Source organism: Nomascus leucogenys, chromosome 2 (genome assembly GCF_006542625.1).
Source record: "Nomascus leucogenys isolate Asia chromosome 2, Asia_NLE_v1, whole genome shotgun sequence".
Classification (NCBI taxonomy): domain Eukaryota; kingdom Metazoa; phylum Chordata; class Mammalia; order Primates; family Hylobatidae; genus Nomascus; species Nomascus leucogenys.
Window position 1 is genome coordinate 145,844,340 of NC_044382.1, and position 144,179 is coordinate 145,988,518.

At 42.0% G+C, this 144,179-nt stretch overlaps 2 long non-coding RNA genes across 3 annotated transcripts; one reads left to right on the forward strand and one right to left on the reverse strand.

The window, feature by feature from the left end:
• Positions 1 to 15,566: 15,566 nt before the first annotated feature.
• Positions 15,567 to 60,415, reverse strand: LOC115837584. Its single transcript, XR_004032575.1, has 6 exons — positions 60,266 to 60,415; positions 58,773 to 58,848; positions 47,288 to 47,350; positions 41,780 to 41,842; positions 33,981 to 34,071; positions 15,567 to 15,869 (listed from the first exon to the last, which is right to left on the reverse strand). It is a non-coding gene; the product is annotated as an uncharacterized LOC115837584 (long non-coding RNA).
• LOC105739408 lies at positions 59,871 to 97,911 on the forward strand. 2 transcript variants are annotated; one of them, XR_004032576.1, is made up of 4 exons: positions 59,871 to 60,346; positions 94,052 to 94,291; positions 95,002 to 95,253; positions 97,741 to 97,911. It is a non-coding gene; the product is annotated as an uncharacterized LOC105739408 (long non-coding RNA). The 2 variants fall into 2 exon arrangements; XR_001115318.2 differs by lacking the exons at positions 59,871 to 60,346; positions 97,741 to 97,911 and adding exons at positions 92,036 to 92,188; positions 93,312 to 93,357 and having other exon boundaries at positions 95,002 to 95,655.
• Positions 97,912 to 144,179: the final 46,268 nt, after the last annotated feature.

Here is a 144,179-nt window from a genome sequence, read left to right on the forward strand (position 1 = left end):
TAGTGACAACTAATTGAGGTAGTGGGTAGGGGTTTTGCTTTTGACATCTAGTGGTTCAAGACCAGGGATGCTGCTGAACAACCTGTGATGATACACAGGGCATCCCCCGCCACAAAGAATGATCCAGTTCCCAGTGTCAGTAAAACACCAATGCTGGAGATCTCACAGTGGATGTAATTTTTGATGGCTGCATACTGTTCTATGGTTTGAAAGTTTTTCATTTAGTTAAATACCAGTCCTCTATTGTTGGGTGTATAAGTTATCACAAATTTTTGTAGCTAATACAAATATCATTGAACACATTTAAGTGTTTCAAATTAACACAAAACATTAATATTCCTCTCTTTTTCTGTAATCACTGAGCCAAATTAAAGCCATGGGTATTATAAATGCCAAAGTGATGATGGCTGTTCAGTAGGATAAGCCCCTCAATGCAGAGCCAATAGTAATTCTTTATACTCACAAGGTTTATCATATGTTCTCAACAAAAGATGATTGTCTAATGGTTAGTTATGTGAATGAATGCTTTTTGGCAGTGAAGGTTATTCATTTTTTCTCAACAACTTTCCCTTTTCCCCAACTTTCCCTTTAGTCTCTTTTTATGAGCTCTGTTGGCCCCTGAGATCAGGAATTAGAAAGCAGATGCTGAGTCATATCGTTGCTTCCTGGTACTCTGCCAACATTATGGGGATATCAGTGACATTGGTATTAGTGTATCATTCGTTATAATAGATCAGCAACTGGGTTGGGCATGGTGGCTCACGTCTGTAATCCCAGTACTTTGGGAGGCTGAGCCGAATGGGTCACTTGAGATCAGGAGTTCGAGACCAGCCTGGCCAACATGATGACACCCTCATCTCTACTAAGAATACAAAAATTAGCCAGGCATGGTGGCACACACCCGTACTCCCAGCTACTCAGAAGGCTGAGGCAGGAGAACAATTTGAACCCAGGATAGGTGACAGAGTGAGACTCTGGAAAAAAAAAAGAAGGAAAGAAAAACGAAAGAAGAAAGAAAAGAAAAGAAAGAAAGAAGAATGAAGGAAGGAAGGAAAGAAGAAAGAGAAGAAAGAAAGAAAGGAAGAAAGAAAGAAAGAGGAAAAAAAGATCAGCAACTATAGGACAGAAAGACAACTGAATAAATAGGATTTGAGTGGTTTATTTTACAGATGAGAATGCTAAGGCCCAGGAAGAAAATGCCTCCACAAGAGCCACATAGCTGATAAGAGAGGTTCATTCCTCTGTGGCCAGGACTCTGTGCCTTCCAAGTGAGCAACCCTGCAGAGGCCTCCTGGGGCTTTTCTCTGTGGAAGCTGGAGGAGCTCTGGACGTCTGCAAAGAAGCCTTTATATCCCATCTGGTGTAGCCTGAACTGCAGACCTGGTCCCCAAAGCCCAGGATGCTCCTAGAGCCAGCCCTGCCTCCCCTGAGCCAGGGATAGGCCAAAGTTTCCCAAAGAGTGGTCTTGAGTTATCTGCATCAAAATGCCTAAGACTCTTATTACCTTCAGATTCCTAGGTCCTACTCTAAATGCACCACCTATTTCATATCAGTTCCCTAGCAGATTCTCAGGTATGCTAAAATCTGAGAAGCATTGGGTTAGAAAAGGGGTTGATAAATTTTTTTTCTCCAATGGGCCAGATGGTAAATACTTTAGGCTTTGTGGACAGTATAGTCTCTGTTGCAAAGACTCAACTGGGCATTGCAACATGAAAGCAGCTACGGGCAGTTCATAGATGGTCATGTCTAGATTTGGCCTGTGAGACACAGTTTACCAGCCTCTGGGATAAACCTTTCAGTAAACCAAAATAGCTTGAAGCCTGAATTCATATGTTAGCCTCATTTATTCTCATTTGACAAAAGGAGATGCTCTTTGAGACACTGGATACACATTGGGAGGCCTGGAAATGATTGCAAACTTGGCTCAGATCTAACTGTATGGACTTCGCAACTCCGTTCCTTCACTAAGACTCAGTTTCCCCATCTTATAACAGTTGACCTCTCAGCCCTCGGTCAGCCTCAGCTGGCATGCATGTCCCTTGACTTTCTCCTGCAATTGATGGCATCTTAGAGCCTCAGGAGCATTTGTCTACTGCCTGTCCCTGTGTGTGAGACGGAAAAGGAGGTCTTTGGCCAGCCTAGGCCTCACTTCCCAGCAGCTTCCCTGAGCACCTCTGGGCTTCTCGGCAAAGGCTAGAGCTCAAAAGGCCAAGAGTGAGTCACAGAGTGGGGGTGCCAGGATTTGCTTTTCTCACTCCCTCTCTCCAGGCTTTGCCTTCCAAGGCACTGGGCTGGAGGCCCTGGCAGTGTGGGAGGGAGGGGCAGCCCTCTTCCCAGCCCCACCAGTGTGCCACCTTGATGGCTCTCAACAGGCAGAGTCTGCTGGGCTCCACCCACAATCCTAAGTCCTCTTCTCCATCCTCATCTGCCTGTCCGTGTTCATCATGCCCAGTAACCATGGGCAAATGCCCATATGGACCACAGGGATCAGATCTCAGCTTTCTCTCCCAAACTCTTCTCTCTGTACCTATCTTCTCTGTTTAGCAAATTCCTGCTTATTCTTCGTGTGCCGCCACTTCCAAGAAGCCTTCCTGGGTTGCTGAAGAGGCTTACTCCACTCCTCTGCGATGCTTTGGTTGCCCTTACACGATCCACCTTTTGACTATTTCTTAGCCCTTGGACTATTGATGTTGTTGTTGCTGCTGTTATTGTGAGTCTCTCACATAGGCAATGGGTGTGTCCATGGCAGGGACTGAATCTTACTAATTTTTATATCCCTTGACCTTGGTGCAACTTGCACACACTAGCAGCTTAATCATTGCATGTCAAACTTATTTCATAAAGGTAGATTTCATTTGGTGCTCAAAAGAAAATTAAATAAGGCTTTCTCTACCAGGTAGCAAACTTATGGGTCTTATTACCCCCAAGAAGTGGACCAATACAACTATGAATGCATTACAGAAAAAGTAAGATAATGAATGCTGAGGAAATCCAAATGGATTGTGATCATTTTTAGCCACTTTTGCTTTCACTTTACTTCTCTTTCTTCATTACATGCTTCGTTCTCCTATTGGTGGGCATCGTCCAAATTTGTTATCTTGAGTCCTCCTTTGTTTGGATTTCTTTGTCTTTATAATTGAAAGCCTCAAATGTGAGAAAGTCTCAGAATCTCTTAGCTTGGTAAAAGTTCATATTTCAAGGTCTACCCTGAGAGAGTGGGAAGTAGTAGGGCTTGGGTGGGTCCTGGAGGTGCATTTATAACAAGCTCCCAAGGTTACCTGCAGGCAGGCGGTCTGTGCGTCACTCTACCCGTCCTTTCCTGGTTGATTAACTTTTTTCTTTTTTTTTTAAAGTGCCAGTTCTATGCCCAATACTGCTGTAGGAACTGAAAATAGAGTGGAGACCCAAAGAGTGGTCCTCCTTTCATGGGGAATGCATGCTGCCCTTCCCTCCACTGGATCTTCCATGACATCATTTGAAGACTCCGTGGTTAGGCTATCCTGGAAATTTCTACTCAATGTGTTCAAAAGGCCATTTCTTACTCTCTCTCCAAATATCAGCTGCCCTCCATGCCACCCTATCCTTGACTTTCCTGCGTCTATCATGGTTCCAGCATTCTTCTTCCTCCTTCCTCCAGTTGCCCACTCTCTGTGTTGTCTGTGCATTATCTACTCTAACTGTGCAGGTGTCATGCCTTTTTGATTCTTCATCCACACCACTTGCCTCTTCTCATGTTTCTGGTTAATCACGAACAAGATCCTTAGAAGTTCATGCTAAAAGCCTGCAAAAGACACTTCATTTGCTTCCCTGTCTGCCATCTTTTCTTATTTTAATTTATTCAAATTGATCTTCGAGTGCTGTGTTTCTGAAATTATGACAAGCACTAGAATTATCTGGAAGTTCTGTGAAAAATGAGATTCCCTGTTCATTGCTCTGCAGGGTCACCTGAGATTTGGCAATCTCATGTGCTGAGGCTGGTGGTTCGTGGATGTTACTTTGAGAGGCAGGTCCTAGAACACAATGTTTTTACTTTGTAAGTCTCCTTCCTTTTTCTCCATTGGCTGTCACCCATCAGCTTCAACCCTGAAGTTTAGACTGGAATTTACAGCTTAAACCTGGCAGTGGTCTTCTCATTGCATTTTTTTCTCCTCCTTCTTAGATTCTTTTCTTTGCTTCACAGGTCTCCTTCCAGTCCATTTCCCCCACCTTTGCTTTTGCTACCTTTCACATCAGAAATGTTGTCGTCTTTCCCTTGATTCTTTTAATCTTTACTTAACTGATATGGTTTGGCTGTGTCCCCACCCAAATCCCATCTTGAATTGTAGTTCTCATAATCCCCTGGTGTCATGGGAGGGACCCAGTGGGAGGTAATTTCATCATGTAGGCAGTTAGTCTTATGCAGTTCTCGTGACAGTGAGTGAGTTCTCATGACATCTGATGGTTTTATCAGGGGCTTTTTCCTCTTTCACTCTGCACTTCTTCCTGCCACCACTTCAAGGAGAATTTACTTGCTTCCTTTTCTACCATGATTGTAAGTTTCCTGAGGCCTCCCCAGCCACGCTGAACTGTGAGTCAATTAAACCTCTTTCCTTTATAAATTACGCAGTTGCTGGTATGTCTTTATGAGCAGTGTGAGAACGAACTAATACATCAACCTTCAAGTTAAACTAAAGCTCTATTTTCTCTACTTCCCCAGACGACAAGTCTCTAACCAGTTTCCAAATTCCCAACACACCCACTTCCTGGTGCATTCCTCTGATATATCTTACTAGCTGCCAATTTAATGGTGTGTTTACTGCCCAACTAACTAGACTGTGAGCATCTTGTGGCCAAGACTCCATATTATTTATATCACACTCCCTGACACACAGTTAATATTAAACAAATAACACCACTAATAATAGTTGTTTTCATATTTTATTGATGGAAATCAGGGCTTTTGGTTGAGACCACTAAGTTTTTTGGAGAAATCATCATAGGTACTTACATCTTCCCATACACATGCTTGTCCCTCTACCAGAAACACTCCCTTTATGCACAGTTGTCCTTTGCCTGGTTAACAATGGCTTATCCTCTGGGTCTAAGTTTAAAACTCCCTTCTTCAGAGATGTCTCTGACCATCCAGATTAGTCTATTTCTCTCTGATACCATTTGCATAGCACACTATACTCTCTCTTATAGTATGAATCACACCTGAAATTAGTAATTTTACTGTCTTTTCCAATTATTTGTATTGTAAGAGGATTATATATCCTTGCCTGTTATCATATGACCTACAGTTCCTCTCTATGGGAAGAGTGTATTTCCCTACTCGATTTATGTTGGTTCTGGCCATGTGACCTGATTTAGCCAATGAAAAAACACAGGGAAATGCACCATTTTTAGCCATCTCTAGTTAAACACCTTACTGGAGGAGTAAATTCTATACCAGTGGTTCTCAACTAGGGCTTGATTTTTCTTCCCATGGGACAATTGGCAATATCTGGAGATCTTTTTGGTTGTCACATCTGGGGGTAATGCTGCTGGCATTAGTGAGTAGAGGCCAGGGATGCTGCTAAACATCCCACAATGTGCAGAATAGCTCCCCACAAAAAAAGAAGTATCCAGCCCTCAATGTGAATGGTACCGAGGCTGAGAAACTGGGCTATACACTAATGTCATCTGAGAAAAACTCTACTACAAGTGGGAAAATGAGCTTTGAAATAAACATCCATTCACTAGTTTAGTGTCCTGCATTTTACAATGTTTCCGAACTTTATTTTCTTAGTCATTTGAGAAGTGTGTAAGATAACTCTACCCTCAAGAAGATGTTGTAGATATGAAAGAAAATATTGTAAGTATCGTGACTGGCATATTGGTTTTCAAGAATGCTAGGTCTGTCTCCTGTCCTCACTGATGCTATGTCAAGATTTATTACACACAATCAAGTTTTTTTTTTTTTTTCTTTTTTTGACAGAGTCTCACTCTGTTGCCAGGCCTGAGTGCAGTGGCACGATCCTGGCTCACTGCAACCTCTGCCTCTCCCCTGGTTCAAGTGATTCTCCTGCCTCAGCCTCCCAAGTAGCTGGAACACCAGCTGTGTGCCAACATGCCCAGCTAATTTTTGTATTTTTAGTAGAGACGGGGTTTCACCATGTTGGCCAGGATGGTCTCGATCTCCTGACCTCGTGATTCACCTGCCTTGGCCTCCCAAAGTGCTGGGATTAGAGGCATGAGCCACCATGCCTGGCCCAATCAAGTTTTTAATTCTTTAATAACATTAGGATTTGTGCTAGAATCTTTAAAGTATTACTCAAACCAGAGCAGCAGGAATTGGGGATAGGGTTCCTATTATTTGTGCTGCCTGACTAATTCTGGAGACTTGGACCCAGACTTTGGTATGTTGAATCCGAAGGTCCAGGAGCTTTGTTTGTGTTCCCCAAGAGGGCAGGCAGCGGAGCCCATGTGTTCTTTAACTAACTGTGTCTTTGTGTTTGCAATGGCAATGGGAAATAGGGAAAAATTATAATAATTCTTATAATGATTATGTGCTGGGATCTTTAGCTGGAATGATCCCTTGGAATGAAAAGCTGATACTATCATGCCTTTGCTTACATCCCTTCAGTGGCTTGTTTTCTTTGGAGCCTGTAAAATCAAAGTCCAAATCCTTCCCGTGACTTAGAGTGGCCGCAGTCTTTCTCTTGTTCTCCATACTCTAGTGTCCCCATATTGTCCACGGAGCTCGGAATATGTCATGCCTTCTCTAGTCTCAGGGTCTTTGCACAGGAAGTTCCCACGTGATAAAATGCTTTTCCCCCTTCTTTTCACCTTTATAACCTCTACTTATCTTCCTGTTTTATGTTATAGTCTCTGTCAGAGAAGGCTTTCTCAAATCCTCTAAACAAGTCAGGTCATTTCACCCTGTATTTCTACCATGCCTATTCTCAGAGGTGATGGCAATCAGTAAAACGGTGCCCCTCACTGTATGCTTACCAGTTAAAACATTGAAGACAATACTTTTGTAACTGTTGATGATTTATTACTGCTCTGAGCCCCCAGTGCCAAGCCCTGGCCACACTGGCCCTCTTTGGATCATTCCCTTTTGCCCACTCCCCATTACTCCAAGATCAAGCAACTAAAAGTTTATTCTGTGACACCATAGTGGACTTCCAGACCCGTGATCTGAGGTTGCAGCCAACACAGATTCTGATTGGCCCATATAATCCCTGCTCATATTTCTGCCTTATGATTATTTGTCTCATAATCATGCTATTGAGCAGTGATCATTTCTCTTTTTGATAACATTCTAAAATCCAGAAAGCAGGGGCGAGTTTCAGAGTATAGTGGACCTGCAACCTGAAATACTCAATATGCACTTCTGTTAACTGCTTATGTTATTTAATCCTCACAACTCCATGAGGTAAGAGTTGTCCAGTCTATTTCACAACTGAGGCTTCAAAAGATAAAAGAGATCCATGCTGAAGGGAGAGGAAAAGAAGAAGACCCCAAGGACTACAGGCCTGGGGCTGTGTTATCCCAATGCCATCATCTCAGGATACGATGGGAGCTGCTAGGTGTGGAGATGGCTCCTCTTTGGAGAAGCCTCCATGAAATGGTTTCAGGGGAGGTCACTGTGGTTATGTCCCAGAAGATTTGCCCTGCAAGTGAAACAGAAGTTTCTCATGGAGATGTGGAGGGGGCTGCCTTGCTGTGTCAGAAAGTGGAGACTCTATGGAACCAACCCCATTAAACTGAGATAGGGTTGAAGCTGCTGATGGGTCTTTACCTATTGTAGCTTCCATTTGTATGGTAGGCAGCTGCTAAGATGGCCCCAGATATCACTGCCTTGTGATAGTCCTGTCTTTGTGTAATCCACTCCCCATGAGTGTGGGCTGGATCTACTGGCTCTCTTCTGCTAAACAGATGATCGAAAAAGTGATGAAATGTCACTTCTAAAATTAGATTACACAGAGAATGTGGTTTCTTTTTTGCTCCCTCCCTCTTACTCAGGGAAACTAGCTACCTCTTTATGTACTGCCCTATGGAGAGGCACACATGTCAAGAAACTGAGGGAATGCCTTCCAGTCACCAGCCAGCCAGGAACTAAGGTGCTCAGTACAGCAGCCTCCACAAAGGCCTGAATAATGCCAACAGCTATGTGATTGTGCTTGGAAGATCTCCATTTAGTTGAGCCTTCAGATGAGACCGCAGCCCTGGCCAGCAAACAGATTGCAGCATATGGAAAGACCTTAAGGCAGAAGCACCCAACTGAACCACCTGAGGGCTCTGACTTACAAAAACTGTGAGCAGTAAGTGCCTACTTTTTAAACCACTATACTTTGGGGATGGTTTGTTACACAGCTATAGATAACTGATAGAGTTTGTTAAGTTAGTATTTTAGTCTGCTTTTTTAGCTGCAAGATAAAACTAACCCCTGCACATAAACAGTTAGATTTCAACTCTATAGGTTCAGTTTTGACTTTATAGTTAGCTACTAATGAATCTACACATAAATATTCAGACTCCCCTAACATAGAAGAGAGGCCTACTATGTGCAGGATTATGAAATGTGAATTTCTAGATATAAAGACTTTGTCTCATTCATCTCTATACCCCAAGGCCTAGACCAAACTTTATCCCATCATGGCTATTTAATGTCGATGGGTTGATTTAAAGGACCTAATTACTGGATAGCTATTATGACCCACATTTTACTGATATAATAAGAGAAGTACCTAGAGTTTAAGTGATTCAGAGAAGGTCATGTGAGTGGAGTCAGGGCTTTCGCCCAAATTCTCAGGCTGCCATCTATGTATCCCAGAGCTTTCTTAGTGGGTAAAATAGCTCATTACTGACTAGAATGGCAATGTTTTCCTTCCATTGCAACATACTAGCTCAAAATAAGCAAGTGGCTTTTTTTAGAAAAACAATGTTTTATTAAAGGATTGTATTCCAAAAAGGCTTTGTTACTCCTTTTTTCCCTTTAAGTATAGTGAAATGGCCTCTACCTTATTTTGAATGGATTTCTGGGAAAAAGTTCTTCATTGATAACATGTTTGAAGTAAGTAACAATTAAGTTATCTTAGTTCTCACTAATAATGTTCATGGAGCAATTGGTGTTTCTTTCTGAGTTAATAAGAAACATTTGCAGCCAAACCATAGGACTCTGAAGATAAAGCAATTGGCAAGAAATGGTATGTTTAAATACCAGAAAATAGCCCATATCCAAACAGGTGTGAGATAAAACAGTATAAATAAACTGCTCTGTATGCAGTTTAGCCCAAGCAGAATTGTGTAGGAAACTTTCCTCCTATTCTGGAAGAAATATAACCAAACCAGGCCGCTTGTATCCTCCTTAGACTGCACAGCTGGAAAAACAGTTCTTGTTCAAACAGCCGAAAGTAAAAGTTGTTTTAATTTTTTTTAATGGCCAGATAAACAAAACCTTGCTAGAGGAATGACTGTACTTGTGCAAATATGGCCTTGAGCTAGAATCTTGTGAAAGACTCACCTCTTTTCAACCTTTAAGAAATATGCCTGCTTCTTTGAATTTGCGATGGTCACTTCGTGTTGTGTTAGGATATTTTTAAAAATGTTTCTGCTGGTACAGTTGTCTTAACCACCTGGGCACTTGACTTAATGGCATTAAGAATATAGATGCCTAAAAGAAGTACTTGGTTTCTATTAAGGTCTCCTAAGTGCACAGGAAACATGGTTTAGAGCTCAAAGAGGTTATAAAAACTGTCCATCTTTTCATGCCATTTCTTTCTGGCTAGAAACAAAGGTAAGACAAGAGGTTGGTCCATGCCAGAAAGTCTGAAAGTATGTGGGTTAAATGTTTCCAACTGTGCTGTTTGGTGTTTGGGATCATTTGTTCTTTGCCAAGCTGTGTCTAGGGGGTAAAAAAGCAAAAACAATGGAGACGTCGCCTAAGGTTCCTGGAGATATCTGGTATTTGACATGCCTCAGTGGTGAGGAGCATTTATGGTGTAGTGAAAAGTAAGTGGTCCTCTGCATTCCACAGTCCAAAGCCTGGCTAAATCTCTGACCAGTAGGACAATTACCACTTCTGAGCCTCAGTTTTCCATCTCTAAAATGGCCTTCTATACACAGTTATGCAGACTACATGCAAATACATAACTTGTTAGAGGCAATAACATGTGAAGATTACATGCAGTAATACACATGCAATAACATAAATAATCTTATGACGATTATGTGCAGTAGCATGCAGCAGCTGTCACACACTGTGTGCTCCATAGATGGTGGCTTTTATTTGAACGGTTGTTGCTGCTGTCCTCAAGGAGTTTCTCCTTTGAATACATCCCTCCCTCAACACACACATCCCTAGATCTTTCTGTCTTTGCCCTGGAATGATTATCTACACATATGTGTGCAAAGTGAAATTATACCAAATCCTATAGAAATAAAAATGGCTGAATAGAGGTCAATTGGTGTGGCAGTTAGGAGTATAGGTTCTGGGCGGGGCACAGTGGCTCATGCCTGTAATCCCAGAACTTTGGGAGGCCAGGGCAAGAGGATAGTTTGAGCTCAGGAATTAAAGACCAGCCGGGACAACATGGCAAAATCCTGTCTCAAAAAAAAAAAAAAAAAAAAAGGAAAAGAAAAGCTAGCTGGGCAGGGTGGTGCATGCCTATAGTCCCAGCCACTTGGGAGGCTGAGGTGGGAGAATCACTTGAGCCCAGGAGGTCAAGGCTTAAGTGAGCTCTGGTAAGTGCATTAGGTTGGTGCAAAAGTAATTGCAGTTTCGGGCTCTAGTTTTAAATGGCAAAGACCGCAATTACTTTTGTACCAACCTAATACCACTGAACTCCAGCCTGGGTGACAAAGTAAGACCCTGTGTCAAAAAAAAAAAAAAGGTGTAGATTCTAAGCTCAGGCCTGCTTGAAATTCTGGCTCATTTTCTTTCTATCCGGGTAGCCCTGTTCAGTCTCAATTTCCCTATCTGTAAAATGACAATAATAGCAGTACATTCTTTATTCTGTTTAAAATGAAGAGCTAAAGTGCTAGTGTGTACTCACGTGCTTTCTTTGCGAGTTCAAGCACTCAGACTTCAAATGGTATCTTCCAGAGCTTCTTCAGCTAGATTCTGTCCTCTTCCTCATTTGTCACTCTGCTGGCTGCTCCAGGTCGTTTCAGTCTATAAATAACCATTTCAGAGCCAGACATCACTGACTAATGTCTCAATCTCTAGGAACAAACGTTTTGACTTGTGCCACACTCAGTGGTTCAGAATGATTGTAACCGAATTGGGGCTATATCTAGAATGAGATGGAAATCCAGCATTCTACTTGGGAGAAGGATTTTCTCGAAGAAACTACGGCCGATCAGGATAAAAGTTCTCTTTTCTGTTATTCATAAAAGGCAGGGAAAGAGAGTCAGATTTATGGCTTATGGTGTCGCAAGAATGTTCAGTATCATTTTAAGGATCTCTGTCTCTCTCGTTCTCTCTCTGTCTTGCTCTCGCTCTTGTTCTCGCTCTTGTTTTTTCTCTTCCCTTTCCCTCCCCGTGGCAAGTATTATAAATAGGCCTCCTTCTTATCTGATCCTCCCCTAAATGTTTTTCATTTGAAAACCACAGTTAATTTTAGATAAATGTCGGAGATAATCTCAAATTTGTGTGTAATATAGGCCCTAGTTCTAAGAAAAACATGACATGCCTGGAAGACCTTGTTTTGGCCTTTGTTCCTCTGCTAGTACCATGGCCAATATCTCTGACTTCCCGCCCTTTATCTGAGACTAGGTTGTATCTTAAGTCTCCTAACCCCCTTTTCCAGAAGCGGAGAAACTGCCACCTTCTGAAGGGCTCCTTTCTAATCCAGTAGTTTCCCAGGAAGGATTTTAAAGCTGGAAAGGGGCTCGGGGGATTGAGGGCTGAGTTCACCAACACTGCCTGCCTGAGCAATCTGCAGGATGAAGTGGCCTCTGTCCACTGATTCTCACAGGCCAGGCCCCCTCCTGATCCACGTGTAGATAACTGCGGTCGTAAATGTTGTGCAAAGGCTGCTGTACAAGCCTTTTAAATAAGAGGCTGTTTTTCAGAACCTGGGCCACATTTGTCCTGGCCTGAGTTAAGAGGTAAAGAACATTCCAATTGTGAGCTTGGATGGAAAAAAATATATTTGAAGTTTTTTTCTGCTAACAAGGTATGCAGAGGACTCAAATTCCAGTAAACGAAGGTTAAAGACGGGCTGATTTGCAGAATACGGTCATCACCCCCACCCCTTAATTTTTCCATAAAGTGCCATAAAAAGCCACTGCACTAACAAACATTTTGGGAAGGGAACAAGCTCCAGGCCAAGAAGCCACAAGCTTAAATGGGGGGAAATCTGAGCCCTGAGGCACAGTTTCCCGAGCAGAGTCATCACTCAAGAAGGGATCAGGCATTAACAGAACTATCCCAACCCAGCACCAAAGTTAAGGCTTCTCTGGGTGCCCTGGGACAGTGCTGGTCAGGAGAAAAGCGCCAGTGTCCCTCACTGGAGTTACACCCTTCACCTTGACTTACAATGTGAAATGAGAGCACGTCTCCAAGACTCAGCTTACACCTGAAAAACATCTGAAGAAAAAAGTCTTGTTTTATTTAAAGGATGAAAGGAAAACGCAACGCAATGCAGCTGTATGTATTTTTTAAAATTTATTGTTGTGGAACACAGAAAAATTAATGCTAAAACGGATACAGAAGAGTAAAGTCCCCCCAGAGAGCTAGGCCAACTGTGAAGAAGAGGAATATGGAGGAGGGGCTTATCCTACAAAATGACCTTCTGGCTTGAAAACAGAGACCAGTGAACAGAACAGAGGCCTAGAAGACAGGCCTCTTTATAAATGAGGACTTGAAATATGTTTAACATGGCTTAAAAATCATTGGGAATGGTTAGATTATTTAGTAGATGGTATTGAGAAACTGGCTCACCATATGGAGAACAATAACATCTATATTTCTTTTTTTTCTTTTTTTTTTTTTTTTTTTGAGATGGAGTCTCGCTCTGTTGCCCAGGCTGCAGTGCAGTGGCGAAATCTCTGTTCGGTGCAAGCTCCGCCTCCCAGGTTCACCCCATTCTCCTGCCTCAGCCTCCCAAGTAGCTGGGACTACAGGCGCCAGCCACCATGCCCGGCTAATTTTTTGTATTTTAGTAGAGACGGGGTTTCACCGTGTTAGCCAGGATGGTCTCGATCTCCTGACCTCATGATCTGCCCACCTCGGCCTCCTAAAGTGCTGAGATTACCGGTGTGAGCCACCGCGCCCGGCCCAATAACATCTATATTTCTGTAGTACACAAAGGTGGACTCCAGATGTACATGATATCCAGTATGAGACGAAGCTTATGGTTAACAAAAGAAAATTTAGAAGAGTGTTTTTACAACTTAGAGGTGGGGAGAAACTTTCTAAAGAAGACCTAAAATTACCAAATATAAAGAAAAAAAAAATGAAGTGTTTGATGACATAAAAGTTGAGGATTTCTTTTTAATGAAAGTTGTAAAGATGAGGTTAAAAATTAAAAAATTGAAACACAATGTGTGCAACATTTACAATTGACTAACAAGCAGTATAGGATATATGAGGGTAACTTGTAAGTCAACAAGAAAGGATCATAAAATCCATCAGAAGTAGGGGCAAAGGGCTGGGTATGGCAGTTCATACCTGCAATCCTAGTACTTCGGGAGGCCAAGGTGGGAGGATTACTTAAGGCCAGGAGGTCAAGATCAGCCTGAGCTACATAGTGAGATCCAGTCTCTACAAAAATAAAAATAAAAAGATTAGCCAGGTGTAGTGGTGTGCACCTGTAGTCCAACCTACTTGGTTCGAGGATCGCTTGAGCCCAGGAGTTCAAGGCTACAGTGAACTAGCATCACACCTAGCGCTCCACCCAGGGCAACAGAGCAAAACCCTGTCAAAAAAAAAAAAAAAAAAAAAAAGAAAGAATGAAAGAAGAAGAAAAAGGGCTGGGCATGGTGGCTCACACCTGTATTCCCAGCACTTTGGGAGGCTGAGGTGGGCCGATCACCTGAGGTCAGGAGTTTGAGATCAGCCTGGCCAACATGGTAAAAGCCCGTCTCTACTAAAAATACAAAAATTAGCTGGGTGCGATGGTGTGTGCCTGTAGTCCCAGCTGCTCAGGAGGCTGAGGCAGGAGAACTGCTTGAACCCGGGAGGCAGAGGTTTCAGTGAGCCAAGATCGCGCCACTGCACTCCAGCCTGGGCAACAGAACGAGACTCTGTCTCAAAAATAAAAATAAAAAAAGAAACAAACAAGCAAAAATAAACAGAGGCAAAGAATATGACAGGTAAATTACAGGAGTTTTTAAAAATCCAAATGGTTCACATAATAATACAAAGCTCAAAATCAGGGTAAAGCAAACCAAATCCAATGAGCTATAAGTTTATACTCCTCAGATTGGTAAAAATGGGAAAGTTGGATAATGCCAAGTCTAAGATGTGAGAACACATGACTCTTCATGTCCAGCTCTTTGGATTATAGAAGCGAGGCCAATCTAAAGAATAAGCTCACAAAAATTGAGCTTCTATGTACATTAGATCAGTAGTTCCCTTTCAGAATATCCCAAAGAATCCCCACTTGTGTCCAGAAGAGGGAATCTAAGAGGATTTCATGCAGCCAAGACCTGTGATTGCTGGGCCACAGGGGCAACCGGGGGGTCCTTAGCTGCAGAAATGGGAAAGTAAATTGAAGAGGTGCCCTTTATGGAGTACCATGCAGCAGTTGGAAACAATTATCTGGAATCACTAATTAGCAGTATGTGAAGTCTTTTAAAAACGCAGTACTGGGTGAAAAGATAAGAAAAGGCAAAGCAATCAGGGTTGCTTGGAGAATTAAATGGCAATAAAACCCTTGATGTAGCAATTGGCTCAAAGAAGACTTTAGGTCCTATCCACAGGTAGGTGGGGAATTAGAGGGGTCAGTCCACCCTGACAAAAGACTCAAGACCATAGAGATGGAAGTGAAATTTGAAAAGATTCGAAAGAGACTTTGTGGACTATCTGCTAATAAATTTTCTTTCCTGCATCCTTTCTTTCTCACTTGGCAGTGGAGTCTAGACTTTTACAAGAAAGAAAACTGAGAACATGAAACACTGCACCTCTGGCTGACAGTCTACCTGTCTTGGTGTTCCTTAGGACATTTGAGAATTGCCCTAGCCACGTGCTGCATTTGCTAAAATTAATTCTAGGGAATTTGTTTATGTGGGTTCAGAATTCTTCACTGTCTCCGTTGACTCCCCCATATGTAGTCTGTGATAAGTGGCCATGGATAGAATTGTGCTGAAAGTTCTTTCACCGTGGTTAACAAAATCTACTGAGTAACACTTCATATAGGGTATGGAGAAGCCAAAAGTGATTGGATAGAATGATATTTTTTTCCCTTTCTTCTTCTTACCATATATATACTTTTAAGAGTATCCGTTATTGCTAATGTCTGCTACCAAAATGTCGGTGACCAAAATGTAGAAAGGAAGAAGGAAAACGGACAGCTTGTCTAACATTCTTGCTCTGAAAATCCCAAGAGATGAGATTCCATCTCTAAGCAGAAGGCCAGGGAGTCCTCTCTTAGTGCAGAAGGCAGCAGGATATTTTTACCGCATTTGCGATCGGGGTCACAGAGAGGGGCAAGGAGCTGAATTCCAAGAATGGAATAGAATCTAGCTCTCTCCAAAGGAAATCCAGGGTTTGGAAAACTCCCAAGGAGCAATAATTCAACTGAACTAACCTGATGAGCTGTTTTCAAATGAGTATGGAGAAATATAGTGAAACATTGAACAGCTTCCTAGAATTGAAGCAACTGGGCAAAGGTACCTTTTATTAGACCTTTGCAGTACGCCGAGAGAACCGGTTAGAGTGTGGGGCTCAGCTCCATCTGGAAGAGAGAAAGACTTGATTTTATTCCCCAGTAGAAGGTTCTCTAGAGCAGTGCATATGTTTTTCACTTCCTTATAATTATTTATTCAAAACTGAAATATCAGCAAATCAAAGTCTACTCCATGCATTGAGTACCTACTCTCTGCCCATCATCTGCTGGGGCCTTTCTCTATCTTATCTCATAGAATCCTCCCCAAATGCTTCAAGGAAAAGATAATCTTTCCCCATTTGTCAGAAGAGGAAGTCTCTGAGAGGATAGACACATTTTGAAGGTCAGATAGCTTTTAAAAGCAGATCTGGATTCAAACCCAGACAGCTGAGTCCAAATCTGGAACTTTCTTCAGCCCTTATTCCCATGACCACACCCCTGCTTCTAAGGGATGTCAGGCAGCCTAGAGGGTCCCATGAGATTTAGAAATAAAGGGATAAATTGTCCTTTCCTCACCCACTTTCTAGCAAAAATGCTAGGGGAGCAGCTGTGTGTTAAAAATGAGTTGGGGCGGAAATAAAGATAATAAAGATAGTGAACTTTCATTGAGTTTTGGGTCAAACATTGTGATAAATGTTGGGTCTGAGCCACATTCCTATGAGCTGGCTCTATTACTGTTTCTGTTTTTTTTTATTTGGGGGAATTAAATTTCAAAGGTTAACTAATTATTTAAACTCAAACAACTAGTACTTCTTAGAATAGATCCTAAATTGATCTGACTCTCAAACCAGTGTTTTAAAAATACTACAATAAACTTCTTCCTTGGGATACGGCAATGTGAGTTAGGCATGGCAGCTATCGTGGTGGTGTTATGGTGGTGGGAACAGCAGTGACGGTATTGTTTTCATTGTTCTTGGTGGTGGTGATATTAATGATGATAAGTAATTGGTGAAGGTGGTTGTCCTTATAGTGGTGTGATGGTGTTGGTGGTGGTGATGGTGGAGGTGGGGGTGGGGTGATGGTGGTGGAGGTGGTGATGGTGGGGAGGGGGTGGTGATGGTGATAGCAGTGGTGATGATGATGGTGGTGGTAGTGGTGGTGGTGATTGTGGTGGTGATGGTGGGGAGGCAGTGGTGATGATGACATCAGTGGTGATGATGATGGTGTTGGTGGTGGTGGTGGTGGTGGTGATGGTGGGAGAGGGATGATGATGATCATGATGGTGATGGTGCTGGTGGTAATGGTGGTGGTGGTGGAGGCCATGGTAGGAGAGAGGGTGGCAACTGTTGTGGTTGTGGTGCGGTGGTGGTGGTGGTGGTGGTGAGGGTGGCGGTGGGGTGGTGGTGGAAATAGAAGCGTTGTTGCTGGTGGTGATAATGGTATTGGTGTTGGTAGGGGTGGTGGTAGTGGTGGAGGTGGTGGTGGTGAGGATGGGGGTGGGGTGATGGTTACCATGACAGAAGTGATAAGAGTGATGAGGTGGTGATTATATTGATTATGGAGGTGGTAGCTATGGGGTTCTCGACAGTGGTTAATTCACCCTCCTAGATGATATCTTCTTTTGAGAAATTCTGAAACAAGAACACTTCTGTTTTCTCTGTGCCTTTAAAGGTCGATTCACTTGTTTTTTCCATAGGCTTCAGGAAAGAGGCACTGGCCTTTACTTCTCCACCTCGATTCACTTCCATGCTGTTGACAAATGTTATAGTTGCCCAGGATCAGAGGGAGAGACAGACCCCGTGACCATTTCCCCAAAGGCGGCCTTTGGCCACTCCGTGCACTGGAGCACATGACCCTCTGCCTCGCCCCTGCCACATTAACCAGGTGACTGTCTGCCAAGGCCCAGCCCAGTCCAAAGGGAATTGGGATTCAGTGTCCCAAACAAGGCACTGATTAGCTGGTAATCAGGCAGTGATTAGCAGGTCGGGTCACCTGCAGTTCAGTGCCCATTGTTCCCAGCAAAGTCCTGGGATATTTGCCACACGGCTGGCCAGTCTGAATGTCTGAGGATTCCGATGCCTGCAGCTCTGCTGTGGAGATGTGTGATTAGGAACAAATCCTCTGTTCTCTAAGCCCATCCCCCCCAGGAGGCAGTGCGGTGAATCCCCTTCTCTATTCACACACAAAGGACTGGGGAGAAAAATGGCCTGCTTAGGAGCTCAACAGTGACAGAGAGGTGAGGCCCCAAGGATGCACTGAAGAACTGAAAGCAAATTAGCACGTTCCTCTTCTTGCACCATGATGACTGAGCATGGAGGAACCCGGCAAGCCCACGTCCAGATTGGGATTCTACTGTGATCTTGAGATGTGACCTTGGACAGGATTTTTAACCTCTGAGCTTCTTTACCTTGATTTTGAGAGGTTAATAATAACACTTGCCTCTTCAGCCTTTGAAGTTCAGATTTAGAAAATGAACATAAAGCAGTTACTACAGTCTCTGTAGCATGTGAACAATGCATACTATCACCGTTATCATCGGTCATAGTAATATCAATATTTAAAATATCATAATTATTTGAAATACTTTATTTAAAATATGCCTCTGTAACATCACTTCTAAATGAGAGATAGCCCCTTTGTAGGAGGCCATGATAAGGATGAGAAGAGATAATTCTTATAAAGCTTTCATCACAGGGCCTAGCAAGTAATTAGCACTCAATAAATCATAGTAATAATGGTGATCACCATCATTATTGTTTGTACAAAGTTGAATGGAAAAGGCTATTTTGTAGCATTTTTCACTGTATTGTAGCATGTGACCATGAAAATTTAGACAAAGCATAATTTTTTGAGCTAAAAGGAGATTAATGAAATTATTCATGGCACATTCACACCATCGGACACTGTTCAGCTTTATAGTCTATGTGCCCTTCTACCACCTGGAGAGCTTGCTAAAATTCTCATTTGGTAAATCTGGGGTCAGCCCAAGATTACGCATTTCCAATGCATTCTCAAGTGATTCCAGGGCTACCTGTCCATGGACCCCACTTTGAGTAAACAGGATGTACACTTTCACAACAAAAAATGTGTATACGCATTTATACAGAAATATAGAAAAAAATTCCTATGCTATACTCAAGATGGGGCACAGTGTTTTTCACCCTCTTCACTAAACTGTACTCTTTCCCAAAAATTTAATAACAAACACGTAAAAACATTTAAAAATGCAATAAATTTTATTGATGCAAGTTCTTCCCTTCTCTAAAAGTTTGTCACACAGCCAGGTTTTCCAGCACATTCTCTGCCAGGTCTGCATGCCTGATGCCATGATTTTCTCCTAGAGCCACACTAGGCCTTTTCAGCATCCTAACCACAAGGAAATCACATTAATGCATGCTCATTCTGGAGGCTTCAGCTCTCCAAGGAGCAGGTGGGCCCCAGCTCAGATATAGTTGCTGGCCAGAGTTCAGGGCCCAGAGGCGTGCAGGCCAGCCAGGTGCAAGATGGACAGTTATTAACTCAGAGAAGCCCAGAGAGTTTCTAAAGTCTGATTCCGGCTGCATTTGGAAAGGGCGTTCCAGTTAACATGGCGGGGTGCTTTCTGCAGTTTAAAGGAGCTCAAGGAAGTTTCTTTTACAAAAGAGATGGCTCCACTAGCCCTTCCTCTAAGGGGTGGCCTGAGAGAGGACACTTGTGATCTAAGGGTAGGTGGGTATAAGGTCTTTTCTTCCTTTTGAGTCCCCTCAATGGAGACTGGGATATTTACTTGGGTACTTGAGCCCAGTATTTATCTTATTCTCATCAGACTGTTTCTGTCACTGAGAGGTTGAAAGAGGTCTGAATGAGCATCCAGAGACAGAATTAGATAGAACCTCAGTTGAATTTTGACCTTGCCATTTAATAGCTAAACTGCCTTAGGCCTAAGCAGTGACTCTGTTTCCTCCCATGGAAAATGGAAGTGGCAATGCTCTGGTCTCTCCAGGATTCAAACTTATGGAGCTAAAGATCCTAGTTTCCAGTTAGGTAAAAGCAGGCTTGCAAATGCCAATACTAATAATTATTATTTTTATTCAGTGTTCACCATCCTTTGCACCTTAACATACACCTCGTACCTGCCTAGATGAGCCCCCACCCGCTGCCCACCTGAGAACCCTAGTATGGGGTCCCCATCACCCCATCCCTCTGTGTATCAGGCAGTGGGTAGAGGAAAACAGATACATACAAAAACTGGGTAGTGGGAGGAGCGTTTACTAAAGGGATATTTAACTGAGGTGAGGGCGGGACTTGAGGAATAAATAACAAACAGTGGCATGGATAGGGGTTGAGGAGGTACATTTCCCCCCAGCTTCTGGCTTTCAGTAGAGAGAACAGCCAACTTGTCAAGAAGGGGGATACCAAGGAATAAATAGCCTGACCCCCGTCTTCCCACACTCCTGTGTCCTCCTCATGCTTTTGCCAAGATCTTGGCTTGGCTTCTCCTCTGATTGATTTCAACCAACTTTCTGATATTGGCAGGCAGCTATCTTATGTGCCCATGTTACATGCTCATGATAAAGCTGCATTTCCTGAGGGGACACCAGTGGATACACCTCTGCCTCGCACGCAGCCTAGAGGCTAAATGTATGAAAAGCAACACCATGCAAATCATTTTGAAACTGCTCTGGAACCCTCACGGGACCCTCCATTCTAGACATCCAGTCCCACTAGTGATCTGGCCATGAAACCCACTAAGAGACTTCCAGAAGAAGATGACCTCTGAAAAGAGAAAACTTTTTTCCAAGCTTCTGTGGAACAAGAAGATGCCATCCCTTTGGTGGAGCCCAAAGGGAAGCCAGGTAGTTGGCAAGAGAAACTGTTGTTATCATCTATGAAAGGTGCTTCCTGGGGTTCCAGAGGAGGGTGCAGGAGGGGAACAGTGAGTCTGGAGGGACAGATGGAACATTCCTGCAATGCTCTCAATCGAGATCTGACCCTCAATTCATGATACCTTCCAGACAACCCACCCTGACAGATCCCTCTCCTCTTAGAGCTCTCACACACCTTTCTTTTAGCATTTAACATTCGTAACCTCAAATGAATGATTTCTATGCTTGAGTCATTTCCTGAGTAGACTGTCAGATCCTTGAAGGCAGGAAGGCAGTGTGATATAGTGGAGAATATCCTGTGTCTTCAAATAGTTATGAAGATTAGAAAGGCAATCTAAGCAACATACTTAACATATTACTAGGTGCACATAAAAAGTGATGAATAGACAGATTTATGACTATTCTTTTTTTTTTATTCTTCCTATCCTTCACCATGTGGAAGATACACTGCAATTACACACACCTCCAAAAAGAAAACTCAGCATTTCTTATGTATCTTCTATGGGTCATTTACTATGTAGAAGGTCAAGTATGTTATTAGAATGCTTCCCCAATTTAGTTATGCACAGAATCCATTTAAAGTACAGAAAAACATCTGACATATTATTTTTAGTATGACATTTTAAAAAAATATTTGGAAAGTAAAATTCTGTTTTACCTCCCAATGCTTATTGCTGCTAATAAACTATAAAACAAAATAAATTTAATGCAAACAAAGCTATATAAATTTTACTTAATTACAACAGATGATACAGTTTTGATGAAACTGATTCAAAACTTACTACGCAAAAGCAGTATTGAATGCTGCTGTACAGGACATTTCCATTCACCAAGCCTAGACGTGGTATGATGACTCAACTGTCCCACAATTGCTCCCCATTTATACTGGGCATCATGATGTTACTTGGCATTGATTTGACAGCACTGCATCATTTTAAATTTATTTCCCATTTATTCCTTTTTCACTAGTAGAGACAATCAAATTACTATTAGATCTTGCAAACTTTCTTTGCAACGATCAGCATTAAAATGCAGTGGCTGTTCTTTAAATATAAAGGATCATCCGGATAGTGCAGAAAATGCTTTGCCAGTTTTACTTTAGATTATCATCACAATGACAGCACATGGTTCAGCAGCAAAGGTGATTTTCCCACCCTGCCCCTGGATTACGGCATGTGGTACAGGCATTTTGAATCTCAGCTTATGTCAGGTGGGTATTATTACCTGTTTTCTATTGGAGGACATTTAGGCTTGGTAGTGCGGGGAGGTGTTCAGTCACTTACCTAGGTTCACTCACCTAGTAAGTGATGCAGTGAGACTCATACCCAAAAGTTTCAGTTTCTACATCCAGTCTTTTGACTGATTGGTCTCATCTTTGATTATTATTGAAGATTAATGCTACATTGACGCAGATTGATGATGAGAGATGAGGGGGATGTTGAAGAGATAGAAAGCAAATAGAGAATGAAACATGCTTGGCCAGAGATGGCAACATAAACCCTGTCCATGGTGCCCTGTTGTCTTGGGTGCTGCTGTGGTTAGGTCAGGAGCGGTCGGAAGTCTGGAGCCATATGGAAGCTACACAGCCACACGATGAGGCAGACCTCTAAGTGGGGCCACTCTTGGCACGTCCATGTTGAGCTCAGCAGCAATGTGATGAGTTGAAATACTGAAAAGGAAAGTTCTAGGTTGCTCATCATCATTTAATCTATGCACCTACTCCTTGGCATTTCCTATTTCCTGCTTTGGGCTGAAGCTGGACATTCTTTCCAAGAATCCTTTATGTCAGTCCTTTTGGGATTCAAAGAGTTTTGGTAATGGTGACCTCAGTTCACATCCACATTCCACCGGGAGAGCACAAAGCTGGGGCCCTCTCTGCCTCCAGGAAGTAAAAGAGACTGTGGAAGAAGTGTTGTCAACTAATGTTCTTACTACAGAAAGCCAGGGGAGGTGCTGCTCATCCCTGCAGCTCCAAGTGATGAGAATTTTGGAAATAAATAAATTCAGTAACTTATAGATACATGTGATAAACTCTCACTCACCAGGATCTGATAGACTAGTAGTTAATACAATTTTTGCATAGCTTGCATTTCCTGATAATACAGATGTATCTGCTATTAAAATTCCACTTTCCTTGTAGCAAAGTTAACTTTTTGTTATTCTAGAACGGCAAATTGAGTCATGTGAAGTTTTGGGAATCACACACACATCAGGTAATGCCATAACAAAAGTTGTTTTTGCCTGCAGTATATTTTGAGGACAATGAAACCATTCAATCATTGCCCAGAATGATAATTATCTTTTTGGACACATGACCTCATATTCCCAATCTATTAAGCACACAAAATCTGAAAATGAGTGGTATTAGTGATTCTATTGAAATGGATACAAGGGAACCGAAACAAAATAAGCCAGCTTTAGTGTGTAATCCCCGAAAAAAATAAGTGCTAAGAGGATGGGTGACTTAGGATACTTAGAAAAGAAAAACCAACATGGAAAAATAAAACAGTAAATGCACGTGTCTTTTGACTTACTAGATGTCTGAACTTCATTGCTTCAGGGCACATCAGCTTGGGGAGGGGAGTTGACTCAGGTGTGGGTAACAATTGTGATGGCCTATGACCAAATTCCACAGTAAAGTGATTGGTACCCCAATCTCTCCTCTGCTCTTTTTGTTTTTTTGTAATCATCGCAGGTAGACATTAACATTTTCTGCAGAAGCCAACTGACAGAAAGATTAGCTATATCAGAAACAGCTGCTTCCAGTAGTCTCAGCTTCATTCTAGGGGCAATCTCATCCAGAGTCTTAGAATATCATTTTTTAAAGACCCCGGTGCAAGTCACGCCAAGGTGGTGTGTATTAGAAGATGTGTGGCCATCCAGTGTAACTTTCACAAACTTTCTTTACTGGCACAGACCTATTGGTGATCTAGGTGAGAATACAGGTTATTGGCATCTCTCCAACTGAAGTCAGCACCCTGACTTTCTCCAACATTCTCTGCAGAGAAACATGAATCTTAATTCATACCATATTCTTCATATGAATCTTCATGTCCATGTACTGGTCCCCACATTTCACAGCTCCAAAGGTCATTGTTTTTATTTCTCCTTGAAGGACTAGAAGTGGATTCTCAGGCAAATTGAAACTTTGGGCAAGTCCCAGAAGTTCTAAGGTGGGAATGCTGATCAAATGTCTCTACTGTCCATTCTTTAACCCCTCTTATGCCCCTTACCTCACCCCTCTGGAGACCCAGATTAAAAACGCTTCAGAGCAGGAAACCTGGTTGATGGATTGATCAATCAACCAGCAAGTATTTATTGAGAGCACCTAATTTTTGCTCAGCAAATGCTGACGGGAGCAGATGGTGCAGTGACCGGTAATAGAGGACTCTTCAAAGTCAGGTAGAGGACTCGAAACTGAGGCTCAACTCACCGCGTCTTCATTCAAGAGACAGCAGTTGAACACCTACACACAAGCTGCGCAGCATGCTTGCAAATGGGAATAAAAAAGGCAGACTAGATTTCTGTTCCCCTAGAGTTTACAGTTTATCAGGGTCATAATTCTTTTAAGTACTTAAAATTAATTTGCACTATGATTGGAAAACAGACTGCTTAGGCAGCTTATGGTGGTCAAGAAAGTGGGAAGGTGTAAAGTTGTTTTTAGCTTTTTGAGGCCTGGAAGGATACGACCATGCAGTGACTGGGTAATGTGATTTTGGTAGCAAGATAGATTGAAGAATGGAGAGTGAGTAGTATCCTCCCAAAATTCATGTCCTCCCAGAAACTCGGAATGTGAGATTATGTGTAAATAGGGTCTTTGCAGATATAATGAAATTAAGATTAAGTCATAATGATTTAGGGTGGGTAATAAATCCATAAATCCAATGACTAGTGTCCTTGTAAAGACACAGACAGAGGTAAGAAGGGCAGATATCAGAATGATATGGCTACAAGCCAAGGAACGCCAAGGATTTCTGGCCACAACTAGCTGCTTGGAGAGTTGCATGGAACAGATGATTTCCTAGAACCTTTGGATGGAGCACGGCCCTGCCAACACCTTGATTTCAGACTTTCAGCCTCTAGAGCTACAGGAGAATAAACTTCTGTTGTTCTAAGCCACCCAATTTGTGACAATTTGTTATAGCAGCCTTGAGAAATGAATGCAAGAGACAACTGACTGGGGTGAAGAAGATTCCTGGTTAAAGGATGTATGAGTGCTGCCCTGGAAAATGAGGGCCAAGGTGAGAAAGAATGGTAAGTTTCTATTTGTATGGTTGTGTACAAGATAATAGCTGAAGACCCTAATGGAATAAACAGAGTATGTCTTTTCCAGCTTGTTTTATAATAAACCACCTAAAGAGCATGAAGAGACAAAGATTGAACTGCTCAAGACATGTATCCATTTATGGAACAGAATGAAAAAGAGTAAGCAGGGAGAAAGTGAAGGAGTTACTGGCAATATTCCACTGGACTCTGTAGATACTTATTAAGCCTTGCCTATTCCATACCTCTAAGGAACGCACAGTGTGAGTTGGGAGCAAAACTAGAGAATTTCCATCCAAGGGATATAGGCAATGATTGAAGTAAGCTGAATGAATAGAAACAGTGAAGACAAAAAGAAACAATAGTCCCAGTCTAAGGATGATCAGGATGTCTTTGCAGAGATGACATCTGTAGGCAGGCTGAAAGGATCCTTCAGGATTGGACAGAAGACAGAGGGGCAGAAGACAGAAGAAAGCCCAGAGTATACCATCATATCTCAATGCTCCTTGAATGGTTGCTATGTTTAATTCTGGTGCCTCTTATAGCACACAAAGGCACATGGAAATGGTGGAGTGAGTGAATAAATGAATGAACTAATGAAATGACTCAGAAGCCAAGAGAGGAGAGCACTTTGTCAAGTAAGAGGGGGTAATGAACATTATAAAAAGCCAGAGAGAGGCTGGGAAAGACAAGTATGAATGTCAAGAAACGAATGGGTCAATAGAACATTGAAGAGCTAGGAGCTTAGGAGAAGTCAGAGGCAATTCCTAGGAGCTGAGAAGAAAAGAGTGAGCCGTGAGGAAGGAAGCTTGTGCTGATGAAGGCTCAAGGAGTATGGCTGAAAAAAAATATTGGAGAGAGGTTAATAGTGTTTGTGTATTAAAGCTGGAACAGAAATTAAATACCACATGTTCTCACTTATAAGTGGGAGCTAAACATTGAGTACACGTGGACACAAAGAAGGGAACAATGGATACCGGGGCCCGCTTGAGGGTGGAGGGCAGGAGAAGGATGAGGATCAGAAAACTAACTATTGAGTACCATGCTCATTACATGGGTGACAAAATAATTTATATGCCAAACCCCTGCAACATGCCATTTACCCATGTAACAAACCTGTGCTTGTATCCCCCAAACCTAAAATAAAAGTTGGAAAGAAAAAAAAGAATGTTAGGAAGATTGTGTCTGAAGGTAAAGGATAAGGAAATTTGAGGATGATGGAGACAGGAGTCATACAGTTTCTTAGGAGCCATGGGTGGAAGAATAAATGAAATAACCAACATGTATTGAGCACCTACTGTATGCCAGGCACTAAACTAGCTATTTTCAAATACTTTTAAAAAAAATAATCTGGAAGCCACGCTTCATGGGAAGTGTTAGTTTTAGAAAGAATAATGGATTTCCCTCTAATGACGGGAGTAGAGGAGACAAATGAATTTTATAATTAGATGGGTTGAAAGAGGAATCTTTTCGTTCATCAAGTATCTACTGGGTACGCCCTCTGTGCTGGACACTCTATAAAGGGCCTCAGGTATATCACCTAATGGGAACCTTAGAATGCCCCTAGAACGTTCTATCATTATTCTCATCTTGGAGACAAGGATTTCATAGACAAGCTCTAGTAAAACGATTCAAAGCTGAGTATGTCTGCACAAACAACTACATATGTCTCAGCCTCTGTTTCTACATCTGTATAACTTTTCTTCCCATGGTTGTTGTGAGGATGAAGGAAGGAGAAAGTGCTCACTAAAGGGCAGTTCTTGTTTTTAACCTTACTTTACTCCTTTGGAATGAGGCCATTGGGTCCTCACTACACCCTCACCCCTCTACCAACGTTGCCCATTGCTTTTCAGAATTGAAGACGTCCTGGAGCCCCAAAACAGGTGTCAGCAGCATTACCACATCAGATCAATCTGTAAGCTTGAGCACAAGATGTCTACTCTCTGCTCCCAGAAAAGAAGTCATGTTGGGAAGGCCAGCTAAATACAGAACATGACCCAAAAGCAAAGTGCGTCTCCGAAAGGGATAATGCACACCGAGACAATAGTTTCACAGATCAATAGGAAACATTTAAAGGTCCGCTGATGAGCTAGACTGCAGGGGCGCTCCTCTTCTATAAAAGGAAAATAAAATGGATCAATAAGAAATGAAAATTGATATTAAATGGCTGAGATTTACTTTCTGCTACTAAGGGTTCTTCTCCAAGCTGGGTCTCTGGTCAGACTTGTTCATTCCCTTCCAACCCTCTATGTTGAGATCCCAGGGTGGTGGAATAAGATAAATAGACATGGAAACAGTCCCCAAAAATGGCTGCAGTAAGGCCATACAGCATACCTAACATGTCTACTGGTTAGCATAAAAACAACTAATTTGTCTGAATGCAACATGTTGGGTGTAGGAGGAAAATGTATGCTTTAAACCTCAACCCATCACCCTCCACTCTTCAATCTTTATTTATGTCTATGTATCAGCAGTGTGGCACATTCTAAATAGTTTTCTGGTGTATTTTAAGGATTCATCTACCAATTCTGTGATCTTGGGCAAATGATTTAACTTCTCTGAGTCTCAGTTTTCTCATCTATAATTATGTCAGTATTATCATGATAAAATAATAGAAATGATTATTGTCACCTTCCTCATCCCTACCATTATCACCCAATCACCACCCTGAAAACTAATATCAAAATGGCTGAATGCCCACGTGGCTTTATAGGAGGAGATTTAGAGCCAGAAAGACCAAATTTATTAGCGAGGTTATCTTGAGCAAGCTGTGAATCTACTCTGATCTTCATACAATTCATCATGGACTTGGACAACATCTTTCCTGGTTATTATGAAGACTGGAGAAGACATGTACAATGCTTAGCACTGTGTCTCGTACATAATGAAAACTCAGTACTGGTCCTTAGTCTTTGCCCTGATTCTAGTCTGTGATAGTGTTAGACTAACATCTTGGTGAGCCCATACTGACCACTGGGAGTCCAAGTTGACTCTGAGAAAACTAAAAGAAAGACAAACAAAAGGATATATTTGGAGGAAGAGGGGATGGAAAGCCACATAGTCTGGTTCGGCATGAGACTGAGAGAGGTCTGGGCAGGTTCAGCCCCCCTGGAGAGAGAACATCCCACCACTGCTACCTCTCCTCCTTTCTCCTGCCCTAGTGCAGAGCACACAGCTTCACCCTTCAGCTGATTGGAGCGGGGTGGGGTGTGCCTGTGGGCAGTGCAAAGAGATGAAGGGCTTCTCCTTCCAGCACACAGCACTGGCTAATGGGGGGTTTCTGTCTCCCCCACCCAACCACCTCCACCCTCACCTTGCAGCTGGGATTCTGGGCTCCCTGCATTCATGGTGTAGGATAGCAGGGGCCATGGATCAAGATGACTCCCCTCCTACCATAGGTGCTGATTCATTCAGCACTAACTGAGCGCCAACTCTGTGTCCACATCCTGCTGGATAGCAGGGGCCATGAGTCAAATGAAACAAAGTCCTTACCCTGAGGCCATCCTACACTGAGCAGTAATCACGGGTATCACAAAATGCCCTGCTCCCCACCACTTCATTTTGCCTCAAAGGGAAAACTCTTGAGAATTTACAATTCTATCCCATTTTTTTCAGAAACTCCTTAACATCTTTTTTTCCGCAAAACTCATACCCTCCCAAACCCACCCTGAATCCTGCACACCTCACTCATTTCCCTCACATCTCTGAGTCTTTTCCCTCCACAGTCTCCCCTCCTGGTTTCTTGTTCTGCAATACCTTCTTTCCCATGTTATACTTGGATTTTACTCCTTCCTCTTGTCTATGCTGGTCAGTGGCCAGTTTTCCCCAGTGGAGGCTGGGGACATTCTCTTTCTACGTCCCTGTTTATCTCTACTCTGAATAAGTCAATATGCAAACGTCTGGGTGTCCAACTCATCCCCCCAGAAGGGATTCTCTTTAGCCTGACAGCCTATTATACTTGTTGTGGGTGGCCTACAGTGTGTCTGGGTGAGGCATATGCAGATTGTAAAAAAGAAAAAAAACTGGCAGGCCAGACCCTTTGTTTCCCTACTATCTGACTAATAAGAGATTCTTTCACTATAATATTTCTTCTGCTATTCTAGTTGTTCTTATCACACTCACTGCCTGATTCCTCTGGGTTCTCTTATATCTCCATTTTGAATTCCCCTGTAGGCACTGTGTCTTCAGTAACTGTTTCAATTTTGAACCCAAAGAAAACCTGTGTGTCCATTTCTTTCTCCTCTATTTTTCTTTTCTTGACACATTAATTCCTTAGAAGTGGGAAAGGGACTGACATCTGTGTGTCTATGCCTCTATGTGATAGATGTTAGAAAACACTTCCGTGGATATATCTCATGTAGAAGAAATTAGCCTTATTTTAACAGTGAGGGAACTGAGGAGAGAAACCTTCAACCGTGTGTTCTAGCTCACACATAAGAACATGAAAAGCCTCCAAGACTTCACGCTATCTGTCCCTTGAAATGTACCCATGTGGCTGACATATGCAAACACATGCAAACCCAGGCAGTGGGCCCATGTGACATTCATTATAGAAAGTGTTTCTTTAATTATCTCTCATTCCTGACTCCCACCGAGGTCTTCATAATGGGTTTAGAATTACTGTCTTCTAAGTGATTCTGTGTGCAAAGTTGTACAATGAAAAGGGTACAAATTTGAGCAAATCTAGGGGCAGAGAGTAGACCCAGAATGGCTGAGATCAAATCCCAGTTCTTATTATCTGGATGACCTCGGGTGATGGGGATAATAGGAACACTTTCCTCATAGGGGTCTTTCCTTCTTATTGCCTCCTCCTGAGGAATGAGGATGAGGATGATTTAGGTAGGTTTGTGTAAACCACTTACACCCTTGTTTAGCCCATGGTAAAGCTATCAAAATGGACATTGTTGATTTTATTGTCTGTGGTCTTGTTGGCCTTACCACTTGTTAGCTGCAAGACCCTTGGATACCTCTCTTGACATCTCCGAACTTCATTTTTCTTGTTGGTAACACAGGGGTAATACTTCCCACATCGAAGCTTTGCTGTGAACCTCTGATCAGATAAGCCATGTAAAGCCACTAACTCAGGGACTTGGTTGTAGCAAGTGCTTTCTTGCTTAAAATATGCCAGTTCCCTTTTCTCCGAGAGAGCTCAAAGCACTGCTATTCACTTAGGAACAATGGAAGAAGTAAGAAGAAGAAAACAAAGGAAAAAGCAAACACTGGGGGCTAGATCAGGCTGAAGATCAGCTTCCTGGGGGCAGTTCCTACCAAAGGGTGGTCTGTCCTGAGTAATCAACTGGAGTCCCCCCAAACCCTTTCCCAGGTGGTCCCCAAAACTGGTTGGTGAGTGGTGCTGCAGATGTGGCTTCCTTATGGGCGATGGTGTTGATGGAAAAGATAATTAATGCCTGCATTGAGCTCTCTCTGAGTCACTCCAGAGCCCAGTGATGAAGGAGGAAAACACCCCTGATCAGTACCACATTTCCAGATTTCATTATAATTTTTAATTCTTCAATGTTGGTTTGAAAAGCAGCATCAAACATGCATAAAGTTTTGGAGACAAAGAAAAATGTAACCAGCCACCCTTTGAGTTTGGACTTGAGGACACCCCGGATCCTCTGAGAGATTTGTCTCCTTACAGAAGCAGTGAGGTGCCCTGTTGCTGTGACATGAGACAGTCCTGCCCCCATACTGTCTGGAGGCTGATGCTCTCATTGTTTTATGCAGTTGGGCTCCTGGACATCATGTGCTTGAGTTTTGCATCTTTTCCCAAATTCTACTCTTTTCACTCTTACAATCACTAAGTGCTGTCCATATTATTACTCAAATGTCTACTTGTCTCTTCATTTATGACTACCACCTTTTGCCAAGCAAGCTCCCCTGAAGGAAACCAACAACAAAAATCACCAGGCCTCCCAGCAGCCAGACGGAGCTATTCAAAATGTGATGTGAGCTGGGCACAGTGTTGGTGCCCACCTGTTGTCCCAGTTACTAGGGAGGTTAAGGCAGGACGATCCCTTGATCTCAGAAGTTCAAGGCCAGCCTGGGCAACATAGCAAGACCCCATCTCTTTAAAAACATTTTTTAAAGTCAAAATGTAATGCGAGACTCACTCCTCTCTGTCAATCACCTTCATTGTCTTCCCATTGCTTCCTGGGTATCAAGTCTCTGCCCATCTTATAAAACCATCTGTGTTCTCATCCTCCCTCACTCTAATTCAGCTTTCCAGGCTTCTTTGTTTCCCCATCTATGCAAAGATTTTGTATACTCATGGTCTCTTCATCTAAAACATTACTAGAGCCTGGACAACTCCTCCCCAACCCCTTTACAGACTGGTTATTTTAATTCACTCATATCTTGGCTTACCCGTCTCCTACCCAGAGGCCTTGCTTGAGAAGCCCACCTCAGGATACTGCTTTTTCAATTGCCAATTGCTATTCCGACTCTCTCATAGTCACATTAGTTCTTTCTGCAATTTGATTATGAATGATTTTGATTATTTACTTGCTTTTAGTCTATCTTCCTCACATGACTGAAAGCTGTATGATGTTTTGTTCACTTCTGACTACCCATTACAAATAGCACACAGTAGGCACTTAATAAATGTGTGTTGAATGACTGCACAAATGACTGCTGTGAATTGAATCATTTGGTAGGCAGGCAGTTCTTTTCCTTGTTTGTGTAAGTGTGAGGGTGGATTTGTGCCCCCATATGTGAGTTTTTGAGAATGGAGGAAGGATATTCTGGAGCTTGGATTGCTCCCTGCTGAAACCCTTCAATGGTTCCCCATTGCCTCTTGGCTCAGCTAAGTTTGCAAAGCTCTTCAGGAACTGATTCTGGTTTCTTTCCTCCCCATTTTCTCCCATTTCATTTCCCTACTCCCTCATTTGCGGCCTGTGTATATGTGTATGGATGCCCACTTGGGTTGGCCCCTTCTATTCTGAATTGTCTACCTTGCTGACATCAGGATCCTTTCATGTGAACCCCCCTCCAGAAAGCCTTGTCTGAGCCTCCATTTCATCTTTTTGGGTGAGCTGGTTGCCTTCTGTTTGTGCTCCCTGCACTTTCCACCTTAACCCGTAGTCTCCCAAATGGGACAACTCATGGCCTTCTTTTGAGTAATTTGGAAAAAAAAATATTTATTTAAAAAAAATATACTTTTGTTCACTTTACAAGATGCATAAAATACTGGCATGCCATTGCACATATATTCATTTTAAAAGTGGGACTATAAATGTATGTAGAGAGTATAGGTTCAAAAATTTATTACAAGCATTCATGATCAAAAAGTTTGGAGAGCATGATGACATTATACTTTTCATACTGCATGGCATTTGTCTGGATTTTGTCTCTCTCTTCAAGATCTTTCAAGGCACTCTTGAGAGAAGAAACACCGTACACAGCCGCAGTTCCTTGACAGTGATATGGGGGTGGTTTTAGAAGGTGCACAAAAAGAAGGTCGCTAATGCCTGTTGAGAACTCATTGCCCTTTGAATTCTCTTTTATTTTTCCTCATTTAAATAATAGGGGGAAAAAGTCTCAGCTGTGTGTCAATATGTTTCTAATACCTCTGGGTACCGCTTGCTAGTTTCCCTTTATAACAGTGAGAACAAACTTTAGGCTCAAGCCCTTGAAAATGCCTCTTACCTAACCAAAACCCAACAATTCGGCTTCATTTTCATTGCTCCTTTCCATTTGTGGCCAGTAATATTGCTATGATATTTAAAACAATGTATGATTTTTCTCTTGCTAACCATGCAGAGTTTCTTAGAATAAATTTATTTATAAACAGTAAGTAAATTTTTTTTTAAATAAGCAAATTATAATTTGGTGAAACTAGATGTTTCAATCTTATGTCAGTTTGGGTAACACAAGGGTAACATAGTCAACATGAGCTTTGAAATACAAAGACCTTGTAAGATTTTTGACTCTGGCCATGGCTAAATGTGTGACTATTGCAAAGTCCTTCTCTGAATCTACTGTAAAAGGGATAAAAATACTTATTCTGTAGAGTGTTTTGAAGATGAGTATTAATGTATTTAAAGATACTTCCCAATGCATGCACTTGATCAATAATAGATATATGTTTATGAAATGAGGAAATGGATGAGTAAGAATGGAATAAATCTGGGTAAATAAGTCAAGGAACCTGGATCCTCCTCAAAAGTCCCAACCTTCTTAGCTGGAACGAGTCAGACTCTGGAGAGCCCCATTCTCTCCTTCACTAGAGTCCCATTTTCACAGTCATTTGACATTTACCCAGGGGACCTGAGAAAGTTAATGAGTTTTGCCTAGTCCCTTAATTTTGCTTTGGAGTGATTAGTGTGAACAGAGAATGGAATGTGCATGAGACATGGATTGATTTTGTGGCTCTGCTGGAATTCTGTTGGAACTTCACTCTCCATTTGAGTAGTCTCTATGTAGAACTTCTGCCTTGGAAGCTGATGAGCTCCCCATACAAAGAAGTATTCAAGACTAGAAGAGATGAACATGTGACCCAAGCCTTGACTTTCTGCTTCTCTAAGAAACATTACATTCATCATCCTGAAATCAAAGACATATTTAAGGGCATCTTGAACCAAGTCTTGAAAGCCTATTTCTAGAAGCTGTGTGTAGGCTATGCAGACATGACTTCACAGACCAGTGTGCAGTTGCACCCCTATCTAGCACTTAACAGACACAGCTATTGTACTTTTATTTCAAATTGAAAGCCATGTTTTTAAGAAGTCAAACCACCTAAGATCTTATAAAAGTAAGCAAATGAGTTTTTTTTCTCCACATTGTTTCTCTCTTTTTCTTTAAGTAGTCTATCCAGCTTCTTTCAAAAAGTGCTGGGTTCCAAAAGGCAAACGTGAAAACTTTCAGGCTTCCTAAGAAACAGTATCACTTCTGTTGCACTGTGTTGGTCAAAACAATCACAGGAACAGCTTTGATTGAAGGGAAGGAGACTCCTTTTCTTGATAGATGTAGTGGCATGAGTGTACAGGAATGGGAGGAATTGCTGGTGGTTGTCTATGTATACGATCTAACACACACACACACATAATCCAACTCAGAAAATGTAGGACTCACTTTTGCTAAACACCAGGCTCTGCATTAGCATCCATCATACCTGATTTCTTCAAGGAATGTCTGTGGAGACTCTACAGGATCTCCAAGGACAAAGACCTCACGTCCTTACATTTTGCTTTCATTTCCATTTCCTCTGGAGACAAATGCAAAAGAAAGTGGTTTCAGATCACAGGTAGTCGTATGTTTTTGTGTGGCTGAAAGGAAGGCCTTCGTGGTCTGTATGTGTACTTGTGCATGGCACGTGTTCATGCAGCCATGCGTGTGTATCTGGCAGGGAGGTGAAGGTCATTTTAGACTTTATATTCAGATCTTGCGCTATCCTGTGATGTCTTGTTCTCAGTTCAGCTTTTCCTGTCACTAACCCTTTGCCCAGACCATCGCTCACGCATGACTGACCTGCCTCGTGCACAAGACCATGTATTTGCTTTTCTGAAATTAGTAGATCAAGGTCCACCTGCTTTATGCTCTTCATAACGATTCTTCTGGCAAAAACAAGTCCAGCATTCTTGACCCTTCTCTATTCTGAAAGATGTAACAAAATGGATAGGAATTTGCTAGATATAGATCAGGTCATGAGGCAGAGGAGACAGGCTGTGTAGTTTCGGATCTGGAAAACGGAAGGCTATGTAGCTATTTGTCAGGACTCCTTTTCTGGTTTTACCTCCCAAAGGGAGATTTCTACGGGTTTGTGGGATAAGATGAAATGGGTCTTCTGTTAAAAAAAGAAAAAAAAAAAAGGTAGTGCTGTACGTAGAGAATAAAATATTGGCCAGGCGCACTGGCTCACACCTGCAATCTCAGCACTTTGGGAGGTCGAGGAGGGCAGATCACACGGTCAGGAGTTCAAGACCAGTCTGATCAACATGGCGAAACGCCGTCTCTACTAAAAATACAAAAATTAGCTAGGCGTGGTGGTGGGTACCTGTAATCCCAGCTACTCAGGAGGCTGAGGCAGGAGAATCTCTTGAACCCGGGAGGCGGAGATTGAAGTGAGCTAAGATCACACCACTGTACTCCAGTCTGGGTGAGAGAGCGAGACTCCATCTCAAAATAAATAAATAAATAAATAAATAAATAAATAAATATAAAAAATAAAAAATTGAGGAAGAATTTGAGAATAAGATGACGACATAAAGGAATTGTTTAAATTTGCTGATTTATATTTGGTTTAACTTATTTTCAGCAGAAAATATAAGCACTAAAATGATTGTAACACATTTCAGTGTCCTTAGCCATAATTTCTCCTTATTACCTGCTCAAGGCTTCATCCGTCAGAATGTAGCCAACATCATTTAACCAAAAGGGGGAGGATTCTCTCTATAAGTCAATACATGTATTACTCCATTCATCAAATACAGAGACATCACTTTTTAAACACTGCACCTTAGAGAACAGTACATTTGTGATTGCAGAAACCAATATAATCTCCCTCAAATTGCAAGCAGATATTATAAAGTGAAAACTTCCCTTCAATAATAAACCCTGATCAATGACACAAAAAGGTGGTTCTTTGAAAAGATCAATAAAATTGGCATACTTTTAGCTAGACTAGCCAAGCAAAAAGGGAAGATTCAAATGACTAAAATAATAAATGAAAGTGGGGACATCATTACCAACCTTACAGAAATAAAAAGAATTAAAAGAGAATATTATGAACAGTTGTATACCAACAAATTAGATAACTTGGATATAACAAATTTCTAGAAACAGGCAAACTATCAAAACTGACTAAAGAAGAAATATAAAATCGGAATAGACCTATAACAAGTAAATATATTGAGTCAATAATTAAAACCAACTAACAATCCAACAAACATTTCTAAAAAAGAAAAGCTGAGGATCACGTGGGTTTATGGTAAATTTTACCAAACATTTAAAAAATATAACATCAATTATTCTCAAACCTTACAAAAAATAGAAAAAGAGGGAACACTTCTCAACTTATTCTGAGGCCAGTATTACCTTGATATCAAAGTCAGACAAAGAATCACAATAAAAGAAAATTATAGATCAATATCCCCTGTGAACACTAGCACAAAAATCCCCAACAAAATACTAGCAAACCAAATCCATCAGCATATTTAAAGAATTATACTTCATTACCAGTGGAGTTTATCCAAGGAATGCAAGGTTTGTTAAAAATCAATTGATGTAATACATTATATTTATAGAACAAAGGGAGAGAAAGCCACAGGATCATACCAATAGATGCAGAAAAAGAATCAGACACGGTCTGTCACCTTTCATGTTGAAAGCACACAATAAACTAGGAATAGAAGGGAACTTCCTCAATCTGATGAAGAGCTTCTATTTTTAAAAAAACACAACTAATGTCATACTTAACAGTGAAAGACTGGACATTTTATTTATAAGAAACGGTATACGGATGTCTGTTCTCTCCACTTCTATTTAATATTACACTGGAAGTTCTAGTCAAAGCAGTCAGGTAAGAAAAAGGAATAAGCACCCAGATTGAAATGAGAAGCAAAACTATCTCTATTAGCAGGAGACATGATTTTATGTAGAGAAAATCCTGAAGAATCTATAAAAAATACTATTACAGCTAATAAACAAGTTTAGGAAAGTTGTAGGATACAAGATTAATATAAAAATCAGCTCTACTTCTGTACACCAGCAATGTACATACAAAAACAAAATTAAAAAACAATTACATTTACAATACCATCAAAAAGAATAAAATGCTTGGTAATAAATTTAACCAAGAAAGTACAAGACTTATGCACTGAGAACTACAACACACTTCTGAAAGCAATCAAAGATGACCTAAATAAATAGAAACACATCTCATAATAGTGAACTGGAAAACTAGAAAATATTATTAAAATGACATTAGTCCCCAATTAATCTATAGACTTAGTACAACTGCTATCAAAACTATAACTGCTTTTTTTTTTTTTTGCACAAATGGGCTAGTTGATCCTAAAATTCATATGGAAATGCAAGGAACCCTGATTAATCAAAGTCCAGACGAATAACAAAGTTGAAGGACTCACACTTTTAATATTAACATGTAATACAAAGCTACATTAATCAAACTTTGTGGTACTAGCAAAGAGATAGACATATAGATCAACAGAATAGAAATGAGAATACAGAAACAAACCTAAATATCCATGGTCAATTGATTTTCAACAAGGTAACTGAGACCATTCAATGGGGAAAGAATAGTCTTTTCAACAAATGGTACTAGAACAACTTGATATCCACAGACAAAAGAATAAATTTGAACCCTCTACCTCACACCTTATACAAAGAACCTGAAAATGGATCAAAGACTTAAATATAAGGACTGAAGTCATAGTATTCTTAGACGGAGACATAGATATAAATCTTTATGACCTTGGATTATGTTATGGTTTCTTAAGTATGACACCAAAAGCACAAACAACAAAAGAAAAAAATATATAAATTGTACTTTAACAAAATTAAAAACTCTGTGCATCAAAGGATAGTATCAAGAAAGTAAAAAAGATAACCCACAGATGGAAGGAAATATATATATTTTCAAACCATATATCTGATAAGGGTCTAGAAGCCAGAATCTATGATGGACACTTACAACTCAGCAATAAAATGACAATCTAATTAAAATATATGCAATGGACTTGGATTTGAGCAGACATTTCTCTAAAGAAAGTATACTGATGGCTAAAATGCACATAAAAAATGATTAACATCATCAATCACCAGGGAAATACAAATGAAAACTATAATGTCATATCAGTATACATTCCCTAGGATGGCTATAATTAAAAAGAACAAAGAAATATAACAAGTACTGGTGAGAATGTGGATAAACTGGAGCCCTCATTCATTGTTGATAGGAATGTAAAATATAGCAGCCACTATGGAAAATTTTGTCACTTCCTCAAAAACCTAAACACGGGGTTACCATATGACTAAGCAACACCACACCTAAATATATACCCAAAAGAATAAAAACATATATCCATATAACACTAGTAGACAAATGCCATAGCAGCATTATTCATAATACCAAACAAATGGAAAAAATCCCAAATGTCTACCCATCAATGAATGGGTAAACAAAATGTGGACTATCCATACAATGATAAAGTTGGTACAGACTCTATAAATAATTGTCATTGATTATTTGTGGTAGTCAGAGGTATGGGAGCTTGATGTAATTACAATATTCTCAGAGCACCTGAGAAAAACTGATAGTATTTGCTCCTTGACTTGGGGGTAGAGTTTTGTGTTTGCTATTAAAGTGCTGGGGAGAAGACGTCACCCCTTTTGCCACATTGTTCTGTATCCTTCCCCCTCTTCAGCATCAGTTCACTTGCAACATCACCCTTGGCCAAGCCACGTATTTAGACTCATGGAAGGAGATACATGCGGGCATATAAATGATAGGTACACAGCCCAGGTACTGAGTTTAGCTCCCTCCTGAGTCACGCCCTGCCCCAGCCTGGCTGCCTGAGTGACCTCATACCTCTTCCTAATATCAGTCCATTTCCTCATCACCCTGGCCAGAACACTTTGTCTGAGCTCGCCTTGTCTGTGACAGAGCTAGGTCATTTTCCATGGGTCACCAGCAACTTCTGGTCTCGGGTGTGCAAGTTCCATATTGCCTGGGGTTGCTGCTATCTGTCACCCTATCTCTGTATTTCTTGACTGGAAGACAACACTCCAAATAGCACCCCAAACCAGCCCTTCTCAGGAAGCTTTGCTTCCTGCCTCAACTCATCAAAACTTCCCTTCTAACTTATTATTACTCTTTTGTTTCTAAGTCTTGCATTCTTCCCAAACATAGGACTTTACACTCTCATGGGACTGTCTTTCCTATCTGAAGCAAACATCCCCAACCCCCATTTGTATATAACATGTGATGATTATAGCATCTAAAATGCATCAGAGCTGACTATGGGGCAGGCACTCTTATTCACAAGAGTGCTTGCAATTGTCAGAAAAACTATAACACCGAGACACTACTACCTCCATTTTATAGATAAGAACACTGAGGTCAGGGAAGGAAGCAACATGCCATAGATACAGGGCCGGGAAGAGGTACAGTAATCAAAGCTAGGGGTGTTTGACTCAGGAGCCAATACTCTTTTCTCTATCCCAATATTTCCTTTATGGACACTGAGACCATCATTAACCATCTTCCCCATTCGACCATTTAAGAATGACTTAATGGGTATGGGGCTCCTTTTGGGGGTGATGAAAACGTAGTGCAGTTAAATAGTGATGATGGTTACATGATTCTATGAATATAGTAAAATGCACTGAATTGTGCACTTTAAATGTACATTTTATGGTATGTGAGTTATATCTCAATAATAAGAAAAGTAACCCATTCATACCCCTATACTCTAATGACTCAGCCCAGTTAGAGAGCAAATGTGAATAATTCATCACCTCTGATGGCTTTGCATCACCCTTAGAAAAAGTCCAAATGACTTTCAGACATTTAGCAGACTCTGAGGGTGCCCGACCCTTGTCATCCAGCACTTACCCTTCCTGATCACACCTGCCCAGCAGCATCCCACTGCAAACACCTGCAACCCCTCACCTGGGGATTGTGCCTTCTTCAGAAGAGCCAGGAAGTATAAATAAATTTAATCTTAGGCTTCTTAGGGAGCCTAAGATGGGTGGAGGAGTAAGAAGCCCACTTCTCTCTGGAGGAAGCAGTGTTCGATGTACTGTGTACAGCCCCATGGACAGTCCCCATGGGATTGAGCCCCATATGGTAGCCAGGTCAATAACACACCCTTAATTGGAATCTTTCCCTCCCTTTCTCACTTCCCACTCACCTTATTGTGCCCTCCCAAATAGCTGTTTGTACTCAAACCTTCATCTTGTGGTTTTCCTCTGGCGAGACCCAACCTAAGACAAGGCTTTTTTTTTTTTTTTTTTACATAGCTGTCACCTATCTCTTTAACTTCTCTACAATTTGCTTCCTACCTGACTAGGTTACACCCATAGTGGACTTTTTTCCCTTCCCAACACACCAAGTTCATTCCTCCCTTAGGTCCTTTGCACTTGCACTTGGTCCTTTTTGCCCATACTATTGTACCTTGGTGGCCTCTTCTTGTTTTCTGGCCACAGCTCAAATGTCACCCTCTAAAAGAAATCTTTCTTGAACTCTGCCTAAATAATCTCAGTGCACCATCCCAACCAGACCCCATTTTGTTACTCCAGTGCATCTCCACATAGCAGTACACGCTGGAAGTTTTTGATTTGCTCATCTAGCTATACAGTCTCCACCTTTCCCTATCCTCTTCTGTGCCGAGGGAGGCTGATCCTTATGGACTGCAGTATTTCGTTCCCTGAATCTCAGGCTTTCAGTTGGATTTAGCTGGGGGAGGGCAGTCAGGCAATAGGAGTATGAATCAGAATAATGATGTCCCCAGTCCCCTTCCTGCTGGGCTGCCATGGATTAAGGACACGCTGCTTCTGAAGGTTGGGTTTGAATCGGGTGGTCCTTTCCTTCAAGCCTGGGTCTGGTAACAGCTCCCTGCAATTGCTAGCTCTTGGGTACTGCACCATCCTTCCTTTGTCCACTGTGAACCTACTCACACCTTTATAAATAGTCCTGTATGAAATTCTCCTTAATGATTCGATTTGTGCCATGGGTTTAGTAGTGCACATGTGCATGTGTGTGTGTGTGTGTGTGTGTGACAGAGAGAGACAGAGAGAGACCTAGCTGTTAAGACTCACAATTAAATTGTTTTATTATTTTCAGCATTTACATTTCTGTTGTCTAACACCTTCTACAAGAATGTAAACCCCACAAAGGGTGACACCTGGTCTTCCTTGTTCACAGGATGACTGTATTCTCAGCAGTTGAAACCATGCTAGGCATAGATTAGTCACTTAATAATTTTTTAAATTAAATTATTTTTTAAATAATTTAATTTTAAATATTTTTTTAAAAATTAAATTATTATCTGGAAATTTTTAGCAAAGAAAAGCTGACATGTTGCTAATGGATCAGGTTACCTACATTTCTTGGGGTGACCCTCTTCTTCTAATCCTGTTGCAGCCTCCAGGCAACAAGGTTTTCTGAGTTCATGCTTTTTTTTTCTTTCAATCCCTTTGGCCCTCGATGCTGCGACATCGGGTTGCAAATGAGTTTTTCTCTGGCATAAATTCAGCTGTAAACTCCTTCTGTTACAGGTTAATAAAACCTAGGAAATTACCTCTGAACAGCCAGAAATACATTGTGGAAAAATGAGGAGACAGTTGAGAAATAAGGATTTGAGTTTTCAACATTTATGTTGGCTTTCATTCCTAATAAATATTTAAGTTAAATTGAATTTTACTTAACTTGATGACTATTTAACTTTCATAGTCATTGTTTATAGCAGTATTTTCAGCAAATTTTTAGTGAGGACTCTTTGGCTCTTAACCACAATGCATTATCAGAAAACACCTTTCTCTTTCTACTATAAATTTATAACTGGAAGTTTACTCATGTAATTGTTGTATGAAGCCAATTTCAGTTGTTTTTCTTTGTAGAAAAACAGATGGAAAAGAACTCCTTTGCATTTGGAATTTACATGGTATGATTTACTTCATAGGATAAGTTAGAAATCGCAGTAGGCAGAATGGTGCCCTTTTTCCAAGATGTCTACACCCTAGTCTTCAGAACCTGTGACTATGTTACTTTCCTTGGCAAAGAATTAAGATGGCAGATGAAATTAAGGTTGTTAATCAACTCAATTTAAAATAGGAAGATTATCCTGGATTATCCAGGCAGGTCCAATCTAATGACAAAGGTTTTTAAAAGTGGAGGAGAGGGCAGAAGATGATCACAGAGAGATGTGATGTGAAAAAGACTCAACTCACCATTGCTGGTTTGAAGATGGAGGAAGGGGCCATGAACCCAGGAATCCAGGTAGACTCTAGAAGCTGCAAAAGGAAAGAAATGGGTTCTCCTGAGAGCCTTCAAAGGAATGCAGTCCTGCTGACACTTTGATTTTAGTGAGACCCATGTTAAAATTCTGACCTTCAGAACTGTAAGATGATAAATCTGTTGTTTGAAGACACCAAGTTTTTGGTAATTTGCTATATCAGCCATAAAAAAACTCCTGTAGAAAGTTAACTGCATTCTCCCCCTAGAGGGGTAGCCATAGTATCTCTCTTCCACACTAGATATCTTTATTTTTGCATGAAATTTCAATCCAGCAAACATGAGCACAGAGTCACTTGGGTACACTTTTAAGTTTCCATTAAGTCATTTATTTTACAAGTATATAGTACATTCCAAGTATTCCCATCAAAATGGGAGGTGCCCATAAATCAGAGTAGATTTAATCTTTCAATTCCCAGCTCTTTTGCAAGAAGCAAAGAAGAGAAAAAAAATGCAAGCACCTAACATTGTGTGGAATATGGAAAGAATACAGAAGTACAGCTCTTCACTTTTTCCACCCAGCAGAGGTGGTGAACTGCAGTACCAGGGTTAATACCCATGAATAAGATTAGACCTGAATTGTGAGGGAAATAGTAGATGCCTAGAACAATATGTTATTTTGAAATTGCATTTTCCTACTTCTTGCTTTCCTGCTTCCATGGTGTGAAGGGAGCTTGTGCTTCTCGACGTGTTCCAGCTAGCTGAGACGCTCCGAGTGCGCCAAATGACTCAGTCTCTGGACTACTACCAAAGTTTTTTAGGATTGAATCCTGCTCTTATTTTCTAAGGAACAATGTTTAACTGGTCTCTGTGGCATGGTGTCAACTGACATCACCCTTTAATTGCAGATATGTCACGTTAGACTATCCCCAGTATTAAGGGAAGGATCCCAAGGCAAGTTAAACTTGTGATAGAGGCTGTGGGTGCATTTTTTCACACTACTGGTCAAGGGGAGGGCCCATGTCATGAGGATAGGTATATTCTGAGCCCTGTCAATCTGACCCCAAAAATGCTAAAGCAAGTCACATTTATCAAACAGCTATATAGCAAGCCAGTATGAAAATCCCTCTGGAGGGTACATCATTTTGCATTCATCTATTTTAAGTAACTCTTGTGAATCAGATAGTGCTCAAAACACACCAAGCTCAGCTCACACCAAAAAGTGGTTTTTTAAATTTCTCTTTGCAATTACGAATGTATGTGCAATGAATTATGAGACTCAAAATAAGTATTCCCATATGATTGCTTAGGGATTTTGAAATTTAATATCTACATGGAAGATGATGAAGTCATCTGCCCAGTGGCCTCTAAGTGAGCAAGGTCCTGTGAAATAGATCCTGCTCAAACTTGTTTTTAGTACCACGAGACTAGGAGTGAATACAGGGAGAGCTGACCTTTGTACGGGTCCTTTATAGAACTGTTGTTCATCCAGATCTGATCTTGCACAAAGTCACTGGTTGGCCCCAGATAAGATGTTCAACTTCTCTTTTGCATGAAGAACACCACCTGAGTTTATTATCTTAAAATAATGAGAGTTGGTGATCTCTCACAGTTGTGAGAACTGACAGAGGGGATCTGCTTAAGGACCCCAGGGAGGTCTTACGAGGCGCTCTACTTCCTGGAGAATGCAGCTAACCAACCTGTAGGAGCCCTGAGGGAGGTGTGGAGACAAAAACACAACAGAAGACTTACCACAATGCTATTGGGGGTCTTTGGATTTTCCTGAAAAGAGAATTTAGTTCTCTGGCTGAGAGGTACACATTTTCCCCCTTTATGGGCAGATATATAGAAGAATGTAGCACAGAAGCCAGCTCTAAGTAGAAAGCCAAGATGGGAAAACCAAGAAAGCAGAGTTTATGAGCTAGATATGGAATTGGGGGTATGGTCAGAATCAGATAGCAAGATGGCAGACCAGGAAGTGTCCATTTCAAGAAGGTTTTCCAAGACGTTCACAATGTGCACTGGACTAATTTCATACAGCCTCTTTACTGTGGGGTTTCTTTTCTCAGTCCTATTCTGATAGATCTTTGAGTTTTATGGGTATGGTCTTCTGTTCCCAGTATGTGACTGGTGAGCTCTGATCACCTGTGTTGTCTGCCCCATTGCAGCTCTGCAGTGAAGGAGGGAGGGAGCCAGGGATAGCATGGGCATGAAGGAGCAGGGGACAATTGCTTGGATGACAACTGCAGAAGGAATGAAAGTAGAGAAAGGGTCACCTATAGCCTTTGTGATGGCCCCTTCAAAACCAGCTAACGTCGGCTTTGTCAGTGTCACCCACTTGGACTAGGGACACTCCTCATAATCAGGACATCGTTTAAATACATTGGACATAATGTGCTGAGAAGCTTGTCATTCGGTGTCTCCATCAGAAAAATCATTGTCCTTTCCAATATAATAATACTTGATTTCAGGCAAAATACTAGGTACTTTCCATGTACTATTTAATATTTCCCTGACACGCTCTTTCAAAGAAGCTCAGCAAACAACCCAGTAATTTGGCTAATGCTCTCCTGGATGATCTGGCTTTGTGTCTGTTTACAAAGATACTGGATAAGGCTAATATGTATATTGGTTAAACTAAGGTCAGATTTGAAAAGGACCTTGATATTTTAATGCTTGTGTTCTATACTTTTGTTACACAAGATGACTTCATATTCTAAGGCTAAAAGGATGTATCAAGACTGACAGGATGATCTCTGTAGAGTTCAAATAAATTGGTGAAAGAAAAAATAATTGTGATCCTCTCCTATTTAGCTGTGTTTAGTTTCATATAATCTTGCCATCTCCCTTAAGGTTAGGCGTGTTCCAGATGAGTTTTCAAAGCATGGTTTTTGTCAGCCTTACCAGGTCGAGGTCTTTGAGCGTGAGACTCTGTAAATCTAAACTTTTAACAAACACTCCCAGGAACACCTACTCACAGAAAAGTTTTTAAATCACTGTTAAGGAGGATAACATCTTAAACTGTGGAACCAAGGGTCTCTTCCTCCTTTTTTCCCTCCTTCCCTCCTTCTCTCCTTCTCTCCCTCCCTCCTTTTCTCCTTCCTTTCCTCCCTCTTTCCTTCCCTCTGCTCTTCTTTTTCCTGTCCGATACTTATTTTTTATTTTAAGCTTTAATCACTTTTTCTTTTCTCCCATATTTTCTGCCAAAGTTTACTCTTGTCCACATGCCAGTGACAACCAAGCTAAGTACAATGAAATCAAATGTATTTAGGTAGTTAGATTTAAATACATGATGAAAAATGAATTCACCAGGTTTTCAGGAAGAACAAGTTATTTAGAAAACTTTCTTGGCAAGTACTTAGGATATGAGCTGAGGCCTCTAGGGGCTTGATATGAACAGCAAGGCTCTGTAGGGGGCAGACAGGAATGTGTTTATTGCTCCTGAGCTGAGGAGGAGAGTCAGGGAGGTTGAGGCCCAGGAAGTGGGAGAGGACCAGAAAGATCAACTGGGAGGGGCTTATAAACCACAATGTGGCTATTCCCAGCGCTCTCTCAAAATTTAAATAAAGTATATCAAAAGGCTTATAAGATTTACATTAGTGGAGATTTTGAGTCACGCAATGAAAGCTGAAGTTTCTATCCAGGTTGGTAGGAGAGAAAAAGAAAATTCAGGGAGGCACAAAGAAGCAAGCGGGAGTGAACCTCAGGAACGCATGGATTTCTGGGAAATCCCAGGGAGGGCTTCAGCTTGCTTGCCCCAAGCCATGAAATTGGGGTCTAAGCCAAGTTGGAAGATCTCTTACTAATTGAGTGGCCGCATAATTTGTCAGAAAATCAGGACACTTATGAGAGTTAAAGGGCACGTTTGAAATAATCATTTAAGGACAACAGGCATACACTGGGGAAAATGGCCATTCTCTCTAGAAAGGCCTTTGATATTCTGGGTTCACAGGAAAAAGGAGAGAAAAGGTTTGTGGAGGTGATTTAGAAGGTTTCTCCCAGACTGGGCTCAGGCTGGTAGGTACAGAGATGAAGTGAAAGCAATTTGACAGCAGCTGCAGAAGCTCAGGAAATGAATCGCAGATGTCTCCACTTCTGTGAGAAGATTAATTTTCATGTGCTTAGATAAAAGATGATAGCAAATTAACTTTTGATAGGAGTTAAAAGATACCCAGGTAAATTACCAAAACTGATAAAATAAAGAAAAAAAAGATAAAAGAAAGACGGAAGAAGGGAGTAAGAAAATAAGGAAAAAAGGAAAAAAGAAATGAAGGCAGGAAGGCAGGAAGGGAAGGAGGTGGGGAGACAGGGAGGAAGAAAGGGAGGAAGGAAGGAAGGGAAGGAGTTGGGGAGAGAGGGAGGAAGAAAGGGAGGAAGGAAGGAAGGAAGGAAGGAAGGAAGGAAGGAAGGAAGGAAGGAAGGAAGGGAAGGAGGGAGGGAGGGTAGTTTGAGGCTGTTTGTTCCTGGCTGTTTTTCTGGGTAAACTGACTGCAGAATTCAAAACTTTGATTTGAGTGATGCGTCACAGAACTAAGACATGGCTGTCAAACGACTGCTCAACTAAATGGTAGGCAGTGTGGTAATGTGAAAAGAGATGAGGCTTTGAAATCAGGGAATCCTACCCTGCAATCCCTGTGAAACAAGACGGTAGCAAAACAGAGTTGGCTGCATGGAAGAAGAGTTTCTCAAGGCGAGTCTCAGTTTCTAAAAACATCCTCTCCTTTTGCTTTCTACCACAAATCCATTTTTTAAAAGCCCTGTCTATTGTTGCATCATGTAAAGACAGTCAAACGATATCAAAAAATTTTCAGGATTTCTTTGCAGTAGGTTTCCTTCCACTGTAAGTTTTATGGCACATATAGATTTCAGTGTAGGGGTTACAAAGATTTCTAAGAAATAGGCAGTTATTCTCCAAGTAGCTGAAACTGAAGTTCAAGCGAAGATCCTCCTTGGTAGGAGAGATGACACAGATACTAAAGATGCTATATACAGAAAATCATTGCCAATAACCTCAAAAAACACAAAGCATTCAAGCAGGAAAGCCATATCAAATGTCACAAGAGAGTATGTTCCAGGCTTGAGAGGTTGATTTGCAGTTGGACTTCTCACACGGGCAAGTTGATGGAGCACTTTCCTGGGGTATGTTTATCTGGACTAACACAGGGAAGGCAGCTGGTCTAAATTAGATCACATGTGCAGAGGCCTTGCAATGGCGTGTACATATGAGGGGGAGGTGGGGAACCATGTGATCGGTAAATCAAATGAAGACAGGCCCAGTGGCCACAGTGGGTCACTACCGAGCAGGGTAATCACTTGTTGAAGCAGCCAGACTTGAGCAAAAGTGGTGTATATGTGTCAGGACTAAAACTGCCTTTCAAGTCCTTGCCTAGGTCTTATCAAAGCTGGAAGCACTATCATTTCAGATCTGCAAGCAGTTTTCTGCCAAAAACATGACTACCCCTTTAGGGACATAGTACCCTATTTTCTCATCTGAGAAAAATTACCTGGATAGGCCCTTTGGTGGTGCACAGAAAAAACCAGCATTGTCCAGGGTCCTTGGGGAAAAACTGTAAGGAGCCATGAAATTGAATACACATTTTTAGGAGAAGTTTGGTAACTTAAAATGGAATGTTTGGCTGAGCCATAGCTCTGTTTTCATTAACAATATTCTGTGGTGGAACAGAAGTGGAATTTTTTTTTTCCATTGAGATTCCATTTGCACTGTGCCTGTGAACCAGGGCTTGTCCTTAGTGGTATTAGTGTGTTTCTGTTACAATGTATAAGGCAGAAGATGGCTGGTGAATGCTCCTGTCATCTTGAAAAGGCATGGTGAAAAACAGAAAGTAGACTATCCTGGGCAAAGACCACCCTAAACCATTGTGTTGATAACCTGTGGGCAGAGTTCTTGAACATTTAATGGCTCAGGCTTGGAGAACTGCCTGGATGTCAGACAACTGCATTGTGATCACCTATTTAGTGTTATGTGTGTATGTGTGGGTGGCAGGTGTGGACCATGGGGGAGGAGATGTGTTTTCTTGAAGACAGTGGAAATCCCCATTGTCTATCATCCAGGATGGAGGTCAGTACTAGGACAGAGATAGAAAGCTGGTCTTAAACATGATGCAGCAAGCACAGTTCCCTCCCTCTGCATCCCATGGTGAGTAGGCATGGACTCTCGGACTAAGATATGCTTGAGATTATTGCCTATAGAGAGAACCTGCTCTCCCTGCATGGAGAAGTTTAGAAAGCACATAGCGAGGCATCTCTGTGAAGACCTCATGAGGAAGTGTCTAGGCCTAGGGTGGGGGAATTCTAAACAGGCTCACCATTAGTTGCAAAAATGGATAGGTTCTTGTTTCCTTTCATTTACAGCCTCAGATACATTCAAATATTCCTAAAAACAAAACGCAACTGAACCAAGCAACATCAACAGCAAAGTTCTAACTTTATGCAGAGGAGGCTTTGAAGGGAAGGGAGGGCACCTCCCCAAAACCTGACCCCAGAGTTCAGCCTCATGGGATGAGCACCCACCTGAGGAGGGTGAGCAGAGGTCTCAGCAGAGTGCAGGAGAAAGGAGGACAGGGCAGGAGCCACATAGATGCCACAGAAGGTTTAGGGCACCGCCACTCTCGACACACTAAGGAAGAGAGAGAACCTGGCAAGCGTGGAGAGCTAGAGCAGCCTGGCACGCGAGGTGTTGTCATTCACGTCCAGTCTCTAGCTCAGTGACCTCCTTTGGACTTCTAAGTTGGTGCAGTTCATGCAACATACAAATTACAGCAACAACCACTGTGATGATGTAAAATAATGATATAACAGTAATACCATGATTGCTGCCTTTAAAACAAAAAACAAAAGACGTGCTGCTCATAAAATCTTGAACAATTGTAAAATGCTTTTCTCACTCTTCCCCTCCTATCTTTCTGAGCTGACTGTTCCCTGTAAATGAGTCATTTCAATAGGAATGTTAATGTTTTTGACATGTGCCAACATCACCCTGAAAAAAAGAAGATGTTGGATTGTTTTACTGGCACACACAGTGCAAGGAGAACTGACAATGTGTGTATTTGTCTGGGCCTTACACTTATGAGGCATATACAAATCTAACACCTCACAGAATCCTTCCATCAGCCCAGGAGTCCACTCACCACCTACATTCCTGCTGTCTCTCCTTAGAGTTAAAAATGTGCTCTTCATAGACTTGGTGTTCTTTCTTCAATCAGAAACATTGATGGAGACTTTACTGTATGCCCCAGGTATTGACAATATGAGAATAAAGTATCTACCGCAACATGTGAAGATAGTAACATAGAGACAGCACATACTAATGCACTTGAAAATGTACTTTGCTTGGCTGGGCACAGTGGCTCACGCCTGTAATCCCAGCACTTTGGGAGGCCAAGGCGAGTGGATCACGAGGTCAGGAGTTCAAGACCAGCCTGGCCAAAATAGTGAAACCACGTCTCTACTAAAAATACAAAAATTGCCCAGGCATGGTAGTGGGCGCCTGTAATTCTAGCTACTCAGGGGGCTGAGGCAGGAGAATTGCTTGAACCTGGGAGGCAGAGGTTGCAGCAAGCTGAGATCGCACCACTGCACTCCAGCCTGGGTGACAGAGTGATACTCCATCTTAAAAAAAAAAAAAAGAAAAAAATATACTTTGCTCTTCGGTAACTTTGATTTTAGGTAACAAGTATAAAAATTACATACAATGACATTAGTCTTATCCATGTGCTGGCTGTATACTGACTATTTTTAGACCTATTCCTTGGGAAAACTGAATCCGGAAAACTGTATTTCCTCCATTCCTTTAGGAACTGGCTCCTGATTGGCTTTAGCCAATGGGAACCACTGGTTGGAGTGGGAATGCGAGAGAAAGAGAGTAGCCAGGATATTTTTCCTTTTCTTGTTATGCTCTGATCAGCATCTCCAGCAAATGCTTGTCTCTCCTCCAGAATTCCAGCTCCACCCAGAAAGCCTCTATCATCCAGGCTTCTGCCACACAGCTCCGGCTTTTGAGTTTTGAGAAAGCCACATCCTTTTGTCTCTCCAGCCCTAGGAGAATCTAGCTGCTGCAAATCCGTGGGTTGCTTCCTCATACCCTTTAATGTCTTTGTACCTTATGATATGGTTTCCCATACTGAATGTTTGCCATTGAGCTCCTAGGCTTTGATTCTTCTTCTGGCTGGAACATTACTAATCTAGAACATCCAGAACATTCCAAATGGCAATACACATGCACAATGAAATGTCAGTGTGCTGTTATCTAATTGGCGGGTGCCTTTTCAGTTTGTTTCCTGTCGGCCTGAAAAACATTCTGAAAATTGCATGGACCCATAGGTATTGTTCCACTCAAGCTTTCTGGGTGTGAGTTTTCTGATAATATTGTCGGCATACGTATGAGTGATTCTTGATATAAACAAAAAATATATCAGCTGAGGGATATACAGTCTGAAGGTTGGAGGTAGCCGAGAAAAAGTTTTCCAGATGATTCTGAACTTTGGTGGGGAGAAGCTTGTTGAAAACAAAAAGGGATGGCAAATCTCAGTAGAGTAATTGGCTTCTCTCTCAGATCACCCCACGGGCTTTATCCAGATGGGGTATTTCTTTCTCCTTTCATGAAACAGGCTGTTTTGCTCCCAAGTCACATGGAAGCTTGGTAACATGCTTGGATTTCATGTTCCCTTGTTCACCAGACTTGTTATATTTCAGAGAGAATTTGGTCTTGTCCTTGAGGACTTTGCTATAGAAGACATGAGGCCTGGCTTTTCTGGAACTTCCAGACAAGTTGCACAAAGGCAGTAATGACTCCCAGGTTGAAAGGATAGGAGGCTGCAGGTCTCAGGGCTGGGTGCCCAGGACACACACACACCCAGTCTACTCTGCTCAAAGAAACAGTAAGGTGAAATCAATCAAGGCTTCATGGTGAAGACTTGAGTTTGTCAGGTGCTAGCAGGAGTGAGACAGACTCAGACTTGGCCAAGAAAATTAGCAATGGGCGTACCTCATAAAACATTTAAGTTCAGGCTCATCTCAATTAAGCCTCCAAGAGCCTCAGGTGTTTGTCCAAGGCTTACCTGGGCCTGAACTCCTGGAACCAAGCAAGTTTGCTGGGGCCTGCAAGAACATGCTTCCCCATGAGAAACTTGGCAATAAGAATCCCCTCTCCTCATTCTCATACCCAGTCTAAAAAGACCATGTGAAAACTATGAAAAGCAGGTTTCAAACATTTCTAAGCTATGAAACATTTGGATTTAATTTTAACCAGCTATATCCAAGTCTGGTGTAAAAACTCAAAAGTTATCTCTCTGTTCCAGGTGAAGCTGTTACTTCTACAATATGGAATCATAATCTCTCCATTAGACAAACAATCAGTGATGGGCATTGCCTAAAATGTTGTCCTCTCTTTCCTGAACTCTGGGCTGAAAACTGGATTGGTGTAAGCTAGATTTGGGGGTGAGATCCGATCAAATGAAGTTAGTTTCCTCTTACTTCCTACAGTCATTAAAAGTCTTTATCTAATATTTTAATAACAATGATAATGACAATAATTATTGACATTAATGGAACCCTTACTCTATGCTCGGCATCACGCTAAGCATTTTACAAGTGATTATCTCGTTTCATCCTACACTTTGGGTGGGTACTGAGATTATCTACCTATATGGTAGAGACAAGAGAAACAGGTTCTGGGAGGCTACATTACTTGTCTGAATTCACTCAGTTATTAAATGGCAGGAATTAAACTTGGGTCTGTGGTTCCAGAGCTCATGCTCCTAAGCACTTTGCTGGGTGAGTCTCTGTTGAGATACTTTTCATGAGAAGGAACAAAGCTATCTAAATAAATTATTCTGTTAATAAGATAATGGGCATAAAAATGCTGTGAGAACTGCAAAATCTCATAAAGGTTAAGAATTAATTATTACAAGGAAATTCTATAGCGTGGGAGGAACACCAGAAAAGGGAAAGCGGAAAGAATATTGATCATGAAATTAAACGACCCGTATCTCAGAAGAGTATCAGTGTAATGATTATGAATTTATAAAACTTAAGTATTCAAGGCCTGCAAGGAAGAAATATGGTGAAACAGGGAAAAAGATTAGTTTGTGGGGAGCTATGAAAATGAAGATAAATCTTTTCTTTCTTTGATTCTGATTTCAAAGAGATCATTTGTACAAATCTTGAAACCAAAGCACAGACTGTATGAATCCATGTTGAACCCTGGACTTTCAGGACTACTGTATGGCTAACCACAGCCCTGCAAGGCCAGGCTCAGCATGTCACAGTTTTGCCACTGAACATGAATCTTCGGAAGGATCGCAAACACTACATGGAAAATGACTGTATTCTTTCTGCAAGGCCACTCTCTTAGACATCACCCTAACAAAAAGAATTATGGGTTGGAAGAGGAGAAAGGATGCAGTTTGGGCCTTGACCTAAAAAAGGTCATGAACACCTCTACTCATTCTTGGAAACATTAGTTGCAGTGGATCTCAAATTCTACTGTGCAAAAGAATGACCTGGTGACCCTCCAAAAGTCTAGATATTCTCTGGTTTCACCCCTAGACCTTGTGACTCAGATGTCCAGTGAGGCCAGGAACTCCTCACTGTTAACCTGTGCCCTATTTTAACAAGCCCTGCTGGGAGTTGGGATGTTGGGGGTCTGCACACCACACTGAAATAGACGAATTCCCTGCTCAAAGACCCCTTCATGTCCCGATTACAATCTGCAATGAGATTATAGAATCATTAAATCATGATTAAGCCAACGTGCAGATTGATATGTGTTGTATGAAGCTATTACTGATTGGGTTTGTTCTTAGAAAACTAGACTTTCAGAACAGTGGCCAGGGTGAATTTGAGGCAGACCCTATACCCAGCCCTGTGCAAGAACTTTTATCTATAGTCTCATTTCATACTTAAAATAACTTAGGGAGATTAGTGTTACTTTGCAGGTGAGGGAACTAAGGACTAGGACAGCAGTTTAAATACCTTCAGTGAGGTCACATGGCTAAGTACTGAAATCAGGATTCTAAATCAACATATATATTTGACCCTTTTCAGTATACCATGCAACATCTAAACTCCTGTCTTCAAGCAAAATGTGTCACGGGTCGATTGTGATTGGAGCAACAGTGATTCAGGGGAGAACTTGGACATTATGGATGAATTGACTAAATTCACATTGCCGCAGTCAGCCCTTGGTACCCTCTGGTCTTACATTGGGAATTTATAACCTAAGGACTTAGTCTTTTTCCTAGTGGAATCACAGGGTTCAGAGCCTCTACTCTGGGGTCATTGATGCTATCTTTCTACTGCTGGGGTAGCCTCTTACTCTACTTCCCCATTTGGGACTGAAACTAATGGCTGTCATTGACCAGCCCCCATGACAAAGGATAAGCTTAATATATCCTGTATCCTGGTCTTGACTTGTCATGGTTATAAAAATGGGGAAAGCTTAGCCTTTCTGCAATTATAATTATTCTTCTAAAATATTTTAAGAATATTTAATTTTTATGATGACAAAAACAGCCAACAGCGAAATATAGCAAATAAACCACTAAATACATACTATGTCAAGTGGTGAACATTGGTGTGGAGAGGAATAAGCAGGGCAAGAAAGATAAAGAGGAGAGAAAAACTAATGTGTATGTAATATATATATTAGTTATACACACATACGTATCAATCCATATGAATATGCAGATACTTTGGAAAACATCGAACACCGTTTAAAAATATTACCCCTAATTCTGCTACATACAGATAACCACTGTTAACAGTTTGGCCTATTTCCTTTTGGGTTTTTTTTCTCTATATTAAACTGGGATTATGTCCCATTCGCTTTCATAAGGTAAGCTGCATTTTTTACTTAGCATGTCATAATCATTCTTCCATGTCATTAACATTGCTTTGAAAACATGATTTTATATTTAAAGGTTTGCTAAGTACCATTGTAGGAAGGCACTGAAATTGATTAAGTCATTTCCTCTGTTGTGGGACATTTAGATTATTTCTCATTTTTTCACCCACATAAATATCCCACGGATGTACTTTCTTACATATAAATCTTTATGTGTATATCTAAACATTTTCTTGGAATAAATCTGTGTTTTTGAGTCTGTTCCCCCAGGCTCTTGATGTATGTTGCCAAATTACCCCCCAGAAACAGGGTGAAAACTCCACAATTCAGTGATCTTGCCACTCCAGGGCTAGCAGATGCTTTTACAAGCCCACTAAAGAGTTCTCTTCTGGGCTTTCATTGAACTGATCCAATCTGGTCTAGTTCTCCCAGATCCACAAATACTTACATGCCACTTCCCAGTGTGATGCTCTGAAATGACCCTTCCCATCCACACCCTGGAGTGGAATATCTCTTTCCACAGGGGTGCCTTTCCCAGAGTCTGGAGGGGCAACCTTAGTCCCTTACCCTACATTTTGCTTGAGTGAGTCATAATCTATTCCTGGCCTCTCAGGGCCCCCCTCCAGGATGCTGTAATCACAGCACTACCCTGTGTTCACATTTCCCATTATTGAGCAGAAATCCCCTTGTGCCTCCACACAGCCTGGCTGCTTCCTAATGTCCCCAGCTCCCAACTTCTAATGGCTCCATCCTCATTTCTCCCAAGAGCCAGCTCTTTTTGCTAGTGTTTTAAGAATCCTGATCCAGACGAAAATCCTCCCATGATGTCCATCTGGTCAAATTGAATGTGATGTAAGCAATGAGACAGAGAGACGGGTGTGTCCGCATCGATAGGACAGAGGAACCTCCCAGGACCATCCATCTTCTGTCTCCACCAGTGACATCCAACTGCCCCGCTCCTAGTCTGGGATTTGGGGATGACAGACAACATCCCTAATTGCCAGTGACACACTACAGAGACGGGGTGGATGTTGGGCTCTGAGCATAGCCCCCGCTTCCAGCCCTGACAACAACTTCCTGGAGATGCTGCTTTTTTCTTCATGCGCAAATCCTACTCAGAAAGTGGATGTTCCCCTTTACACTTGATCATGTGGGAGATTTAACCCTTGTAGGAAATGGTAGCAGGGACGGCAGAGACTTTTGTGGATGTGGATCTGTTCCAGGGTTAGAGCTGTTTGTCCTGTCTCAAGGAGAAAGCCCTCATCCACTCTTGACCTCAACTGCGGCTTCCTCAAAATGGATAAAATGCTGTGCTGATGTAAAGAATGGTGATCAGAAGTGATTACAAAGCACGCTGCAAGCACAAACATAATGATTGTTTTAAAAAAGGAAAATGTTATCAGCACTGGACAATGCCAGCATCCCCTCTATTTTTTTTTTTTTTTTGGTTCCTATGAAGCCACCTGGGGATCAAGTTTTTCATTTCTCCCTTCCTTGATTAGGATGCGATAAGGTTCACATGCTTCCATGACCAGCTGCCAAGTACATGGGTTTTCTGTTAGGCACCTATTTCTGGGAAGAGATGGGTGGATGGTCAGGGAGAGAAAGTAGAAAAAAAAAGGTTGTCAGTTGCAAACTCAAGAAGTTATCTCTGAACTTCGATGTAATAATTAACTGGTAATTAAATTATTAAAACAAAAATAGCCTTCTCTCCAAATCCCCAAGCAATTGCTAAAGAGTAAACTAGAGCTCTTGGAATGACAATAACACAAAATGGCAGCAGGAAGCTCCAGATAGGTACGGGTCAGGAAAGCTGCCTGCTGAAAGTCCTGCTCACCTGGATGTTGAGCTGCTTCTAGCACTCCTGCCTCAATCAGCTTTAAGGAGAAAGTCATGTGTTAGCTCAAAAAATCTGATGATGTTCTCACTTGGTTCCAGAAATTCTGATAGGGGCTGGAGGTTCCGAGGTGAGTGAGCTAGAGAAAGTTCCTCGTTTCATGGAACTTTCATTCTAATGGAGTAAAGGAAGATCGTCAACTGGTAAACAAGCCAACAGACACAGTAACCTCACAGCCTGATAGGTACTTGAAAAAAATTAGTAAAGGTCATAAAATGTCAATGTTGTTAGCAACGGACTGAGATTAAAGTCTGCTTCTCTGTCTTCCATTCCATTCTCAGGAACCAAAGATAAATTTTTGAAGGGAAAATGTGATTATGCATAATCATTGGACTGTGGCATTTCATTACTGGCCCTTTAAATATTATCTTTTTTTTCCTCCACGAAACTGCACATGTCATGAAAGTGGAGACAGGGCTGCTTTTTCACTTCACCCCCTCACTGTTGCACATAGTGGGAGCTCAGTAAATATTTGTTGGATGGATGGATGAATTAAGAGAGGTTCTATTTGATAGTGGTGGAGGGGAGTGCTGTGATTGATACTTAAGACAGGTGCAATCCAATTGGTGTCTATCAGGGGAGCAGCCAACTGGTGAAGCAACATGAAGCAGAACATAGGTTGCCGCTGGAGTTAGGAAACTGACTTTAGGTTTGGCTCATCATTGGCTGCGAATATGTCAACTTCATGGCCCTTTGTGCTCCAAACCCGGCATAGAAGTGTGGAAAGGTAAACCTCAGAGCAGCAATTTGGTGGTATTAGGTCTAGAAGGATTTCCATTGTTAGGCCATTGAGAAAAACGGTCAGTTCAACGACTTAATATTGCAATTTAGAATCCCAAGAACGCAGGAGAGGTTGTAGCATCTCTTGGAGATGAGCCTAGCCCTCCGGGATTCTTAAACACTTAGATTATGGTGTTTATGAAGCTACTCTGAGTTCTTCCTTTATTTGCAGAATTGGCATAATCACCAAGTAATGAGCTTTGCTGTTAGTACCCTGATTCTGTTTATGCCCATTACCTTTGCTTTAACATTACATCCACATCATTCCTAAAATGGTTATGTTTCCTATTTAAGCCAATTGGAAGTCTGAAGGCTAAAAGCTTTTTTGAACAATCAAAGATCTGAAAGTCAAACTGGCTTCATCAAAAGGGCAGTGAATTTCCTAAGAGAAGAGAGATTCAACTTGAGGCTGGACGTGTCAAGGATGTTAAAGATCAAACACTGGCAAATAATTGAAAAAAAATGTTTGTATGAAATGCTGTCTGAACCTGACATTTTGTGAGCCTGTAGCATAAAACATTCATTTGGTGAGCTGTCAAAGAAGACTTTATCCTCTTATGCATCCATGACAAATACTTGGGATGAGGATCCAGGGGTTCTTCTAGTCCTTGGTTTTCTCATCTGTGAAAAGGGGTTGAAAAATTCTATCTCCTAGAATTGTTGTAAGGCTTCCAAGGGGTAATACTTAGGAAATAGCAGGTTCCTAGTCAGCACTTAATAAATCTCGGTTAAATTTGAATCTGAACTCTTTCAATACAGGGGCACTGAAAGTTTAGCCTTTCTCAATAATATAAGCTACCCCGAGCCAAGGCAAAAATAAGTAGGACTCCAACGTTCCCACTCCCTGATTATGGAAGCAGTGAAAAATGTGTTGATTTTATCCTTTTGGTGAGCTGTACACCCACCTAGCAAGACCAGGCCTAAACATATGGTCCCAATTTCTTGTCTCAAGGGAAAGACCGGTGTTCTTAGAGAAGCTAATTTTTACCAGTCTCCGTAAAAAGTAATTTCCCATCCATGGAAAGTGGATTGGCCTGAACACGCTCTGTTAACCGTTCTCAGGGCAGATGCCAAGCCCAGCAGAGGGCATTTGCCTGTGCTAGCTCTACTTCTATCCACTCTCATCTCCAACTTCTACCCTCTGTCTACCTGTGAGACCTCACAGGTCTGTTCCTCTATGAAGCCTGTCTTGATTGCTCTAATCGGGTTTAAGTCCCTTTAGTGTACGTTGTCACTGTGTCATGAACATACATCTTTGTAGTGGTGTTAAGTTTGGGTTTGTGAAGGTTTGGGTAATATTATTTCTCCCACTTGACTGTAAGCCCTGTCTGTGTTGGCTCCCTATATCCCAGCATCTAGCAGAGAGGCAGAACAGACGCCACAGGAATACTTGCAGAAGGGAGAATGCTTGGAGGCTGTTGGCTGAAAAGAAAACTGAAAGCAGGAGAGACAAACATTGTGTGGATAGCTGTCTCACTGCACCGGGCAAAGCCGGGCAAACAGAGGGAGTGGAGGGTTACAACAGGAGGGATTTAGGACAGTGTTCAGGAAGAAAGCTGCTTTGCAAACATCCTTTAAAATTCAGGGCTGCCTAAAGAGTTACAGTGGGATCCCAGGGAAAACAGCCAGCAATTATATCAGCCTCTGCAAACAGAATAATCTGCTTTGCTCCAATCCCGATTTTTATTTTCCATAGGTTTTAAAGAAAAGTTAGAAGATAAACTTTATGGCGAAAGATTATAAGCAGGGTTCTGGCTAGGCGTTTTAAGCTAGGGGGATTTAAGGAAAGGAGACAGTACTATCTCTCTGAGACCAAGTGAGCCTCTGGGGATGGGTGGAGCAGAAAACCTCTCACTGACTGGGCGATACTGTCTTGTGTTGACGTTCAAAAACATCTCCTTTAAGTTATCAAAAGAACCATCTCTTAGGTGCTGTCTGTTAGGGTAGGAGGTGGGCATGCCTAGGTCTTCTCCTGCTGCGAAGGGAAGAAGGAAGCTAGCTGGGGCCTTTCTGCTGAGCCTGTTAGACAACAGTGCAGTGAGTACAGACACGTTTCCCTCGAGTGCCAGGCTCAGAGCAAGAGCGAGGGTGGCACACAGGCATCTGCTAAGCAGAAAAATGTCATGCCAGCAGGGGCTTCTTCACCGGCCAACCCTGCTCCTAGCTGGCAGGCCACTTCCCAGGCAGTTTCCAAACAAAAAAAAAAGATTTCATTTCTCACTTCATTTTTTTTTTTTTTTTTGGCTTCTGCATTCCCAGTCCCTACATTCTGAATAAACAACCTCTTGTTGTAAATGGATAACTTGTAAGCCATAGGCACTCAGGGAGAGCAGAGAAGCTAGCTAAGGTGTGGGGAGGGGGAGGGGGAATCTGTGCTCCAGGACTGGCCCTGCCTACTGTGTTGTTATCTGACTGGGCTACATGTGTCTCCATGTCTCCGTGTCCTCACCTGGAAAGAGGGATAATTCTGCATGCCATATTGACAACCACAATGGTGAAGCCATACAAGATGAATTAGGAGGCACCTTGAAAAAAAGAAAAAAGGAAACTGTATAAGAAAAAAAACCCCACACAGTTTGTTAAATATGCTCAGCTTGATAATTCTTCATAAAATTAGAATCACAGTGACTTCCAGTATGCAGTTGAGTTTATGTGAAGTCTGCAGTCACTTGTTAGAGAAATGTTTTTACAGACTGCTTTCACCAGGCAGAGAACTGGCTCTACTGTCTCACAGATGTGGGAAGTGACCACCTTTGATCAGAGTAGCCTTGATCCAGTCACTTTCCTCTCTGAGTTGTAGTTCCCACATTAGTTGAGGGGAAGCTGCAGAGGTGGATGTGTGCTGCAGGATGAAGATAAGATGTTCCCCAAACACACAGAACATGTGTTTTTTCTACTCATTCCTGGATTCTTGAGGAACATCCACCTAAGATGCAAGTGTTAAATACAGTAATGGGGCAGGATGGGCCAAGGGTGACAAACACGCTCATTCTGAGAATTGGTAGTTATGCATAGGACTGCATGGGGCTGGCATAGCCCTGGCGAGGTAGGTTTTACTGAGACCTACCCCCAGATGGTGGCCATAACTACATGGGCAGTTGTACAGCCATGCAACCACACCAGTAAGTGGGTAGAACCAAGAGCTCCAGTGTTACACAGACAGTTTCCAGTCCTGCTTCTGCCTCCCCTGCTCAGAGCCTCTGTTTACCCATGGGCACACCAAGCTCTAAATAGGATGAAGCATGGCAACTACTCAACACAGTATCTGGTAGAAAGCCCTCAGAAACGATGGTATTATTAACAGTATCATTACTAACCCGAAGTACCTGGGGCTGCATATATCTCAGTTCTCTTTTCCTCCTGGGCAATTTCCATTTTCTAAACCGAGGTCCTGCTTTTTCGGCAAGGAAACTGTGCTAAATGCTCCCGCACCAGCGTGTGTGTGTGTGTGTGTGTGTGTGTGTGTCTGTGTGTGTGTGGGGGCAACAGGCTCACGTGTTGGAAGGGGCCCAGAGTGTGTGTGTGTGTGTGTGTGTGTGTGTGTATGTGTGCAGGGGCTGGGGGCTTCAGTGTTGCAGGTGGTCCAGCGTATGTGTGTGTGTGTCTGTGTGTGTGTCTGTCCAGGGGATGGGGGCTCAAGTGTCGAAGGTGGTTCAGCGTGTGTGTGTTTGTGCACGCGTATGGGTGTGTAAGGGCTGGGGGCTCAAGCATTGGCGGTAGCTCAATGTGTGTGCGTGTGTGTGTGCGTGTGTGTGTGCTCGTGTGTGTGTGTGTTCAGGGTCTGGGGGCTCAACTGTGAGAGGCGGCCCAGAAGCCGGTTAGAGACTGGGAAGGACGACAGAGGCAAGACACGCCCCGAGTGCTCTCGCGAGAGTTCATCGAGTTGATAAAGTTATTAAAACACAAAATACACATTTGCATCAGGGGGAAAAAAACAAAAACCCGCGTGTCCGTCCTGCCCCTCCAGGCTGCGCAACGCTGGAGGACGATGGGAGCGCGAGACAGATGGGACGAGCCTAGCAGGTGAACCTTCCACTGGCCCGAGCTCCGGGGCTCTGCGCCCCCAGCCCCGCGCTGCCTTAAAAAAAAAAAAAAAAAAAGAAGAAGAAGAAGAAGAACAGAAAAAGCCGCGGGAAGAAGCGCGGAAGCCGCCGCTTCCCGGGCTCCAGCCGCGGCCCAGAAGAGGAGGAGCCCAGACGACCCTCGCGCGCCATTGGTCCATCCGCCTAGCAACAGCCGCGGCCGGACCAATGGGAGCCGCGAAGCGGCCGGCCTCGCTCCAGAAACTTGGCTGCGGAAACGTTCGCTGTCCCAGCCAGGAAAACAAACCAGGAGATCCTTCACCCCCCAGCCCTAAGTTTTCTTTCTTACCCTGCCTACCCGCCCCCTTTCCCTTTGCAACTTGTCACCATTCCCAGCTGATGCATGCTTTAGTCGCCAAATTCTGACGCCGACGGAGGGCCTTTTCAGAAGGTCATCTCTTCCCACCCAAGGGGGAAGTCTCGTTAGAGGTAAAAGAACTGACAGGTTGAAAACGAGTTGTCAGGTTTCCGAATCTGTCTTGGTCTTCAATTACAATAGCTTCACTTTTAATATATAGTGTGTTTCTGTTTGAACTGATCTGCAAGATTTGTGCCCAAAAGGAAGGGCAGTTTGAAACACTTATTATGCACCGGGCTTTGACCTCGATTTTTTGTTTGCTTTCTATGCCTTATTGCATTTAATCCTCTAATTAATTGTAATTCGGAGAGTAGGTTGCCCTGTCTCCATTTAATAGATGGAAATTTGAAGTTCAAAATGGTCAGTGGAAGTGTCAGAGAAATTCTATTAGTACATGGTTCGACAGGATTCAAACCCAAGCCAGTCTGATTCCCGACACTGGTTTCATGATGCCAGGCACCTCTGCAAGCACTTTTCAGAACTGGCCATAAAGAAGTTCTCTGACCTACCTTATTGGTTGTAGTTCCTGCCCCTTACTGGAGAGGAAGACGTGCTACAGAGAGAAGCTAAGAAAAATTTGAACAGACAGGCCGTCCTGGGTTTTCTGCCTCAGTCTCTTGCTATTAGATCAGACTCTTCTTTGTCCAACCCTATTTCTACCTGGCTATCCATGCTTCATCAAACTTAAGCCCGGGTAAAAATAGACTTATCTGGGACTTTGGGTCTTCATTTTGAGGGCTCCCATGTCACATGAAACGATGATTAAATAGATTTGTTATGGCTTTTCTCCTGTTAATTTCTTGTCAATTCATTCAGCAGACACAGATTAGAGCCTTCGGGGGGAAAGTTGGAACTTTCCTAAAGAAATGGTGCATATTGCAAAAATCGAATCCAGACTCTCTCTGTGTTATCCTCAAGCCCCAGCTTGCTTTGTGGGTGTGTGACCAGCCCAAATGCGCACATTCTGTACTTTGAAGGTCTTACACTTGGTTTACTGCTCTGCTGTTGCTGTTTTGAAATTATTAATACGATTTGAAGAAGAGGCCGCGTGTTTTCATTTTGAACTGGGCCTGCAAATTATGTAGCCGCCCCTATGAATACAGCTTATTTAAATGTCCCAGAGGAATCTCACGTTTTGAGAATGTAGAACCTCAAGGAACGGAGGAAGGTTGTAAGCTGGCCGCCCCAACCCACATCACAACACACACTTAGACTTCTGCACACACCCTGCAGATAGTCAGTTTTATGACACTATAACTGTAATTTGAATCCCCAGCCTATTAAATGGGAGTGTATATATTTATGGCTGTGTTTATGTGTGTGTGTGCATGCACACGTGCGTGTGAGAACTCAGAGAGGGAATAGAGTTTTGGGGCATTTACAACACACAGATACAACCCTGATTATTGACTCTATCCTTTCCCTTTGGAGACATTACAGGGGCTTTGGACAGGCTCTGCTTTTATGAAATACACTCTTAGGAGGTTTTGGAGTGCCTGTAAACACTGGACTGTGAGTGAGGTTGGTGTGATGCTGGCTGTCCCTGGAGGGAACAAACCTTGAATGCACTTCCATTGGGCCTGGCAGAAAAGCCACATATTCTTGCATCTGTGTTACCCTGAAATCTGAATCTTCTTTTCTAGTAAAGATAGGCCTAGTTTTATTCTCTGGATTGTGTTGATCTAATTCTCTTAGTTAACAGATGAAATGATCAGTAAATCACCAATGGCGTGAAAGTCTGAAATAAATGAGAAGAAAGCCTGAGTGTTTCCCTGACACTTAGTTTACCAACAAAGATAATCACACTCTGTGGCAGTTGTAAGGGACTCTGACATGGCTTTGAAACCATCTCCATATTTTGGAGCACTTTATTTGGTGTTGAGGGAAACTGAGGCCCTGAGAAATAGGCTAAGTTACTACAGGTTACACAGCTAGGTGGTAGTGATATGTAGGTTAGAATGCACTTTGCCTGACTTGTGACCCAGGTCTCTTTCTTGCTTTTCTGTATGAACAGAAAAATACCATAAAACATTACGTAATCAGTTCCTGCGAAGAGAGGTTATTGACTTAATAAATAACCATATGGGGTCACAAGGGAAGGTTACCAGTATGTATTAGTGGTTGCCATTTGCTCCTGTTTTGTCTATATCATCTCATTTAAGAGAATCTTCTGGATAATATTGAGAGAACGTAGGCAGCATTATTTCCACTTAACAGATGAGGAAAGTGAGGCACAAAGTCATGGAGTAACTTGCATAGGGTCCCTCAACTTGTTAATGGATTAGCCAAGATGTAAACTCTGTTATTCTTCATTCCTAAATAACAATATTAAACCATTCAAATTATCATGGCACCCTGGTAGCCCATTTTAATGACAATATAGATTAAAGAAATGAGTCTCGTCCTACCAAACGGAAGTTAACTATTATGGTCGTCATTAAGCTAACTTTGGGTCATTAATTGCTCTTAATTCAGTTTTGTCTCAAGTTTTTTCAGGCTTTATGGTGATGATGTGTTACTTCCCTTTGACATTGCGGACCAATTTAAAGTTTATTTGATGTCGACGAAAAATCTCAGTCTAGCCAAAATACAGTCTAATGATTTGCTTGGTGTTTCAGAAAAAATAGAAAAATAAAACAATTATTACCAAATGGCTTCGTTGATTAAACCATTTGGTTCTAGGTGAAACTGGCAAATATTACCTGGGGTTTGTTGCACATTCTCTGAGGTCTCAAAGCAGATCTGCTGATTCACAGTCTGTACGGTGGTACTCACACTGGGCTGCACACGGGAATCACCTGGGGAGCATTAAAACTCCTGATGTTTGATACCCACACCCTGAATTTCTGATGGAGTTGGTCTGAAAGACAGCTTGGTCATCAGGAGTGTTAAAAGCTCCCCAGTTGAATCTAATGTGCAACCGAAGTTGCAATCCATAGGAGAAACTTGGGAAGCTGTGTGTTTAGTAAGCATCCCAGGTGATGGTTCTGATCAGAGGAGTTTGAAAACACTCCTGCAACTTACATCAGAGGAGTTTGAAAACACTCCTGCAACTTACATGCTCTGTACAAACCAGGAGCAAGCACTCTGACAGGTTATTTAAGAAAAGTTTGTGGGAGAGAAGCCAGAGACAGCCTAGAGATTGCCTACAATCAGGCTCACCTGGCATAATTTGTGCATTTTTCTAGGAAATAGAGTTTTGAGTGATGAATTGAAGAGAGAAAAAACTAGCCAGAACCTTGAAACCACTTACCATTAATTCTGTCATCCTCTTACGCAGTTACCCCTTTATCCTCCAAGTCTATATTTATTGGTCGTCTATCATATACTATGAATCACTTTAGTGAAGGGCTAGTAACCCAGTGATGAATAATAATATAGATACCTGGGATCTTGTAATGTTTAAAATGCTTTTGGCTGGCTTAAATGACTGAGGAAAGTCTTGACCGAATTAAAATAAAACAAACAGGATAGTATATTTGCATCCTGGCCCTTTTCATCATACTTCTTCTTTCTCAGAGAAAGCTCACATATAATGGCAGCAAAATCCATTGAAATCTTGATTTAGAAACACTTAGCAACCCTTGTCAACAATGAGTCCCATGATATTTTTAGCATCTCAGCAGAATTAAAACAAATAAACAAACAAACAAGCAAGCAAAATCTCTACACAATGGAGCAATCTTGGAGAGGGAAAATTATAGCTTACTGATCAAGTCTTAGGGACAGATTTCTAACCATCAAACCATAGGCGGTAAAAGTACACAGATTCCAGCCACCCCTGGGCAGAGAGAAGTTGACCAATTTGGAAGGCAGTATTCCATCCTGAGTAAAGGAAAGAGCAGCGCTTTTCTTCCTCCCTTCTTTTCCACTCTTCTTTTTTCCCTGAGAGGTTTCATATTCCAGTTCATACATGTAAGTGTCCAGTTCACACTAACACAATTTTTTTTTTCGAGATGGAGTTTTGCTCTTGTTGTCCAGGCTAGAGTGCAGTGATGCCATCTCTGCTCACTGCAACCTCCTCCTCCTGGTTTCAAGCCATTCTTGGGCCTCAGCCTCCCGAGTAGCTGGGATTACCAGGAGCCTGCCACCACACCTGGCTAATTTTTGTATTTTTAGTAGAGATGGGGTTTCACCATGTTGACCAAGCTGGTCTCGAACTCCTGACCTTGGGTCATCCTCCCGCCTCGGCCTCCCAAAGTGTTGGAATTACTGGTGTGAGTCACTGTGCCTGGCCATACTAAGACACTTTCAACCTTAGCATGTCCAGTGCTCAAATCCTGTCTGGTGGTGCTTTTATACTGGGCTTGGAAGAAGCATTGGATAGCAGGAGGTATATAATCTAAGTGATAATTTTTATTTGCATTTGTAAGAGATTTCTGGGCTTAATTTTTATATTCCTGTGATTTAGTGGAGGGAAAGGAGAACAAGGCAAAAACTAAGCCTTTTATTGAACTCCAATAAGGCCTCTTCCATCCCTGCCGTCTGGAATAGCTTGGGATGGGGCATGTGTTCTGTTACAGGTAGAGTCTGGCGTTTTCTTTTATGTAAGTGTCTCATAGGGACAGATCTGCCTGCTCTGCATCTTGGAATGATAAGCAGGTATGAACAAGCCTAGTGGCCCCAGGACATGGCAAGGTGTGCATACCTACATGACACTGAATGTCCTCAGCAAACCTGGGTGTTTTTGTAATTCCCTGTGTTTTGGAGCCTATGAACTATGTAGCGGTGTCCAATTCAGCGAGCATCGTTCCAGTGCCCGAAAAGATGTTCTGTTTCTAGGAAAAAGCTGAAAAACTCATCATTCAGATTGAGAAGGAGACAGATTGAGAGGGAGGGTCTGTTGGAGGCAGCATTTCTAATGCCCACTTGTTTCTACTGGAATCTTTGTTGGAGTTCTGTGGTCCAAAGCCCAATGTGCTCTCTAGGTTATAGGTTAAACTCGGGAGCTATATTTTATTGTGGATGGATGGACAGGGAGGTGCTAAAAGTCAAACATCATCATATTCGATGATTAGAATTGTATCTCATTCCTCACTGAAACCCCTTCATGGAAGAACATTTGTTCTAACAGTCATTTCTTTAAAACGAAACATTCCAGTCTTTAAGGAGGTAGGGTATTGAATATATATTTTAAAATTTCCACTAAGGTGCATTTTCCAAAATTCCTATTTTATATATATGTGTGTGTATACGTGTATGTGTGCATATTTATATGCACACATATGAATATATATCCATATGTACAACATTCATATTTATATATAAATGAATAAATTCAGCCTTTGATTTTCTCCATTTCTGAAATTAAGCAAAGAAGATCTAATTTACAAAATAATATTAATCGTCGTAAATTGAGCTTCTGCACCTTGTGATCTTTGCAAATTATCTTTAGATGTTCTAATTTCTTTCTTGTTCCCTCTTTCTCATTCATCTCTTCCCAGCCAGCTCCCTCCATCTCCTCTTCCAACCCTTTCCTGCCTCTCTCTGCCCACACAGACTTGAAGAACCAGTTTCTCTCCTTGCCTTTACTCCAAAGTCATAAACTTAAAACAAAACACATGGCCCAGAATAGGGTGTTGTCTTCAGTTTCCTTTTGCCTTCTCCTGATACTTTCTTGTTAGTTTTGGATTCTGCCCTGCAAACCCCAAGAGCACACTTTCTAGGTATGGAGAAAATAGGATGTTTTCCCCCCCCACCTCAGCAGAATTTTGCTGACTGTGTGGGATGCACCAGCTCAGTGGTGCAAGATTTGATTGGAAGCAGCTGATGAGCCCCAGCCTTCTGGTGAGTGTGCTCACCAAACAGCCTGTCCCTTGTGGTTGCTTAAGAAAAACATCTGTAGTCTCTGGGTCACACTGATTCTCTTTTGTTCTCTTAAATGTTGAATTTAGGCTTGCCTTTATCCCAGAAGGATGGGACAAGGCAAATAGAAAGAGGGCTGCAAGCTCACGGGAGAGACTCCAGGTCTGTGCACCACTGCGACCTCATATCTAAACATTGACCTTCTAGACCCTTCCCCGTAGTGCACATGGGGATTTATAATCCCCATCCTGCCCTTCACAGGTCATTGTCTTGGGGCCTTTTATAAGGGAGAGCTTTGGTGTTACCTTGTAGTAGGGCCACCTCACTGTTCTTTTTCAGGAGACTTTAAGCTCCCTGAAGCCAGACACTTGCTCTGATCAGAGGCTGACACAGGGTTACCACTTAATACATATTTTTAGCATGCTTCAGTGCATGCGTGAGTGTTGCCTCTTTTCTCAGCCTCTCCAACCTACTTAGAAGTGGAGAAGGGAGGTTTGACCAAAGGACACAGACCTGATTTTGGAAGTCATGGATTCACTATGTCCCCAGCATTGTTCTTAAAGGATCCCCTTCTTCAGAAGGTACCAAGATTTGCTCTGGGGACTTCCAGTATCAAAGGTACATTTAGGTTATGGATGCTTCTACTGGCCAGATGGGCTCCAGTCTCAGGAAGTGAACATGCAAAAGAACTCTCCTCCTGAACATTTGCCTGGCTGGGGTCCCCCTTTAACCTGGTCATGGTAGTGAGAGCTTGGCATGTGGGCAGTAAGGCAGGCCTCTGTTTGCTATACACATTCTTAAAGTTTATTAAAAATTTATTTTTATATTTTTTATTAATAAACTAAGAACAGTTTTACATTTACAGAAAAATTGGGCAGATAGTAGTGAGTTCTCATATTACCTCTTTCCCCCACCCCCGCATGCAGTTTTCATTATTAATATATTAGTGGGGCGCATCTGTTACAATCAGCAAACTAATATCAATATATTATTGTTAACTAAAGTCCCTAATTTATTCAGATTTCCATGTTTTTTCCCCTAATATCCTTTCTCTATTCCAGGATCCAATCCAAGATTCTACATTCCAGTTAGTTGCTGTGTCTCCTTAGACTACTATTGAAAGGGGCCGGGCAAGGATCAGACTACACGGGTCACGGTCAAGAGATCTTTATTGGAGGTATGGAGCAGAGAAGGAAGAGAAGAGAAGAGAAGAGAAAAGAAGAGAAGAGAAGAGAAGAGAAGAGAGAGCTGCTGGTGTGCTGGGTTTCATATCCCTTGGGCCTACGTGGGGCGGGCCCAAGGGAAGGCGGGAGATGCTTCTTTCTGATTGGCCCTCCTTTGGCGGGTTCAGACAGTGCCCAGTCAAGGAGGGGAGAAGAACCCGGAACCGGCGCCATTAAGGTACCCCTGTTGCCTAACATTCCTCCCTTTTTTGTTTTTTAAGAAGTGGGGAAATGGGCGTTGTAGTTCGTCTGGATACTTCCTGCTGAACAGGGGCGTTGTGGGGGAGGGGTATGGGAGGACTGTGAGGGTTGTGGACAGGGCACAGTAGGAGTATAAGGCCAAGTAGTAGGGTGCTATATATGAACACCTCCTCGGGTGTGAAGTCTATGAATGTTCCTTGTAGGTATAGGTCGTCCAAAGCCGTGAGTCAGCCAAGGGGCAGGGAGGGGTCTGCGATGAGCCAGCTGTCCGTGTGGAGGTCGTCTAGGAACTGGTGGAACCGAGACATTGGGCGTTGGACCTAGGTTTAGCCCAGAAGGAAAAGAGAATTATAGTTATTTAGGGTGTTTGGCAGACTCGACCCTGGAAATGGCTGGATGAGGGATGTTGGATGAGGGGTTGTTATGGTAGATCTTATCTGACCGGTGTCGGCTGACTGGCCTATTGGTCATTGATGTATTAGAAGCGTGTGAGGCCGTCTCTGGAGTCCACTGCGTCTTCACAGGTTGCTAAAAGTTGGTAATTTCTGAGGAGAAGCTGGTTAAAGGTTTGGTTAGAGATGGAAACGATGAAGTTAGTAGTGGGGGCAGAGGAGTTATTGGCAGGCATTGACTCGGATAAGGGGATGGCAGCAAGGGGGGGCTTTGACTGTGAAAAGGTAATAGGTCTGTGAAGGGGGTTCGCTGGTGGAGGAAGGTGAAAAGATGTGGGAGGCGGTAAGAGGAGGTCTGTTAAGGTTTGCACATAGAAGTGGAGAAGTAGTGTATGGAGATGGTGTTGAGTGTGCGGGTGACGGTTAGGGTTTGCACTGGGTAGGACCAGGTATTGCTTGGGTATAAACCTCCTTTGGCTGACTGGCCCCAAATGGAACTGGATGGGTTGGAGATGTGAATGGTCCAGGACGAGGCATTGTTTTTGGTGGTGTAGTATATGAAGGGGGTTTGTGTGTTCTCCTGTTTGTAGTGTAGGTTTCTTTGATGGTGAACAGGTAGTAGGGTTGTGGGGAGAGTCTATGTTTCTGGAATGGGGGGAAGAGAAGGTGTTTTAGAGATGCGGATTTTGAGTGGGCTGTTTGGCACTGGTGTGCAAGTATATTTTGTAGGATGATGTGGGGCCGGTGGGCTTCTTGTCTGATCCGGGTTGGTGGCTGGCTTTAACCTGGAAATATGAAGCCATGGGGTTAGTTGTCCTCGAGATTCCTGGAGTCTAGCAGCAGTGGGGGTGCATAGTATGATTTGGAGGGGCCCTTTCCATTTTGGGGCCAGAGTTATTGAATCAGTGTGCCCAGGTGGTGAATAAAATACCCAGCCACCGGGCATGAGGAGGAAGGTAGTCTGTATGTTATTAGTGTCTGGTTGGAGGCCTTCCTGCCTTTTCCAAAGCTCGCAACGGGTGAAGGACAAGAGGGGATAATTAATGTGTGATGGGATCAGTGGGGAGGTGGGATTAATGCCAGGAGGAAGTGCTGGACGACCATACATGACTTCAAAAGGAGACATGAGGGTGGGTTTCTTTGGGAGAACTCGAAGCCTGAATAAGGCTGTGGGGAGTAATTTCACCCAGTCTAGATGCAGTTCTAAGGATAGCTTGGTGAGGGTCTCTTTGAGTGTGCGGTTGGTCCGCTTGACCTTTCCGGAAGATTGTGGGTGATAGGGAATGTGGAAATGCCATGGGATATTGAGGGTGGCTGCAACGTTTTGGGAGATCTGGGATGTGAATTCAGGGCCATTATCAGTCTGGAGGGACGTGGGGACCCCGAATCTTGGGATGATTTCTGACAGAAGGGTTGAGGCAGTGGTACTTGCCTTTTTATTGGTGGTTGGGAAGGCTTCGACCCATCCAGAGAAGGTGTCAACTAGGACTAAGAGGTATTTAAATTTTTTTACAGAGGGCATGTGGGTAAAGTCAAGCTGCCAATTACCGCCTGGAATGTTTCCTCTGGCCTGATGGGTTAGGAAGGGTCCTGGCTTTAGTGGAGTTTGTGGATTGTTTCGTTGACAGATGAAGCAGGTGGATGTGAGTTGTTCAAGGAATTGCAAGTCAGAGGAGTCCAGAGTGAAGGAGTCGAGGAAGGTTTTTAATGTCAGAGGATTTGTATGGAAGATAGAATGAAGGTATGAGAAGAGGGCGTGTTTGGAGAGATTTGGTGATTTTGTTAGTGATGATTGTGTGAGTCGTGTTGGGTTGGATGGTTGGTGTAGGGCTAACATTACAGCGGGGGTTAAGGTTGACAAAGCTGCCTGCCTGGCTTCTTGATCTGCTTTCTTGTTGCCTTGCATTAGTGGGGGTGAGTCAATTTGGTGTGACTTACAGTGTGTGATGCCTATTTTAGAGGGAAGTAGGGAGGCTTGAAGGAGGCGAGTGATGAGGGTGGCATTAGTGATAGATGTTCCTTTTGTCGTTAGGAGCCCCCTTTCTTTCCAAATTGCTGAATGAGAGAGAAGGATGTGGAAAACGTATTTGGAGTCTGTATATCATGTGAGTGAGGTGTCTGCCGCTAATTCGAACGCCCGAGTGGCCACGATGAGTTCAGCTTGTTGATTTGTGGTGTTTGGCGGCAAAGGCTTTGCTTCAGTGGTTTCGGTGAGGGACACTATAGCATATCCTGCGAGGCGCTGTCCATTGTATGTGAAACAACTGCCATCTGTGAACCACGTATGTTCGGGATGATCTAAAGGGCCTTCAGTGATGTGGGTTGGGCAGGGCAGGAGGGACTCTAGAATTTCAATACAATTGTGTGAAGGGGAGTGTTGAGAGATAGGCAAAAGGGTAGCGGGATTGAGGGGTGCACATGTCTGGAAGGATACAGTAGGGTCGTGTACGAAGGAGACTAAGAGGGAGAGTATACTGCAAGGAGGGAGGGTTTGGAGACTTTTGTATGTGAGGAGGTCTTTAAGTTGATGAGGGGACGTGATGACGACAGATGCCCCGAATGTGAGCTTCTTTGACTCCAGAAGGAGTAAATAAGCTGCTGCCAGGGCCCAAAGGCAAGGGGCCCATCCCTGTATGGTGGGGTCGAGCTGTTTGGTCAAGTATGCGACTGCAGCAAAAGTGGGACCTTGCATTTGACCCAAGACTCCTAGGGCTAAGCCATTGTGTTCATGTACATATATAATAAAGAGTTTTTGTAGGTCTGGGAGATGTAGAGCTGGAGCTTTTATGAGGGCCTGCTGAAGTAGTAGGAAGGGCAGTTTTACTGTGGCGTCTAAAGGCTCAGACAGAGCTCCTCGGGAGAGGTCATAAAGAGGCTTTGCTAATAGGGAATAATTGGGGATCCAGGTTCTAAAATATCCGGCAAGTCCTAAGAGTGAGAGTACTTCTTGTTTTGTTTTAGGGATGGGAAGACCCCTAATGAAGCACTTTTGGTCTAGGGTGATGGCCTTTGAGTTATGGGAGAGAAGATGGCCTTTGAGATAGGTGACTTGTGTTGATGAGAGTTGGACCTTTTGAGGGGATACTCGGTAGCGTTTGTCTGCGAGGAAATTGAGAAGGGAAGTAGTGTTGGCCTGGGAGACGGCTAGAGAAGGACTGCACAAAAGGAGATCATCTACATATTGCAAGAGGACGGATTGGGGAAGTCTCAGTGTTTTTAGGTCTGAAGCTAGGGTTTGGCCAAAAATGTAAGGGCTATCTCTGAACCCTTGGGGAAGAACAGTCCATGTCAGTTGTTGTGACTCTTTGGTGTCTGGGTCAGTCCAGGTGAAAGCAAAGAGATCTTGTGATTGGGGGCAGAGAGGAATGCTGAAGAAAGCATCCTTGAGGTCGACCACTGAGAAGTGTGTGGCGCTTGGAGGAATTGAGGACAAGAGAGTATGGGGTTGGGGACTAGGGGGTGAATGGGTTTAACGGCTTCATTAATGAGCCTGAAGTCCTGAACGAGGCGGAATGGGCCACTGGATTTTTTTACTGCAAGAATGGGGTGTTGAATGGCGAGTGGGTTGGTCTAAGGAACGTCTTCCTGAGGAGATCAGAGATAACTGGTTGTAATCCCCTCAGACTAGAGGTGGGGAGAGGATATTGGGGTTGGCTGGGAAAGTGATGTGGATTTTTGAGGGAGATTTGTATGGGGGTGCATAGTGCTAACGAAGGGGTGGTAGTATCCCAAACTGCAGGATTGACGCCTGTTGGGAGCGAAGGTGGAGGAGGAGCAGGAGCCTGGTATATGGAATCAGCAACTAGGGCAATGAGTGAGGTGGATTTGGGGTGGTGGCTGGATTAAAGGTGATAGAGGTTTTGAATTTCAAGAGGATGTCCGTTCCTAATAGGGGGAGAGGGCATTGGGGCATGACTAGGAACCGATGAGAGAACATGTGACCGGAGAAGGTGCAGGAGAGGGGAGGCCAAACGTATGGTTTGGCCTCCAACCCCGACTATAGGAGATCCAAAAGGGGAAGTGGCACCCCAGAATTCCCTTAAAACCGAGAAGGTAGCTCTGGTGTCAAGGAGAAATGTGATAGAGCGTCCGTGTACTATTAACGAGACCCTGGGCCCCTGAGCGGTGATGATCTGTGTCGGGAGAGGAGTCCCAAGGCCCCATCAGTCTTCGATGGCCAGACCTAGGAGGTCAAGTGTAGAGCTGGAGGCTGGCCCGGCTCCCCTTCGGGGGCCGGGGCAGTCTACGGCCCAGTGGCCAGACAGGTGGCATTTGGGGCACGGGTTGTTGGGGGGCTTGGGATTTGGGCACTGCCGGGCCCAATGTCCCTCCTTTCCACATTTAAAGCAGGGCCCAGGGGGCTCGTGTATGGGCCGATGGCCAGATGACGCCTTGTGGCTGTGTGATTTTATTATGGGCTGAGAAGGGGCCTGGAGGGCCTGTGATAATAATTGGTATTTTTGTTTTCTTGCCTTCTCGTCCCGGTTATGATAGATCTTGAACGCCCTTGGCTAGTATCTCGGATTGGGGAGTGAAGGGGCCTCTGTCTAGCTTTTTTAATTTGTTTCGGCTACCGTTGGGGGTTTCAGGATCTATAGCGTTATATTGTTGAAGTGCCTTTGTAAGGTGGTCAAGGAAAGCGGAGGGATTTTCATGTTTGTCCTATATTACCTCATGAAGTTTTTCAAAATTGACTGCCTTCTGAGCTGCTTTATGCAGTCCAGCTATTAGGCAAGTGGCAAAATGGTCTTGGGCTGCTGTGCCGTTTTGTGTGTTATAGTCCCAGTTGGGCTCCTGTTCTGGCACCGCCTGTGCCCCCAGTGGCAGGGCTGGGGCTGTTTAGTGGACCTCATCTGCATGAGCGCGAGCATGTTCCCAAACTCGCCTACACTCTTCAGGAAGAAGGGTGTTAGAAAGGACTGTGTAGATGTCATGGAAGGTGAGGCTATAAGCTTGGCAAAGGTACTGAAATTCTTTGATGTATGAAGAAGAGTTAGAGGTGTAAGAACCTAAACGTTTTTCGATTTGAGATAGGTCAGCTATGGAGAAAGGGACGTGGATGCGAACGATGCCCTCTGCCCCGGCCACTTCTCTGAGGGGGGCAGAACAGCGTGGGAAGATTTTGAGCAAGTAGTGGGAGGGCTAAACGACGAGGAGAGGGCGGGCGGTCAGGAGAATGAGGAGGAAATGGGAGGAGGGGAAGCTGTTGGGTGTTGGGGTTGGGTGGCGGCCAGAAGGCGGGGTGGGGGGTGATGGTATGGTGGAGGTTCATCGGCGGGATCAAAGTCAGGGGCAGAGGGAGGGATTGGCAGTTTAAGGGCAGCAAGAAGTTGTTGGGGCTTGCAAGGGAGGCAAAAGTCCAGTCTGTCCCGTAAGAGGAAGAAGCCATGAAGGTATGGGATCTTTACCCATTTTCCTGTTCGCACGCAATAGTTGTAGAGATCCCGAAGATCAGGATCGAGAGAGCCATAAGGAGGCCATTTGTTTTGGTTGTCTAGGGGATAGGTGGGCCAGTTTTGAGTGCAAAAATTTAATTAGGTGTTTTGGTTTGATGTCTGAGGCGAGGCCAAGGGCCGACAAATTATTTAAAAGACATTGTAGGGGGGAGTCGGCCGGCAGGGATGTGGAGCCTCCCATAATGAGAGGAAGGAGTAGATGGCAACGAGCTAGGCAGGGCGTCCCCTGCTAGCTGCTTGCCGCGGAGTGAGTCGGAGCCTCCGGATCGATTGTCACTGAGATGGAAGGACTGAGGAGCCTCTGAGAGGCGGGAGGCCGTGGGTCACCTGGTACCAGGATTTTAACGAGAGAAGGAGAGGGGCCCAGGGTGGAGTCACGAGGAGGAGAGGGAGAAAACGCCATTCCCTGCAGGCCGAGTCTAGAGTAAGATTTACGGCAGCCGAGAGCAGGCGGCTGAGACCGGTGTTGGTCAGCTGGTGTTGGACACCAGGAGGGGAGACTTACCGAGATGAGGCCGGTGTTGGGTGGAGAGGTCGGTGAACAGGAAAATGGGTGAAGACCGGCCGGGGTCTGGACCGAGCCTGAAGAGGGATCGGGATCCCACGGAAGGGTGGGGTGTTCCCGATCCGAGTCACGGCACCAATGAAAGAGGCCGGGCAAGGATCAGACTACACCAGTCGCGGTCAAGAGATCTTTATTGGAGGTATCGAGCAGAGAAGGAAGAGAAGAGAAGAGAGAGAGCTGCTGGTGTGCTGGGTTTCATATCCCTTGGGCCTACGTGGGGTGGGCCCAAGGGAAGGCGGGAGATGCTTCTTTCTGATTGGCCCTCCTTTGGCGGGTTCAGACAGTGCCAGGTCAAGGAGGGGAGAAGAACCCGGAACCGGCGCCATTAAGGTACCCCTGTTGCCTAACAGCTATGAGCTGGGACAGGCTCTCAGACTTTCCTTGGTTTTGATAACATTGACAGTTTTGAGAAATACTGGCCAGTTACTTTCTAAATATCCCACCAGTGGAATTTTTTCTGATGACTTTCTCATGTTTGGACTGCATTTAAGGGATCTTGGGAGAAAGACTCCAGAGGTAAAGTGCTCTTCTCATCACACCACATCAAGGGCACATACTACCAACATGATTTGGAATTGTTGCCATTGACCTTGATTACCTTGATTACCTGGCTGAAGTATTGTTTGCCAGGATTTCCCAACATACAGTAACTCTTCTCCCCTACCTTCTATACTGTACTTTTTGGAAGAGAGTCACTATAGCATATGAATTTTTGTTCTCCACTGTGAGTACCATGGTGTCATTTCTCGAGGGTGTGTATTGCAATAGTTTTATGTGGTCTTATATATGTGTGTCTCCCTATACAGAGAATGGATTATCTATGTGTTTTGGTATTGGGTTGGTGCAAAAGTAATTGCAGTTTTTTGCCGTTAACAGCAATGCTTTGCAACTTTTATAGAATACAGAGTTATGAGCAAGATTAGTTGCATGGGTATGTGATCGTTTGTGTGTGTGTGTGTGTGTGTATGTATGTGTGTACTGAGGTCAAAATTACATGCAAAAACTTAACAGATTTATTTCTGTTACATTTTTAGAAAAAAAAGGTATGGTTACACTGTATGTACCTATTTCTTTTAGAGTATATTTAGCTAAGAAAATGCTGGCTAAGTTGACAATAGTGATGTAATAATAATAGCAAACTCTGACTTTTATCAGATGCTTAGTAGGACCAGTCCTGTGCCAAAGATTTTACATGCATCTTATTTGATCTTATATCAACTTTTGAGATAGCTGAGTGGCTTTGGATCATCCACTTAACTGCTCTGTTCTTCCATTTCCTCATCAATTTTATGGAAACTAGAGAAATATCTACCTTATGAAATTTTTATGTGGAGTGAATGGGATCTTATGTGTGTGAGTCTCAGATAACTTAATAACCAGCCCAAGGCCACTCAGTTAATAAATGGGAGAACTGTGGCTCAAATCCAAGTGCAAATCATTCCATATCCATCTTTGTGAACACCCTACTGTGTGCTGTATGTCCTCCTGGATAAAGTACCATCTCATTTGACTTATTCTGGAAAAGGAAGGAGTAGGAAAGGATGATACTGGGGACCCAAGGTTTCAGTTTTCTGTTTTTTCCTATCACCACATAATTTTGGGGTAGGGTTGGCCATGAATCAGAAGCATCTGTTGAATGGGTTTTTCACGAACTGTCCTTTTATTTTCTCTTCTCAGAAGTACATCCTAGCACATCCCAAGACCATGACTTTAAAGCTGCTTTATTTTATACTCTCCCAAAACCTGAATTTGTGGCATCTTCTGAGTGAGCACTCATCTCCTTCTTCCCTTGTTTGATGAGTTGTTGGTCGGCCTTCAAAGAGCCCATCTTCCTTGAAAGTATGATATGCCTCTGTCACTAGTTTGATTTGGAGAATTGCAACGGCTGGGTATGAATCTTAGATGTACCTTGAACTTGAAATGATCTCAAAAAATTCCAAGATTGGTGTGTAAACTACTATCACCCCTGTGGGGTCATTATGTTGACTTGTTTTAATTTTATAAAACTCCTCAGATACGGAAGGAAATCATCCTTCACTTTCTTTTGCTGAAAAGCATGCTGCAGAAAAAAAATGGTGATACTTAGCAAAGATGCTAGGGACTAAATTTCTCCTCGGAAACCCTGAGAAGCAGAAGTCCTTTCTCTTTCTGGGCAATCTCAAGGTAGCTTGAGTTGTAAATACAAACTGGTTTTAACTGTCCTCCTGAGTGGCCTTGCAACCCATGCCAGAACTGGTCAAAGATTTTTATTTCACCCAACCACAGCGGGGAACATGAAGGCACGGTCACTAGGTGTTTAATCAGCAGGTGAATTCAAGCCTTTAATTCTTTGTATACTGCAGTCAATAGAAAGTTATTGCTTAATTAACCCCTTTGAATGAATACCTTATAATTAATAAACCCATAAAGTATACCCTAAGGCTTTAAGTTGAAAAAGCCTCCCCTCTTCAAGTGGAAAAGAGAAGAAGAAAAAAAAACATGCTGAACTAATGGGAAAAAATTCCACTAGAAGACAAAGCAATTAGGATTAGTGAATTCCATTTCATTTAACGTTCCAAGATAGAGGAGCCATTTATCTAACAAATTAATAATGGGAGTGACTTGCCTAATACAGTAACAAGTCCTTATATTTTATTAGTGGAAATCCAAACCAAGTAATTTAATGATAGACAAGTTTCCACATATATAATTTTTTTGTTAGGCTTTTAAAAAAAATTGTCACCATACTCAGATAGTTTTAGATTTATGCATCGCTTCTAAATTAGTCCCCACTTCAGTTTGGAATGATACATTTAATATTATGGCTCTGTAGAAAAATCAATTTTTTTTAGTGTTTCCTTTCGTTTTAAAGAGCTTCGTCATCTGGCTAATTGTGTCACCATAAAAAAAATAGAACAGTTGAGGAGGTGGTTCATGTTTTGTAAGTATCATTAAATTTTCCGTGTGTTACAAATGGGGTCTACTGGGGGCCTGATGAACGCAGGAGCTGTGGGGCAGAGCAGAAGGAAGGTATTAATGTAGGGCTACTAAACAAATCTCTCTTTCTAAATTGAGAGAAAATATGAGATATATCCTGAAAAGTGTTTGCAGTAGCAATAGCATGACAGAGATCCACTGTGGTCTTGAGTTCTCATGGAGCCTCTGGGGTTTGCCTGAGACCCAAGGCAGATGAGGAGGCCCTGAGACTTCTACGCCTCTGATCTTCTCCCCAGATAAGGAGGAATTTATTAATCACCCAGCAGGTATTTACTGTGCCTCTGCTGTATGTCAGATATTTGATGCTAGTCCTTGCCTTACCTGCAAACCAATGGGGAAGCAGCTACAATAGCCTCACATGGCCTCTGCTCTCAGAGTTTGCCTCTGCATTAAATTCCTAGAGAAGAATATGCTTCAGTGTGGGGAAGGGCAAGATCACTAGTCGAGGGACATATAGTTCAAAAAAATCAAAGATTTTGGAGAAAAGCACAATGGCACCCAAGTTCCATCGGCCATGACCTTGCACAGGGCTCAGCCTCAGCTTCTATAACCTGCAAAACAGATATTTTCCACACAAGCTAGTTATTGTGTTGTACATAAAATATCTGGTATATGGTGAACACTTAGAAGTCCTGGAGAATAAAATGAGACTGCAGTGAAAATGTATTTTGAAAGTAAAAAAAAAATAGAGTATCAATTGAAGATACTAATGATTTTAGCAGATGGTGGGAGAAATATATTGCTTGGAAGGCAGTTGAGATATATTTATTTATTTGGTAGCTACTCTATTTTGATGCCTCTCTCTTTTGATTTTGCCCAATGACTAATAGCCTTTTTCAATTTCTTCTTTTCCACCTCCACTTTCTTTACATATGTAAAATCTTAGAGGGGGTCCCAAAGTTTTTAAATACCACCAGCACCAACAATAATAATAACAGCTCAGCAGCACTAAGACTAAATACCATATCAGGCACCCCGTATTGATCTTTCTAAAATAGTTCTGACAACCTTAAAAGAGCAATATTATTTAGTCCATTTTAGAGATATAGGAACTAAGGCTCCGTCTTTCTGATATAATCTATTACAAAGACTTTTAGTAGTAATAGTGAACATTTATAGAGTATTTATGACTATATGACAGGCAGTTGACATTTTCATCCTGTTTATTTCTCATCTATTCATTCAACAAATATTTACTGAATGCTAGGTATTCATAGTGGCCCAATCAGTATGGACTGGTCAACAGGAGAGAACTCACAAACCCAGTCAGGAGATAGTATAGAACAACACTATGAGGTAGGTGCTTTTGTTATCTTTAGTTTATGCCCAAGAAAAATGAAGATAAGATTCAAATCCAGATACTTCACTTTTAACCATGACACCGTATTGCCTCTGAGAAAAGTGCTTGGGATCAAGAGAATTGAGACACTGGGGATGGTATGGTTGAGATGAGCCATCCTCCTCCTAGTCTATAAGATAATTGGGCCTAGATAGTCAGTGTGACTGCAGACCATTCCTTGCCTTCTCAGGAGGGGGACCAAGGCTCTGAGGCAGCAGCCCTAGTTCCTCCATTTGCCACTAATTACCATGTAACCTTGGTAAGTCAGTCAGTTTTGCTGTGCTTCCCTCATCAGCCAAATGGGGATAGCCACGCCTGACTTAGAAGAAGTCCTGGAGAATAAAATGAGATTGTAGTGAAAATGTATCTTCAAAGTCAAAAAACACAGTATTGATCTAAGATACTAGTAGTTATAGCAAATGATGGGAGTAATATATTTCTTGGAAGGCAGCTGAGATGCATTTATTTATTTGCTAGTTACTCTATTTTGATGCGTCTCTTTTTTGATTTTGCCCATGACTATTGATGACACATATATAAAAGAAAAATGCTCATTGAAATGGAAAATAGAGACTTTAAACATGAAAGTTCAAGATAGATCAGATTGATTTTATTCATTTTTTTGCCTATTTCTGTTAGCAATAACTGGTCCTGTACTGCTAAATATCTAGTTGAAAATATCTTAGCAGACACATTCTACCTGTACCTAATAAATGAGACTGCCTATATAGACTGTCTGATAGTTGTACAAAGGAATCAAATGCATATATCTAACCATACGCAGGTACTCAAAAATCAATTGTATTCAATAATATAATGGATGTGTTTTTCGTCTTTAAAATTCCTGCAAGAGAGGTTATTCTTCACAGATTGAATTAGCAAAGTAGGAACAGATGAAGTCAATTGTCAATTGTTCAAATGTAGGTACATATTATAGAGACAGATCACAACCTTGGGGGCTGCTAATGTGAGAAGATAAATCCCTCCTCATAAAACGAGTGTTAGTAGCAATCTGCACCAATGCATTTAATTTCTCATATCCTTGTAGATCTTCAGAGCTCGAATGAGGTGCTTACTTCCTATTACTTCACTCAGATCAGAAGGTTTAGAATAATCCTAAAAATATCTTTTTATTTTTTCAAACCTGCTTCATTTCATTCTCAAAAACACTGTAGCATCAATATTAACCAGAGCTAGTTAACAGTGGTTTTAAGAAAATTAAAGGTGCGGCCAAGTCTAGACATCCCAAAATAAGTGGATGGGGGGTACATGATTTTGGTCCAGTTTTTTCGGCCACCTTCTTAATGGATAATTTGGATCGCTGCACAGTCAATCCGCTTAATTGCCTCTATGTTGGCCATTAAAGCAAATTGAATGCGCTATGGCCAATTTGGTCATGTCATAAAGAAATGGCCTATAGGGCCCATGGAGATGCAGAATTTCAGCCATTATTCGATTATATCTGATCCATGGAGACAGCTTATATAGGGAATCCAGGAGCTAAAATAGATCACACAGGAGCCCCCAGTCTACTTTGCCAACCATGTTATTAGGATCCACTGTCGACAGCAACAAAATTGACCAGGTGGTTGACAAAGCATCACTTTACTTTGTCCTGAGGAGAGAAAAGTCAGTGCCCCATGACTTTGCCTGAAATATCCCGTCAGCAAACCAACAAGTCGTCTTTTCCACTTTGAGTCTTGCGTAATTTGAGAAGTAGAGAAAAAAAGTCTAAAATGTCCGCTGGCAATGACCTCTAGTGTTGGTGTAAAAATAGACTTTGTGCTGCATCCATTGCGATTAATGCCGGGTAAAGGTAATTTAAGAGGGGCCTAATTTTCTTATTTTTTCAGATCTCATCTCCATGTACTTTACCTTTCCCTGCACCTCTGCTTGTCTGAGAGGTCTCAAGATCATCATTTGGGACCTCCATTTCTGCTGGGTCTGTCGTCTTAGATCACCTTGATCTTGAGCATCTTTGTGAAGTTGAACAGGGGAATGGCCTTATTATGGGTATTTCTGGATTATACTCTATGTATTTAAGCCATAACGTAAGGAATAACTGTGGGCCATATTTACTAAACATTTGATATATGTTAGGTGCCATCTGGCGTTTTAAGTATATTGTCTTATCTAATCCTCATCTGACCCTGTAAGGTAGGTTCTCGTGTGTTTACTGCATGGATGAGGGAGCTGACACTTAAAATTGTAATCACTTGTCAAGGTCAAGGTCATTCAACGGGATCAGAATCAGGACATAACCCCTGGTCCCTCTGGGTCCAAAGCTTGTAGTCTCAAATACCGTGTCGTCCTAAGCACCATTGATGATGACTCATTTCAGGACCGCTTAAGGGATAAGCTTTCACCAATTTGTTCTTATAAATATTTACTGTTTTCAAACCATGTGTTAGGCATTAAGGGAGTACAGAGTTGAATGAAACACAGTCCTTGCTTCTAAGGAATGTACAACTAGCTGGGGAGATAAACTTGCAATGTGACAGTATGAGTTGGGTGCGTTTGGTCTGAACAGACAGCAAAGCTCTTTCCTTGTCGCCTTACTGAGTGATGAGATAATCTGCTCCCCAACTTCTGCTCCCTTAGCCTGTGAAGAGAAGAGTTCTCTGTCAGGGGTTCCGTGTTCTTCAGGAGCTTAGCAATGTGGTAGAAACCAAAAAGGGGTCAGCACCTGGAACTAGCAGTGGAGGTTTTGTCACCATTCTAATGGGGCCAGAGACTGTGGGAATATAAAACACTGACAGTGGCCACTGAAAACCACTGTGCATGTGGCCGGGCAAGTGAGGGCTGAGTCCTGGTGGATTGTGAGAAACCACGGGAAAATGGCTAGAGCCAGCTCACTCACTTCAGGCACCTCCTAGGAGTCAGTGGCTTTGGCATGATTTGATTACAGGATAAAGAAAATGTGGCACATATATCCCATGAAATACTACGCAGCCATAAAAAAAGAACAAGATTATGTCCTTTGTGGTAACATGGATGGAACTGGAGACCATTATTCTAAACAAACTAACACAGGAACAGAAAACCAAATTCTTCACATTCTCACTTAAAAGTGGGTGCTAGACAATGAGTACACATGGACCTAAGAAGGGAACAACAGACACCAGTCCCTACTTGAGGGTGGAAGGGGGAGGAGGGTGAGGATTAAAAAGCTACCTATTGGGTGCTATGCTTATCACCTGAGTGACAACATAATATGTACACCAAACCCAACCACCAGCAGTTTACCTATATAACAAACCTGCACATAAACACCTAAACCTAAAATAAAAGTTAAAACAATCATAAATAAATACATAAAAGGCAAAAAAAAAACGAAGTGAAAAGAGCCATTATCCAAGAAGAAGAAGAAAGAGGAGGAGGAGAAGGAGATTGTATTTGGAAATATTCTCATGGAAAGAGATGAGACTTGCTTCTTACCTCCACCCTTATATCCTATTCTTCCTAGGGACTCTATCACCTTATCCATTTCTTCTTTGTCAATCCAAATTCCAGCCTCCAAAAGCAAATCGCCTCACCTCCTTTGTAATGATTTTTCTGATCATCTCAAGGAGAATCGTTGTAATATGTCTTCTCATTCTTTCTGAGTTCCTCATTTTCATTCATTCATTCAGTCAATCAGTCAGTCTGTCAGCAAATACTGAGTGCCCAATAGATGCTGACCATTGTGCTAGGTCTACAGCACTGAATCAGTGTTTGCTCATTCAGTCACCCATTGACTTCTTATTCCAACAGCCATCCTTAAAAGTGATTTTTAGATGAGGAGAATCTAATATATGCAAGATCACAGTGCAGCATAGACAAGAACTGTATATGCTAAACCTAGATTCACAGAGTATTGGTATAAACTCATGACATAAGAGAAGACCCAAGGCCAAAGAAACTTGAGTTAATAGAAGAGAGTAGAAAGGGCATTTTGCATGTACTGGAGGAGCTAGGATTCTCTAACTGGTTCAGCTATTTGTTTAGAAAAGAAAACATGAAAGAGAGTGTGTAATGCAGTAATAGTTTCTTAGCACAATATCAGGACAGGTAGACTAAGCCAGTCCAGATGCCTTCTGGAACTGGAGAGGGGAGCTTTTAGGAGTGCATAAAGGCCTTTATGGCCGACATTAAGTTTCAGAAAGAGAAAACATTTCACCATTTTAGGACTTATTCCAGAGAAACACCATATAGCCAAATAATTTTGGAGCCCATTTAAACGAAGAGGACTGCTCCAATATGATGGTATCCACAGAAGACAGGTCTGAAAGTAAATAAAAGATGGTAGAATCAATGAAGTCATTTCAAAAGAGCAAAAGGAGAAGAAAAAAATAGGGCACATGGCAGAAATAGAAATACAGGGGCACTAATAAATTATTTGGATTCAGTGGGAGCAGATGAGACAGGTCTCTGGTTGGAGAATTAGATTTGAAAAGAGGAGTAACGAGAAAGGGAGATGATAAGATAGACCTATATCAGGTGGGTAGTTGTATGGAGACACCAAGAGAAGGATGCTGGTTAGAGGTTGAGTGCTGGGAGGGTGGAAGCTGAATCAAGGGCAGTGAATGAGAGTATGTATTAGTTCCAAGGCTATTAAAATAACAGTTTCCATGCCATTTCCTCTACCACTACCATCACCACTGTCATCACCACCACAATAACAACTATCACCATCATCATCACCACCATTATCATCACCACCATCACTGCCATAACTACTATTACTACCACCATCACCATCACCACCACCACCACTATTAACATCACTAGCATCATCGCCACCACTATCACCATCACCATTACTACCACAATCACCATCATGCTCGCTATCATCATTGCCACAACTACTATTTCTACTACCATCACCATCACCACCATCACTACCACTACCACTATCACCATCGTTACTACCACCATCACCACCACCACAACCACTGTCATGCTCACCAGCAGCATTGTCACACCTACTATTATAACCATCACCATCCCCACCATCACAGCCACCATCATCACCACCATCATTGCCACAACTATTACAGCCACCATCACCATCACCACCATCACCATCACCACCATCACTACCACCGTCATCATTATCACCACCATTATCACTACTACCAGCACCATCACCATCACTACCACCACCACCATCATCAACATCATCATTGCCACGACTACTATTACTACCACCATCACCATCACCATGACCACTATTGCCATCATCAGTATTATCACCATCATCACCATTAGCACTACCACCCCCAAATTATTGCTCCTTTGCAGATGGAGACAATTGTACTTCTTTCTTTCTGATTTGAATGCCTTTTATTTCTTTCTCCTATGTAACTGTTCTGGCTACGACCTCCAGTACTACACTGAATAGCAGTGGTGACCGTGGGCATCTTTGTCTTGTCCTGATCTTAGAGGGGAAAAGCTTCTAGCTTTGCACCATTGAACGTGATGCTAGGTGTGGCTTGTCATATATGGCCTTTATTATGTCGACATACATTGCTGTTGCACCTGATTTGGTGAGAGCCTTTGTCATGAAAGGAGATGATCTTTGAATGGCTGCTATTTTCGTGGACTCTTTGGCCCTCTCTGGGTGCAGCTTAAGTCTTCAGTAAGGACTCTGATGAGTAAATTCTATACAGCTTGACATTCTTGTCTGAAAAACGAAAGTTCTGCAAACCAAGTGGCTCCAGTAATCTGTTTATTATCATTTCTCTTTCCTAGTTAGAATTTATCATTTTTCGTGTGTGTGAAAAGGAGTCTCTTCATCGTTTCTAGGCTATGCTATACTTCTGTTTCCAGAAACTCTTACTTAGAGAGCCTGGGAGATGTGAGAGCATTTGACAGAAATACAAGTTAATGAAAAGAGTATTTAATCTAATTTTTTAGATGGGAACACTGAGACCCAAGAAGTTGGAATGTCTATACCTAACTGCAGTGAATTTTTTAAAAGAGTTTATATTAAGTGCCTCATGGAGACTTAGAAGACTTACATCTCTTAATGTTTTGAGATTGACCAATCTTAAGTTAGAGTTGTTTCCAAGAAGAGGAAAAAATAAAGAAATGATCAACCTCTCTAGCAGATAGATAGTCACAGCCTTCCTATAACACAATTTAAAGGAATCACAATTTGTAAATGCACAGATTACAAAAGGGCTATTCATGTTATAAACCAAGATGCTATAGAACTAATTTCAATTAAAGTTTTGCAAGTGAATTTTAAATCACATTGAATTAAGCAAGAATCAATTTACATGCAACTTCTAGCAAAGAAATTACTATGTAGAGTAAGAGACACCTGTTAACTTCACTACCCGAAACCCATTGCCATGATTTTTAGCCATGACATTTTCTTAGGACAAAGTGTTAAAAGATTGGCATCTTTGATTTCAAGCTGTTTCCGGGACCCCTTTGAAGAGTAAAGATGTTTTTATAGCGTCAGTTGTGTGTGTGTGTTTGTGTATGTGTGTTGTGTGTTTGGCAATAGGAATATTTCAGGAAGAAACTCTAAGCTGATAGAGTTCAGAAGAGCAGGATGTTCTGAGAGGGTGTTCTTTCTCTCTGAGTCAATAAAAAATCAGGCTATGGTTCTCTCCTTTCATCATCTAGAAAATAAAGAATGTTATTTGTCTTTTAATCTTTTGGAAAGATAAAAAGTGGGTAAAAAGGTAAGGGTTAGGGTCAAGAGACCTGTATTCAAGGTCTGTGCTCTGTCACTTACAGGCTAGTTAATCATGGATGAGTCCCTTAACTTCTCTGAATCTTAGTTTTCTTATCTATGAAATAGGGGTAACACTTGGTGCCATTAGGATTAAGCGAGAATGTACTAATGTTCAAAGAGTATGTGAAAGTCGAACATAGTGCCTGACATAAAATTGATACTCAATAAACTAACACAAAATAGACACTCAGTAAACATGTTGAAAAATATGGAGATTTATGTGTTCACAGTAATTGGTTTAAGTCTTAAACCCAGGAAAAAATCTGAACTGCAACATGCAATGAGGAGTAAACCTTGTTTGCTAAGTAAATGTTAAGATTTCAAAGAATGCTCTCCTCCTCTAAAACCATTTTGCCTTGGAAGAGACTCACATATTTCTCATGGGAGCAAAATGGTTCTTCATGCCTTAAACCCACTACTCGGAGGTCCCCGGACTGGGGTGCAGTTTCTCCTTGGTAGGATTTTTCTTGCCAAATGAGGCCAGGTAGCGCATTATCAAAATGACCCATTCTGGTGCTTGGATGATGTCACGCCCCTTGAGAGGAGGGCAAGTAGATATATCAGGCCTTGGGCACCCACAGGTTTGGCTCACTGCTAGGGAATCCAGAGCTCCCACACTGGCTAGACTGGTTCCAGAGAAATAAATCAACCTGAGCAAGCCGTTGGCCAGGGATGAGTCTGGGCTAGAGGTTGACTTTTCTGGCTCCCACCCTCCTTCCAGATTGTCATTTAGAACTAGCTCAGGCATCCTGTCTGTCTGTCCTTTCTGTAAAACCTGCAGCAGATCACCAGAGCCACAGAAAACCACTCACCCTGCCCATGGAGGCCCTCCTGTGAAGATGTCAGGCTTCTCTTTGCTAACACATGGCTTCTGCATCAATTAACCTTCCTCCTCAGTGCTGTCTCACCACCCCAGTGCATGAATCACTGCCAGGGATCTTTACTTGCAGTTGTTCCTCAATCACCACCCTTCCTATCACCTAATCTAATTCCACATACCCATCAAATACTGCCTTAAACATCCCCCATTCTATTAAGAAGAAGATGTCTTCAGCTCCTGCCTGCACTGACGTTTGGCATCCAAACTCCTATTGTTATGATTCCATCTCTATTCTCGGATAGCTCATCCATAAATTCGGGATAATGATGCCAACATCACTGGATTTTTATGAGAATTAAACCAGATAATTTTGTAAGAGCTTGTCAGAGTCGATAGACTCCATTGCATTTGACTGTGGAGATGGTATGTAGAAAGTGCCCAACAAATAATAGCTGGCAACAAGTACTTTAAAAATAATTGAACCTACTGTCATAGTTGATATTCTAGGTAATTTGTATCCAAACACATGCATACCTCTGGAGAGCAAAGAATTCATCATAAACATTTGTATCCCAAGTACACAGTATGTGCTCTCAATATTTGTCTATCAACTTCTGATAACAACTGGATTTGGATAGTAGCATTTCTTTCTTGCTTTTATACATGAGCGTGTGTCCAGTGTCAACAAAAGCAGTTTAACATGGCCGAATCCTTACTATGTACCCACTCATTTACTTGCCACAGCAATGCTGTGGATTGGATGCTATTTTATCACTCATTTTCAGAAGGGTAAACTGAGGATCCGGTTTATATCATGAGTAAACAGTGAAGGCAATGTTCAAACCCAAGCATTCTGGCACCAGAGTTCGGGTTCTTAACCACAATGTTGTCTCTCCACTGCCATAGCATGGCATGGAAACCCTTTCAAGACCTGGTCTCCCCCTGCTATTTCAGATTATTTTCCTGCCAGCCCTTTGCTCAGTTTTGTTCTTTGCCCCTGTTATATGGAAGCCTTAATGGTTCTCTGGACACAATTCTCCTGTTCATGCTTCAATCAGATTGCCAGAGAAAATATAGCATGCCAAATTAAATTTGAACTTCAGATAAACAATGAATACTGTTTTAGTATAAGTCATGTCCCAACTATTGCATAACAAATATTTATACTAAAAAAAAAACCTCATTATTTATCTGAAATTCAAACTTAGCTCGGAATTCTGTAATTTGGTTTTCTTTTGTTACTAAACCCGGCAAACTTCTGCTTTTTAGGCCTTTGCTCAAAGAGCTCCATCTGCTTGGCAATTTTCTATGCCTTCTCCATCACGCACTATCTTGTTCATCCTTTTAGGTCTAATGCAAAGGTGAGTTCTCTAGTGAGAATGCCTCGAGTGCCTCGCTGCATTATAAAATCCATCACTGGCATTTCCAGTACTACCCAGCCTTATAGACCGAATGCCAAGCTCTCCAAGGCAGAGTCCATGGACTCAGCTCTGAATCTTCAATACCTGGTGAGACATGTGGCATGGAGAAGGCATTCAATACTGAGTCATGAATACAGCTATGGAGAATGCTCACTAATTCTCCCATTCCCTGTCATATATTTCTCCTTTATCTTTGAAATTCTTTGAAATACACCAAAACTTCTGCATAGAAATTGCTTCTCTCTATGGATATATATTTATTTATTTATTTATTCGAGACAGGGTCACACTCTGTCATTCAGGCTGGAGTGCAGCGGTGGGATCATGGCTCACAGCAGCCTCAAACTCCTGAGCTCAAAGTGTCCTTCTGCCTCAGCCTCCTGAATAGCTGGGACTATAGTAGTGTACCACCATATCCAGCTGATTAAAAAAAAATTGTAGAGGCTGGGTCTCACTATGCCGCCCAGACTGGTCTTGAACTCCTGGGCTCGAGCGGTTCTCCTGCCTCAGCCTACTAAAGTGTTAAGATCACAGGTGTGAGCCACTGCTCCCAGCCGAGAGTGTTTCTGTCTCATTTTGAGTAAAAGGTATCCGGCCATTGTAAGATGTCTGAACCATATTAACCTTTGTATTAATCTCCTAGGGCTGCCATAACAAATTACCACAAATGAGGTGGCTTAAAACAGCAGGAATTTATTCTCTCACAGCTTAGAGGCTAGAAGTCTGAAATCAAGGTGCCGGCAGGGCCACAGTCTCACTGAGGACTCTAGAGGAGGGTCTGATTCCTGCCTTTCTCTTAGCTTCTGGTGGTTGCTAACAATCTTTGGCTTTCCTTGGCTTGTAGACACATTGCTCCAACCTCTGCCTCCATTGTCACATGGTGTTCACATGTGTCCTTCTGTCCTCTTCTTTCTGTACATGTCCGTATCTCTCATGACATTTGCCTCTGTGTGTGTGTCTCTTCTCCTTTTCTTATAAGGACACCAGCCACGTTGGGTTGAGGGCCCGCCTTATTCCAGTACAATCTTATCTTAACTAGGATCATAATTATATCTGCGAAGACCCTATTTCCAAATAAGTTCACATTCACAGGTGTTAGTGATTAGGACTTCAACACACATTTTGAGTGACACAGTTCAACGCACAACAACCCTGGACAAGTGACTTCTCCACTCCAGGCCTCCATTCCTGCATCTGTAAAATGGGCATAATCTTGCCTACCTTGCTGAAGTCAGGGATTGACTGAGATCATGCATAGTGCTTCCTGCGTTGGAGGGCTGTGCCTATGACTTATCTTCCTCTTTCTTTCTAGCTGTTTGCAGCATGAAAGCATGAAATATTGACAATAAAGGAAGTTCCAGCAGGTAGAGTTTTGGCTCACAGAGGACAAACAGAAGCACAACATTCTACGTGTTCTTTCAGAGCTCGCTTCCTTCCAGCTGGAGGACTTTTCTTTGTAGTGTAATCCTCTCCTTAACTTACTCCCATCTATGTAGGATGCAGGGGGTGGGCATGTGAACTGACTTTAATAAAGGTTTCGGGTGATTCTAGGACACCAGGCAGAGATGTGTGTCTTTGGCTGTTTACCCCTGTCATGAGTGGTTACTTTTTCATGGTCAAAACAAATAAATACATAAAAAGTGCCTAAAACCTATAGGGAATCAAGTTTCCAAACTCTGTTCTTGCGGCTGACTTCTGAATCATAGTGTTATAATTAAAAAAAGAAAACACGAAATTGCACTTGGCCATGAAACATAAATTGTACCTTTCTAAAGGTCGAATACTAGTTGTGATTAACCAGATGAGTCACACTTTATCCTGGTTAAAACAATACTGAATTTTAAGACTACTTATAGGATTCCACACACTCCCCCCGCCATCCGACCCTCTTTCTTGCAGAAGTTTACAGTTGGAATCTTATTTGAAGTGGAGTTTTATTTTCATTTGTATTTTTTTTTTCAATTTGTGAGATGATTTCCGTCGGTTTGGCAATTTGCACTTGAGTGATGCTATATAGCATTATCAGGGTGCCGACAGCTGCTCTGGCATAAACAAACGGTGATGCATTGAGCTGGCACATCCGTATGGTTTGGAAAATAAAATGAAACAAAATAAAAACATTTGTTATCATTTGTGGAGTTTTTGAACACAACCAGCTTCAGCACAACTTTAATGCCTCTCATGGCTTTCTTTAAAAAATAAATAAATAATTTTAAATGAAAACATTTTGTTTCGCTAGGAAGAGTGGTTTACTGTGTGGATGGGGAGAGAAGCGTCGGTTTCTAGCAGCTGTTGCTCATCTTTGGCCCGGGGTCTCGTGATGGGTCTGCTGTTGGCTAAAGCCCAATGTTGAATCAGTGGAGCTAATGGAATCTCCGTCTGCTTATCATCTCAGACACTGCAGAGCATTGGCCCTTAGAAAATCCTGGCTGTCTAACCCCTCTTCTCCGCCATCCCCTCCCTACCACTCCAGGAAATTCTATGGAGGGCTGCTATGGAGGCAACAACACCTAAAAATTTAACATTGGTTCTTTCTTCTAGAAAGCTAAGCTCAGGATCAGGTTTGGTATTAGAAGACCTTATGCTTGTAGGTGGTAGTATAATAACAATGCCAGCCGCTAATAATTATGGCAATCGGTGGTGACAATTTAAAGCACTCTTTTATTTACAAAGCACCTGGGAATATGTAGCCTCATTTTGGGGGTCTCTGGTGTCGATCACTATTCCTATTCCACTTCCTAAAGATGTGATATTGGCGCTTCCCACTTCTTAAAGGTGTAACCGCTCCCATTTCACACGTATAAAATGGGAACTGGGAATTCTACCCCGAGGACTTATCTATGACTCTTTTTGGTGACTGGCAATATGAACGAAAATCAGACACACACTTAGACATCTTCAACACCTACAAAGTCATAAAAAATGCCTTTACTTTTTGTGACAGAACTTTAGTTCATTGTGACCACATTGCGTCTTTCAACTGATCGGAAGTTCCACTGGACAGTTTTACATGCCTTCATGCCATTTCTTAAAAATGAAAAATAAATGAATAATTATAAAATAAATGCAGATTTTAAAGGGGACGGTATCTAAACTCCATGTAGGCAGCGATCTAATCTGTCTTTTTCATCCTGTATTCCTAGTGCCCGGGAGAGGGCTGGCACTAAGTGTTTCTGGACAAGTCAATTCGCTTCTCTGAACTTCAGCTTTTATATGTATAAAATGGGGACTGGATTTCCTATTCCAGAGGGCTGGCATATAATAAGGGCTCAATATATATGAATGAAATGAATGAATAAATAGATATATACTCTAGGGGTAGGAAGTGGATAACTGTAGATGTTAGGCAGAAGTGTGCTGATAAATTAGCTTAGTCCTGATTGGTAATCATGGCTGATTTCACGCTGCCGTGAAGAGGTTACTGAATGCTGAGTTGGGAAGAGATCTTTCCAATCAGCTCCCCGTGACCTGGGGCACTCGTGCTCCAGCACACCTTTGACTTGGGTGGTAAAATAGTTGCAAATCCCTGTTCCACTTCCTGTTTGTTTTGGGGAAGTTTCTCCCTCAGGCAGAAAGGTTTGGGGACTTCCAGATTGCTTGAGTTTACACAATTCTAATTCTCTGGACAATATGAGACCATTTTTCTTTCTTTTGGCAGAGAAGAGAGAAGTGTATGAGTTGCCAGATAGCGGATGTAGATGGACTAGCTTGTAGGCCCATTGGTTGACCATTGGTTGGGACCATCTTACACAGAAAGTTCATCCTCTTGCCCTTTCCCACTGTGTTAATATGGGAACGCTCCTTCTCTTCTCTTTTATGCCTGTAGTGATTAACCTGGGCATTATTAAGTAGGCTGAGCCAGGAAGCACCTTTGCAATTCCTGCTATTTCATAGTCTTTGCAAAAGTCCTAGGTTTTTGTTTTCTTCCCAAGATTCATTTCCTACCAGTTACATCTACTATTTCCCATCCTCTCTGGCAGAATTGCAAGGAGTGGCATCAGCACATCTTTGTACAGTAGGCGAATATATTTGGAATGCTTATTTCTGAGAGCTGTTGAAGACGACTAACAATTTTACACCACGCAGAAGGACTGACAATAAATTTAGGAGTGGCAAATGGAACCACTGTTCTGTTTCCCTCTCGGTAAATAAATAACTGCCAAACCTGTACTCCAATACTAGAGCGTCAAATCCATGGCGCTCTGTTGATTAACACCAAAAACGTCTTTGTGAAGATGATACATTTAGAAGAGTCCTAAGGCTCGCACCAGAAGCTGACACTGAAGGTTTATTTTAATGCAGCACAAATCAGAGTGAACGACGTGAAAAGAGTTCTGTTTCTCCTGGAAGGATGCCACTTGTTTCTACTCCCGGGGAAATGTCTTCCAAGCTCTTTAGCAAATCTGCAAGCTGAACCAACTCAACTGTGGCTGCCTTGCCCACCTGAAGACCTCAGGATCCACCAGCAGCCCAAGACACCTTGGAAGCTGGTGCAAGGTCAGTACCAGAAATCGTGTTTTTGAGTGATTTGCAATGTAATGCAAAACTCAATGGAATGAGGAGTTTTTTTTGTGGCCTCGTATTTTCTTTCACACCACTGAATGCCAGTGTTTATGTTGGGGCATGCTTAGAGATGGAAATTTGGAAGGAAAGTCCACCACAGCATTTATGCCAATTGGGGATCCAGCAATAATATCTATTTAACAACACCAACAGCAAGCAGATGAATGTATATTGACCACATTAGAAGTAAAACGAGAAAGATGTTAGAATGATATGGAGGAGAAGGAGAGAAAAAGACAAGGAGAGAGAGAGGGAGCAAGAGAGGAAAGAGAAAAAAATGGATGGATTGAAAAACTTTGCTATCCTTTGTAACAACATGTTTGCACCTGCTGTTCCCTTATCTTAGAATGCCATTCCACCCTTTCTTCACCTGGTGAACTCCAACTCAACGTGGGACCTCACCTTACTGTTATTTCCTCAGGGAAATCTTCCATAAGCCACAAGACTGGGTCAGGTCCCCATATTATGTGGTCTGATGAAACTCTTTTTTTTTTTTTTTTTTTTTTGTAGCACACGTCATGGTCATGATGTAATGATTATAATTATGTAACCTGGTCTATGTGATTATCTGTTACATGCTAGTCTTCCTCGAGGATCAAAAGTTCTGAATTAGTAAGATTCCAAAAGCCTAGTGCTGGCCTTAGCTCTGAATAGGGCCTTCAAGCCACCCATTGCATAGGGGAATGATGAATGAATGGATGTTTAAGAGAACTGCATTTTATTATCTGAGCCTTGCTGGTTTAGCATAGTCCTGTCCACATGCACATACCACAGGAGCTCAGTCCCCATAGCTTTTCAGTGCCATTTCTCAGGTCCCAACAGGTTCACTGATTTGCCAAGAAGAAGCACCAGTGGGTCAGAGGCAGAGCGTGAACGGAATTCAGTCTCCCAACGCCAGGGTCACTCCCTCACCTCCCACTGCTCAGTAGACAGGTCTCTCTGCAGAAGGGGAAGGGGGGTGTTGAGGGTTTAGAGAAAGCACAGTGAAAAGGCAGGAAGAGTAATCATGACAGAAGAGATTTACTCTGGCCTTCTTCTCCTTTCTTTTTGCATTAAGGACAAGTGTCACCTGCACACGTCAGCACAAATGGGAACATGATGAGGTACCACTTTTTCCAGGGCTGTGACCAGCTCCTCAGGGCAGCAGGCGAAGCTGTCCCTCTGAGTTAGCCTTTGAAGTTTTCCTCAAATCTCTTGCTGCAGGGAAGCCAAGCCAGTCAACGCTAGGCTTCCACTGGGAGCTATATTCCTTCCTTCCTTAATTCATTCCCCAGATGTTTTTCAAGCGTCCACCATGTGCCAGGCATTGTGCTAAAAGTGGTTTGTGTAGGCTTGAGTGAGGCCTGCGGGGTGAACAGCTATCCCAGTTTCCCTGGCATGGGAGACTTTCTGTGTGCAAACTAAGACAGCTGGTCGCCATACTTTGGGCGTGAGCTTAGCATGGAGTGTAACTTTGTGTACAGAGTGTAATTCTTAAGAATCACGCCAAGATCACCTTCCTTGCTAAAATGAACATTCTCAGGCTCCATTCCATACCAGTGATTCCAAATCCTCAGGCTGGAAACCTATGTTGAATCAATTCCCGTAAGCTATTATTATGCATATTTAAGTTTGAGAACAGCTGAACTAGTTAGTGCTTAAGGGTACGAACTTTAAAGCCACTCAGGCGTGGATTCAAATTCCACTCTCACCATTAAACATCTATGCACATTTTTACAAATTGCTTAATCAATGTGGACTCTAATTTCCTTATTTGTAAAATGGGTCTCATAATACTATTTTCATAGTGTTCTTGAGTGGTGCTGCCTGAAGGTGAAGGAGGCCAGAAGCACCAGAAGCTGAAGGAGGCCAGGGTGGATTCTCCCCTGGAGGCTTCAGTGGGAGCACAGGCTCTTGACACTTTGGTTCCATCTCTTGTTTAAAGGCACCCAGTTTCTCATCATTTGTTACAGCAGCCTGGAAAACTCACACACAAGTGAAGCCCTGACCCACCCCCCAAGTGCCCATCTGAGCACCCCTCGGGGACTCTGAGCAGGGGTGAGTACTCCTTTCATTCAGGCTTGCATGCCCAGGCCCCATGTAATGTAAGTAATGAGCAGGCTACATATTCTTGAAAAACCTGTAGGCCCAGATGATAGCAATTTTTTTTATTTTTTATTTTTTTTGGAATGCAAAACAACAATAACAGAAAACCAAAACCAAACCTGAACTAGAAATGCAAGACAAAAATGAAGCAAACCAAAGTTGTATAGCTGTTTCTTCCATCCCCCGAAGGCATGCCCAGCATCTCGTAGGTAGCTTGGTGACATTTCATGGTGATGTTTTACAAGTTGGTTTTGGCAACAGTCACGTCTTTTTTTTTTTTTTTTGAGACGGAGTCTCACTCTGTCACGCAGAATGGAGTACAGTGGCATGATCTCTGCCCACTGCAACCTCCGCCTCCTGGATTCTCCTGCCTCAGCCTCCCGAGTAGCTGGGATTACAGGCGTGCGCCACCATGCCTGGCTAATTTTTGTATTCTCAGTGGAGACAGGCTTTCACTGTGTTGGTCAGGCTGCTCTTGAACTCCTGACCTCGTGATCCACCCGCTTCAGCCTCCCAAAGTTCTGGATTACAGGCATGAGGCATCGTGCCTGGCCCCCTTTTTTTTTCTTATGTAGCTGTGAAGCCTTGGGCCTGCTTCTGGGTTCTTCCTTCTTGATCTAGTACAAATCCCAACCTCTTGGCCATGTTCCTTTCCTCTCCAGGGTCGCCACCAGCAACTCCATGTCTTGCAGCCCCTCTCCCCTTCAGTCTGGCTGCCACCTTCTTCATTGCCCTGCAAAAAAATAATGGAGTTTCACCATTTAAAGGGTTTCAGTGCAGCTTGCTATGGGAACACTGGAGAGTAACACAAATGGCCAATTGTCCTAATAGCTACCATGGATTGGATGGATGCTAACAACAGGCTCAGGGCTCTCCATCTGTTGCCTCCTTTTAACCACATGAGAATCAAACAAGTAGGTGCTGCTGGTATTACTGTATTTTTCTCATTTTAAAGGTCAGGATGGGGGGTGGGGGTTGAGGTTAAGGAAGTTGTTAGAGGTTACACAGAAGTTAAGAAAGGAAAAAGGACTTTGAAACTTATTGTTCCAACTTTTGAACCACGGTCAGTGACCAAGGTCCTGCTTAGAACTTTCTGAAGGTCGCAGCTGGCCTTCTACCTGGAGTTTTGACTTCCTTTCTGAGATAGGAACTTGAATGGCAATCACAATAAAGTTCAGAACTTCTCTTTCATATTTTAAGCATTCATTTATTTTTAAAATTTAATTTACAAATGCTAATTGTATGTATGTATAAGGTATGATATGATATTTTGATATGGCTACCTTGTGAAATAATTAAATGAGTCTCATTACCAAGTCTGGCACCTCACATATGTATTTTTTTGTTTGGTAAAACATTGAAAATCTATCCTTTTAGCAATTTTGTAACATACAATGCATTTTTAAAAATTATAGTCACCATTCTGTGCAATAGATCACTAAAGCTTATTCCTCTTGTCTAACTGAAACTTTGTACCCATTGATCAATATCTCCCTTTTCCCCACCCACATCCCTCCCCAGTCTCTGGTCACCAACATTCTACACTCTGCTTCTTTGGACTCAATTTTCTTAGATTCCACATACAAGTGGGATTATGCAGTATTTGTCTTTCTTTACCTAGCTTATTTCACTTAGCATAATATCCTCCAAGTTCATCCATGTTATTGCAAATTACAGAATTTGTTGTTTCTAAAAGGCTGATAGTATTCCTTTGTTTATATAGACCACATTTCTTTTATCCATTTATTTGTTGATGGGCACTTAGGTTGATTCCATGTCTCAGCTAATGTGAATAATGCTGCAATGAACATTAATGTGCAGCTATCTCTTTGATATACTGATTTCAATTCCTTTGGGATATACCCAGAAGTGGGATCTCTTTTATTTTTGAGTGTGATTTAACTCCAGCCTCTTGGTTCTTTCTCTGAAAATCAGTGTGAACTAATTATTGCCAGATAGAATCTATTCAGCAGCACTTTTGTTTGGGAGGCATCTCTAAGGACTTGCAAATTAGGAGAAAATGTTTTTCTCAACATCTGCAATAACACAAGCCATTTTCTCGGCCAGCATTTCCTAGAAGTCATTCCAGGTAATAGGTGTTCTTTGGACAAAAAAATGTTTTCATGAGCAAAGGCTTGTAGGAAATCCTACCATGATGGTTTTGTAACTCCTGGACCTCAGAGCCTTTTGTTTGCTGATGTAGTTTGAGGATCTCTAAAAAGATGCTATGATAGGCATCCATTATCTTTTCACGAAAGGTAGCTACATTTGGGCTTCCACAGAGCAACTTTGGGGACACATTACTTTGGTTTCTTCCTTGCAATTAGCATTTTCTTCTCTGTGACTTAGGGAGGTATGTCCATATCTTTCCTGAGAGTTTATTATTTTCCAAGCCCGATCTATGTAAATATCAAATCACTTACAAGACATGGCAGGCCTTCCCGATGATGAAATTGTCATGACTTCATCGTTCCTATAATCACCCAAATGAGTTCTGAAGTATGGGCCTTTAGCTGCTGAAAAATAGGAAACAGAGTCAAGTCTGGCCCTATCTTGAAATGTATGTGAGAGCTCATGCCCAGTTTAAGTGACAAGAAATGTGTTGAGCTAAAAATATTCTAAGCAGATGTGAATCTGGGACATGTGACTGCAACACACCCCTGCCTGCCATTTTTTCGACTTCTAGTGTCTCTCAATGCACAGTTGCTACAATCTCAGGCCACCATAGCACCCTCTGTGTACATGCAACTTGTTTCTGTGAGTGCATGTCTGAGGTCCCTGGAGATGGCTTGGTGGAGAATATCCCTACACCAGCCAGCCACTGTGGCTCCTAGAAGCCCCAGAGTGGGTGGGAATAAATAAATTCCATTGCAGGTTAGGCATAAGTTTCTCTCATGCAAATGCTTGTGCATTTGTTTTTTTCCTCCAGTCTTCCATATCATTACCAAGAGCTTGATTCTATCCTCTGGTTGGAAGACACATTGCTCGCATGATTCTGTAGAAGAAATGGGTTTCAGCTTGGTCCAGGAGAACTTGATGCCCATGGGCAAAGGTGGAATCTACCCTCCAGGCAAAATGGTGTGTGGGACTCTCTTGGGGGTTAGAGTCTTGTTTGGAAGCTGAATTATTTTAAGAAGGCTCTTGGCTCACCCGCAGAAGATAAAAGCTAATACCCATCTATCTTTTACAGAATGACAAACAATTACTATACTTCACTGAACACATCTTGTATACTAGGCATAAGAGCCAATTGTAACTACTTTTATTTATTGGGCTCTGTCGTCAAAGCTTTTGGATACTGTCTTAGTGTCAAACCATTATGGTACTTTAGTGCATTGAGATGTGAGCTTGTGTTTCAGTGGTGCCAAGGTAGGGTTTCATATCTCTTCTTTTCATCTTAGGATCTTCCAGGAATCTAAAAATGTGTGTGAGATTTCACCTGTAAAAGCTGAGTTATTCTGAATCTGCATTTTCCTAAAGATTTATCTTTGTGTGGTCAGCTTTCTTGGAAAAATCCAGAAGCCGCCATGAACTTACAACCCTTCATGAATAAATGTAATATTTCATTTGGAGATTGAGAGCTGATATATAGGACAAGGATAACTGGCCCAATACAGACAAAGTTCCTTTGAGTAAAGCAATCTGATCATCCTTAAGGAGAGCCTCAGTATAGAGCCTAGTCAGACCCAGTGAAAGTTTAGACTCTCAAAGAGTCAGCCAGGTCCTCTTGGAAAGCCCCTACTTAAGAATCCTGCATGACAGAGTTTAACATCTGGCTCTGTTGCCTGCAAGCTTGACTTCATTCCTATAATGCTCCATTCATCATCTTTAAAGTGGGGATGACTTGTGCCTAGACAGACAGAATAGATGACCATGTGAGGTCATCATGCCACACTGCACATAAGTGCTTAGCATATAGTGAGTACTACACAAAAGGCAGCTTCCGTTGCTATTGGTAAGGGTACGACTTGCTGGGAGAATCATCCATCTATCTTCTACATGCTAATTGAGTGCACACCTTTCTTACCTCTGAGTGTTAAAGCTTTGTCAGGAAAAGTGGCAACATCTCAGGCTGAATCAGCCCTATCCAGGACTTGGCTTTCCCTGATCTGGGCCCCAACCTATGAGTCATACAGCCTTCTCCATGTGGACACCACAGCAAATCACTTTTCCCATAATGAACAACCAGACACACTCCATTGTGGTGATGGAAAGTAATTACGAACGTAAATGATCTAACCAGACATGGGTTCCACTAAGGTTTAACCCCTGGTTTCCTTTTCTGCACAGCAATCACACACTGTCCTGTGGCAGCCACTAGGGGAAAATCATTGTGGAGAATTATGTGATCCGTCTGCCCACTGAACCACAGGCAGGGGTGCAGGCAGGAGCACGGCACATCTGGCTTTATTTTGGGGTTTGGTGACACCAGGAACATGGATAAATGCCCTACCTTAAATATAGGCTGTTCCAGATCCAGGAGCAAATATCTCATAGGCCACATTCCCCTTTTTCCCAGCCAGAATGGAGGTTTCCATTCTGACGTGATATGGCCACAATATCATTAGAACTACCAGCACTTATATTTCCCTCACTGTGATCCCTGTAGCTCAAAACACAGCTATCTAGGTTATGGTCTGCACAGGTCAATGTGACTCTAGTAATTCTGTTACTACCTTTGCAATTGCTCTTTATGCTAACACAAACACTGGTATTAATTCTCTCGATACCATGGCTAGGCAACCTTTATTCTGTGCCAAGCACTGAGCTAACCACTTTCACATATATTTTCTCATTTCATCCCTATGAGATTATACTGATATTACTCTCACTTCCTAGATAAATGGACTGAGAGTTGAATGGGGTAAGGTGACATGCCCAAGGTCCCGTAGATAGTATACGGCAAAGCCAGAATACCAACCCAGCTCACATGGCTACTGGGTCGAAGCTACATGCAGCATATGAAAACTGTCCTTTGCAGTAACAGGTCCATGTTACCTGGTAGAGGGAAGAGTACAGTGGTGGAGGGAGGCACATGGTAGCCCTCTAGAGAGTGGAAATGTTTTCTATCTTGCTCTCAGGGGTATGTACATGGGTAACCTGTGTCGTTAAGCTGTATACTTCAGATTAGCATACGCCTATGCTAATTCAGATTTATGTACACCTGGCTATAGGTATATTACTCCTCATTTAAAAAACTAAATACATAATGCCACCTGGACCAGTGGCTCACACCTGTAACCCCAGCACTTTGGGAAGCTGATGCAGGTGAACTGCTTGAGGTCAGGAGTTCAGGATCAGCCTGGCCAACATGGCAAAACCCCATCTCTACTAAAAATATGAAAATTAGCTGGATGTGATGGTGCGCACCTGTGATCCCAGCTACTCCGAAGGGTAACTGAACTGATTTTGTTAACGTAACACCTAGGAAATCTAACCAAGTCCATTTGTTGTTATTTAAATTGAACCAAGAAGAAGATTGAACTTATGAATGAAGAAATTAAGCAATTTTGGTATAGAGAGAGTATCCTGACATTTGTTGCCATTATTTATTTATTTATTTGTTTATTCACCCAGGCTGGAGTGCAGTGGTGTGATCTCGGCTCACTGCAACCTCTACCTCCCAGGTTCAAGGGATTCTCCTGCCCCAGCCTTTGGAGTAGCTGGGATCACAGGCGCGCACCATCACATCCAGCTAATTTTCATATTTTTAGTAGAGATGGGGTTTTGCCATGTTGGCCAGGCTGATCTTGAACTCCTGACCTCAAGCAGTTCACCTGCATCAGCTTCCCAAAGTGCTGGGGTTTCAGGTGTGAGCCACTGGTCCAGGTGCCATTATGTATTTAGTTTTTTAAATGAGGAGTAATATACCTGTAGCCAGGTGTACATAAACTATGCTAATCTGAAGTATACAGCTTAATGAGACAGGTTACCCATGTACATATCCCTGAGAGCAAGATAGAAAACATTTCCACTCTCTAGAGGGCTACCATGTGCCTCCCTCCACCACTGTACTCTTCCCTCTACCACTATTCAAATGTCCATCATCATCAATTTGTTTTGCCTGTCTTTGAATGTTTTATATGTGTGTATATATATAAAACAGAGTGTATATATATATATATATATACTTACATATATATGTGTATATATGTATATATATGTGTGTATATACACATATATATTTAAGTGTATATATGTATATATATATATACACAGACATATTTAAGTGTATATATGTATATATATATATATACACAGACACACACACATACACACACACTCTTTTTGTCTGCTTTCTTTTTTTTTTTTTTTTTGAGACGGAGTGTCGCTCTGTCGCCCAGGCTGGAGTGCAGTGGCGCAATCTCGGCTCACTGCAAGCTCCGCCTCCCGGGTTCACGCCATCTGTAACTCAACAAAATATCTGTGGGATTCTTCCAGACTAAGTTATACATGGACAGTACTGTTGTACCAGTAGTTTGTTCTTTTTAATTGCTATATGATATTCCATTGACTGGAGACACTGCATCTATTTATGTTTTGGCCAAGATAAATAAGTCATTTATAAACCATTCTTATGTATGTATTTTTGGACTTATGCAAATATGTGGGCGTATATTCCTATGAATAGAATTGCCAGGTTATAGTGCAGTTGTAAGTTTCATTTTCGTAGAAACTACAAACAGATTTCTAAGGTAGTTTTACTGTTTTATATTCTTAGCAGTAATGTATGACGGTTCTTCTCACATCCTTGCCAACACTTGGGATGTCCTGACATTTGTGTTTGATAAGCCCTTTGTACATTCTCTGCTTTATAAAATAAAGCATGAATTGTGTCTCTGAAAAGAATCACACACCCAATCATCCTTTATTTTTATATTTTTGTGAGAAAGAGTTTATGAAAAACGCATACTGGCATTTACAGGTCTGCCCCTGAGATGGGGAATGGAAAAAACAAAACAAAACAAACAAACAATCAAAACAGGCTTTGAAAAAAGGACATTCAAGTCAGGATGGAACTTAGATGAATGGAATTGCTACAGAAAGCCTGCAACCAAAGTTTTATTTCATGCATGCATAATTCTGGGTTTATTGCAGCCCTCAAATCATATTTTATAACAAGACAAGCTTAATGACTGATTCTTTGCCATATACTTAATGAGCTGATGCATATACCCAAAGTTACCCAAGTCATCAGATGGCAAATGTTTTATTTAGCCTAGAACATTAAATATTTGTTGAGCCAGTCCATGGTTTACTCATTTATTCACTCCTTCATTCATTCACAACAGGAACGTTTATTAAGCATCCACCACGGGCCAGGCACTGTGTTCAGCCTGAGGATATGACACCAAGTAAAACCAGCATATAGGTGCTGCCTAAAAAGACATAATTAAGTCAACACAGGTAATACGGCTTGCTGTGTTCAACAATAGGGAAAGGCAATGTTTCATTATTCATTCATCCTTTACGCACCTAACGATTGACACTCACGCCCATATATTGCTCGTGTTCTGTACACTGGGGATGAGAAAGATACCTAGAGCCTTCAGCTGCTCCTAAAAGCTTGTAGTCCAGGAAGTGAAGGGAAAGTAGCCTGAATGTTATGGCCAGATGTAGCTGAAGCATGGCACAAGGAATGAGGAGAGTTCAGATAGCAGATACTAGAGTTACACCCCATTCCAAGAGACCCTTTATCAAGAACAACCGGACAGCATGTCTTGGTCCTGGAATCCCTCCCTACATTCTCAAAGGCTTGTCAAGCACAGGGACTTGGCTATGAGTTGATGGAAAGGCAAAGCCATGCTAACCATGCTGTGTGCCAGGGATTGGACTTGCCAAATACATTGGTTGCCCTGCTTTTTGGTCTTTCACTCAATCACAGGCATTAAAATTAACATCCATGTCAAAACACATGCTAATGCATTTGCATGTAGAGCACTCTAGAACTCAGGCTTTAAACCCTGGATACTTTTTATTCCCACGTCTAGAATTTTGTAATTTTGAATGTGTATGAGTTCTCAACTTAGTGTCACTGCAATAGCAAAGGATGGCCAGTCAAAATATTTAGGAAATCTATTTTTGCACTGATGAGAGTGCTGATGGTATGACGATAATGTGTATATTATCAGGTAAGAATTGTGTATATTCTGACAATCATCAATTCTTATTCTATTTTACAGATGAATTAACTGAGGTTCAGGGAAGCATTTTGCTGTAAAGTTATCTTGTAGGTAACATGTAGGAGAAGTGCAATTTGAGTTCAAGAGGTCTGACATTCAGAGCTCCAGGGTCTGAAGCCACGAGGCTATTTTACCTTCCTGAGACATAGAGGATCCGTTCAAATGAACCAACCTGTGATTCACATAAAATGTTTCACATACTGCAGGCGATGAGATTATTTACCATATTCTCAGTGATACTTGAAAACTCATAGGCTTAGTTCAGATTTAGGTAAAGTACAAAGGCATATTTCAACTCTGCTATCCTTTAAACCCCTCACATTCCAGAAGAATGAGGTTGTCTCTGTTTTGTGTGATGTCAGGATTTCCCTGCTGGGCTGTGTCCACTCTGTTGGAGCTCCTTTGTCCTGGGAATCAAATGACTTAGTCTCTTTACAGAAGTTGGGCATGGAGCCCTGGCTCTCACATGGCCGTTGGCCATGCTAAGTCAGAGAGCCAGGAGATGTAATCTACATCTCCATCTCTGACAGTGGGAGGGGACTTCTGCACCACAGGTGTTCTCTGAAATGGAGGATAAATACCTTTTAGAAGTATTTTGCTATTGAACACCACCTGCAACCATGGTATTAAATGTATCATTTCTTTCAAAGGGATACCCATTGTCTTTTTTGTTCAACAGACTGTGTATCTAACACGTGCTACTATGTGAAGAATGCCACAGACTTCTTATAGTTTGTTACCTTCTGCAGAGATTGGTATTACCTCTCAAATGTCAAACTTCCTTAGTTTTTCTCAAAAATGACGTGAGGTTATTAAAAATAAACTTCTGCTTAGAAATGCTATGAAATTTCAGATGTTAAAATACACATTTTTTCCTACTATTTTTCTCACCAATAATTTGAGAACTACCCCCCACCCCAGGATTAGAAATGGACCCTTTTCAATACTCTCTGACTGTCTTATGATCCGAGTTATAATAAGCAATATGCCATTCAGAGACAGCAAGTCCCTAAGTAAAGGACGGGCTCTTTGATGACTTGCAGCCCTTCTCATTCCTCCTCTTTGTGGTGTGTCTATGAGAACTGGCTTCTGGTTGCTGCAACACTGGGAAACAAAATGCAAACCAAACAAATAATCCATTTCCAAGGTTTGCTTACAGAGAGAGAGATCTATTTATGAAACATACATTGTTCGGTTTCAGGGGAAAATCATGTAACCATTGCAAGGGAAAAAGCATGGAAAGTGCTTTATTTTGCATAAAAATCCCCTTGCTCTATGATTTATGTAGCTGAGAGTTTTAGTCTGGGGGAGCATGGGTCTTAGCATCCCACCAAAAGAAGATGGAATCTAAAATGCAGAGAGAATTGCCTGTCACACAAAAAATTGACATTTATTAACCTGGCATGAGGAGGGGTAGTGTGTGTGTTGCAGGGGTGGGGTGGGGGGCGGGTCAGGGAAAAAAAAAGAAACAAATGTACTTTGCTTGTGGGAGATCTTACAGAATAAAGATGGACCCAAAGCTATGCATCACTACTTAGAGCAGACAAGTCATTCCCAACAATTAATATTTGAGGACTCAGCTGGGTTCTGCTGAACTTACGTAGAGTGTATGGGAAATCAGCATTGATTCAATTTACCAGTTACTTAGATGCTGCAAAGAACTGCCTTTCTCTCCCCTCTAGTTGAGAATGTTTTATTGCAGTCAGCACCTGTTTATGAAATGCCCTCTGGGAATCTCTCCCAGTTAAGAGGTACAGTCTCCTAGCACATCAGGGCTGGAAGGAAACTAACAAGGCTGTCAGCCCAAAAACCTTATCAATGCTTCCATTTTCAGCATCACATCCCAGAAAAGAAGCTAGAAAGCTTCTTCAACACATCCAGGGATGGAAAGATACAAACCTTCCAAGCAGCCTTTTCTGTTTCAGATAACTGCAGTTGTTAAGAAAGTGATCTCTTAACATTGAACCAAAAATTGGGCCTCTTCTAACTTCTGGTTTTGCTCCTTCTTCTGCACTCAGGGCTACTGATTAAATGAAGCCTTCGATGAAGTGCATGCAGTTTGGAGCTTGATTCATGGGAATTCTCATCACAGACTGAATGTGTAACCCAGGGTCTCTGGGTTTTTGGGAATGCACTGTGTAAAAGTATCTACTTGTAACTGTTACACCCTGAGTTGTTGTTGTTGTTTTAGAAACTTCCAAGAAGAAGCTTAGCCTTGGAAAAAACAAAAACTGGTTGAATCCAGAAGTGGAGATGAATTTTGGCCAACTCTCCTCACTGCCACACTAAAAACCCTGCTCAGAGAAGAGCTTATTCACCATTTTCTATTCATGCAATGTGTGTAAAAGCATGATCTACAACAGCATGCATGCTGCCTTTACCCTATCTCTGCATACAATGACTCAGTTAACCTGCTGAATAAAAGCCCTGTTTTCACCTTTGCTGGGGGAGGTGCTGGTTTGGGAACATTCACAGTGTCCTCTACACTTTTTGCAAGTAATAGAATACACTTGTTAAATCCTACTTGGTTGTGGTCATTATAGTGTCACCTGCCAAGCAATCAATCCCACCCAGGGTTAACAAATGCGGAATAATAACAAATGTCAGCTTTTAGGCAAGTTACTTACTCACTCAAAATATGAAGATATAAGTTACCATCAGTTGTCAATCATGGTGGGCTTTGTTCTGCTGCAGTAACAGACAATCGCAACTGTTAGTAGCTCTAAATGACCAATTTAAATAACACCTCATCTTTGTAGTTTTGATAGTGATAGGAGGCAGCCAAATGCCTAGGCAGATAGGGGCAGCTTCCCCGTGAAACTCCATCTCCAAGCCAAAGACAGTTTAGAGCCTGAAAGCCAAGCTCCGACTTAAATCCTCGGACTGGATTGAGAACTTGTCTTCCTGTCTGGTGTGCTTTTTTCTGATTGGAGCCCACCATTCACCTATTTCATATACATCTAACCTTTTCTAATTGGTTTTCTATACTGTCATGCCCACCTTTGAGTGGTCTTTGCTTTAACCTTTTCTGCGTATTCACAAACCAATCAGCATGCACCCCCCATTCTGAGTCCATGAAAGGCTCTGGATCTAGCCACACAGGGGAACTTTCCCATCTTCAGGTAGGGGGGCCAGCCCCAACATGTCCCCTCTCCACCAAAAGCTCTTTTTGTTGTTCAATAAAATTCTTCTCTGCCTTCCTCACCTTTCAATGTCCAGCTTATCCTCATTCTTCTTGGGTGTGGTACAAGAGCACAGGAACCTGAAGGTGGGTACAAGTTATAACACAGGCAATTGGGGGCATGCCAGCACTAGCTGAGTGAGGCCTAGGTCGAGGATTACTGTCAAGGGATCCCTGGCTTGCAAAGTGACGAAGAAGAAAAGTCTTAAATTAGTTTGGCTAGGGTGAGGCCCTGACCTCTGTTACCTTCACTTAGCCATCCCGCTAATGGTGACTCTGTATTGATAGGCACTTCACCCAGAAATTGTGCACTCACATTTCCTGGCCAAAGAAAGTTACTCAGCTATGCCTGATTTTAAACTGCAATCCTAACATGACACAGAAGGTGAAGAGCCAGAAATATTTGATGACTACACTGAGTCCACTTTCCCTCACAGGCTTGTTTTGCAGGGTTAATGATTTAAGCCATGCGATGTATGGTTCACAGAGTACCTGGCACCTGCCAAGTATTCTTCCCCCAGGAGTTGGCAGATCCTTGAAGGCACTCTCTGGTTTAGACATTCTTAGCTCCTTCCACTGTTCCTCATGCTACATTATCTTAAATCTTTTCATTTTACCATCCTGGTTCATCTCCTCTAAAAATTCTACCCAAATGTCCCTATTAATCCGTGATCCACCAGAAACAAACAATCTTGCAGCTGAATACAGAACCCAAGAGAACAAAATGATCTCCTTCCTTCTTCTAGATAATGCATCCGAAAATCTGACTTTTTTTTTCTTTTCTGGCAATCAGAGTGCACTGTTGAATTTACTGTCAATTAAACATTGTCCGTCTCTTCTATGTATTTTTCTGTATTTAGACATTTTTCTCCAATCCCATACTTGTGTCATTAGCTTTTCAGTCACAAATAAAAGAAGTTTCACATTGTTCCTTATTAAAGAGCATCTGTTTGACTTGGCCCATTCTTCCCACCAGTTATAATTCAGACCAAGGTTGTTCTCATCCAACATCCAAACAAACACTATGGAATGGGAGAGGTATGAAAGCATTCATCCCAACAAACAATGGTCTCACCATTTTGGAAGGCGTCTTTTTTATTTCATTTTTTAACCGCTGAATTAATATGTAATTGATGTACAATAAACTGAATATATTTAAAGGGTACAATTTTTATGTGTGGACTTTTGAATACACCCATGGAACCGTGACCAAAATTAAGACCATGAACATATGTGTCACTCCCAAAAGTTTCCTTGTGTTCCTTTCTGATCCTCCCTTCTTGCGTAGAAGACTTTTTTTGTTATTTATTTATTATTTTTTTTAAAGACTCTCTCTCTGTCTCCCAGGCTGGAGTGCAGTGGCGTGATTTCGGCTCACTGCAACCTCTGCCTCCCGGGTTCAAGCGATTCTCCTGCCTCAGCCTCCTGAGTAGCTGGGACTACAAGTGCGTGCCACCACACCCAGTTAATTTTTGTATTTTTAGTAGAGACGGGGTTTCACCATGTTGGCTAGGATGGTCTTGATCTCTTGACCTCATGATCCACCCACCTTGGCCTCCCAAAGTGCTGGGATTACAGGCGTGAGCCACTGCACCCGGGCTAGGAAACATTTTTAAATCACTCTTTCTATTCTAATGACATATGTAGCAACTAGCACAGTGCTGAGCACAAAATAGATGATTTATACATATTTGTTGGAGTTCTAAAGAAGTGTCCAGAATATCTGAATGCTTGTCATGTCCATATAACAATGCCCCAAGGTTGGTCCTTATGCAGAAGGTGCCATTTGATGGCCTGCATCTCACCCATTAGAACACAGATGATTACACAAGGGCAGAGCCCCTCATCCCAAGGTGCCCAAGCTATGGACAAGCCAGTGGCATATGGGATGACCTGGTATAGGGCTTGGTCCAGAGGAGAAAGCAATATCCAATTGAACCACTCCAATCCTTCTTTGGGGAAATGGATGTCATCATTCTGCTAATGCAGAAGTGGAGACATGTTGTATCAACTTACAGACCTTTCATCATATCTAAGATGTATACATTCAGGTCATTCCAAAGTATTTACTGAGCACTTACTATATATTGGGTATTATTCCAGGTGCTGGGCATTTAACAGTGAAAAAAACCTGTTGGAAGCCCAAGGGAAAAGTCTATTAATGTAGATGGAGAGTAAGATGATGCAGAGGTGGACAGAGAAGGGGGGAAAATACGTAAAAATTAAAGGGCGGGAAAGTCATGATCATTTGGAGGAACTCCAGAAGTGACTATCACCCTCTCAGCCTTATTGCCCTGGTATATTTTTGCTTTTCTTTTCTTTAGGCAAAGAGAGTGTTATCTGACATCCTCTTTTCCACTTCAACTCTTCCTACCCATGCAGCAATAGGAACACATCTTGTAACGTGTCTGGAAAACCAACTCTCATCAATTAATTACTAACTGTTCTCTGGAGCTCTGGGGGTGGTGCCTGGGACACAGAAGGCATGATCTTGAAATAAGGGTGTATCACTGTTTCTTTTGCATTGCTGAAGGTAGGGGCACTAACCTGCTGTCACAGCAGTGGACTGACCTCACAGAAGGACTGTCTGCTTAGTGGGAGAGCAAAGGGAAAATGATTTGAAGAAATCCAAATTCTATCGACCCATACTGTACAAGCCTTGCATTATTCAGCTTTAAGAACTAATGTATAATGTGTGCTATTACCATCAAACTTCTGTTGCAAATAATTCATGCTTGGAACTCTTAAAAGATATATTGTTAACATTATCACAGCAGAATCAGACTGGACGAATTCTTGGAATTTGATGAAAATGATCACTGTAGTATTTGAGATTCTCTTTAAGTGTTTAAGTATATAAATCTCAGCAAGAGACTAACATAATAAGGCAAAATTTGGCTCAAAATTTACAAAAAAAACTGGTCACTGGGTTAGTTATCTAATGCTGATTGCTACATTTTTTCAACACAATTTAGATGCAACCCTCTTTGTCAAAGATCAAGAGTGCTACCTGGTTAGTGACTTTTTTGTTTGTTTGTTTGCTTCTTTGTTTAATAGCTTTATTAAAGTGTAATTTTTATACGAAATGGTTGGTGTTTACATCAACAGCAAAAGTAGAAATTCATTCCCAGAGTCTTGGATGGAGGCCAGGAATGCTGCTAAACATCCTACAATGAACACAGCCTCCAACAGGAAGAATTAACCAGCCCAGAATATTAGTCATGCTAAGGCTGAGAAACCGTGTTTCAAAATAAGCCTCAGTTTTCTCATCTGTAAAATGATATAGTGATATCCACTTTTTAGGATTGTTGCAAGGCTCATTGACAATGCCAGTAAAGTACCTATAACGGCCTGGCTTGCACCAAGCACTCAAAGTAGGTATTCTCTTGTGAACATGACGGTGACAAATATTATTTCATTTCTTAGCTGGATTGGACCAAGTCTCAAAGAAGTAGGCACAGAAATGCCTTCTGGTCACCATGTAATTAGTCTTTCAACAGCAAAACATGTGCGGTTTTAAACTAAAGTTCTAAAAAGGTACAACACAATGTTTGTCTTTGGAATGTGTAGCATTTTGGGTAAGGGCAGCTTGTTTTTTTGTACTCCACTCTGAATATGAACCACAGTCATTTCCTCTTCTTTGGCTTTGCTCTTGGATCTTTACCATGATGAGGAAGTGGGGTCTCTCCTCACACAGGATCACAGTCCAGAGGGAGCTCCCTTAGGGAACGCCCAAGCCTTTTATGAAATAGGAGTTCTGGTCTGGTGGTATCTGAGTGATGCCACCTCCTTCCTTACACTCAAAATAATTCCTCCCCACTATCTAGGACAATAGCCACAAAAAGAATGCTATGGGCTGCCCAGCGTAAGGCGGAAGTACTGTTTAAGTCAAGAGAATGCCCCTAGAGTTCTGACTTCAACCTTATAGGTAAATGAGGAGTTCCTCACCCTTCTGTTTCTTATCACAGAGCTTCTTCAGTTCAGATCCTAGGGGGCCTCCACTATATACCCCCATCTCTACTTTCTTGAAAGAATACCAGGACGATTTCATGGCAGGCTCCTTGATCCATCACTGAGTAATAGGAAGGGGACTACTACCCTTTGAGGACTGGCAGCTTCAGAATTTTGCAGGAGCAACTCGGGGCTCATATAGCTATTATTGTAGAAGCATAGAAAAGCCAAGAAGCAGTGCCTGCATAACAAGCACACTGGTTTTACATAGCTAGCATGTTTATTGGGGGTAGCTTGGGAAGAATCACCGTTCTCGGGGATTGAAAGACTATACTCCCCAAATCACCATGGGGTGCCACCCCTGCATGAGGGTTGACTCTTACGTGCAGTTTTTTTTCTCCTCACCATCCTCAGAGGAACTCATCCCCGAATCACAACCAATAGTCTTCTTCACCCAATAGTGTTAGGATTTTGGAATAAATATGCTTATTATTTCATTCAGCAAATATCTACCAAAAAAAAAACCCACCGTGGTAAACTCTGGCATAAATAGTCAGTGGAGCTTGTAGCTTAATAAATGTGATAATGCTTAACATGCGTACAATTGATTATCATTTTTGGTTTAGCTCTCTCGGGTCTGTTACATCATTTAATGCTCATAGCACTGCCTCCATTTCAAGACAAGGAGGATAGAGGTGATAGATCCCCTTTTGATGGACGAAGCAACCAAAGCTGGCAGAAAGAGTTAAGGGGACCTCAAAACTCAAATTCAAGCCTTCTAGCTCCAGCCTAGTGCTTTCAAACTAGAGATAGCTCTTCTCCCTCTTCATCTCCTGCACCTCTCACTCATTTTTTACAAGCTCTTTTTTGTTTTAATTTTTAAAAATGTGTATACGTACATAGTAGGTGTATATATATTTATGGGGTACATGAGGTGTTTTGACACACGCATGCAATGTGAAACAACCACATCATGGAGAATGGGGTATCCATCCCTTCAAAGCAAACAACCAACAAAATTAAGAGATAGCCCACAGAATGGGAAACAATATTTGCAAACTGCTCATCTGACAAGGGATTAATAACCAGAATATATAAGGAGCTCAAACAACTCTATAGGAAAAAAATGTAATTATCCAATAAAAAAATGGACAAAAGAGCCGGATAGACATTTGTCACTCTTTCTTATAGTAGTGAGAGAGTCCTAGGTTGAGTTAACCAGGCTCGACTTTTATCCACCCTTCCTCACAAGGGATGAAAGCATGGTGTGGATGGAAGTTATGTTATTCAACTTGTAACTTTTTATCTTGTCACTACCCTCATTTGAAATATAATCAGATAGAGTTGAAGTGAGACTCTAAGACCTTCCAATCTGATCTTTTCATTTTATGGATGATGATCCTGAGATCTGGGGCATTAAAAATGACTAAGACACAATAACACTAGTGAGAGAGAGTCTCTCATTCTCCTAATCCCAGTTCACCTATCTTCTTAAGTTTTCTTAAGGCTCTTGTCTAAACCTAAGAAAAAAAAGTGATCTTAGCATCAAATAATAATTCTTTCTTTCCAATTTCATTGGAAAACATTTTGAAAACATTCTGAATTGCCACTTGAAATAGGCAACAGTTCTGTTTGCAAATAACTCTCTGATGAAGCTGGAGTGGGTTTAAAATCAGAAACAAAAACAACTTCTTTGCTACCTTGCTGGAAACTTCAGCCAAATACGTGTCATACATGGTCAGTTATATAAATTTTCAAAGTTATTTTTGTTGAGTCACTACATGCTTCAAAAGATGTATCAATCCCTGAACATCCTGTCCATGGAACCCTGGTATTAACTTGATGAATGGGATAGCGTATTCTGAAATGACACTGCTTAATTTCCTGTAGCTATTGTAAAGTTTAAGTTCATTAGAACTTTGGGCCCGGCAGTGACAGCATCCTTCCACTGAAGGTGCAAATGGCAATGATAAATCGGCCTTGCAAAGTGATCACAGTGATACGCAGTACAGTACATATACACTGCATATCATTTCTTGATAACCAATAAAGAAAGTGTCCAAATGAATTGATGCATTCTCTGGGGATCTTTTCTCTAGGGCTGTCTCAAACTAGTTCAGTAGTGAGGTTGGGGCTTGCTTATTACTATGGACTTATCTTCTTGAGAAAGTCATTCAGAAGGGCAATCCAATTGCTCCTACTTCAGTTTTCTAGCAGAATGTTGGAGAATAAAGCCTTTGGCAAGAACTTTCTTGGGAGGCGAAGGGTAACTGTCTATAAGGTGCTCTTGAAATGTGTTTGTTTGCCTTGGTGATCCTCAAAGACACCTGGAAGATCTTCTCTAGGCAGGAAGCCTTGGTATGGGTACTGCCACGATGATTATTCATTTTGAAGTAAAGCATATAAAGTATAAACAAAAGCCGAATGCTGCTCATAAAAAGCATTTTCTACATTTCATAAATAACAGTAAGATTTGCTTGTAATGGTAGCTATCACTTTTAGAAAACGAAAAGGTTACTATTTTGTGTCTTACAGTGAATATTCCTGGAAGGCAGTGAAAAATGCCCAATTTATTTTAGAAATATTCATTGAGTCCCTCTGGCCTTTTAGACAGAGTGCTGGGGAAACAAAAGTTCTTAAAATAATGCCTGCATTCTCGAAGAAGGCTCCCACAGTCTAGTGGAAATGCAAGGTTCAGGACCAGTCATGATGCGGTCCTCAGGGAGCCTACCTATGATGAGATGAGTTGGGAAAAGCATAACCAAAAGGATTTCTATGTTTGGGCTCTGAAAGAATGCAAGAGTGTTCACTGGGTGAAGAAAAATGGAAAGGGCATAGGGCAAAGAGAACAGCATGTTCAAAGTTGCAATAGAAAGAATGTGTGACTAATTCAGGAATCCAGAAGAATACCTGTGTTATGGAAATAGAGAGCTCAACAGAGGTGGCTTTCCCTACCTGCCATGGGGAAGCACAGGGAGATTTGTGCAGGGGTGACAAGATTCACTTTGTGATTGCAAAATATCATCACTGCAGAGGGTGGAGAATTGTGTGCATGACAAGGTGAGGGAGGAGGCCTCTAGATGCAGAAGAGGGAGTGGTGAAGGTCTCAGCTCCACCTTCTGGAGCAGGATCCAGAAGACACCTCGGCGGGAGAGTCATTTATTTAGTCCTGTTAACACTCACCTATTTTTTTGTTCCAGGTATCCTACTAGGCTATAGAGACACAAGACAGATAATAAGACAGCCTTTGTCATGATTTCTCTGTCCTTGGCTCACAGATTTCTTATGGAGCCTACCCTGAGTTGGTCCATAAGCTAGACCTATTGTTAAATGTCCCCAGAGCACATTATCATCCAAGTGTGCAACTGTGTTTCCAATTGCCCTTTAGTACAATCAAGTATTTCATTCACTGTCTTTCCTTCCTGCATATAACACTCATCAGGACAGGGACTCCTGTGTTTGTCTCGTTCCACCTCCTGCACACCAAACAAATCGTAGATGCTCAATAAATATGGGTTGAATGAACACATGAGCAAAAGAGCTCACAAATAACAGCAAGAGATGGACCTGATAAACCCCAGCACCACAGTCTCATCAGTGTGCTGACAGAAGCATATACAGGGGTGGGGAGTGGCAGCAGTTCTTCTCTAGGCCATGTGGTCCACAAAGAACTTCGCGAAGTGACCAGGCTGGATCTGAGTCATGAGTCATTCATTTGGTGAATTCATCCCTGGCAATGGAGCCTTCCTCACACCTGCATGTTGCTTCTTAATCTGGAGAGAATTATGGTTCCCTCCTCCACAGAAGCTGCCCCAACCAAGGACGTCATAAAACCATCCCCAGGGGGATGCTTTTGTGTGAGAAATCCAGGCTGTCTCCCACCTTCAGCTGTCAGTGAGAAGGTTACAGCTTCCTGGATAATGCCATGCCAGAATGTGGAGGCTGAAAAGGGTGAGGTGGGAGGGCAGGACGTAGAAGAAATGGAAGCACATTTGCTGGCAGCAAGAAGCTCCTCTGATCTACCCACAGAGGTAACCTCTGTAAAATACTCTGAGGGCAGTCTGAATATCGACCATTTCTTTTCTCCTCTGTCTCTGGTATGTGGTGAAACCTCCAAAAGAAAGCATATCTTGATATTTATTCAAGTCAGAAATAATGAACCCAAATCATAGGCTCACAAGTTGGTAGAACTTGGAGGAAATGTGAAAATCTTACGATGAACTGTTTATCTTTTTAAATGAAATTATACATATGTTCTTAAAATATTGATGCAATATGGGCGGGTGCCGTGGCTCACGCCTGTAAGCACAACACTTTGGGAGGCCAAGGTGGGCGGATCGTGAGGTCAGGAGATGGAGACCATCCGGGCCAACATGGTGAAACCCCATCTCTACTAAAAACACATAAATTAGCTGGGTGTGGTGGTGGAAACCTGTAGTCTCAGCTACTTGGGAGGCTGAGTCAGGAGAATCGCTTGAACCCAGGAGGCAGAGGTTGCAGTGAGCCGAGATCACACCACCGCACTTTAGCCTGGTGAGAGAGTGAGACTCCGTCTGAAAAAAAGAAAAAAAAAAAAAAGTACATTGTTGTAATATATACTTTCTGTATGCACCACCAACTTAACTAGAATATAATCCTCATGAAGATAATGCTGCATGCATGCATTCATTTAATAAATATATTTCAATGTGACCATGAGCCATTTGGTATGCTAGGCTATGGGGAATATCACGATGGATATTAGGATAATACAATTGCTACTCTCAAAAAGCTTATACTCTAGAAGTTTTACCATATCTATAATTTGTACTCAAGCCTAGTGCTCATGATCAGAGCCCACTACTTATTTGTTGAATGAATGACTTAAACAGCAATAAAAGGAGGCTGGGAGTAATATTGTTATTTATTGCTCCACAAATACATTTTCTAAAATTGGACTGCAGCCGCACTGAGAATAAACCATCCTAATTTTCAGAGTCCAGATAAATAATTCAATCTGTCTCTGCTCAGATGATTTATCAATGGGAAAAGACACTTTAAAAACATTTTCTGTGGGGGGATGTGGGTAAAGAGGTGCTGGCAGACTTAGGAGCCTGTTTTGAGACCATTAAAGTGGGTGTGGTCACTACACTTTGCGTGGCTTCTGCAGGAATGATCAGAAAAAGAACCACCTGCATTCATGAAGAATAGCAGTTAACACATTGGCCTGATATGGCACACACTAATTGTGGGATGCTCAGGACTCTTTGTTCTTCCTAAGAGACGTTGAGTTTGTTTGGGACAGCAAGATCTTGTCCAGGACATTGCCCATCCCAAATTATCTATGGTGGGTGGTCGGGGGTGGGGGCACAGTTTTGGCCATTATTTAGAAGTGGAGTCTTCTCAGGCTTCTGAGATGGCACTTTTTTTTCTGAAAAATGGAAAAGACAAAGACATGGTAGGCATCTTTTCTCCCATCTGCTATCTTCTGCTCTGGAATAAGGATGTGATTCAGCAGCCCATCTGAAGCCATGAGGCAAACGCCAAGAGAAATGCAGAGAGATGGGCCTTGATGATATTTACTACTGGATCCAGATTTCTCTGCCTTATCACTATTGAGATTTAGGCCAGATGATTCTTCTTCTGGAGAGCCGTCCTGTTCCTTGTGGAATGTTTAGTAGCATCCCTGAAATTTACCCACTAGATGCCAGTAGCATTTAGCAACAACCAAAACATGTATCCCCCAGTTGTGATAACCAAAAATGCATGCAGGCATTGCCAAATGTCCCATAGGGATGAGGTGGTTATCCGTGGTTGAGAACCATTATATTAGACTAATACTCGATACTACCTACTACTGGACTTCATGCAACAAGGAAACACTAAATCTTCATCTGTGTGTACCTCTGGAATCAAGTGTTCTGTTACTTGCAGACGAAAGCATTCCTCATGATATACAGAACATGAATATGGCCAGCGTATGTGTAGTATCTAACTACATCTAACTACTACTATGACAGGATATTGGATAATGGTGCTTTCTACCTTTTATGCCTATCTGGGCTCCTAACTTTCTTCAAGGGCTACTCTCAAGACTTTTCCTCCAGCTCCACTCTAGACCTTCTCAGCACCTGTATATTCTATTCTTATCAGTGTAAAAACATAGGACAGTGCCTCGCACTCAATACTCTTAGCTGAGGGGCAGCTTCATGTAGCGACTGAAAGCTCTGAATCTGGAGTTAAATTACTTGGGTTCAAATTCTGACTTTTAGAAGTTGAGGCAAATTATCTTGATGAAGTGACTTAGTTTCTCTGAGCCTCATTTATCTTATCTATAAAACACGATAATAATAGTATCTGCATCCAAGACCTTTAAGAGAATTAAAGGTTTTCATCCAAGCAGTGCCTACATTTTTAAAAGCGAGGTGATATAAAAATGGGAACATTGTATAACTGAGGATCTAGTATGCTTCCCAACCTTCAATCCCATTTATTTTTAATGTATCAGAGAACCATCCTAGAGGATGGTCTAATTTCATTTTAATTGTATTGAAGCATACTAGGTCCTCAGTTATATAATGTTCCCACTTTTATATCATCTCACTTTTAAGAATGTGGGCACTACTTGGACCCTAATCTAGTATGAGGATCTAGTGTGAATCAAGAAAGAGAAATTGGATTGAAGGTTGGGAAGCAGTGAACTGTAAGATACCAACAGGACACTCTGTTTTCATGGACAATTTCTCCACTTCCTCTGAAAAGGGTACTGAAGTCAGTAGAATCAACATTCTGAATTTTGTGTTACAAGCATTGAACCACAGATTTATGTTTTCTTAAAAAAATCAGAAAATATTTTGGTTTTGTCACATAGCTACAATTCAGAAAAATCGGTAAATACCTCTGAAGGTCATCAACTGTATCCTTCAGCCTCCAGTTAGAATATCCTTCTGATGCGCCTAGCCATCCATTAGGTGTATAAAGACATTCCTGAAGCTGAGGCACTCATAGACAAACCTCTCATTGATTTCTGCCTTAGGCTGTGAGGAAGCGCTTTCTTCTATATAACTCACATTTCTCATGGTGCCCTGCAAAACCATGTTCTCTTGAACTGTCCTTTCAGAAGACAAATCACAGCCCAAGAGAGTTGAGCACCTCAAAACCACATTTAGGATGTTAGATATATTTGGATCTTCAGGAAACAGTCCCTTGTGTTTGTGAGCTTCATATTCTACTCTCAACCCAGTGCCTCCATCTTCATTAAAGGGGACCCAGTACATACTTTTTAAAAATATGATGCAGCCCACAGTGAAAGATTTCTGCAGGGATAATACCAACCATTGGTCATGTCTTAAAGTAGCACAATCTCTTAAGAGAAGCAGAGTGGTTTTTCTCATCTTTCACTTTTCTTGGCTACAGGAATCAGAGTGGAATCTCTAATAGCTGAAGTTTGTAATAATTACAACATGGGCCCTGCCATCATTTTGGTGTGGTGTGAGTGTTAAAAATGGGATTTCTTAATTTGAATTATTGATCAGCATGTCCACTCAGGCAGCCATTCTCCCCTTCAAATAGGCAGTAAATCTCAGCTGACAAGTGTTCACACTTTGAAAAATACCAACAAACTCTGGAGCTTCAAATACAGTCACGAGCCTTCTCTTTCAGCTGAGAGCTGTCTTTCTAAGACATTCTTCACAGAGTGTAGGTAAAAACCGTTTTTTAAGGACATTAGGAAAGGAGTGAATGATCTCTAAAGCAATATCTTTGCTGTGGTAGTGTCCTAGGACAGGGCTTCACAGACCTTAATGTGCACCTAAATCACCTGTCGATCTTGTTAAAATGCAGACTCAGATATTGTGGGTCTGGGCGGGGGGGGGGGGGGTTGGGGGGAACCTGGGAATCTGCATTTCTAACAACTCTCAGGTGGTGTTGATGCTGCTGGTCTAGGTGTACCCATTCAGGAAGGCTCTAGTACATATGTTGGCCAATGACAGGCCTGATTGTGTCATTGAGCATATTATTTCTATTCAAATCCTGCCAACTCCCCATTCCCTGAGTGGGAAATCAAGACAACTGCATCTTGTGGTAGACGTTCTCAAGCAGTGTGATCCATGAGAAGGTTGTCTCAAGGGAACCAGGCATTAGCAACTATACACACTTGGTCAACTCTTCCAAGAGATTAAGCAGAGAATGACCTCAAAACAGACCTATAAGGGCTTGAGATATAAATGATAAAATAGTAGAAACAGATGAGAAATGAGATGGCCAAACTCAGGAAAGCTGAGAAAAATAAAAGGCCTTTATAGAAGTCAATACCTTCGGAAACCGATTTGTAAGCCACTAAAGGAAGAATTGCTGACAAATGATTAAGAACAGAAAGACTGACTTGAGACAAGTGATTAAAATTTAATAATAGGCTGGGCATGGCGGTTTACACCTGCAATCGCAGCACGTTGGGAGGCTGAGGCGAGCAGATCACTTGAGGCAAGGACTTCGAGACCAGCCTTGCCAACATGGTGAAACCCCTTCTCTACTAAATATATTATACAAAAAATTAGCCAGACCTAAATCTCATGACTGCACTCCAGCCTGAGGAACAGAACAAGACTCTGTCTCAAAATAAATAAATAAATAAATAAGATAAAATAATAATAAAAGACAAAAATTAAAAGGGCTTCAAGATAAAATGATAGCAATGGAATAAAGTAATATAAGCATATTTGATGTAACTGATGTATGTTAAGAATATGTATAGCTGATATATCTAAACTGCACTAGAGAAATAAGAAAAATTTAGAAGGAGGGACATATTTAATGACATATATCAAGAATGTTTTCCTAAAATATAATAACTTATGAATTTACAGTTTAAAATGATTAAAAGAGATTAGAAGTTAATTAATGACTGTGGAAGACAAAAAAGATTAAACATAACACTACTGTATGTCTAAAGCAAGGATTCAACAACATAAACGAAATTGACAAAAATTCAAAGATATAATTTAAGAGAGAGCATAATGTGCTCCAGGAAAAACTGGTAGAAATTAACCAATACTAAGACATATCTTGGCATAGTTCTCAAGTTGCGAAGAAAAAGTGAGAATCTCATGACAATCCAGTTAAGTCACCTATAAGGAGAGAAAAATTAAACTGGTTGCAGACTTTATGTCAGCGATAATTCAATACTAGAAGACAGTGGGACAATGTGTAAAATACCCTCAGGGAAAGAAAATGTTAAACCTAAACTTTATAGCCAGTCATTTTATCATTCAAATACAAAGGTAACAGAGAGATTTTTTTTTTTTTTATCATGCAACAACTCAAGAAATGTTGTTCTCCTCCATTGGATTTGAAAGTGTCTCTTCATTTGGATATTTGGGAAGAGACAATTTGGCTGTTTCATATTATTATTAACATATATATGCCTGTTCCTACCACAAAAAGTTGGAGCTATTGACCTGGCTTGCTACATCAGTCAAGATAGACAAGAAACCGAAAAGCAGATAGACATGGCTGCAGTGGTGATTGGAGGTGTCTTCTGCTAGCCACATGCTATGGGTGTTTCTTTCTCCCTTTCATATAGTTGGCTAGTTTAATAGGTGAATTAGTTGCTAATCACTGAGTCTCTACTTCCTGCTGCTGAGATTGGCAGCTGGCCGTAGCTGGCTGTGGAACAAAAGGCTGTGCTCCAAGCCCAGACTCAATACCCTTTCTCTTTTTACTCATCCTGATCAAAACCCACTTCATCCCAGTCAAAACCCACTTCTTCCCACTCCACCATTTCAGGTTGAGCATTCTGAATCCTCACCACATTCATCCATTCTTTGAACAAATATTGTGCTAAGCAGAGATGACATGAAAATGAAAAAGAGGGACATCATCCTTGACATCATAAAGCTTCAAGAAATACAGAGAGAGAGAGAGTGATGGGGTGGAGGGAGGTTAATGAGGTAACTGCACACTTATTTCATTAACTAATACAGTGACGATAAAAGAGGTGAAAGCAAAAGTCAAGATATTGTAGGTACACATAGAAGAGGGCCTTCCAGAAGGGAAGGGTCAGAAAGACGCCCAAAGAGGAAGCAGAGCTGATGTTGCAGCTGGAAGGATTCATAAGACAGATAAGAGTTGGTCCTCTAAAGAACCTTCAGAGTATTTTAGAGGAAAGGAAACAGCATGTATGAAGCTCTTGAGTTGGGCAGGGGTGTAGCCAATCAGAACACCTAGAAGATAAGTGGTCTAAAGTGTCAAGTGGCGGGACAGCCATTAGAAAATGCTAAAGAGGGAGATGGCCTTGAATGTCTTGGTGAGGAGTTGGTGCCAATGTCTTGGGCAATTACAGGAGTTTCTCTGTGAAAGGATAACAAGATGAGTATGGGGCTACTCAAATAAGTCATTGAACAGCCTTCTGGCTGGCTTCACTGCCTCCATCCTGTTCCAACAATTCAATACAAAAAAGAATTCTTAACAAACTATACTGCTGCTCAGAATGGGTCACGGGCTCCATGCTGCAAGGAGGATGGAAGCTAGAAGCCATCTCTAAGTATTGAGATGCTCCATGACCAAGTCAGCCTTTTCTGACCTGCTTGACTTTCCTCCCCAACACTCATGGTCCACTCCAGCCAGACATATATATTTACCAAGCACAGTCTGGGTTTGTTCATAATTGCCTTTGCTGAGTTGCCAGAAAGCTTTCCTTTTTCTCTGAGTTTCAGAAACTTTGGCATGGGTCAAGACATAATAGCAGACAGAAGAAAGATCATAGGCTTTAGTATTGCACAGAAATGGATTCAAATTATGTCTTGCTACTTACTTAGTAGCTATGTAGCCTTTGGCAAGGCCTTTAATCTCATCCTGCTTCCATTTCCCCATTATTAAAAGAAGGAAGGCTCTGTTTGATCCTACACAAAGGGGGATAATAACAGTACCAGCCTTCACTGCATGGTTGTCAGAATTTAAGTAAATAGTGGGTAAAGAATGCCTGGCAAACCCTGAGCACAGTGTCTGGCACATGGTAAACAACACCTGCTGCCTTATTGTCATTGACTCTTTTCTGTGATGTGTGTGACCTGGTATCTAGTCACCCTGCGGTTTCATACTCTCATTCTAAAAGGAGCTAGCTGCTTTGTTCTCTGTCTCCTCTCCCTCCTCCTGACACCCTGGTGATGGCTGAGGCTATTGTTCACATCTGTCCTGTGGACCACTAAGGTCTGTTTCTCCCCCAACCTTTTTGGAGAGTTTCTTCCCTGAAGAAGAGAATCTGTTATGCACATTGCTCTATTCCATGTGTGTCTTTCTTGGTGACAGATTGATTCCACAGGCATGAATCATCGATGATTTCAAGTGACCCAGAATATTCTTCGTGTGTAACATGCAGCTGTGAAGGACACTTGTGTCAGGGGGAATCTGGCACAGATGGAAAACACAAACCTCAATATTGTCTGGGACTGTTGACAGGGGCCCTGATAGTTTTCAACCATCTTTCATAATATGGGCTCTTCTCACACTCCAGAGTGGTGGATGTTCACTTCATTTTTCCAAGGTGGAGATCTATTGTGGACCTCTTTGAAAAACTAATACGAAATCTGAGATTTCACATTTCGTGTATTAGCCATCCCCGTGACCAATCACTCACATTTGACTGACCAGGGGGGACATATGCTATAAATAACTGGTACATTTATATTAATTCATGCCAGTTAATACCAATTCTGCTTTTTAGAAACAATATTATGGGATTCATAAGCCCCTACTCCTGAAATATTAATTTCAATAATAGGAGTTATTTCTTAAGTACATACTCTGCCAGACCCCAGAAATGCCCTGGTGTGAAAGCCGTGAATACTATCAACTTGGTCCTTCGAGTTCACACTGCAGTTGAGGATGAAGACGTTAAACCAATAATCACACCAATTCCCACATAATTAGAATTGTGGTAACTGCTATGTTGAACTTGAGAAGTGGGTGTAAGCAGAAACAACAGAGAGGCCTGATCCAGTTTGGACACTTAGGGAGAAGGTGGTCGCAGGTCAAGAAATACTCACTTGCTGAAGCTCAGCCCAAAAGGATGAGTAGGAGTCAGGTGGGCAAAAGTGGAAGAAGAATACGGCTAAGAGGTGGTAGTCAGGGAGACCTCGCAGTTGAAGAGGAGCAGAGATAATGGTGTATGAGAAATGAGGCTGTAGAAGTAAGCAGAGCTGACCTGTGGCAGCCAAGTAGGCCACACGGAGGACTTCAGAACTTACCAGAAAGAAAAGGTCGTTACCACAAAGAAAAGATTTGATCACATAGTCAATTCACTATTCCTGGCCACATTCAGCTGGCAGACATTACAACTAAACTACAGAAAATGTAGCTGACATCAGATACCCAATTTTCCAGTCCTAAGTGATTAATTCATGCATCCATATACCCATTTACCCATCCATTCATCGATGTACCCATACATGCATACACCCATCCATTCATTCACCTACTATCCCTCCATCTACCATCCATCCATTCATCTAGTCATGTGTCTATTCATCCATTCATCCATCCACCCACCCAACTATCCTTCCACTCATCCATCCACTCACTCATTTATCCATCCGTCCATCCATCCATCCATCCATCCATGCATGCATTCATCCATCTACTCATGTATTGACCCATCCATTCATCCATACATCTACCCATTTATCCATCCATTCATCCATCCACTCATCCATCCATCCATCCATCCATCTACCCATCTGTCCATCCATTCATCCATCTGCTCATCCATGGATCTATCCATCCATTCATCCATCAATCCATTCATCCATCCATCTACCCACTCATCTATCCAGTCATCCATCTATCCCTTCATCCCCTCCCTTGTCGTTAATTGACCCACTCAGGCACCCACCCACCCATCCAACCCTCAGTCCATGCACTTATGTATTTATACCTTCACCAAGTATTTATTCAATTCTCTAGGAACAGAATTGTGCTGGATGCTAAGGTAACATGGTGAACAGGACACCACCCCTGCATTCAAATATTTTATAGTCCAGTAAGAGAGACAATTAAATGGGAAAAGATAACACAGTGAACTCTAGGCTGGGATGAGGGTAAGAACTAACTATCAAGAGAACACAAAGGAATGAGGCAAATATTGGAGAAACCTTTCTAGAAATGAAGTCTAAGCTGAGATATGAACAGTGAAAAGGGTATGAGGCCAAAATGTGACAGGGAATGCAAAGGCCAAGGGTGACGGAGATGGAGATGTTTTGAAGGAGGTGGCTGGTTTCAGGGTTGCTGCGTCAGAGTTCGGGATGGGGTGGAATCATGAGATTGGACTGGAGAGGTAAGCAGGGGTCAGTGTATATCTTTTAAAACTTGTTTTGTTTTGTTCAGATGCTGTTGCTTTGTTATTATTTTTGTTTGCATTTGTTTATTTTATTTATTTTTGCAGAGGAGGTATATGAGCAAATAGAAATATAATTTGATAAATTCTATACTTGGGCAGAAGCTATTTGATAAATATACAAAAACATATTTTCAGGAGCCATATAGTTGATGGAATAAGAGAAATAAAACAGATTGTCTGCTGTATGCGAGATACTTAACCTGAATTTAACCTGAATTGGCTCCTTTTAATTTCACACCCTGTCTGAGATGGAAAGGTATTCCTAAGAATTCAGGTGGAAAGTCAGGGCCTGACCAGCTGAGGCTGTTGGAAAAGGTCACACAGCTTGTAAAGTGCAGATACTGGGTGAGAACCCAGATCTGTCTGATGGTGCCGCCTTTCCATTACTGCATGCTACCACTCCACTTCTCTCCAAAATGGTCATTTCCAATTGGGTGGGCTCGTGACTTCCAGGACTGACTTGAGGACACCCGAAATTATACAGTTATTCCAGGGGAGAAGTAAAGATGCCAAATTCCTCTCAAAGCAAGTTAGTCTTAAGTAGTTTGAATTGGGAAAACGGTCTTACATATAAAGTATCTAGAATATATGAAATGTTTAGAGTTCATCAAGCACTATGCTAAATGCTTCTGCTTCCTTATTAGGGAGGTGACATCATGGTCCCATTTTATGGAGGGAGAGAACGGAGACTTGCATGAAGTAGTATCCATGGGCGCTCATTAAGTGGTGGAGTCAGGATTTGAGCCCAAGTAGTGTAAGGCGAGAGGCCCTCCTCTTAACCACATGAGCTCACAACATATACCTACAATGATGCACCCTACAAGCCTCTGTTCCAACCGAAAGGAACTCTTGGGAGAGAAGTGGAGGCTGTAAAATTGAGCAATGCACATAGGACCTCAGAACAGGTTAGGAACCAGTGAAGTACTCAGTGCATACCCCGCGTATCCTGGAAAACAGCTGGAGACAAGAACCTCAGAACCACAGTGGAGCCAGGGGCTGACCTTCCCTTAGCTGCAGCTCCCTTGCTTGTCTTTCCTGAGGATGGAGCTTTCTTTCTGCTAAAACAATTTTCCTTTCATCTTTTCTGCAGAAGAAAACCCAGAACAAGCTTTATGGGGTTCACTTTAGTTTTGCTGTGAATTTTCTGTGAGCCTGAGGAGCTCCGGTGTTTTGCCAACTGACAGATCTGCCTGTCCTCTTTTCCTTCTCCCGTTTCTTTTTTTTCTCTTTTTTTCCCCCTGCGTACAATTTATGTAGAACATCTGGTTTTAAAAGTGTCGCAATTTTAAAACGTATTATAATGCTCATGGGATCAGAGTATCAACAGCTGTCTATTGCGGTAAACCACATGTCTGGAAACTGAGTTCTTGAATAAACATAAAGCATCTATAACACATGATGCTGAGCAACATACATTTGTAAACTGAGTATTTACACCAGATGAGGTGCAAAGGATGGCATTCTTGGTCAGGCTGTCAAATTGGTAAGGGCATCTTCATTTTTTTAGCCCTGAATATCCGGAGATCCCGGAGCCTGTGAGCTAAGTCAGGCACCTGGGGGCCCTCTTTAAAATCTTTTTGTCTTGTTTCTCCCCTGTTTCTGCCAGGGTCTGCTGCTTTTGACCTTACTTTCCTAACATTTAGTTGTCACTAGCCTACAGTTTGTGGAAGTTCTTCCCCAGCCCTGTAATCGAGATTTCCAGAAGAGTAAATGATACTTGACTTTAGTTAGAGCCACTCCTTTCTCTCTGTCTCCTGAAGTCTTCAAGAGAGAAGTCTATATCTACACATACCCATGTGTATGTGTGAGTGGGTTTCCAATATTTATTGAGTGTTTATCTGTACCGGACACTGTTCTCAACTCTTTTCCTGCATTAAATGACATTATTCTTCAAGTAGCTCGTATAAGTACTATTATTATTCTCAGCTTACAAATGGGCAAACTGGAGTCCAGAGGACACGCAGTGGTTTTAGACCACATGGTTTGGACCATGGTATTGGACTAATATACTTTGTAATTTAGGCTTGGAAACATTTCCTCATGGAATGGTTAGGGTTCTACTTGGGGCATTAGGAGAAGTAGGGCACTATGTTTTTGATAAACCTAATCAAAAGATAAGCTTCTAGAAGGACAACTTTACTTATAGGCTCAATGGTGCAGGTTTTTGGAAGAGCTCGCAACAAAGTTACGTACTTTTTTCATTGAGTTTTTTAGATGGTGCTAAAAGCTCCACATCCATGTCATTTGGGAGTAGGGTTGCTCCATGAATAGCCGAGAAAAAACACTATATAAGTTAACTAGATGTAAATATGGATACTTAAGTTCTGTCACTGCTCTCTTTAATGGACTATCAATAAAATGGGGCAAAAGAGAGAGGGCAAAATATTATTTATTTTTTGTCTTTAAAGTGAATTTCATAGATATCTACCACAGTTAATCTAAACAAAATATGTGTGGGGTTATGATTCAAAATGCATTATGTTCTGCACTTGGTTAAGCTTTATTTAGAGTATATATTTTGTACTCCATTTCTTCAGAGTGCAAATGGCTCCTGAAGAAGGAAAAGAGATGTGAACAGTTATTAAATATACCTTCTTAGTCCTATTTATCATTAATTCCAAAGGTCACGGGTAGAGCCCCCCACTGCAGCTGGATCAGTGTCTATAACAGTTTCTCAGCTACCCTTCAGCATTTGATTTCCTTGACCTAAAGTTTTGTGTTGTGGCCTCAATAAATATATAGATCTGATTTGTACAATGCTTTCCCCTATCGGGTACAAGGAAACTTGCGAATAAATGGCTCAGAATACTCAAACTGGACTTACACAGATTTACTTATGGAAATATAGCACCTATTTTGAGTTTATATTTTCATCTTGATGTTAATTCTGCAGTGGAAAGGCTCTCACCTATACCTCCCCAGTGTAAAGTCAAAATCTACATTTAAATGGAGACATCGCACGCAGTACAGTCCAGGAAAGCTAGTAAACATAAACCTTGCTGCGATTTAACTGGAAATAAGATCTGATAAGTTAAAAAAAAGAAATAAAAAAAAGAAAAGGGAAAGAAATGGCACATAAAGGAATCCATGAATTTCTATTGGAAAAGGTGGAAAATCAAACTAAACAAAAACGAAAACATTGACTTGGAAAGATTCCAATGAAACAGAATATTTTCTACTATAAGAGTATTTAACTGTAATAAGGCTATGTTCAAGGTACAAATACGATGGGCTTATCTTTGTATCAAAACAACAACAGAAAGAGAACAAGGGCAGATATTAGGGTGCTTTTTATACTGATATTTCCAAACCTCATAAAATATTAGTAGCTGCATCAGCTATAAAAATTAATGGCTCCAGAGTCTTTTGTGTAACCCTCTTCAATTTCATTTTATCACCATTCTTTTCTATTTTTTTTTTCTCTCTCAGGTTTTGTCTTTCTATCTTCTGAAGTTGTTTAGGGTTCCAGTGTTTATGAGCTTTATAAGCTTGATAAGGATTGTGGAGTAGGATTTCTAACAAAAAGCATTGAACAAAAGCTCGCCTGATTCCTTTACATTGAAGTTTGTATGATACAGTTAGACTGTGATAACAGATTGTGATAACATTGTCAAAAAGAAAAGAAAAAAAATTCTGGTCTTCATTACTGAGTTTGTTGCAAACTCATTTTTTCTTCCTTTTGTTCTTTTTTTCTCTTTTTTAATAGCAGGAACTAAAACTTCCAATTTCCTCAGGCCTAACCTGACCTTTTAAAATGTTTTCAGGCCACTGTGAACACCAAACTCAATTCTGAATTTGCATTTACATAATATAATTTTTACCATCAATTAATTGATCACATTTAAATTTAAAAGTATCCAGTGAGTAATAACTACCCCCTGGGGGATGTAAAAGTTAATTTCCAAACACAAAGGCCACTTTGACTTTCAAAAAGCTGAGTTGAGTTTTCCATTTAAGTCAAAACCAATAACAAAAAAGGGGAAAAAATAAAGTTTGTGTTTCTTTGTTTTGTTTTGTCTTGTTTGACCATCCCCAATGGCTCCAGAGAATCAGTTGGGTTAATAAATGAAGGAAAACTTAAAGTTGTGAGGCTGGGGAGGCAAGGAACCTCTCTGAGTGCACTACAGAGAGCTAGCTCTGGAAGCTTCTACTTTTCCTTAAGAGTTCATCACGAGTGGTAATGTAAAAGGCCGTTTCTGTCTTTGGTATAGAATAACCTCTTAACCTACATTCATAGAACGACTGGCCAGGTGACCTAAAAGACCCAGCATCTTGATATTAAAATTATGCTATCCAATCATACAGTGATTCTAATACTGAATTCACAATAGGTTTTCAACATATAATTAGGGTGGCACGATGAACTGGAAAGGACACAGTTCTTGGAATAAGACTTGGTTGAAGTGCTCTCTTCTACCATCAACTAGCTGGGTGGCCTTAGGCAAGTCACTTAACTTCTCACTAGATTAGAATGCCTATCTTCAGAGACTGTTGCCACAAGGCAATTCTGTTACAGATATAGAAGAGTTTTGTGAAGTCAGGGGCAAATGGAGTAACAAAAACTGGGATAAATGCAGGTGCATTAGAGAAATGCTTCCTGGTCTTTGCTTGTTGGCTTTGTTTCTGACATGAGTATATCAAGTAGACAAATGTTACCACTTGTACTCAACATCCTGAAGTCAGCCTTATAGGCATTCAATTGATTATTTCCATTTTCAAGGTAGGTAAATAATAAATACTAGTTCAGTTACTAACTTGCAGGTAGTGTAAACTGGTATCTTCCTTGACCAAAGTAACCAAGCTATTAAACAATGAATTAATTTGGGATCTGTGATAGGTGTTGGCCTGGGATTTGTACATACCCTGTGCTATCATTATATGGGTATATATCTGTCTTTCTAATAAAACCATGAACTTAGCAAGGGCAGAGACCATGTCTTATTCATCATTGAATAGTCTCCTCCTCTTCTTCCACACAAGCACCTAGCATTGGGTCTGGCTATAGTTGGTGCTCAATAAATGTTTGGTGAATGAATGGACAAACAATGAGGGAAAAATATAACCAATGAGGTGGAATTTAATTCCACAGCCTGCAAATCAAAATCAGGCTGCAAATGGAGGTCATTTTCACAGGGATATATCTCAGCGTCACGTGTAGTTAATCAGAACACAGCAATTTTTTTTTCATAAGCAGAAGACAGATTATATATTTTTTCACATGGCCCCTAAATAGCATCCTCTTCAACTAATTTCAAAACCGAATGGGATGCTTGAAACACCAAATCGAAGGCTGATGTGGGTTGGCGTGTGGATAATTCACAAAGGCTGAATCTTCACAGCCATGATTAAATAAGGCATGGCCAAAAACTTCAGTGGAATTGATGGGGTCTACTTGTGGCTATAAAATTGCCCCAAATTTTCCAGTAAATTGCTCTAGCCAGGGTGGCTTGAACTGGACAGCCCCAAACACAATTCTTCTCCACTTCAACTCAAATTGAGAGTATCACTTAGGTAGCAGAATATGGAGCAAAATGTGCATTAAAAGTTATTTTGAATTTTCAGAACCCAATCAATTTAATCCAAGCAAAGTCTAGCATAGAACTGTGTGTAACTGTAACTTCCTTATAAGTCTTTGGTCCTTGGTCAAATGCGTTATCTTCACAGAGCTAGTAGTTTGCTAAGTTGACACAGCCTCTGAGATTGCCCCATTTGGAAGGCTACGAGAAGTTCAGTCCAGTGTCTAAGCAAGAACCGGACCCAGGCTGCCTGGGTGGAAATCTGAGCTCTACCACCTACTTACTAGCTGTGCGACCTTGAGCAAGAGAGTTAGCATTCCTGTGCATCAGTATTGCCTCTATAAAATGGCAGTAATATTAATAGCACCTGTCTCAAAGGAGCACTTTCAGGATTATATGAGCTGATGTAGAAGAAGCGCCTATAATATTCCCTAGCACATAATAAATGCTATATAAGAGTTTGCTCTTCTATATTAAGGCTACACTGACTGCTATAAGAGTATAAGTTACTTTTAAATCTGAAATTGAGACCTAAATGCTGTTGTATGTCTTCTGCAAAGCTGCTTCACAAAATAACAAATACTGCCATTCCCCAGGAGGGTATGGTGGTGTTTCTAAAGGCACATTAACTGCAGGAGGAAACTGATTAACTAATTAACTAACTAGCTAACCAACTAACAACTCTTTGTGCATCTTCTTGGAGTCAAAATTTTGTTTGACATCTTGAAGGAAAATAAACAAATGAAAAAAAGACTTGGTTTTTATATTAAAACAAAAGTTGATATATTTTGGAATGTGGTGCAAGTTCTATGACTTTTCAAGTTAACAGGAGCCTTTAAAGAAAGTTCACATTTGCTTTTCTGCTTCAGGCTCATCTATCCCCTGTCCCCCACACAGCAGCCCAAAAGATGTGGGAGTGGGACCAGAGGTACCAGAACAGAGCCATGCTGTGCCCTTAGCTCACTGCAGGAAGCTGGTGAAGATTCCTTGCGTTAATCCTTCCCAAACTATATAAAAATACGTTTTTTTAAAAAAAAATTTCATATGCATTTTAGACTAATAATAATTTTGTAAAAACACAACCAAAATAATTAGAAGAAAGGAAACATACAAGGCATGCAAAATACAAGCCCCATTTAAACACTATTAGATTAGGTAGATATAAAATTACTGTGCCAAATTACCAATAAATTTCATAAATATGCACTATCCATTTCTGTATTTATCTCGGTGTGAACTGGTAAGGGACTCTGATGCCCACACCACACCTGAGTAGCTATTCCAGGTGACTTATTGGTGGAATCCTAAGAAATGGGACTCTGGGTGGCCACATAAATCAGGTGTCTCACTAATATTCATCCTTATGCAAAACATAGACCCATCTTGGTGCCTAGTGATGAGCTTCCTTGACTTCCAGTTGGTGGATTATTGTACCTGAGAGATCTAGCTTGCTAACATATCCCTGTTGAAGGTGAGAAGTCATCTATAAATGAACACAGAAGTGAGGTGGTTAATTTCCTGATGTGGGGAGATCACTCCAGTATGGTAGATTTCAACCTCTTTTGGGCATCCCAAATTTGAAAGTCCCTTGGAAGCCGAAGCCCTTTCTACTAGCAAAGTCCACAGACCTAGGCACACACACACAAGCATATTAGTAAGGAATTCAGCAACCATCTGAAACCCATTCCAGTGTCCCTATGCATAGTTCCCCAGCTTGAGGATTGCTGTGGACAGTGAACTAAACTGGGCATTACAAACAGCCTCACCATCTCTTGATACTTTTATCTCCATAATTAATCAGTCCTGACATTTGTTGTCTCTAACATTCTTCTGGGGCAGCTTGATGCTTACTCCTGCCTCTACAGCCCCAGAGTAAAAGGGTTTCTGTCTTCAGGGCCTGCCATAGCACCATGTGATTAGCTCAGTCTGTCTTCTCATAGATTCTGAAACCAAGCTGCGCCTGCCCAGTACAACCTCTTCATGGTGGCACAGCCCTGAAAGACAAGCAGACAGGTGGGTCCCGGCCCCCCTGTTATGAGGTAGCGTCTCCTGGAGCTGACACCCCCACCCAAATTCAAGAGAAATGTAATGATGGGCTACAGGTGGAGCACAGGTGAGAGATAATGTTACTGAGAACAGGGCTCAAAGCTACAATTTCCAAATGCTTGGAGGTACTTTGAATGCCAAGGAACATCTCAGAAACAAAGTGGTTTTTAAACCTTATCCACATGGTCAGGATGTTTTGACTCAGAACGCTGAGCTGAACAGGAGATAACACAGCAGACACTGCCAGTCACCTAGCTAACATGTGCTGTCCTGTCTTTCCTATTGGCACCCAGGGTTATTATTATTATTATTATATTACTTTAATTTCTGGGATACATGTGCTGAACATTCAGGTTTGTTACATAGGTATACATGTGCCATCGTGGTTTGCTGCACCTATCAACCCATCATCTAGATTTTAAGCCCCACTTGCATTAGATATTTGTCCTAATGCTCTCCCTCCCTTTGCCCCCCACCTCCTGATAGGCCCAGTGTGTGATGTTCCCATCCCTGTATCCATGTGTTCTCATTGTTCAACTCCTACTTAGGAGTGAGAACATATGGTATTTGGTTTTCTGTTCCTGTGTTATTTTGCTGAGGACGATGGTTTCCAGCTTCATCCATGTCCCTGCCAAGGACATAAACTCATTCTTTTTTATGGCTGCATAGTATTTCATGGTGTATATGTGCCACATTTTCTTTATCCAGGCTATCATTGGTGGGCATTTGGGTTGGTTCCAAGTCTTTGCTATTGTAAATAATGCTGCAATAAACATATGTGTGCATGTGTCTTTATAGTAGAATGATTTATAACCCTTTGGGTATATGCCTGGTAATGGGATTGCTGGTTCAGCACCCAGTTTTGTTCAGACACAACACAGTAGTGTGACAGCTAACATTTGTGCATGCCATGCACATGGCCAAGTACCGTTCAGAGTGCCTGGCATCTATTAACTCTTTTAATCCTCAGAACAACCCTGCAGAGTTGGCATCTTGCTATATCTATTATACAGATAAGGAAACCAAGGAACAGATGAATCAATGATATGTCCAAAGCCATAAAACTGGCAAGTGTCACAGGCATGATTTGAGTCCCAGTGCTTTGGCTCCTCGGTCAAGCTGCTGTGTTGCCTCCTGTCCATCCCCAGCTCTAGGGCCAAGTCTTGATTTGTTTAATCTGAGCAGAGCATGGCATTTTCTTGTGAATTGTTACTGGTTCAGGGTGGACGCATGACCTAGGATAGGTCATAAAGATGAAAAGAAAGGGCCAGAGCTTGCAAGTGGGAACACAGAAGTTCAGTGCTCCTCATTGTCACGTCACATGGGTAATGCATGTCAACACTGATGATAACAGAGTAGAAAAATAGAAAAAAGTTGCTAACATCATTGACCACTGAATCAACTAGTCCTGGAATCTGCCCTAGTTCTGGACAATATGCGTGATACCAAAAAAATATCTTATCCTATTGCTTAAGCTAGTTTGGTTTTACTACTGATTTTTTGTTTCTTGTTTTGTTTTGTTTTTTGTTTGTTTGTTTTGTTGTTTTTTTTTTTTTTTTTGAGACGGAGTCTTGCTCTGTTGCCCAGGCTGGAGTGCAGTGGTGCATCTCCACTCACTGCAAGCTCCGCCTCCTGGGTTCACGCTATTCTCCTCTCTCAGCCTCCTGCTTAGCTGGGACTACAGGCACCTGCCACCACGCCCGGCTAATTTTTTGTATTTTTTTTAGTGGAGACAGGGTTTCATTGTGTTAGCCACGTTGGTCTCGATCTCCTGAGCTTGTGATCCACCCGCCTCAGCCTCCCAAAGTGCTGGAATTACGGGCATGAGCCACCACGTCCGGCTGTTTTTACTACTTGTTTCTAAAAGCATTTAAACTGATGCAGATGGGTCTTACAGACCTATCCGAGAATACATGGAGTGAACGCCAGGATGGACATTTCAGAGAGTTACAAAATCCTAGATCAGATTCAGGATGCACTGTAGAGTCTAACTTTTAAGTCTTTAGGGAGAGGGCATCCATGTGGCTGGTCCTCAAGCCACTTGGTTGATCCTGTTGTTTCTTATTTTGGCTGGTTTGTGTGCATACGTTTGTGTGTGTGTTCATGTGTGTACACACACGTTCATAGACACAATGGTGCTCCTTAAAAGGGATGGAGCAAAGAAAAGATGGGGATTGGGGGATCCGCCTGTGGTACCTATTGGTAAATATACGCATCTTTTCTATTGGGTTCCCACTGTTAACTCTAGTCGAGGATGAGTAACTTACCTGGAATCCTACAACTAGCAAGTGTCAGACCCGGGATGACAAAAGCAGGTATGTGGCGCCAGAGGCCATGCAGTTAGCCATTGTACCTCCTTCGTGGAAGCAGAGACTGAGCTAGGATGAGGTACATGATTTATTGAGGATGTGTGTTCAGTAGGAAAGAAGCTACGGAGAAGAAGAGGTCAGGGCAGGAGCTAAGCAAGGATGTGGCCTCTGCTGTAGTCTAGTTCTAGCTCAAACTTAGCAAAAGCTCTGGAGTAAGAATTGCATCAAATAATTGGTCCAGCTGGGAGAGAACTCTTACCCCGAAGTAGTCCTGTGTTAAACAGTCAGTCAATAGGCTAACTTCTGGGCAGGGGGGTGCTGTGACCTCCTTGGCAAGTGGCTCTAGCTGGCCAAGAAGAGGTAACATGGAGCCCTTAGGAGTCAGCACAGCAACTGGGGGATGAATGGAATGGCCTGGAACAGAGGATTTGGCTCCAGCACCTACACAGTCCACTAGAGCTTCCATCAATATACACAATTTCCATTGTCTGGAAACCCCTTATCCAACTTTCCACTCACACGTGCAGTCTCACACATCTGCTTTATGACTCTTATCTTTCCACTGTCCTGTGAGCTCTTCGAGGATATGGGCTGTATCTTATTTCTCTTAACATCAACATCCCAGAACTGCCTACTCTCTGTGTCCCTCCCCTGGCTAGGCAGCCAGTAGATGCCTGGCATGGAATGGAGGCTTCAATAAATGTTTGTGGGATGCATGAATGGAGAAATGAATGGATTTCATGAATCCACACACTGCTAATTTGGAATTTGTGATACTTTGGAGACAGGATATTTATTGAGTAAAAGATTGGAAAAAATAGTCTAACTTAGGCTTTTACTACTTCTGTAGTTCATTACTAAGGAATGCAAGCCTCTAGTCCTCCTTCCCCCAACCCATAACTTTCCACATTTTATAATATGTAGAATAATTACAACTCAAGAAACTGTATTTCTTTTAAAGGTTCGCTAACCTGTGCTATAATTAGACGTCTTAGTTAAGTTAGAAGAAATTTCTTCACTATCCTGTCCTTGATTCTGGAGAAGATCACAACACTTGGTTAATAAGAATTTCACTTTTAGTGTCATAGTTGAGGATGAATTGTAGAATAGGATTTGAAAATAACTTGGTCCTTTCAAAATCCAAGAAGAAAAAAGCAAAAATAGTCAATGATTGAACTTGTCTCCCATTGGACGATGGTTTTAGTGTTTCTCAAAGAGTCATCCCTGGGCAGCAGCAGCAGCAGCATCACCACCTAACTTGTTGGAAATGTACACTCTCGGGTCTCACCCTAGACTCACTGAATTAGGAATTCTGAAATAGGGCCCAGGAAACTGTGTTCTAGCAAGCCCTCCAAATGATTCTGATGCTGTCCAAGCTTGAGAGCCACTGGCCTAAGAGATGAGTCAAGCAGACGTCCTGTGGATTCCTTTCAGCCTCTTTGCAGCCTATGAATAATCTCTTTAACACTCACTCCCTCTATTTGTAAAATGTGGAAAAAAAATGGTGTTGCTGTGTGAATTTATGAGTCTGTATATGTCAAGCTCTCAATACGGCTAGGCACAGATTGCTTCCTCTGTCATTCCTATGATTATGGGTGTATGGAAGAGAAACAGAGAATAGGGTAAATCCTAGCATTTTCTCAATGATTGGCTTGGGAGGCCAGAGTAGGGGAGTGATGAGGAAGGCTGAGAACAGGAGGAGACGGTTGGAGTCTACAATCTGGGATAGAGAAATGAGACATTCCTGGGCATCCCAGAGAATACATTTGTCTGACAACTGTAAACTGAGATGTACTCTGAGTCCTTCATGGGGTTAAGGACTGGAGATCAGATGTCAATGAGATGACCATGGTCCCCACCCCTCAGAGGGACTTATAGTGTAGTGGGTTGGGTGGAAATTGTGTTTGCTGCTGACAGCATCCCATAGAGGGTTGTAATGGGTGGGGCGCCCAAGCTATTTCTTTGCAGGGAGTAGATCTATAGGTACTGATGAACAAATATCCAAGCCAGAAGATCTCTATGGGTAGGTGGGAGTGGACGTGGAGTGGTCTGAAGGCTCCCATGGCCTTTCCTTGCTGGAGTCTTCAGGGTGACTTGATAAAAAAAATTCTCCATCTCTCTCCCTCTTTAGTGGCACTACATACTCCTCTCCCTAAGAGTTCTCCATTCCTTCATTCCAGCTGCTCCCCCAAGCCCTTGGCTGTGAGGGCCCATTCCAAATCATCATGAATATGCTGAAATTCAAGACCTCAGAGGAGAAGGGACACTGATAATAATGGTGGTGAGAAGAACAAGGGCAGCTCCTGCCTGTGGAGCGGTGCTTCCTGTAGTCCCGATGTGAGCTATGCATTTATATGTTGCATCTTACTTACTTCTAATCACAGTTCCAGCAGGTAAACAGTGCTGCTTTTTTTTTTCCTGTTTCACAGATGAGAAAACAGAGCCTTCAAAAGATGATACAGCTTGCCCCAGGTACAGTGCTAGTGTGTAACCCCAGGCACAGTGCTAGGGGGTAAAACCCCGAGTTCATACCCAGGAAAGTGAGCCCAGAGCAACACAGGGCAGGGGTTTTCTCAAAGATTCATGGCTACCGAGGAACATAACAAGGACTGAAGCCTCTATCTCCTGGGGCCCCTATCCTAGAGCCCCACAAAACATGTACTTTCATTTAGGGCAAACCACAATGCAGCAACAGTTTTGTGGCAGATGGTTAACGCCCCTTCAAAAAATAGAAAAAGATTATTAAAGCTACTGGTAACATTGGCTGAAAAGTCTTGGAATTTAAAATTCATTTTAGCCGATTTGCACAATCACCCTGGCCGTGTTTATATAGAAAATGTATGGCACACGCTTTGATTACCACGGCTAATAAATCCATGCAGCCTTCCCTCTTCTCTGCAACAGAAATCCTTTTCCTCCCTGGCTATTTAATATGCAAGGCAGATTGGAACATCAGCGGTGCAAGAGGGTAAATAATCTGGTAATTGATCTGGGATTTGTGGATTTTTACCTCAAATTTCTGTTTATGGTTGAAGGTCGTAAGCTATACAAACCTCTATTGATCAGAGTTCTTTGTTTAAACGGAACCTACTGTATTTATTTGTGTAGCTCTTCCGAAGTCAAACAAAAAGGGCACTGATCTAGCTAAACCCCGGCATGGCACCGTGGACATGTGGGCCATTCACTCGGTGTACAGATGTTTTCAATCTGCACACTTTGTCTTTCATATCCATATGAGATGAAACAGCCTTCATTTAGCCCGGGAGACACGCCAGCAAGAGAAGACACATACTTAACCCTTCACAGACACGTTTCCCTGTTCCCTTTGGACACTGAGATGTGATTCTTGGGAAGCAGAGTGTTTCCCTAGAGATTCAACCTGGTGCTCTCAGTGTTGCTGTGTCCCTAGTTGCTCTGTGTATCTAGAAAATAATAATAATAATAATAATAATAATAACAATAATAATCCCTTCCACTCCCGTCTTCGCCCCCCAGCCTCTACCTCCCTATCTTTGGCAGTTCTTCAAAGCTGTAGACCTCTTGTGAAAGAGATTTAAGATGGGGAATGGTATTTTCTGCTGTCTTTGGGCATTTCAAACAATCCTGCATAGAGGATGACAGAGATTTGCCAAGGGTCAGTTTGGCCAGTTCTTGGGTCCTTAGAATGCAGGCGAGTTGCTATTACTAGGCCCCTTTCCTGTGGTGGACTTTACTGTCTCCCATTTCTGTTTCTTTAACAACAACTTAGCCAAGGTTTCTCAACCTTGGCACTCTTGACCTTTGGGGGAGGATAGTTCTTTGTGGTATGTGTGTGTGTTGGGGCCAGGGGCTGACCTATGTGTTGAAGGATGGGGAGCAGCGTCTCTGGCCTCTACAAACTAGACGTCAGGAACACTGCCCACCTGAGTTATGATGACCAAAACTCCCCAGATTGAGAACCCAGTTTCCCCCAGTTTAGAACCCTTGCCTTTTAGGGATTGCATGTGGTATTATAAAGATCATGAGCTTCAGAGCAGACAGACGCTCTCCCACTCCTTGTCTGGCCTCCTACGTGCTGTTTGACCTTGGCAACCTCTTCTCTATTACAGCTTCCCCATCAATGAGGTGCCTACTAGAAGTCCCAGCCTCCATGGCTGCGTGCTGTGGACCCAACACAAAGTGGTGTGGTCAGCGCCTTAGCCCAAGCCTGGTTTGGAGGGGCACCGGTGCATGTCCCTTACCACCAGCCCTGGAAATAAGTTCAAAGGGAGCGCACAGGACTTGCTGAGGGAAGGCAATGGGTGCAAGAATGTGAGATCCGCTCCCTTTAAGGCCTCATCAGCTTTTGAACACCCTGTGCCAATAGTAGCAGCTCTGGATTTCTGGACAGAGCTGTGTGGCTTGGCAATTGGAATCAGGATGGATTCGCTTTTTCCTTCCACCCCTAGCTTTGTGGCCCTCCTTCTTAGAGCTGGAGCTGAAGGCTGGCTGCTCCCAAATGCTTATCCATTGCTCTGAGTAGTTGAATGTGTTAAATAAATTGAAGTCCTTCATAAAATAGGGTTGTTCTCGGCTTGGCTGGCACATTCTCCTGGCTGTTAAGTCTTTGGAAATTACATATCAGGACCTGGCTATAATGTGAGTGGCTTTATCTGCAGACCTACTGAGGTTGAAATCTCAGCTTAGCCACGTTCTAATTGCTGAGTGTTCTTGGGCAAGTTGATTTAACTTTGTGGGTTTGCCAATCCCCACTGGCAAACGGGACTTCATAATGACCTCAAGATATTGCTTTGAAAATAAATAGGGTGTCATATTGGGAGTTTCTCAGTGTGTGTGTGTGGTACATTCTTGGCATTACCAAACAATACTGCTATTATTGTTATTATTATTATTAATTATTAAAGTATTCTTTATTGGTTGTCTAATTCACATAAAAATTCAAAATCACATGAAGCCTACAATCCAAACGTGTTTTAAGACATTCACTAATAGATCTGTGTGATATCCAGACAGTTTTCTTTTCACTTTTCATTATAATATTTTGTGATACAGCTTCAGTCATAGTGTTTGGGGAGGATTATTTCCGTCTCTTTCAAACTCTGATTTTCAAAGCTAAAAAGGTATTTCTAAATATAGCAAAATGGGACTTGTATGAAATGGAAAATAGACTCAGCAAATTAAGGCTAGGGTCTTTATCTGCAGAAGCACACAAATTAAGATCCTGGGTCTAGTGAAAGTCACCGTGACCTTTATATAAACATAGCATTTTACAGCTTACAACTTGATCTCACATACATTTTATCACTAGATGCCCCATTTATTTGAAGGCATGAATACCCCCACCTGGTCACACTTTTCAAGTAGAAATGAGACCCTGGGGTTTTTGACACCAAGTTTAGTTCTCCCTCCAGCCTGTGCATTTATCAGCCTGACAGTGGACAAGCATTATGTCCTGGGGAGGGTGGGTCTATAGTTTCTCCCTTTTTCCATGGGTCTTTAACCAAATATTGTACCGGGTGTAAGAAGAGATTATCAGCAACTGAGAGTATCATATGGAGAACGGAGAAATAAAATCAATAAAATCAAGGCGCACACACACACACACACACACAAACACACACACACACAATTATTCTCCAAGCTTTCCTACTTTTTTCCCATTTTTCTCTGCTTCCCGAGCTCCCCCTGGCCCCCATCAACACTCCCCACAAATATATCATATTCCTTGTACTTTTCTTCAGTACACGTTTATCTATTTTCACTGAATAAAACAGTTTGCCTTTGGGCCATTTGGTCTAGGAAACTTCTCTCTTGAAATACGTATTTTGAGACATATACAATTATATATGTAATCTATATGTAAGTCATGAAACTGTATATAAACAACCTGGAAAGCAATGTCTCAAGAACCATAAACCAGTATCGGTGAACCTTCTTTCCCAAGCCAAGTTTCCCAAGGAAACTTCTTTTCCTCATCAAGTTAAACTATCCTAAATTTTATGTTTACCATTCTCTGGCTTTTTTGAAAAGTTTTATTTTTCAGGTAGATATCACTGAAGTGTAAGCGTATGTGTGTGGCTTGTTTTTAACTTGGTAAAAATGTCACCTTATATTATCTGGCATCACTCAGTTTTTCCTCTCTGCATTAGATTTCTAGGTTTCATTTATGTTGGTGCATGTACCTGTATGTAGTTCATTTATTTTCCCTGCTAGGTACGGTTCTATTCCATTTATTCATTGTCCTGTTGTTAGATATGGGGGCCATTTCTAGTTGTCCGGTTTTCGTGTATTTGTTTGTTTTCAAATATTAGCGTGGTCCAAACATAATGGCAGTTTTTGCCATTGAAAGTAACAGCAAAAACCGCCATTATATTTGCACCAACTTAATACAACTGTATGATATTCTTGAACATGTTTTTCAATGCATGTGAAGAAGAGTTTTTCTTGAGTACATATCTAGGAGTTGAACTGAAGACTGGTCAAGAGACCATAGATCTACTCCCATGACAAACCTTCTGATTATTAAAATATTCTTATTAGTTTGCTCCAAAGAAGACACCTTGTTTTTTTTCGCTGAGTGCTTTTTTTTCTCCCCAAAGTGCGAGTTTCCACTTTCTGACTTCCCCCAAAATGGCTATTGAGCCAGGGTTCCTCTCTACCTCATTTGCACACACTGCTGTAGTTTTAGAAGAAGCCCTTTGGTTTGAATCGTGGCTCTGCCATTTACCAATAATGACTTTTGACAAATCCTGTGTCTCTTGTTTAACTCACAGGGTTGCACTGAGGATCTTGCTCTTTTAGAGTTGAAAGTAGGAGAAAGTTCTCTTCATTTTATTCCCAAATGTCAACCTACTCTGCCTCTCCCTGCATACACACACACACACACACACACACACACACACATTCAATAAAAGCTGGTTGTGATTTAGGATTTATCATGAATCATGAGCAAACTGAGGTTGGTACATGCGGCAGTAGCATATTTAATCTTAAACCCCCTTTCGTTTTATAGTGGAATGGACAAATTATACCTGTTTTAAAATGCCGTGGAAAGTTGACTATTTTTCTCAATCCAGAAAGAATCTCGAGCCCTGCCCGAAGGCAGGAGGAGACAGGCTCAAACCATCTACGGCACTTTTTGTTCCGTGACATATGAAGGCTTCCTGTGGGGCTCCCGGGACCCCCGCTTTCCAGGGTGGGAGGAACTTGGCTAGCTTCTGTCTTGGATCTCCACATTTAGCATATCATACTCTGACCCAAAGCCTCAGCCCCTTCATCTGTCAAAAGGATGTTATAGCAGGTAACTATTAAAAACACAACAGTCATTACAACTAATTACAGCTTTTAGTCCTGTTTTGGAGATCCAAGATGAAAGACACTTCGTGAAGGTGGAATATTGTGACAGGGGATAAAAAGCAATTAATTGAACAATCTTACGCATAATCAAACACAAAGTGTTCTTCAGTTGCTGAGAGGGTGGTTGGTCCTAGGTGTGATTATTTCTTGGAGCCCCCACCCTTAGCACCCAAAGATCTATTTCACACGTACTATAGTTTAAGTGAAACCATCCTTACCTTCCAGACTCTTACCTTCCAAACTCAGCGAAAACCTATCCAGCCAATTCACATAACATAGTAGCAGATAATGTTACTAATAGAAATATGAAGTATCCATTTGAAGCCTAGAGGCCCCCTCTGTGTGCTGAGGCTCAAGAGCATCTTTCATCTCTCGTTACTCAACTCATCACACCCAAGGCTCTCTGAGCTCACCCCCTCCTCTGTAAAATGAGGACAATACCAGCACCTAGCCCATGGGCCTTTTGTAGGAGAGCATTGTGAGTTCATGAGCAGGCCTCCTGGGAAGTGGGTTGAAGGCCTTGATTTGCACCCTGGCTCTTACTTATAAGCTTGTGGTTCTGAGCAACTTGTCTCATCCGTCCTACTCTCATTGTCTTATCCCCCCATTCTCATTTTCCTCACCTGTAAAATGGGATCTTAATAGTGCCTAACTGTTGGAGGAGGTGCTGATGACTAAATAAGATATTACTACCATGCCTGGTATGCTTTCAGTTTTCTTTACACAAAGGGTGTTCTCAATAAATGACAAGTAACTAGCACTTTCTTGGAACAGAGTTAAGCAACTTGTCCAGGGCTGTCTAGGACAGCATTTTTTCTAGGGTTGAGACAGATAGTTACAATACATATCCCTATAAATTAAACAAGACTCTCTTTCTGTGTAAATAAAACTGATTGAACATTCACCAAACTTGGAGGGCATGTTTAGAAGGATCGGGCATAAAATATAGGCTAAGTAGTATGTAGGAATTCCAGGTAGTTTGTACTAAAAAAAAAATAAGCAGAATAGCTGAAACTGAGACAATAGTAGATTGTCCATGAGGCTTATTGATTAGGAAAGAAGCTGATGGTATATGAAGATAAGTGAGAGAGAGGAGAGAATAAAACAAACAAAAAATGCAAATGGCAGATGTCTTTCTCCAGGGGCAGGTATTGCTGTGAGAAGATGCTGCTTCTAACAGGGGCAACTCCATATGGCAGGCTGCAGGGGAGGCATCCCACAGTTTACTTATTTCATGATGATTAATGATTATTCTTAGCAGCTAGTTCAAAATAAATCCATAAGGAGGACCTCTAAACACCCAAATTCCTCATTTGGGTCCTGGGTTACTTATGCTAAAAACTCAGGGAGAACAGCCCTCTGTGGAGCTGACCCAGTGATAACCCCATCCCTCTCTTGTGACAAATAAGACAAAATCAGAACACATGGAAAAATGACAGTGAAAATGAGGTCCACAGGTAGCATCTCTACTCTTACAAGGAGTGCATTTGCAGTGCTCTGGAACATGGCTAATACTCCCCAGCTCCCACTTGCAGACACACCCAGCTGAGGAAGTCCCTCCGCCTTCAACCTCCTCCATGATTCTTACAGTAGCACCATGAGGCAGGCAGTGCTAATGCTGCTTTATTCTCCCCACTTGACAAACATGGAAACTGAGGCTTGAGGAGGCCAGGGGCCTTTCCTGGGGTCACAGGAGGCCTACAGTGGCCCGATCTATGCCTTGTGACTTCAGAGGATGTTTCTTTTCAGGAGTTTGGCAGTTGGACATGCCTGGAGCATTTGAGACCTGGAAGAATATGGGAATCCAGAAATGGGGGTTCAGTGGAGGGGAGGCCAAAAGGGAGCAGGGGCTCGAGTCATCTATTCTTGCGGCAAGGAGCAGGTGGCGGGATTTCCTTTCATCTTCCTTCCTCTTTCTTGCAACTGCAGCTCTCAGACCCCAGTCATTTCTGCCTTTGAGTGGTTGCTGTGGGTGCCATATAGGAACAAAGAACACTTTTGAAAGAGTTTGCAGGTCTGGGGTGAGTCTCCAAGGCCAGGTCCCAGAAGCAGAGAAACAGGCCAGAACCTCAGTGCCTGGCCTTTGGTGAGCATTTGCTGGCCCATGGGGCATCAGTGCAACAGGAAGGAGGTCGGATCTTATCACCCATGATGGGTGACCAGGCAGCAAGATCCCAGACAGCAGGACCCTTTCCGTGCCTTGCTTTGTATCTGCACCGAGGAGCTGCGTTGCTTGACAGTACATGCATTTCGTTTTTTCCACAGCTGTCAAATCAAATTGATTTTCAGTCATTTTAATCTGGGTAGGATCAGCAAACCAGATCCCCCTAGGTGAAAAGCTAGTTTATCAAAGAAGTCATTTATCCAATTCTTCTGCGATAGGAATGGAATCTTTGAGTGGCTTTCAGAAAATGAATAGCCAATTTCAAAGGGTGTTTGTAACAATAATAATAATTACCTTTTATGAAGCATCTTTGCTGTGTTTCTTTATATCCCTTTTTTATTTCTCCAGTAATCCTTTGAGGTAGATAATAGCTCAATTCGGGAGTACTTACTTCTTGTGCATTCTCTCGTGACATCCTAACAACTCCACAGTGTGTGTATTATGATCCCAATTATTTAGTAAATGAAATGGAAGCTCCAACAATCACATGTAAGTTGCCCGAAGTCACACAGGCAATGACAGAGCTGGAGTTTTGACTCAGCAACCAGTGTCTCCAAACCCAAACTCTTCCTGCCTGCCCCTTCCACCAATCACAGCTCTCCTGCTGCCTAAGTCCTTTCTCCCTCATCACCCTACCATATTTGCCTTTGAATTCTGACTCAGGACTTGGGGTAGCAGGCACAGTCTGGGCTCTCTTTTGAAGCAGGGACATTGTAAAGGCATTGAGAGAAAGAAGAACAGAACTAACGCTTCCCCTCACCTCAACCCCCCAGGAAACAATAAAGTCTATGTCATGCATTCTATTTTCTTTTTTTTCTGAAGACAAGGTCTCCTTTTGTCACCCAGGCTGGAGTGCAGTGGTAATACTCATGGCTGACTGCAGTCTTGACTCCTGGGCTCAAATGATCTGTCCACCTCAGCCTCCCAAGCAGCTGGGACTACAGACATGTGCCACCATACCCTGCTAATTATTGTATTTTTTATAGAGATGGGGTCTTGCCATGTTGCTCAGGCTGTTCTTGAAGTCATGACTTCAAGTGATCCTCCTGCTTTGGCCTCCTAAACTGTTGGGATTACAGGCATGAGCCACTGCGGCTGGCTATGTTAGCCATTCTTCAGTCCTTTTCTGCAAATTGTAGGCAGGTGCCCTCGGCTGGATCATTACTCTCTCGCAGGCACAGTTTCTGCATCGGTGCAGAGAGAAGCTGCATAGATAGAAGTGAAAACAGGAATTTTTTTCCCTAGATAGTTGTCTACGTTAAACAGGATAGTGCATGTGCGTGGCTAGCGTAGACCCCTGGGATGCAGTTGGGCCTCAACTGATGTTGCCCTAGCATCCAATTCACCAAGACACTTGTTTACAGCTGAGGCCTGAGTTTGCACCAAGGAGACATTGGGCCATGCATGGAGACATTTTGGTTTGTCACCCCATTTTTGTTTGCCAAGTGTTTTTGGCATCTAGTGGGTCGAGGCCAGGGATGCTGCTCAATATCCTACAATACGTGAGACGGACTCCACCACAAATAATTATGTAGCCCCAAATAGCAGCAGTGCCGAGGTCGAGAAATGAAACTATGAAGTGACTAAAAGGTCTACCCTCCCTTAACGTGGACTTTGGGAAAATTCCCTGACCTCTTCTGGCCTTAGCTTTCTCATCCTGGCAATGGGAGGTTTGCACTAGGTGGTCATGGGGACCCACCCAGGTGCATCATTACCAGCTTCTGGAATGTAGCTCCTCCCACCCCTAGTGGGGGCTCCTGTGGCCACTGTGGAGGGTATAAGCACC